The sequence below is a fragment of the Pelodiscus sinensis genome, chromosome 26 (genome assembly GCF_052426305.1).
Source record: "Pelodiscus sinensis isolate ZL-2025 chromosome 26, ASM5242630v1, whole genome shotgun sequence".
Lineage (NCBI taxonomy): Eukaryota > Metazoa > Chordata > Testudines > Trionychidae > Pelodiscus > Pelodiscus sinensis.
In genome coordinates, this window is record NC_143077.1 from 11,668,980 (window position 1) to 11,810,108 (window position 141,129).

The 141,129-nt window shown below is 51.4% G+C and overlaps 4 protein-coding genes across 5 annotated transcripts in view; 2 read left to right on the forward strand and 2 right to left on the reverse strand.

Annotated features, from left to right (window-relative positions):
* SF3A3 (splicing factor 3a subunit 3) overlaps positions 1-7,164 on the reverse strand; it is a 22,292-nt gene extending 15,128 nt beyond the window's left edge. Inside the window, exons 1-7 of the mRNA XM_089773436.1 lie at positions 7,157-7,164; positions 6,997-7,116; positions 6,513-6,560; positions 5,277-5,329; positions 3,328-3,433; positions 1,886-1,958; positions 863-954 (exon numbers count right to left, since the gene is read on the reverse strand). Coding sequence (XP_089629562.1) covers positions 863-954; positions 1,886-1,958; positions 3,328-3,433; positions 5,277-5,329; positions 6,513-6,560; positions 6,997-7,092 — 468 coding nt within the window. The 5' untranslated portion in view covers positions 7,093-7,116; positions 7,157-7,164. The remainder of the gene's footprint in view (positions 1-862; positions 955-1,885; positions 1,959-3,327; positions 3,434-5,276; positions 5,330-6,512; positions 6,561-6,996; positions 7,117-7,156) is intronic.
* Positions 7,165-23,726: 16,562 nt separating this feature from the next.
* Positions 23,727-81,089, reverse strand: FHL3 (four and a half LIM domains 3). 2 transcript variants are annotated; one of them, XM_075908883.2, is made up of 6 exons: positions 80,953-81,089; positions 30,903-31,084; positions 29,593-29,767; positions 28,356-28,525; positions 27,608-27,794; positions 23,727-26,355 (listed from the first exon to the last, which is right to left on the reverse strand). In XM_075908883.2, exons 2-6 carry the CDS (start codon positions 31,056-31,058, stop codon positions 26,204-26,206), a joined length of 840 nt encoding a protein of 279 aa, XP_075764998.1. In that variant the 5' UTR covers positions 31,059-31,084; positions 80,953-81,089; the 3' UTR covers positions 23,727-26,203. The 2 variants fall into 2 exon arrangements, with proteins under 2 accessions (XP_075764998.1, XP_006134302.2); XM_006134240.4 differs by lacking the exon at positions 80,953-81,089 and adding an exon at positions 61,941-61,993.
* Positions 70,059-71,841, forward strand: LOC149521420 (uncharacterized). The gene is made up of 2 exons (XM_089773491.1): positions 70,059-70,934; positions 71,130-71,841. The coding sequence occupies exons 1-2, from the start codon at positions 70,385-70,387 to the stop codon at positions 71,705-71,707; spliced, it is 1,128 nt and encodes a 375-aa protein (XP_089629617.1). The 5' UTR covers positions 70,059-70,384; the 3' UTR covers positions 71,708-71,841.
* Positions 81,090-91,427: 10,338 nt separating the features above from the next.
* UTP11 (UTP11 small subunit processome component) lies at positions 91,428-101,657 on the forward strand. Its single transcript, XM_075908618.2, has 8 exons — positions 91,428-91,590; positions 92,390-92,451; positions 94,621-94,723; positions 95,029-95,142; positions 95,947-96,040; positions 96,397-96,527; positions 100,740-100,850; positions 101,377-101,657. Exons 1-8 carry the CDS (start codon positions 91,528-91,530, stop codon positions 101,458-101,460), a joined length of 762 nt encoding a protein of 253 aa, XP_075764733.1. The 5' UTR covers positions 91,428-91,527; the 3' UTR covers positions 101,461-101,657.
* The last annotated feature ends 39,472 nt before the right edge of the window (positions 101,658-141,129 follow it).

Genomic DNA, 141,129 nt, shown 5'->3' on the forward strand with positions numbered 1-141,129 from the left:
GGTCTACACTAGGGGGGTAGTCAAACTAAGGTCTGCAACTCCAGCGATGTGAATAGCATAGCTGGATTTGATGTACCTTAGTTCAAATTTCTGTAGTGTACCACTGTGTGTGTGTGGGTGGTGGGGGAGGGGGGGTCACGGGGAGAAACTCTCTCATCGACTTCCCTTACTCCTAAGGATGGAGTACCGGAATCCACAGCAGTGAAATCAGCAGTCAATTTAAAGCAGGGTCGGGGAGCCAGTGACCCACATAAAAATAATTTGAGGGGCACACACAAGTGAAAAGCAAAAAAAGCCCCCTCACTGTGGTCTCCAACTGAGAAGGAGAAAGACACTCCCCACATTTCCTTCACATAACAGAGCCTACAAGGGCCCAAACCTAGGAGATATTGTGTGCCAGTGGGGCAGTGTGTGGGGAGGGAAAAGGGGGAGACACTGAAGTGCCAGCATGGACTCCTCAATGCTGGGGAGTGGAAGCACTGAGCCTTGGGGGCCAGATCCAGGCAAGCAGCCTAAGGTTCCCCACCCCTGATTTAGAGGATCCTTACTAAATCCACTAACTCAAGGCCTTAGAGACCATGGACTATTTAGTAACACGGGGGAAAAGGACACCGCATCTTTCAAGACCACATTAAGGGGAGAGGACTGAGAGAGCAGCTGTAACTATAACTGCAGAAATAAGAGAGCACAGGAAAGGGTCATTTAGAATTTAAAAATCCTTAACTCATAGCCTCCCAAAAATAGGCACCCGCGTAACACATCAATGGAAACAAACTATTTAAAATGACATCAGAAATGCTCAGCTCTGAACAGTCAAGAACAGATATGTGAGGAGGTCTCCTAAGCAATTATAGCCTCTTACCTCTGTTGATTTTAAGTTAATGTACTTGAGGTAACAATCGTGAAGATCCAAGTACCGGCCATACCCTTCTTCATCGGTGAACTCCACTAGATCTACGGAAGATACGTCATGCAAAGAGCTTCATCAGAAACCAAAAATCAGAATGACAGCAGAGTGCTCTCACTGTATGTATTCCTGTGTTAGAGCCCTCTCATAGCTTGTAGATGCAGCTGAATACTTTCATGCTATACTTCGCATAGCTGTGCTTTCATGCGAGGTTTCTTCATGTTTTGGCAGGTTCTAAAAATAAGGCTTCTATGGCAGAGCCTGAAGCACAGCCAGTTCCCTGGGAGCGGGCCTGGTAGCATAGCGGGCATATAAGCCTTATTTTTACACCAGGGAGCTGGCACACACCTGCAGGGCAGAAGAGTTTAACCAGCAACAGAAACAGATACACTGACGCTTATCAGTTAACTCTGGAGTGTCCAACACACTAACCACTTTTCACTATTTGGCTGGTTGAGTGTGGCTAGTTGGCTCACAAAATCATTTACATTTTCAGAATAACGTGGCTAGTTTGCTATAGCAGTAGCCACTATAGTGGCTATTGCTTCAGAACTGATTGGACACTGTTTACTGGTTACATTTTTACATCCCCACCTTATGTGAGCCCCACTTCCAGGGCAAAAACCCTCAGTCTTACACTTCAACCACAGGTGGGGGAGTGGGCCTTCAACCTGGGGCCCTAAGAAGTCTAAGCCAGCCCTGGCAAACTCATTCAAATGGGGTTGCAACCCACTTTGGAGTCCAAACCCACAGTTTGGGAACTACTCTACTAGATCCACCCTCAAGTGAGAGACACTTTTACTGCAGAACATTCCAGACTGTATAGAATAAACACATACGTGCCAGAATCTGAGCATAACTTCCAGAGGATTAAGGGGAGAGGTTCAGAGACACAACACCAGCCAGACAACTCAATGATAACAAACAAGCCGGGCATTTTTGTTAAATCTAAGTTTAAATATGAAACCACTGACTTACTTTGTGCCTCCTCACTGGGGTTCTCTCTGGCTTTCAACAGTTCCTCAAATTCCACTGACATTGGCACGCAGATCTTGAGGAAAGATCAGAAGTTATAACAAAAACAGAGAGACAGACACACACACACTCACTACTATGATAACGTCCAGACCTATTAAGGTGACGTCCCATTGACAGCGCTGCACTGTCCGTAATGAACTTCTTGCAGAAGTATTCCCACTACCAAATCAAAGATCATTGTGTTCCAAACTAAGTCCTGTTTTTTTTGCTTCTGCCATTACACATGATAATTAAACTGTACTGAGATATTATTGTGTTCCTCTTCAACTGCATTTAATCGGTACATGTGCAAAGTACACTAGATGGAGAAGAGTATATTCCCTGGCTACAAAGTGTGAAAAAAATAAGATATTGGGATCTTTGTGGGTCAGTGCAGAAGATGGAGGGACAGATATGCAGCCAGCTCCATAAAGCAACTGCCTTGGAATTCCCCTGCATCAGCTGACACTCTGCTGTCTCTAAATTCCAAGGATTCTCTCTCCCATAACTATCCTCTTATTGATGCAGGAACAAATTATGCAGACAACTCCTAAAAATGACTGTTCCCATAGAGAACATAAGAACGGCCAGTTTGGGTCAGACAAAAGGTCCATCTAGCCCAGTGTCCTGTCCCCCGAAAGTGACCAATGCCAGGTGCCCCAGAGGAAATGAACAGAATAGAGAATCATCATGTGATCCCTCTCTTGTCACCCATTCCCAGTTTCGGACAAACAGAGGCCAGGGATAATAGCCATTGATGGACCTAACCTCCATGAATTTATCTAGCTCTTTTTTGAACCCTGTTAAAATCCTGGTCTTCACAACATCCTCTGGCGAGGAGTTCCACAGGGTGACTGTGTGTTGCATGAAGGAACAGTTCTTTTTGTTTGTTTTAAACCTGCTATCTATTAATTTCATTTGGTGACCTGTAGTTCTTGTGTTATGGGAACAAATAAATAACTTATCCTTATTCACTTTTGCCACACCAATCATGATTTTATAGATTTTTTTTTTTTTTTTTTTTTTTAAGGAGAGGAGGCTACCACACACTCCTAAAAACCATCCTGGCTAGCACATGGAAGGCAATGCTCCTAAACTGAAGACACAACAATCATAGGATAAGATTTTAGCATTTTGAATATTACCTCATTCTTGAACTGCTTTCTCTCTTGCATAGAATGCCTCTTCTATCACAGGAATATGAACATGGCCCCTACTTTAAAAACATCGCTTTCCACTGGCCACATTTTTAGTCTCAAATTTGTTGTAAATGAAATAGGTTGAGAAGAGCTGAACTGACAATGCAAAACAGCCCAGAGCCCTGAGTGCTGTATGGATACACTGCTTGCCACTGTCCTGTAGCTCCACATACCATCTCTCATATGGCATCCTGGGGTTCTTACCTCATTTGGGTGCTTCCGGTGAAACTCCTTGATCTGTTTCAGTCGATTATAGAATTCTGCAAACTCATTTGGCCCAGAAATGGCACTGAGCTCCTCCTTCCGTAATCTGTGGGTCCATGAGAGACAGTTCAAGTCAGATTTTGAGGGTAAGAGAGGGCAAGTTTAGGACTGTTTATGGAAAACAGATATATTGAAGTTGATGTAATCTGAGAGTTTCATTAATTGATTCTAATCACTCTAGTCCTGGATTTCTGATAACACAAGGGTTCCCTAAACGATCTCCCATCCTGCAATACCATAGTCTCCATCAAAATTACATAGATATCTCAAACTCAGCTAGATTTAAGATTTGGAGGCTCTGCTCTCCTTCCTCCATTCAAGTGCAGAGTCTCCAATTACTGCCCTTTAAGAGAATCACCCACTCAAGTGACGGACTCAAGCCAAATGAGACAATAACCCCACCTCCCTCCCACTACAATCTACACAGGATCAAATTCAACAGCAAATCTGGAAAGTTGCTTTGATGGTATCAAGCACTGAAATAGGATTCCGCTGGTGTATTTTCTATTGCCTCACATGCACATTTTCAACTGTTACATGGGCTATGTTTACACTACAGATCTTACAGCAGGGTAGCCGCAAGGTCTCCTATGCCAACAGAGAGAACGCTCCCATCAGCATAACGAACCAACGAGCGGTGGTGCTGTCCACATTAGCATTTCTATCCGTGAATATTATTTTGGTTTTTTCCCTCACCTCTGACCCACAAAAGTGCTAGTGTATATACAGCAATGGAGGAATTTACTGCTGAAGTGTGCAGAATCAGCAACACCCCTTCTTGTCCCTTATTCTACTGAAGAAGCAACACACAGCAAGTTAAATGGGATTTGCAGGAATCTTTAACCGTGTATAGGTCTTAGTATGAACCAGAAGGGAAACACTGCAATTGGCACATTCAGTTGTTTTTGTTGGTTCCCCCCTCTTAAAGGTCATTACACCTACAAATGGGAGTGCAGATAACTCAGCCCTAACTGCATCTTATTTGATGGACCATTTCAGTCATGATTTTTTCTCCAACATGATATTTTAGAAGGGCTAGATTTATGGCAGATTTATTCTTTCCCTCCCCTTCCTACTCCCACACACTTTGGATCAAACAGTACTTTGCTGGCAAATCTTATGTCAGTGACAGCTTTGCAACGACATGTTGCTCTATGGCACTGATGAAGTTATGTCAAGATGCCTACTAAAAATGTCTGGTCAGGGATTTGTTTCCAGCATTCAACTTTTACTCTCATGTTAAAATCTGGCAAGTGCAATAAAACTCCTGCAAGAAAACTTAAATTTGCTTTGGAGAAAGGTGGGGGGGGGGGGGATTTTTTTTTTTTTTTTTTTTTTTACAAGTGCCATAGCTCTAAATTAAACAAAAAACAGGACTATGTAGCACTTTAAAGACTAACAAGATGGTTTATTAGGTGATGAGCTTTCGTGGGCCAGACCCACTTCCTCAGATCAAACAGTGGAAGAAAATTTTCCTAAATTTTCTTCCACTATTTGATTTGAGGAAGTGGGTCTGGCCCACAAAAGCTGCTCACCTAATAAACCATCTTGCTAGTCTTTAAAGTGCTACATAATCCTGTTTTTTGTTTCAGCTAGACCAGACTAACAGGGCTACATTTCTATCATCATAGCTCTAAATGCATCGCTCTCTTTATATGTGACCTAAAGAAGTGCCAGTAAGACTCTCCTGTAGCTCTGAAAGCACTAAGGGGACATCTACACTGAAATTAAAAACCAGCAATTGGCCTGTGTCAACTGACTTGGGTATGCAGGGCTTGGGCTAAGGGGCTGTTAAAGTGCTTGCAGACATACTCTGTGTGAAGGTGTTTAGCTAGCAGATCTTTCAGCTTTTAAAAAAGCCCGTTCACATCTTTTTTGCAGACACTTACCCATCCTTATCATCATACAGGTCTCTCAGATTGCCACTCACTTCCATATATCTCTAAAAAACAAAAAAACATGTTACAGTTATGCATATACTTTTGCTGCACTTCAGCACAACATGCAGAGTTAGGAAAAATAAGCTGCTTTCTTGGAAGCTTGCGAAAGCTTGCTTACATTTGAAATAACAATCCCACAAACTTGAGCTAAACAGACAAAGAAATGAAAGGCTGCTCAGTGAAAGGTAATGAAACATTATAGGGAAATTTAGCAGCTGAAAGTATTTTCAGGGAAATACAATATCTCGCTACCCAAGTCATTTCATGATCTTCTGTGGAGTTTTGCTGTTTAATAAATTAGCTGCAATGAAAATAATACAGCTGATTTAAAATATAGCTAAATGTTTTTAATGCTAAAACTGATGAGTTAGGGTGCAGGATGGAATTACTTATGTTCCATGTGCCCAGGTTCTGGTAAAAGGTAATGCAGATGCATCAAGCATTGTGCAAAATAAATCCTATAACTTCAGTATCAAGTATCTCTGCAGAATAAATATTGGTATAAATATGAAAACACTTTAAAAATTTGCAGATAGAACCAAATCTAGGCAAACTCAGCTCATGAACTTTATGGTAAGCAAAACTCCAGTAAATACTGTTATCAGCTTGCATATGTCTATCAGTTACTATGCCGCACACAAAACCATTTTTTTTTAACCTTGCACCCTGCAATCTTAATGTGTTATACCAGCAATTCTCAAACTGTGGGCCAGGACCCCAAAGTGGGTTCCAACCCTATTTTAATGGGATTGCAAGGACTCGCTTAGACTCACTGGGGCCCAGGGCCAAAGCTCAAACCCCACTGCCCGAAGCTAAAGCCAAAGACCAAGAATTTCAGCTCAGGTGGCAGGGCTCAAGTTACAGGCCCCATGCCTGGGACAAAAGCTCTTGGCTTCGGGCTTTGCCTCAACATCATGGCGGTGGGGTTTTGGCCCCACTCCCACCTGGGATGGTGCGGCTTGGACAGGCTCAGGTTTTGGTCTCTCTCCTAGGGTGGTATAGTATCTTCTGCTGTCAGAAAGAGGTTGCAGAGCAATGAAGTTTGAGAACCCCTGTGCTACACACATCCAGAAATACAGTTTGCGATGTATCGCTTAAGTAACGCACTACACCGAAACAGCCTGTGCTCCAGCCCATAATCTTTAGGGAACAAGGCGCGAGGGAAAGAGAAGAGGCGATACTCACGTCCTGCATCGCTCGGGTGCGATGATCAGAGTTAATCTGGTCCCGTAACTATAAGACAGATCAGAAAAAAAGATTAGCCATGCTTTCCCCAACTCCAAATCTGGGAAAGTTCAGCAAAGAACAGTCTTCATCTGCCCCAGTCAGCTAGGGGTATGCGAGGAGTCGCTCACTGGGACAAAGGCTGCTGGTGGGTCACTGGCATCGCACTGCACTTGCACCGCGCTCTGAGGGGAGGCGGCTTCACTGAGGTGGGGGAATTATGGGGGGGGCCACCCCTGGGACAGAGACGGGTGAACGGGGGCCCACGTCAGGGAGCCAGGGGCCCATGGGCCAGGAAGCTGCGCTGTGGGGGGCTGTCTGGTGCCCGGCTCGCCCCAGGGCAGTCACTGCCCCGCACCCAGCCCTGCTGGGGGCCCCTCCGGGAGGGGAGGGCTGAGGCCGGCCCGACACGCGGGCGGAAGAGCAGGGCCCCTCCCCCCCGCACCGTGGATTTCTTAATCAGCATCTCCTTGGCCATCACGTCCATGAGCCGCTCCCGCTCCTCATGGTAGCGCCGCTGCTGCTCCAGGATCGTCTCCATCTTCCCCGCGCGCCAGCCGGAACCCTCCCTGCGGTGCGCCTCTGTCCCCGGCCCGACCGGAAACCCTCCCTCCGGTGCTCCCCTGTCACCAACCCGACCGGAAACCCTCCCTCCGGTGCGCTCCCCTGTCACCAACCCGACCGGAAACCCTCCCTCCGGTGCGCTTCTGTCCCCCGCCCGACCGGAAACCCTCCCTGCGGTGCGCCTCTGTCCCCGGCCCGACCGGAAACCCTCCCTCCGGTGCTCCCCTGTCACCAACCCGACCGGAAACCCTCCCTCCGGTGCGCCTCTGTCCCCGGCCCGACCGGAAACCCTCCCTCCGGTGCTCCCCTGTCACCAACCCGACCGGAAACCCTCCCTCCAGTGCGCTCCCCTGTCACCAACCCGACCGGAAACCCTCCCTCCGGTGCGCCTCTGTCCCCGGCCCGACCGGAAACCCTCCCTCCGGTGCGCCTCTGTTCCCGGCCTGACCGGAAACCCTCCCTCGGGATGCGCCCCCCGTTGGACACTGACAGCAGAGTTCCGTGTGCGTGTGTCCCTGCAGTGTGTGTGTGCATGTGCCCCCCGTGGGTGTGCATCCTTTGCATGTAGACACGTGTCCTATATGTCCTGTGTGTGTGCGCGCGCACATGCACGTGTAACGCCAAGAGGCAGAACCGAACCGGGGTCCTCTCTGCAGCTTAGTGCAAGAGCCTCTGTCCACAGCTTGAGCTAAAACCCAGTTGGCCTCAGATTCGGCTGTAGAACACGATCTCATAATTCTCTCTGTAAGCGGTCTCAGTGCCTTGTCGGACAGCGAACCCCCCCCCCCCAGTAGGTGTGGGGGCTACATGTGCATATGCCTCTGTGTGTGTCCTTTGCATGGGTTGAATACCAGCTGTGTGTGCAAGTATGTAAGTGCCACCGAGCAGATTTAAATCTGGGGCCTCTGGAGGTTACTATAAGAGTCTCTCACAGCTTGAGCTACGAAGCCAGCTGCCACTCAGCTTAGGCTGTAGAGCTCCCTTGTTCTTATCTCTGGCTGTAAGTGGTCTAAGTGCCACTGCATAAGACAGTGAACCACATGAGATGGGTGGGTTACATACTTCCCCCCTAGCTGAGGAAGTGCATTCTGAGCTTGAGACCCAGTTGAAATTGCTGACAAGTGCCCACTGATAACCACCACGGGCCAGATTTGAACCTGAGCTCTTTGGAGTTTAGTATAGACCCTCTACAGCTTGAGCTATAAAGCCATCTACCACTTAGCTGTGGCTGTAGAGCTCCCTTGTTCTTATATCTAGCTGTAAGTGGTCTAAATGCCACTACATGGGACAGTGAACTTCACGAGGTGTGTGGGTTACGTTCAGTCTATGTGAGTGCCCTGTGCACCCTATGCGTGGGTGCACATATGCCTGTGATCATTGTGCACTGTGTGTGTGTGTGAGACAGCTGCCATTGTCACCACTGTTGACAGCACAGGCCTAGCCCAGCCCCTTACTCCAAGCTGGAACCCCCTACCTACAAGTAGCATTGCCTGCTCTTCTAATTTCTTTGTGCATGTGCTGATAGTTGCAGGGTCAGTAAAACATTGTGTACATAGCCATCTCTGTCCTTGAAAATAAAGACGCTTCTAGCCCTCACCACTTCGCAGACAACATAACCTGAGCCTGGCCTGCAGGCTTAGAAATCAGAAAATAAATAAATATGTCCGCCCTTCACACACACCGAGTGTTTGCTTTAAATCTCATGATGTTTCAGCCAATCTCATGATTATTTGGCTCTGGCCCTTGACTCATGACTTTTGAGCACTTGGAGTTCACGGTGCAGTAAAAGGGAGGGGCTGTGGGCACAGCATTTGGGGTGCTCTGGCCTTCTTCCTCTCCTCTCTAGATCTGACCTGTGAAGAACAGCACAAAGAAAGCCTTTGAGTGCACTGCAAAGCCCGCTGCCTGATCAACAAGCATTGATGGAAAGCCCAAAGTGCCATTTTCATGGGTCGATAGTGCACATGAGGCGAGGGGGTATTAATTACATGACTGTTCTATGGATGACAATTCAGGCATGGGATAGGTCAGATAGGGCCTTGAAAGTAAAGACAGGTAGTTTGCACTTAATGCAGTGAAAGAAAGGTAAATGAGGGGAGGCTGAACAGAGGTACAAGACAGCACAGCGAGCCAGGAAAATGATCTATGCCAGAGGTAGCACATTGTAGGTGCACTGCCCGCTATGCCCCCACCAACATTTTAATTGCTAAATGGGGTGCCCCCATATGCCTCCTACCCATCAGAGTGGCCCTCATACCCCCTTCCCCCACAGGCACTAATTGCCCCTGATCTTTGCAGCAGCATTGAATGAAAACTTGACTAATGTCACCGAAAACCCTTCCGGTTCTACTCCTCAATACTAAGCACTGCTTTCCTGGCTGCAGAAGCAGGAAGTTGCCTGTTTGCCATGGAGACATAACTAGTAGGGCAGACCCACGCTCTGGTCTCTCCCAGCCCATTCACGGGAAGGTGAGCGTTGTAAGCTCTTGAGCTGTGGGAGCCCCGGGACAAAACAAGGGCTGGCTTGTGGCTTGTGTCCAGCAGATGGCAGGCTTTAGCTTTTCTGGAGAGCAGCTTGTGCACTCTCTCTCCCCTGAAGGTGGAACTAGCTGCTGCTCTCATCAGATGCGGTTTGGTTCTCTTGGCGTGATGGCAGAATTGGCCCCCTGTATCTGATTTAGAGCTGGTGCCTGCACAGCTCAGACCCGTGAACGGCTTTACATTCCCCCCTCTCCCGTGAGGAAGCGTGGGATCATTAGCCACCTCACACAGCTGGGGAGGTGAAGGCAGGGCAGTGACTTTGCCAAGGGCCACACGAGAAGTCTGTGGCGGAGCTGGGAGGTCAGGACTGTGCCTTATTTGCAGCATTAGGCTCTGCCTCCCAGAAGTCACCGGTCTGATTCTTTTCCATAGCAGTGACCACTTGGTAGGTGCTGCTGTGGGGCTATCGGGCCCTGGAACTGGAGAATCTCTCACAGGAATCCTCTTCTGCATGGTGAGACCCGAGATGGAGGCTTTTGCTCCCAGAAACTGCATTGTCAGTGCCCTAGCAAGACATCAATCCCATCTGGTCATTGCCCTGGGGCACCCAGACTCTACCCACCTCCTAGCCAGCTTAGTGGGATGAGCTCATCCTACTGCATGGGTAGAGGCCCGGTAGCAAGGGGGGGTGAGAAGGGGGGTTGACCTGCCAAGTGTCCCATTGGCGAGAAAACTGTGAATTTCTGCCAGGAAAAGCCCTGAATTCCAAAGAAAACGTCTTTTGTTTTGGCTGCTCAGAGCTGCTGCCCTCAAATCTTTAATTTGTTGTTCCCCTTCATTTATGGCCAGGCTTTCCCCTTCAACCATTCCCGTGGTGCAGCTGGGAGCTAACCACCATGGCGTAGTGACTCATCTGAGGCCCTCGGTGTTACAGAGCGCCAAAGGTGCTGCATCGCTGGGAGGCCCTGGCCTGGTGACCGAGCAGGCGGGTACCAGTCAGAGCCGACCTATAACGAAGTGTGTGGCCCTCTGCTGCTGTCTCAGACATGGAAAAGCGTTACCTTGTGACAGACACATGTCAGATTCTCCTGACGTGCAGCGGGGTGGGGGGGAGTGGAGCCCCTGAATCATTTTATGGGGCCACTTGGCACCTTACCTTAAATTTTGCTCAACTCTTTGCAGTCACTTGGAAACCTCTATGTAAGGAGAACTAGCCAGGCTCAGTTTGAAACATGCCCTGGGGTGGGGGAGGGAGAAGAGGTGGGAACAGCTCTGCCTGCATGGGTTTGCCAGGGACTCTCTGCAGGAGGAGGAGGAGGGGTGTTGAAGGACATGGAGGTTTGAGGTTTTTCCGAGTTATATTTGTCTGGGGCTCTGGTATCTCTTGGGCTCTTTGGCCCCATCCTTCTCCACAGGGAGAGGGGTGCTTGCTTCCCCTGTTGCACTTCGTACCGTTCCATACCAAAGTTGCTGAGCTCCAAAGAGCAGCTCCGGCTGGCCACAGCACAGAGGGGTTTCAGCATGCAGCTGAGTCCAAGCCCTCCTGATGGCTGCCGTCCAAGCCACCTCCAGCCCTGTTCTACTGGTTCTCTCCCCAGTACTGACCATATATGGTGGCACAGGCTGCAGTGAGATGCTGCCAGCTGGATTTAGGATCAGGGCTGACCCCAGCGTCGGAGGCACAATGACCTTTCTCAAGAAACAAAGGCGGAGAGGAAAAGGGCAAAGTTAAAGGGAAGAGAGACTCATAAAATCCAGCACGTGTCTGAGTGGGAGGGCGGCCTCAGAAGGGTTCAGCGAGTTGGGCGGGGGGTGTTTGGGTGTTGGGGAGGAAGGAGAGGGGAGGAGAGATGGAAGAGGGGAAAACAGTAGTCAAGACCCTCCCCCCAAAAATCCTATTCCTAACCCAGACAAACCAGCTCAGCAGCTGCTTCTGTGCGTCAGTTGTGGATGACTACAAGCGACGTGCGGTCTGAAATAATCCTGGAATCTCTCTTAGGCACAGTTCCCCCTGCGCTCTGCTCGACACACGTACCCCAGTCCTCCTCTCACAGGCACAGTTCTCAGCCCTCCGCCCTCCAACTCAGCCCAGCTACGGGGCTGCCAACACTGGGGCATTGCACTGTGCTAGCAGCAAGGAGAGGGAACACATGGAGAAGTAATTAATTAGCGTAATTAAACCCCACCGTGTATTTCCTAACCGATTTTACCCTAATTGGAAGTAAGTTAATGGTCCCACGGGCATCAGGACTGAAAGCCGGCACTGTGCCCCCAGCATCAGTGCCACGGGCGGCACAGTTTTACCTCCTGGTGCTGTGCAGCATTCCTCGAGGCTTTCCCTGCGGCTGGGTTGGCCCTGTGAGCCCCAGGCTCATGGATCAGTGGCCGCGGATGCAGGCAGCCAGGGCAGGCTCATGTAGCAGTTAGGGATTAGCAGTAACTGGCTGCTCTTCTCGGATGTTGCTTGTCAGAATTCTGAGCACTAGAGAGCAGAGCTCACGGACGTGCCCCAGGCCAAGGGTATCTGTGACAGTCCGGGATGCAATCCAGAGCCGTGAAGAGCTGTGTCATCACCTGCTCTGCACCCTGGGGTGCCTCACCGTGGTTTGCTGCTGTGCTCCCCTCCTGGGCTCCTCTCCAACAGCAGGCAGGGCCCACCCTGAGTGTCTGTGGAGAGCCACAGCCCTGGTCTAGCCCTTCTGACCCCAGCAGCCTGTCAGCAGCCAGCCAGTTTGGTTCCCAGCAGCCTTGGTTACCATGTGCAGGGTGACATCCCACACCCCTCCACACACACAAACACACGCACTCACACATTCACTCTCTCTGTCCCAGATTTTGCTCTCAAAGCAGCAGCCTTTACAGACAGTCCGGATATATTAGGTGGGTTGACTCGCTAAGAGGATCCCTTAGAAACAACAACTGGCCACATTAATCAGAGTTTTCCCCCGCAGCTCGCAACACGGTATTAGCTTTGAATAAAGACTAAACCAAGGTTTATTTCACTTCAAGGGGAGGTTTTCAGTGAGCACAAGTTGGAAGGAATCACTGTGGCTACAAGAAAAACATCACTACGAGGTTTCCTAGTCCTGCACTTCACTTTGGGTCTGGTTTCCAGACGCATTGGTGACCAAGTTTCAGGCCAGCATCTGCTCCCAAGGTTCAGCGACTGTTCTCGTTTGTCCTCTCTTGGGTAAGAGACAGAGATAAATCGGGAGAGAGACCTGGGGGTGATTTTGCCCCTCACTTTCGTAGTTCAGTCACCTTTTGACAAGCATTTTCCTCTGTGTGGCCCCCTACTTACAGTTCAGGGGAAGGTAAGGGGACGTGGAGCGTGGCAAAGAAAGGGGTTTCATATTTCATTTCATCTGTGTATGCAGAAATGCAGATTTTTTTGCTGTTGTCTTTCTTCCCCCTTTTGCGGTCTGAGGACTCTGTATACAGCTTATATGCAAATGGAGGTAAACACATCCCATTGCTTGACAGGCCTGCTTGACCGGTTCTACCTAACCGGGGCTGCGGTGAGTTTGAACACATGCCTTTAGCATCATACTGGGACGGATTTAATCAGTTTACACCTAATGTTGCTACCTACATGTCACCATATTAGTGACCAGTGAGTTGCTGTTTTCCCAATGAGATTGCACAAGGCCGTTTTGTACACAGAGTATTCCAAGAACGTGTAGGCTGTGAATAGAGGGCTGCATTTGGTCATCGGCTCAGTGCGGTGGAGCTTGACTCCTGCTCTTGGATGTACATGAAAGGCAAATGCTGGGGCCAGAGAGGGGATGAAATAGCCAGGCCTTGCACTTCGGGTTGTCATTTACAGCTGTGTCGAGAGATTACAATGCAGGGTCAGGTATGTCCCTGCCAGGGCAAATCTACAAATCCATGGGCTGTGCATCGCCCAGGCTCTGTTACAGGTATTTATATAAATGTATTGTATGACATTGTAACCATCCTGTTCTTTTAAAGTCAAGCACTCGCACTTTCAGAAATGCTGGCGTTCAGACTGGCTGTGTGCTTCAGTTGGCCGCCTTCTCCATATTAGGGATGGAATAGTGTAGTCGATTAACCAATTATCCGATAAGCAAAAGCTTATAGGTTAATGCTATAGACTACACGCCTTTCCCTACCCCGCCCCTCCGGACAGGGGCTGCTGCCACCTGGCGCTGCTGCCTCTGATACAGAGGCAGCAGCACAGGGCGATAGGTCTTTGAGGGGAGTTTTTAAACTTGCTCTCCTCGCAGACCAGCGGCCGCCGGGCACCTCGTGTGGAGTGGCAAGGACTCCTTGAGAGTGAGGCCGGAGTGCACTGGCTGCCAGCCCCTCCCCCGGGGACTATAGAATAGTCGAGTAACCGATAAGAATTCATGAATTCAGTTAAAAGATATTTAACATCCCTAGTCCGTATGCCCCATGATACACATTTTTAACTATGGAGTCATGCACTACTTCTTCCACAGGACCCAAGTTTCATTCTGAGAATGGGGGGTTAGTCAATATTTCTTTCCTCATTTAGGTTTTGCTCCCCCAGGGTATTTAATGCCTGCCACCCAAACACTGTGCCAAATGATTTATTGCTTTCTGGCCATTGCTGACTGCCTCATAAACTTGAATTTATTTTTACCTCCCCCACATGAGACGAGGGCAGGCTAATATTGCCTTTATACAGCTCGGGAGCTAAGACAAAGACAGATTTGGAGCCAAGCTGTAAGAAGCAGTCACTATTTTTGGTTGCCTAACTTGACACCACTAGGGCCTTGCGTTTCAGAGCACCAAGCATTATCTAGAACAGGGGTCTCAAACTCCCGGCCTGAGAACCAGCCCTGGCCAGAGCAGTTGCGCAATCCAGCCTGGGAGTCCTGGCAGTTGGGAAGGGAGGACTGGGAGGGGGAGGGGCGCTGGCATGGGGCAGCTGGATCGGTCGGGTCCCACCGCATTTCCCACAGTGGCAGGAGCCATGGAGAAACAGACAGTGGCAGAGGTCCCTTAGATCAGGGCTATTCAACATGTGTCCCGTGGGCTGCGTCCTGTTTGTTTGCAGCCCGCAGTGTGCTTTGGATTTACACGGGGCTCAACACGTGGCCCACAGGTGGGAGCTAAACAAAAAAGTAGTCAGTATAATCAGGGGCAGCCCGTCAATATAGGCGAACTAGGTGGTCACCTAGGGCGCCAAGTTAAATGGGGCTCCAAATGGTGGTGCAGTATCATTGAGGGGTTTGGAGGTGTGGGTGCCGATTGCATGGTTTGCCCAGGGCACCAGTTGCTGGCAGCTAGTCTAGGGCCACCCCTGAGTATAATGGTCTTCTGCTGCTATGTGTGTTAGTAGTTAAATTCCTGGACTGTCATTGCTCATTAAAAGTGCTGTCAGATGGGTAGAAATCGGGTCAATGTTGCATTTTATTAATATCAGCAGAACTGACTTACATGGGGCCAGCGTGTTGGGTAATCTTGCCTCAATCTTTGTATTCATGCCCGTCATGAATGTGTGAAAGAAGCTATTTGCATATATATTTGCATGTACATGCAACCACACTTAAGTTGCGGCCCTCGGCATGTGCTGTGAGTATCATTGTGGCCCCCAGGGCTTCCAAAGTTGAGTAGCCCAGCCTTAGATCCTCTTCCAGCTCATTGGCCTGGCCATCAGCAGGCAGGCAGTAGGCCCAGGAGTAGGGCAGAGTTGTTGACTCGAGTCCCATGACTTGAACTCGAGTCCAACTTAAGTCACTAGGTGACTCAACTTGCGACTTGACTCAGGTTCATTGTTTGTGACTTGAGACTTGCTAATTCTGTTAAATCAACTTGGGGAAAAATTGTCCGAAAATGCCGATATTGAGGGCTTGGACAAAAGTGACTTGACATTTTTAAAATTAAGACTTGACTCAAACTGTAGTCCCTTGAGACTCGACAACAATGACTTGAAGACAACACTGGAGTAGGGTGCAGAGAGACAACTGCCTGCAGGACTGTTCAGAAGTCCCTGTGCTGCCCTGGCCCCAGGGAGGAGTGTGCCCTGCTATGCAATAAGGCACAGGAGCAGTTGGCAGGTGCATCTTCAGCCCAGGGACCATTGGAAATGCAGCTGAGTTCAAACACCTTGGCGCTCAGGGTCTTGGCACCCCAGGTGCATGACACTGAGCACACATGGCTGCTGCACTCCCTGAGCACGCAACAGGTACATCCACACCGGGATTAGAACCTGTGGGCTCAGGAGCAGGGGCTGGTTCAGTGCTGTGTAGACATTCCAGCTCAGGCTGGCACCCACAGTCAAAGACGCTGCAAGGTAGCCTGGTCCCAGAGCTTGGGCTACACATTCAGCTTCAACATCTACAGAGCAGGGAAAGCGCCCCTGCTCTGGAGCCCAAGTCAGCTGGTGCAGGCCCGTCATGGGGTATTAATTACAGCGTATACACACTTGGAGCAAATGGGGTGACAGCTCTAGGCCTCTGGTCTGAGCTGTAGCTTTTGACCTCTGGGAAAGGGCAGTGCTTTGATTAGCTAATGAGCAGTAAAATACAAAAATATGGAAAACCAACCCAGCAACCTCCCCCCAACACCGTCCCGCTGACTGTGCTTTGGCACCGCAATCTCTTCGCAGGTCCTTTCCTGAGATGCTGCAGCTGGCAGCTGGCATGTCCCACTTTTCAGTTAGATTTTAATTAGCTTCCTCCAACCCAGCACGGCTGCTTTGCCCAAAAGCCGAGCAGGGAGCCGGCCAGGGTGGCCCTCGGAGAAAGCAAAGCCATAATTAAATGTCAGCCTGCGAATGAATGACTCATTTGTGCTACCGTGGCCATGGTGTGACACCAAGCAAAAGGCACCTTTAGAAAAGCAACCGCCACCGAAAATCAAGCAGAATTACAGCGATCAGAGTGGGCTCCTGCCTTGAGATGAACCAATCCAGCTGGGAGGGAATGATGCCCTCCTGGCATGCTTGTGTGCCCTCTGAGCACCGCAGGCCTTCTGCGTAAGCGCCTGCCTAAAAATAAACCCCGAGATAAGATCCGGCTCTTACTGTTTCTCCATTTCCCTGCAGCGTGCACCCGGGAAGAGCTGGAACGTCCCACCCACCTGTTGCCCTTTTTATCCAGGCTTTCAGCATTAGAGGGGGCTCGGTTTCAGCACTGAACATGATGGAGCGTGTCAACGGACCAGGACCAAGTCCCTGCGCATTACCCTGACCCATAAGGTGGGAGTGAGTCTCCCTCGTTGGCAGGAACATGGAAACGGGCTTGGGGCCAGCACACAAACAGCTTGTGGAATTCCCTGCACGCAGCTCGCTCCCAGCCTGCCGCTGACTTTTATGGCCAGTAACATTTGTGGTTCTGTGTCACAGGAAGGGCACCCTGGTCTCAGGTGTCAGGGCCGTGCTCCCTGTAAGCTGGGCGCTTGTGAGGCTGCTCAGGAGAGATTCCAGTGCCGGCCAGTTTATTAGCAGAGGGGCCACTGCTAGGTTTTGTTTCTACTGGTGGTGCGCATTGGCGCATACTTGGGTGCACATACAATTTATTCCGCACAAGGAGGGAAAAGACTAGAGGGAAGGTTGCGCCAGGGCCCAGGTCTGTATGCCTGTTCAAGGGATTAAGCGGGTGCTTCTTGCCCGCCAAAACTCTGCAGCACTTTCCAGCCTCCCCCCTCCAAAACCCCTGCCGGAAACACCTTGCACGTTCCCGAGAGCCCGTCTGTACGGACAGTTGGTGCCCAGCCAGCTGGGGCGTACATCTAGGTGCACTAGCTGGCCTCGTGGCCCTTGCTGCTGTGCTGTGAGGGCCGCTGCTCGGTTCCTTCCTGACACAGCCACCAAGGCAGCTGCAAGTTGGGGTGACCATTGCTTATCAGTGGAGCCCTTGAGGCTGGTACATGATGCTATGGCCTAACATCCCCCTCCCAAGTGCCCACGGATGCCTCAGACCCTCAGCTTCTGAGAGAACCTGAGCCAAGGGTGCACAATGCCTGCCTGTGTGTGCCCAGAGTCTGAACCAAGTGCTCTGGGTTGGGGGTGGGGGGAGGGGGAAGGGGGTGAACTGCTCCATTCTGCTCAGGCAGAAGTTCACCGGGATGCCTGCTTGTGTAAGACGGCACCAGCGGTTCCAGTGCTGCCCGGGTCACCGAGTGGCATGGCCACAAGTCACTGACATGAGGCAGCTTCAAGCCAACGCGAAAGCATCGACTCCTCCCAGCACGAGGTCCCTGGTGCTGCACAGGGCCGGCTGTGGCCCACAGGCCTGGCAGCGGAGGGGCCTTTGAGGGCACGTACCCGGCTGCAGAGAGTCAGCCCCAGGAGGGAGGGGGCGCTTTGACTGGCTCTGGTGCTGAAGGCCTTGTCTGCTCACATCTAGTTTGGCAGGGGAGTGCACACATCTACCCATGAATCCTTGGGGACGCTGCTCTCCCCTTTCGCCGTGGGGACGTGGAGGAAGTAACGCTGGGATCCAGGCAGCAGGATCCAGGCAGCTGTCTTTGGACACTGTGCAGCGTGTGGGCTGTGCTCTCTGGGGACCTGAATTCATCACCGTCTCAGGCTGCTGTGCCACGGGGTCCTGCTCCTCCGGGGGTGGAGGCCATGGCTTTCCCCCTTCTCTCTCCTACAAACATTTCCACAGTCGGCGCCAGGCCCCGAACCAGAGCAACCGCTGGCAATTTTCCATGTGTTAAACACCACGACTACGTCTAGACTGGCATGATTTTCCGGAAATGCTTTTAACGGAAAAGTTTTCCATTAAAAGCATTTGCGGAAAAGCGCGTCTAGATTGGCACAGACACTTTTCTGCAAAAGCACTTTTGTGGAAAAGCATCCGTGGCCAATCTAGACGCGCTTTTCCGCAAAACAGCCCTGATGGCCATTTTTGCAATCGGGGCTTTTTGCGTAAAACAAATCTCAGCTGTCTGCACTGGCCCTTTGGCACAAAAGTTTTGCGCAAAAGGGACTTTTGCCCGAACGGGAGCAGCATAGTATTTCCGCAAGAAGCCCTGATTTCTTACAGTAGGAAGTCAGTGCTTTTGCAGAAATTCAAGCGGCCAGTGTAGACAGCTGGCAAGTTTTTCCGGAAAAGTGGCTGATTTTCTGGAAAAACTGGCCAGTCTAGGCACAGCCTATGGTGCCTACAATCAAGGAGAGGTAACCCGCCCCCCCAAGCCACCTACCCAGGCCGGGCATCGCCAAAGTGACCCGCCAGAGACCCCCCTCTTAGCCACAGCCCAGTCCGGAGACTATAGCGGGATAATGTGGCTCAGCAGGGCCCCCACACAGGGAAGGGCTGCACGACAGAGCAGCACAGGGGGCAGCACGACCCACTGGTCATTTGGGTCCCTGGCCTAAAAGACGGACCCAGATCCTGGCCATGCCTTGCCCGGACTGGCGCTGACCCGGCCAATTCACCGGGAACCCAGCGGTTTTGCCAGCAGAGGAAGCCAGGTCTGGCGTGTGGCCCCGTTGCCTTTATTTTATCCCCAGGGAGCAGCGTTAGGGTTGCCAGGTGTATGGTTTTGAACCGGACAGTCTGGTATTTGAGGGTTCTGTCTGGGAAAAAAATTAAGAAAATACCAGACATATAAAATGTCCAGTGTTTTCTAATTAGGTGAGTTTTATTATTATTAGACGTCTCAGTACCTAGTTGCGAACTGCCTGGCTGGTAGATACGCACAGGCTGCGTGAGTGTGTCTACCAGCCAGGCAGCAAGCAACTACGCAAGGGGGGGAGGGGCCGGACGGAATCCCTGGGTCCGGACTCGCTTGTGCTTCACCGGGACCATATGCGGGACGGGCAGCGCCCCGGGATCTGCGTGCGCCCGGGTGAATCCTGTTCCCCGCCGACCGATTCTCTTCCCCCACCCCTCCGCTAGCCCTGCCCCCCCCAACTCCCTCCCAGTCACCCTGCTTCCTGTCGGCCGGTCCCCCCCACCCGATCTCCCCCAGCCAGCCCCGCTCCCCCCGGCCGGTTCTCTCCCCCTCCTCCTCCTCCCGATCTCCCCCGGCCAGCTCCGCTCCCCCCAACCCTCTCCCAGCCAGACCTGCTTCCCACCGGCTGGTCCCCCCGCCGATCTCCCCCGGCCAGCCCTGCTGCCCCCGACTCCCCTGATCGCCCTCTGCCAGCTCCGCTGCCCCCGTCCCTGCCAGCCCCACACACACACACACATCCTCCTGGCCAGCCCCACATCCCTCCCGGCCAATGTCCCCCCCCACATCTGAGATCAAGTATGTCCAGTATTTTTTTTTTTTAAGCCATCTGGTAACCGTCAGCATCGTACCCTCGCTGTCCAGATCTCTCAGCCCGGCTGGGCGCTGAGCTCCCGCAGCATCGGCCTCAGAGGTCGGCCGGAGCTCATGCAGCACCCGCTGGCCGTGGGACACCAACACTTCAGGGCATGACAGCAGCCCAAGCAAATCCATGGGGCAGGGGAGGCGTGAGCAATGTTTGGCCAGTGCTGAGCAGCGTCCACGGAGTAACCAGCTGCAAATGGAGCAGTCCCTCTGGCTGGGCTAACAATCAGGGGTTGAGGCCAGGTTGCCCACTCTGGCCCCTGGTTTCTGCAGGCCCCCCCCCCCCCCCCATTGAACCAATAACTGAAATTAGGAGACTGGACAGCAGTGCCACAGGCAAGGGGGAGGCGGACCAAGGGGCTTGACTAAGTGAGCTATGCCCAGCTGCTTGGTAAAGACCTCACAGCATATGCTCTGCGGGCCTCTCGCAGGACATACCCCGCGCACAGTAGTTACCCAGCAGCTGCCAGGCCCCGGGGCAGAGGTAGCAAGATTTCTGCAGGCCGCACCTCGAAACTTCCTGCCCCACCCCTCCAGCCCTGTGGGTGCTGCTTGTGCGGCAGCAGGGAGCGGCTGCTCCGTCTGCAGCTGTTCTCACTGCCTGCCCCTCACCTCTGCGCTGTGCGTGGGGGTGGCCCCTCAGGCCAGGGGCCGGGGGCCTTGATAACTTGCTCCCCTGGCTCAGTGCTTCACAGGTCCCGGCCTGCTTGCCCCGGCAGAGAATTTGGCTCTCCATGGCGGCTGGCTGTCTCTAGCCCTGCCCTGGAGCCGTTCCGAGGGCTGGACGCTGCAGCAGCACCGCACGGAGGTCTCGGCTTCACACTGGCAGGGCTCCCTGCCTGCCAGCCCCGGCGCTGGGGCTGCTCCGGCTCCTCTGTTGCTCCCGCATAGCAGAGGCGCTTGTCAGGCTGAACTTGAAGCAGGCCCCAGGCCAGTGCCCCTCCACTGACCTGTCAGGGCGGGGGCCTGCATTTCCTGTAAGCTGAGCGCCTGGGCAGCCCCCCTGCAGGAGAGATTGAAATGCAGCCCAGCTGATTAGCAGAGCACCCGCAGTCAGCAGGTGGGGGGGTGCACAACCGCACAGGTGTTGACATACATAAAATGTATTCCGCACACCGATGGGACTATTGGGCGGGGGGGGGGGGGGGAGTTTTCCCCAGAGGGTGGCTGCCAAACGAAGCACGTGATGTGCTGGAGCGTTCCTGGGTCACTTTTTCACCCCAGACAGAGAGACTCCTTCAGGCTCTTGCGGGATCGAGGTTAGCGGGCCTGTTCTCGAGGGTCTTGCTGCTTGATTTTGCCCCCAGCTCCGGGGCCTCAGAGCCCAGCCTGGCCTCCACCCCGCTGCCCCGCCGGACTATGCAGCCAGCCAATTTCATCTCCACCCCCACTGCCTCGCACACTAGGGAGCTCAAGGCCCTGCCCCCTCAGCAGCTCTCCCCCCCACACACACATTGTTAGCCTGCGGTTTAGTGATATTTAATGACTGTTTTAGACCCTCTTTGGGAGCCCGGGGGGTGGGGGTGGGGATTGTGCATTACATCACCCCCCTTCCCTCCCCGTAAATCAGGCACAGGGGCTGTGCGGATCCATGACCCATTCATGACAGGGATAAAATCCAGATGTTCCAGCCCTACGTGCAGCTGGGTCATTTCCTTTTTTGGCTAAGAACGGGCGGCTCAGAAACCCGACTGAAAGAGGAGCTGGGGGGGGAGGGGGAGGGGAAAAGGGGGGGGGGGCGCGTTTGTACAGAAATCTTTTGCGGTGAATCTCTGGAAACGGCTCTTCAGGAAACATGGGCTTGCACAGCCCCTGCAGGGGACCGGCTCCCTCCGCAAGCCTCTCCGGCCAGACGGGCCTGCTCCTTGCACGAGGCCTAGCAATGGCAGCCCTAGAATGAGGTGGGGAGGGAAGGGCTTTGCGGCCGGCCAGAGCCCATGGGCGTAGGAGCCTCCGAGCGAGAGGCCTGCGAGTGCGGAGAGACTTGGAGGCCGCCTCTTTCATCCCTGGCTTCCCCTCACGGGGGAGATCTGGTAGCGCGGCACGGGGGGGGGAAGTGGAGAGGCCAGGGGCCAGCCCGAGGCCCAGAGGAAGTCCCGATGGCTGTTACTACATGTCAAGGAATCTGTGGCAAAGCGTTTCAGGTGTTAGGGGAATGCACGATTCCGCGGCAGATAAAAATGAGTAATGAGCCTACAAGGCGGACGGGAAGGCTGCCAGGCAGGAGACCAACGTTACCCCAGCTGGGGACTGCAGCCACGTCCCCTCCCCAGAGGCCCTTTCCAACAAGAGCGGGAGCTGAGGTCAAACGGAGCGAATGCAGGGAAGCACAAGGGGGTTTCCGTAATGTGGAGACGCTTCGTTCAATGGTAGGAGCCACATGCCAGAGGCTCTACCTACGCCAATTCCTGCCAGCCCAGGATCTGCTGCACTGGTGGCTCCAGGGGAGCTGACCCAGTCCGGGACCCACAGAGAGAGATAACCAGCCCATACTGGCCTTCTCTGCAGTAAAGGGGTGACCATTTAACTCGTGTCCCCCTGGGCTTGAAGCCTGAATTCTGCCCCATGCACCGGGGAGCCCTGGAAGGGCCTAAGCACCATCTGGGTAGCTGAACAACATCAGCGCCCGACTAGGGACCGACTGGCTAAGCAGCAGTTGTGCAGAAAAGGACCTGGGGATGACAGTGGATGAGAAACGAGATATAAGTCAACAGAGAGCTCTTGTAGCCAAGAAGGCTAACAGCATATTGGGATGCATTTATAAGAGCATTGCCAGCAGATCTAGAGAAGTGATTATTCCCCTTTATTTGGCACTGGTGAGGCCACATCTGGAGTTTTGCGTCTAGTTCTGGGGGCCCCGTTACAGAAAGGATTGGAAAGCGTCCCAGTGGAGGGCAACAAAAATGATTAGGGGGCTGGAGCATGTGATTTATGAGACGAGGCTGAGGGATTTGGGCTTATTTAGTCTGCAGAAGAGAAGAGGGAGGGGGGATTTGATAGCAGTCTTTACCTGAAGGGAGGTTCCAAAGAGGCTGGAGAGAGGCTGTTCTCAGTAGTGACCGATGGCAGAACGAGGAGCCATGGGCTCAAGTTGCAGTGGGGGAGGTCTAGGTTGGATATTAGGAAAAACTATTTCCCTAGGAGGGGGTCGAAGCACTGGGATGGGTTCCCTAGAGAGAGGGTGGAATCTCCATCCCTAGAGGTTTTTAAATCCCGGCTTGACAAAGCCCTGGCTGGGATGTTTAGTTGGGGTTGGTCCTGCTTTTAGCAGGGGGTTGAACTCAATGACCTCCCGACGTCTCTTCCATTCCTAGGATTCTTTGATCAATGGGCAACGACGGACGTCGCAGGTGCTGAATCTAGAGAGACCGTCTCTCCTGCATCCCCAAAAATCTGGGAATGGGGGAACGTGAACTGGTCTAAGAGGGCCCTGTGCAGGGCTGGATTACCCAATAGGCAGACTAAGCACGTGCTTTGGGCAGCAGCAAAGCAGGCGCACCAAAAAAAAAAAAAAAAAAAAAAAGAGATTTTACAGTTTAGTATTGTTTTTATTTTGAATTACATATGGGGGGCGCCATAATCTTTTCAGTGCTTAGGGCCTCTAAAGGTCTTAATCTGGCCCTGGCCCGTGGCATCATCCTAGCTAGAGTTAAAGGCTGGGCAGGTCGCTGTGGCAGTGGGAACCATAGGGAATACACCAGGGCTGGCCCTGGTTCAGGGCTGGCCCTGGTTCAGGGCTTTGGAAGCAACCCCAGGGAGAGCAAAGAGCTATTTTACCTTTTGAAGACAAGCCTGGCGCCAGAGCAATGACATGAATTCAACCCCACCCTTCTCCCAGCCCTGCCTGGAGAAAATACAGCCGGAGAGAGGTGTCCTTACAATGTTTATTATATAATGCCTTACAGAACCATACGAGAGACCAAAGGGTTGGACGCTTACATAGGAAACTTCCTTTCCAAAGATCAGTCCAAAGCTCTTCCGAATAGCGCACACACCCAAACTCTGACTTACCTGCATCAAAGCTTTCAAACAAGGGTTTCAGTAAGGGTTCAAATACACAGCTAATAACAATGCAACATGCATAACAAGAAACCCAGCGTGGGGCCGGGGCTAGCCGTTCCTCCCGCGGGCTTGGTTACTGGCTGACAGATAAGGTACAAAAAGGAAAACACAAGGAAGTCATATGCAGAAGAACATCCTGTCGCCGGAGAGGTGGGGGAGGGGGAAGGGTGCAGGGCTGGCGTGAGCACCCCAAGAGAGACGGGGCTGTAGGAGAACTGGGGCAGCTCGGCAGTTTCATAGCAGGGCTTTCAGGGAAACAAAGCTCCATCAGCTGGGACAGCAGCCTCCCTCGGCCATCACATTCATTTTCAGTTCCTATCTTACCAAATTTATGGCCATGAAAAATGCCACGCAGGCCATGAAATCTGGTCTTCTGTATTCTTTTACCCTATACTATAGACATTTCTCAGGGAGACCAGTGTGTCTCAAATTGGGGGTCCTGACCCACAAGATAATTTCAAGGTTATTTTAGGGGGGGGGGGGGTCATGGTATTGCCGCCCTTATTCATGTGCTGTCTTTAGAGCTGGGCAACCAGAAAGCAGCGGCCGTTGGCCAGGCGCCCAGCTCGGAAGGCAGTAGCCCAGAAGTAAAGGTGTGGCAATACCGTATCGTGCCATCCCTACTTCTGTGCCACGGCTGGCGGCTGTGCTGCCTTCCGAGCTGGGCTCCCAGCCAGCAGGCACCACTCTCCAACAGCCCCGCTCAGAAGGCAGCGCCGCCACCAGCAGCAACACAGGCGGAAGGGTAGCAAAACCGCAACCCCCTCCATGATACCCTTGCGACCTCCCATGGTTCCTTTTCGTGTCAGGACCCCTACAATGACGACACTGAAATTTCAGATTGAAATAGCTGAAATCGTGACATTTACAATTTTTTGAAAACTGTGAAATTGACCAAAACGGGCCAAGAATTTGGTAGGGTCCTTCCTATCCTGGGAATGAGAAATCCAGAGCCGGGGGAGGTTGAGCCAGGGCCCCATCCACACCAGACTAACAAGGATCCCTCTGCAGCCAATGAGCATGCATAGAACTCAGCACCTGGTGGCAGGTGGGGAACTCAGCTGCTGTCCTGGGGGCTGGTTCAATATACTTGCAGCCTGGCCAGTTGTTGTTACAAACACAGAGAGCCCCCATGTGTTCTCCACTCCAATCTATTCCACCTGCAGCCCCCGGGGCTGAATTCTGAGCACAGCCTGCAGCCAAGACACTACGGAGCACAAGCCTCCCAAACATACGTGGGTGAAAAGATATGTGAGTGGGCCAGCTTAGTAAGTGACAACAAGCGGTTCCCTGTGCAGCCCCCAGGAAGGGGGCCGGGCAGACAACTCAGCTGGCTCCAATAGCTCTGGCTGCCTCTGAAATGCCCTTTTCTGCTCTGCTAAGTGGCTCCCAGGCAGAAGCAAAAGCTTTCGGCTCCCCGCGCTGGCACCCAGAGCACTACTCTGAATGCACCGCCAGAGCCGCTTCGCCGGGCTTGTGGAGCTGGGGTTCAATGGGCGCATTCGTGCAGCTCTCGGAACCTGATGGGGACCCGTCGGCTGAGGGGCAGAGCGGGCCAGGAGGGAGGGTTACGCTGCAGGGAAGCCAGGGCGCCGGAGCCCTCAGCACCCGCTGGCCATTCAGGGTTCCTTGCCTCAGGAACGACACCGGCTCCTGAAGCCGTGAGGACCGAGGGGAGAGACACCAGAAAACCAGAATGTTCTGCTCCGAGCCAGGGCCCAGACACACCCTGCCACGAGCGGCACAGAGAGCGCCGCAGCCTCGCTCCATGAGACGCCACGTGCTCTTCGCATTAAGGGACCAGGCTGTGCTGCAAACTCCGGTGGGGCAGGCAGGAGCTTCAGGAAAGCCCGCCGCACCCACCGGCGCTGCAGCCCCTGGCTCGGAGCACAGGGAGCAGCCGGGGCAGGGGAAGAAAAGCAGGAAGAAGCAAGAGGGACAAAGCTGTGCGGTCGGCACACGGAGCCGAAGGCCCGCGGCCCGGCCCCTTTGCTCAGACAGGAGCTCCCGGCTCAGCCAGCGCCCAAGCGCATAGGAAGCAAAAGGAAAAAAGCAAATAATGAGGGACTTGGAAGCGCCTTTTGTTTGGCTTTTATTTAGCTTCACTCTGCAGAAAGCCGAGGGCGGCTTATCCCGGCCTTAGGGGCAGGGCACAGGCACTTGAACCTCACTGTGGTGAGGGCGTCCGCCCTCTCCAAGGCCACAAAAGGCGCAGCTCCCACTCTGCCCAGCACCCACAGCCGCTAGGGTGCCTGGCACGAAGCCCCCGAGCCACGTCCTCAGGCTCATGGGTGGCTGCTGCAGTCCCGGCACAGGATCTCATCCTGGCGGGGGATGAAGCCTTTCCCCACCAGCGAGCTGGCGCAGCGGGCACAGTTGAAACAGTTGTGGTGCCAGTGACGATCCTCAAAGGAGACGTATTTCCCCCCTCCGAAGCCTAGAGAAGGGGGACAGAGCACAGGGTAATCCGGAGCACGCAGGGCGGAGGCTCAGGGCACGGATGAGCCAGGGGCTATTCCGGTTTAGCTAAGGTGCGTCTGTGTTCCCCTTCCACTCCCACCACCACCTCACAATCGCAGGCAGGGCCCGCCCCGGTGTACAGCTGGGGAGCTGAGGCCCAGGGACTTGCTCCAGGTCACGCAGGGAGCCACAGCAGAAACCAAAGGCAGGTCTCCAAAGCCCTAGACCAGAGCTGCCTCACCAGCCAGCCTGTGCAGCAGGCAGCCCTGGCCGTGGGCAGCCAGTTAGGGGTCTGGGCATCACCCTGAGGAACGAAACCTCACGTCCTCCTTGGGAAGGACCCGACCGGAGCCAGCCGGCTGAGGGAAGCTGTGTTGGCCCCTTGTCCAGAAGGCAGGAGGATGTGCAGGTTTCCTAGGCGCTACTGCGGAGAGCCACGGAGATAAACACTGGGGACGGGGCGGGGCAGCTGGCAATCACCGACTGAGTGACTGAGTAGGGGCGTTGGCCTCCTCAGGAGCAAGGAACCACGCTATGGAGGGAGGCTCAGCGAGGGAGACCGGCCATCTCCTATTGCAGACCACTGGCAAAGTGCAAAGGGTCCAGTTTCTGGGGCCTCCCACCCCAGCCCCGGGCTGCAAAACTATCCCATTGTCCTCTGGGTGGAGAGCACTTCCAGGACCCCCACTGAGGAGTCCACACAGAGAGGCCTGTCAGAGCCAGCAGACCACCCCCCACGGGGCGTGTCTTGGGGCCCTGGTGAGTTCTGCCGGAAGGCAGCTGGGTACCACACCAGCCAGTCCTCCCGGGGGGTGCACTGTACAGTCACTGCTCGGACAGGGCAGGACGCACCCAACCCCGGAGCGTTGCAAGAACACGAGCAGCACAGGCACCGCGCTGCCATTTAACCCCCCTGCCACTCCTCCGTGTGGCCTCTCTGCGAGCTGCTGGGGAAGGCAGCCCCACGGGCCTCACAGCTTTCTTGGCAGCGATATTCTCCCACCTCAGGAGGCCTGAACAGCCCACCAAGGAGCCTTGGAGGGACTGCAGGGGGAGGCAAGAGCTGCCCAGGCCTTCCGCTGGCCGGCTGAAGAGGGGACGTCCCCATGACGACAGCACAGGGGAGTAAGACGCCAGCACGGGGGCTGCATGCTGCTCGCAGGCAGAGACCCCGTGCCCTGGCGTCGCTCGCTAGGGACCGCGTGCTGTGCGCCGGCCTCCAGGCTTACCTGTGATGGGCTTTGCGCAGCCGCTGCACTTCTTGGCATAGAGGTTCCCAAAGCACTTGACGCAGTAGGGGTTGTCCTCCTGGGAGGTGAACTGCTGGCCTGCCAAGGGGACCTTGCAGCCGGTGCAGACAAAACACTCCTTGTGCCAGGGCTCGTCGCGGTAAGTCACACCCCCCTTGGTCAGCGACTGCGGGAGGGAGAGCACAGTGACACGCCGTGCCTAGCGGTTCCAGACCTCAGCCTCGAGCCTTTCCCCCAGGGAGACTGGAGGCAAGGCTGGCCCACATTCCACGAGCGCACGGCGCTTATGACACGAGCGCCCCGCCCAGGCCGGCCAAGGCAACTCAACCGGTCCCTCAGGAAGCACTGAGCCGCACAGAGCTGTGGCCAGCTCTCCAGAGCAGGGCGTGAGGCCGACACATCAGGGCTCAGGCTCGGAGATCCTGACCGTGAGCCTTCTGGAGAGGCCTGGAGAGCAGCACCCCCCGGGGGAAGGACCAGGGAAGGGAGCCCGGCCATGCCAACCCCACTGGCAGCATGCTGGGTGCAGTCCTGCTGGCCTGGATCCAGGGGAACACGGACATGCATCAAGCTGGGTTTCACCCGGGTCCCAACTCAGGGGGATCCTGCAACAGCACCCCAGCTCCTATGCTGGGGGGCCGCTTTCTGTGGTGGGCACAGGCTGCCCCTCACGGAAGCAGCGCCCCGGTGGGGTGGCCAAAAGAAGCGCCGGCTGGGCCGGCCGTACCTTTTTGCAGCGAGTGCAGCGAGGGGCAAACTTGCTCTCGTAACAGGGGACGCAGTAATAATCCTTCTTGTCCGGGATAAAGGAGCGCGACCCGATGGGCTGCTGACAGCTGCTGCAGATGAAGCAATGCTCGTGCCAGGTTTGTCCATTGTATTCCAGTTTCCGGGACCCTGGAAGGGAAACAGGTCTGGGCTCAGGGCACCACGGGGAGACAGCAGCTGCTCCCTCCGACAAGCTCAGGAAGTGACACGTCCGCAAAGCAACAATGGTCGACAGGGACGGAGCCTTGGGTTGGAACTCGGCTCCAGGCTGGGGGAGGGAGCCTGGTGTGAGCGCTTCATACCCCCGAGACAGACCTAGCACCCCGGCATGCCCCTTTCTGCCCCACGGCCCGGTACCGTCCCTCCACATGGGGCAGGTCTCCCTGCACACGGAGCATCACCAGGGCAGCCTCTCAGCGCCAGATGGCCTGGGGGGTAACACAGGCAGGCAATGCCCGAGGGGCCTGGCACGGCCCCAGCCCCCCCAAGGCTAGGTCTCCATCAGGCTTTAGCCCGGGGTGGGGAACCTTTTTTGGGTCGGGGGTGGCTGCCCCACAGAAAAATTAGTCGGAGGCCACACAAAAGTGAAAAGGCCCCTCCCCCCAAAGTACCTCATTGAGGTGGCCCCCGACTGAGAAACAGAAAGACACTCCCCACATTCCCCTCACACCACAGCTAGGGGAGCCCGGGCGAGGAGATTTTGTGAGCTCCCCTGGGCTCTGGGGCGCAGACAAAAATGAGGCGCTCAGGGTGGGGGAGGGAGGGGGCTGGCACACCAGCCCCAGGGGGAGACCACAGGGCTGGAGCACTAGCTCCCCTTTGCTGAGGGGGGAGGGCAAGCCTCAGGGGCTGGATCCAGCCCATCCCTGCTTTAGCCAGTCACTTGCTGTCTGAGGCATCAAAGGCCCCCGGAGACAGGGCAGGATGCTCCGGAGACCCTGTAGCTGCCTCTCACATTCTCCTCCTCCATGGCCTCCCCCAACACGGCGCCAACAGACATGGGCTACTGGGCTCTGGGCTCCTCATAAGGGCCACTCAGCAGCGGGAACCGGCATGTCTCTGGCCCTTACCCGGCACACGCAGGGCACGGCTCCTGGCTGGGATGACAGAAGGGACAGCTGCTGGCCCGGCAGAGCCTGCCATGGTCCAGCGGAGGCTCCGTCTCCGGCCAACCAGCCCTGCCCTGGCGCCCGTACCTGGCATGACGGTCTTCTCACAGGCAACGCACTTGGAGGAGAACTCGCTGCAGTAGCAGTCGTTGCACAGCAGCTCCTCGTCCTGGCAGGTGAAGGGCTCGTCGGCCAGGGAGCGGTCGCAGCGGAAGCAGCGGAAGCAGTGTTCATGGTAATGGCGATCCTCGTAGTACAGCTCCTGGGGGAGAGCGTGAGGGTGTCACCCACTGGCCCCATGTGAGTGGAGCCCCCCACCCCTCACTCATCCGAGAGCCAGGTCTCACTTGGGCACAGCCCTGCACCCCTCACTTGCCCCCTCCGGGCATAACCCCCTCCCCGCCCTTCCCTTGCCCACTAGGGTTGGGGTCCAGGCCCCATGTGAGCACATCCCCCTCCCCCCGCCCCTCACTCACCCAGTAGGGGTAGGAGCGAGGCCTCATGTGAGCACATCCCCCTCCCCCCGCCCCTCACTCACCCAGTAGGGGTAGGAGCTAGGCCCCATGTGAGCACATCCCCCTCGCCCCGCCCCTCACTCACCCAGTAGGGGTAGGAGCGAGGCCCCATGTGAGCACATCCCCCTCCCCCCGTCCCTCACTCACCCAGTAGGGGTAGGAGCGAGGCCTCATGTGAGCACATCCCCCTCCCCCCGTCCCTCACTCACCCAGTAGGGGTAGGAGCGAGGCCTCATGTGAGCACATCCCCCTCCCCCCGTCCCTCACTCACCCAGTAGGGGTAGGAGCGAGGCCTCATGTGAGCACATCCCCCTCGCCCCGTCCCTCACTCACCCAGTAGGGGTAGGAGCGAGGCCTCATGTGAGCACATCCCCCTCCCCCCGTCCCTCACTCACCCAGTAGGGGTAGGAGCGAGGCCCCATGTGAGCACATCCCCCTCCCCCCGTCCCTCACTCACCCAGTAGGGGTAGGAGCTAGGCCCCATGTGAGCACATCCCCCTCCCCCCGTCCCTCACTCACCCAGTAGGGGTAGGAGCGAGGCCCCATGTGAGCACATCCCCCTCCCCCCGTCCCTCACTCACCCAGTAGGGGTAGGAGCGAGGCCCCATGTGAGCACATCCCCCTCCCCCCGTCCCTCACTCACCCAGTAGGGGTAGGAGCTAGGCCCCATGTGAGCACATCCCCCTCGCCCCGCCCCTCACTCACCCAGTAGGGGTAGGAGCTAGGCCTCATGTGAGCACAATCCCCCTGCCCCTCACTCACCCAGTAGGGGTAGGAGCGAGGCCTCATGTGAGCACAATCCCCCTGCCCCTCACTTGCCCACTAGGGGTGGGGGCCAGGCCCCATGTAATCACAGCCCCTCGCACCCAGGCTCTCCCTCACCCTGCTGTCATGGCCGATCAGCTCCTTGCACTCCTCGCACGTGTTAGCGAAGTGGGCGTCGTAGCAGGGGATGCAGTAGGGGCCCACGTCCATCTGGATGTACTTCCGCCCGTACAGGGACTCCTTGCAGTTGTCGCAGTCGAAGCATTCCGTCATGGTGCCGACCCGGGAGCCTCCCGCACCTGTTGGGGGGAACCACGGGTCAGTCGCTGCTCAGAGCTTGGGCACTGAGCATCACCCTCACCCCTCCGTGCACAGACACCGGACACGTGCCCAGCCGGCTCCTCCTGAACTGAGCCAGGCCACACACAGCCAGCATGGGGACAGGAGATGCTGCTCCTGCTCAAGGACCACATGATCTGTGTTTCCAGGAACGGGCAGGTGTGGCACCTTCCGCATGCCCGTAAGGCAGAGAGACGCCTCTCATTGGTGCTTGGGGCTCCCTGCTGCATCCGCAGGCCAGAGCTGGTGGCTGGGTGGGCTGGATTTGGCCCATGGGCCGGATTTTGCCCAGCCCTGACCGTGACAAACAAAACTGCTGTTCCTCAGAGCTGCCACTGCTTCCTGATCTCAATCGCACTCCTCCCCGTGACCCAACAGCAGCCAGAGACGGAAGGAGAAAACCAGGCTGGTGCGACCTCAGCTCTCGGATAACGTGCGTCTGGGTGGGAGAGCGATTTTCCAACTCCAATGCAGCGGCTGAGCCAACATCGAGCAAAACCAAGAACAGGCCTTTTAAAAAAAGGAGTTCCAGGACAGCGACATCTCCGTCTGGAACAGCATCTCGCAGTTGGTCGACACAGACTGTTCCCTGCCCGTTCCCCTTTCTCCCTGACTCACACGGAGATGACTGCCCACAGAGCATGCCAGGAAGGGCCTGCCAGTCTTTTGAACACGTCCACTATTGCGAAATAGAGTGGGTGCATTATTTTGGCATCCCTGTAAACCTTGTTCCACAAGGGTTAAGGGATGTCTCACAATAGTGTGTTAGTTCACAATTTGGCACTGTGTAGACGTGCCAAATTTCGAAATAGAATCGAAATAAGATACGCAATTTGCATCGTGCAAATTGCGTATCTTATTTCAAACTGAGGGCACAGTGTAGACACACCCCAAGACCACTTACATAGGGTAGGTCTAGACTGCATCCCTCTGTCGGCAGAGGGATGCAGATCAGGCAGGTCGACATTGCAAATGAGGCAGGGATTTAAATATCCCGTGCCTAATTTGCATAAAAATGGCCGCTGCGTTTTGCTGGCTCAGCACGTTGTCGGCAAAAAGCAGCAGTCTAGAGGGGGATCTGTTGAGAAAGAAAGCCTTTTTCGACAGCTCCCTTATGCCTCCTGCAAGGAGGTTAACAGGATCTGTCAAAAAAGCCTTTTTTTCTTGACAGATCCCCCTCTAGACTGCCGCTACTGACTTTACACAGATACACCAGAGCGAACTTGGGTGTAAATGCACCGCACTGGTGTAAGGGAGAGCCCAGGCAGTGCCCACTTGACTCAGTTCAGACCAGCTGTGTCTCCACGGGAGGCTGGCATGCACCAGCAAAGCTACATCAGTGCAAAAATCCCCCAGGGGGGACCCATGGCTCATTCCTTTGCAGGCTACTGGCACTGCGCATGGGGGGCCTGGGAAGAGGGGGAGATGGGAAGGGCACAAGCCCTTTGAACATGGTACTTGGACAACTCACTCAAAATACTGTCTCCGTTTGTGAGACAAATGTGATCCCCCAGCAGCGGCTGTACTAAGAACAACGTGCAGAAGGCCCTTGCTGATTCCCTGGGAGGGGGGTGACCCTAGGCATCCTTCTGAAACTGCACCAAGCAGCAAGACCCGAGTCCCCACCCAGTGCTGGCCGGCCACTTGTTTGCATTTCCTACGCCACTTCCCCCCCTTCCTCCCCGCCCTGGCAGCTACTGAATTCACCCATCTTTCTAGGCCTGCCGCATGGCGGAGGCTTGCAAGGTAGAGTGTGCTGCAGCAAGGGGCCAGCCTTGTACTGTTGGAGCTAAACTCGCTTATTCACCAGGCCCAACAGACCACAGAGTGCATGAGGGCAGGGCAAGCCCAGGGGCTGTCTACAGGCCCACACGCGCTGCCCCTTCCAGGGAGGGGAGAGCAGCAGAGAATGAACCTGGGCAGTTTGCTCAGGGGGGTGTGTGTGTGTTAGATAAGCTGCAGGGAAGGTGGCTGTTTGCTCCCTTTGTTCGGAGTCTCATGGCAGAGTAAGTCAGAGGTGCTAATCACACCGCCATGCCAAAGCAAACACGAGGGTTCCAATGCCGGGGAAGCCACGGCCCATGATGGAGAGCAGAAGGAGGAAGATCTGGGCGTTTATTTAGCTTAACAAACATTAAATCGTCCCTGATTAAGTTTGCAGATGGCAAAAAAAATTGGGGGAATGGTAAATGATGAAGAGGGCGAGTCACTGATTAGGGATGTTAAATATCGGTTAATTGACTAGTTGATTAACCTCATGAATTCTTATTGGTTACTCGACTATTCTATAGTCTCCGGGGGTGGGGCTGGCAGGCAATGCACTCCAGCCCCACTCCCGAGGAGCCCCCTGCCACTGTGCGCTACTGCCTCTGTATGTGCCCAGTGCCAGCCAGGGAAACATTGCTACTGCCTCCGCCTGTCAGGAACCCCTGGCACAGCTGATTGAACTGAAGGCGCATTGAGTCTTTTATGGCATTAAGAGTAAACAAAAAAAAAGGAGCCTGCAGGCTGGTGGCTGCTCCCAGCAGCAGCACGCAACGCTCCAGGACTAGCGGAGTCTGCAAACACCGTGGCCCGGAGCGAGACACATGCAAGACACCTGCTACTGCACTAGGAGAACCCGGTTCTCGGCAGGTCCCACGTGAAATGCAAGAGACAAACCCTCATCACTCAGCACACAGAGATGGCAAAATCCCACAGGGTTTTACTTTCAGTCCTGGGTGACAATAAAGGTTTATTGTTATCTGGAGCGGTGCCTTTCCACCGGGCATACGCTGCCCTCTCCTTTCCTCCTCCCCTTGCACACCAGGACCACGCAATGCCAGGCCAAAAACACCTCTGGGAACTCAAAACTCCCGAATGGCCCCCAGCCTTACCTTGCAAATACCCTTCTGAAAAACACGGGCCGCATGCCAGGCCAGCTTGGAACAGAGCTTGGAACCGGACACTGTACCAGAAAGGTCAGCGAGCCAGAGATGAGGCACAGCAGCGACCCCTTTCTAATTAGAGTAACACTCAGGTAACACCGCCCCCGTCTCCCGGCAGGTGGCCTAGCAACAGTCCCAGAAAATTGTTAAACTCATGCCAAGGTCCCTTCGGGGGCGGCTGGGTGAGCTCAGAGGAGAATGCGCACCCAGGGTTTGGCTTTCTGCCACGTGTAACCAGCCAGGAGTTTAATCAAACTGTTCAGAAAACAACCAACTCCTCCAGCTAGCGATTCCACTTACACCCGAAAGCCGGTAACCCTGTGTAACTCCACACCATCGTCTGTTATCAGGTCACCCAACCAGCTGCCACGTGGAAGCCATACTGTAGCAGCCTCTTCAGCTATTCCTAGGAACATGTTCATCTTTCCAGGATACAGGAATAAACCTGCCTTTGCTCAGGTTTCAGGTTCCAGCTATTCTAATCTGCCCAGAGCTGCCTGAACGGGGTTTGCGTAATTTACCTCAAAACAAATGAGCAGGAGAGGAAACGCAGCCAGGCAGGGAGGGCGAGAAGTTTGCCAAATAAGGCTGAGTCTAGGTAGGTGAGACAGGGCCCAGGCAAAGGTCTCGGGGATGCCAGACCAGCATGGGGAAGAGAATAATAGTTTCCCCTTGCTAGCTTTGCGGAAGCACTGTAGCAGCTGCTGGGGTCTGTGAGCAACTGACCCTGCCAGCAGATTTCTGCCTCCTGGGCAGAGAGCAGCTGCTGCTAGGTGTAAGAGCGACTCTGACCCCTGGCAGTGGGGCTGGGAAGATTGTCAAGCAATATCATCTGTTGCTGCAGCTCCCTTGTGCCATTGCTGCATCCCAGGAGAGTCCTGACAGAGGCCAGGCAGGCTCTCAGGCCAAGGAGGCTGTGTGAGGTTGCAGTTCCCAAGTATGCTGTGTTAGGTTCCCTACAGGGCCTCTATCTTCACAACCTTCGAACTTCACCAGCTAGGGTTGCCAGGTACCTTCACAAAAAATTCCGGAACAAAATTGGTTGAGCAAAACAAAAAAAAAAAACAACAAAAAATGGAGACCAAACTTGTCGCGCCTTTAAATTCCCATGCTCCCGCTTCCCCCGCCAGACGCAGCAGGGGAAAAATGTTCCTACTAGCCTTCCGTACGAGGAAAACAGAAAATACCAGACATTTTACGGGCCTGGAGCAGTGTGAATGGGCAAGGCTGGGAAATAAGCAGGGTTCCTGCCCCACTCCTGCCCCCACAGGAACAGCGGTGGGCTTGGTGCTGGTGCTGGGGTGGGAACACGCCCCGCAACCTGGGCTGGCCAAGCCCTGCTTGGGGAAGGGCTGAGGGGCCGTTTGGCAGAATGGCCCAGCTAAGGGAGTTTCATCAGGATGACTAAACCTCACCAGCAGCGCTGTCGGGGAGCTGCTGTGTCACATCAAGACTTTGCTCTCCTGCTCCCGGCAGGGCCGACTTTTCCATTAGGCACAGTAGGCCCAGTGCCTAGGGCCCACGATACTTTTAGGGGCCCACGAAAATGTTTTAATTTCTTTTAAAATCAGAAGGAAAAAAATGAACATTTAGGGTCGAAGAAAACGTTTTAGTTTTTTTCCTCACGTCAGAAAAAAACGAAACTTTTAGGGCTCATGAAAATCTATTACATGTTGCCTAAACCAGAAAAAAAATAAAATGTTGAAGTATTTAAAGTGATCTCCAAAATAAGTTTTAATATGGATATTATGGTGGGAGGGGCCCACAAAGACAAAAGTGCCTAGGGTCCATGAAAGTCATAATGCGGCCCTGGCTCCCGGAGCTGCTGAGTCACTTCCTGCCTTTAGCTCTCACCTTCAAACCTCTCCACAGCCTGCGCCTGACTCTCTGAAGAGCACTTTGCAATTCAGAGCACAAAGGGCACATAGGGAGGCAGGGAAGAAACCTCAGTTCTTCATTGCCCAGGGCTACTTCAGCTTCACAGGCCCTGGGACTTGCTCTCCTAGCCACACCAGTGCAAACAGCTGCAGTTAGTTCCTAGATACACGGGGAGGGCCTGGGTATTTATCACGTGGCTTTTGCTCCCTCAAGGCATATGGCTGTGCCCAGACAGGACAGTCCAGAAGGAGCAGAGTCAGGATGCTGCTGTGCCCCTTTTTTCTCCCCACAATGCTACAGCAGAGGGAAACTGCCAGAAAACATCCCCTTAGACAAATGCCTGGTGGGCCAGAGGCTTATGGACCACAGCGGTTCCTGTGAGTAGCCCTGGCAACACAGTGCATTTTGAGAACGCTCTGCCGAAAGAGCAGCTCGTTCGCAGCCCTGGACTCGCTCCGCCGGGCAGGCACGGAAACGCCCACGGCCGCGAGCAAAGGAAATAGCAGAGACGGTCGGAATTGTTCACCGAGTCACAGGGCAGCACCTGATTGTCGCCAGGCCCGTGCAGCCAGTGAATTGAAGATTTCCACACATTTGGCAGGTGTAAGATGAACCCAGCTACACTAAGAGATCATGGAAGAGCCAGTGATTTCTGACTCTATAGCCCTTATGCTCCCATTTCCTGTGTAACCTCCACTAGGTGGATTCAAACCTGGGTCTTCTGAAGCTTAGCGGAGGAGCTGCTACAGCTTGAGCTATAAAGCCAGCTGCCACTCAGCTTAGGCTGTAGAGCTCCCTTGTTCTTATCTCTCTCTATACGTAGTCTAAGTGCCACTAGATGGGACAGTACCACACCCAGACGGTGCATAGGTAAGGCCGGCCAGCCTGCCTCTCTTTCGAGTCATGCCCCTCACTGCAGGCGGAGGTTTTGCTTCCTTTTCACATGCCAGATACAAAAGTGTTTCCCAGAAAACAGGTCCCATTTTCCAAGTCCGGTCCAGAGGCTCACTGCCATTCGCTAATCTCCTGGTGGCCTCCACCCCTATTTACTCATGTGCCTGGTTTTGCTTATTGGTTGTTTTCCTTGAAGCCCCTCTAAGTCGACAGTTGACTTCTTAGTGTGGCTGCAGGAAAGGGACCTGGGAAATGATGCCTGGCCAGGGATAAAACCATTTCAGCAGCCAAACCTGCATGGCCACTGAATACCACTGCAGCAGGGCAAACAGCACCGTAGCTGGCAGGGCTGGATTAAGGGGGGGCTGGGCTAGCCGGGCAGCTGCCCGGGGCGCCAACCTATGGGGGGCACCTGAAGGCAGCTGTAAGGTGTGCAGCGCGCCGCAGAGCCGCGCATGCGTCGCGCGCCCGCTGCCCAGGGCGCAGGAATGGCTCGAGCCAGCCCTGGTAGCTGGCATGCATGGGTGACTGATTCATGTTTCCAACACATAGCACAGACCGATCTCTGGAAAACGCCAATAGATATACAGGCAGCAGACATCACGCTGCAAACGGGAGGGATCAGCTTAGTCCTGGTGCGCTGATTGTATTTCCCCAGAGAGGAGAATGAGCCTGGGAGGTTCGCAAAGGCCTCCCAAGAAGGGAGATGTTCAGGGTGAGGATGAAGGATGTGTGAACATAGTGGAGTTCAGAGTTTTGCAAAGCTCCCACGCTCAGTCTGGGGGTGAAAAGCCCGTGCTAGTTCATGGACCTTCTCCTGCTAGTTTTAAATTCCACGCTTCCTTTCCAGGGATTAGAAAATGTGCAAAGAAAGCCTCTTGTCCAAAGGGTGGCTGACAAGGCATGGCCCTGTCCATGGCTCCAGAGAGAGGCAGGTGCAGATGCTGTCGCCTTAATTTTCTCTATTTGGAATAACTCGTCTCCTCTTTGCACTAGGGATGTAATAGAGTAGTTGATTAACCGATAAGCCAAAGCTTGGCTAATGCTATAGACTACATGCATTTCCCCGCCCCCTCCCCCATACATTTTTTAGCAGGCTGGCCAGCAGCCCGGATCACTTCCAGCTCGCAACGGGTCCAGGATCTACCCCTGCTGCGGCTCTGCATTTAAAGTGTATTAGGAGCCAGGCAGGTAGGCAGCCTGGCTCAGTCCTGGCTTGAGCCAGGACAGGGAACTCAGATACCCTCCACCCCTCCCAACAGGGGCTGCCGCCACCCCATGCTGCTGCCTCTGTATATGAGGCAGCAACGCAGGGCGACAGGCAGCTGGTCCGCAAGGAGAGCTGTTTTTTAAACTGGCTCCCTTCGTGGACCAGCTCCCGCCTGGCACCTTGCGGTGTGGCAGGGGGCTCCTTGGGAGAGGGGCCAGAACGCATTGACTGCCAGAGCCACCCCAGGAGACTATAGAATAGTTGAGTAACGAATAAGAATCCATGAGGTTACTTGACTATTCAATTAACCAATATTTAACATCTCTACTCTGCACTCAGCACGTTCAAGGGGGACTGAAAGGTGTAGATGCCTGACTGTGCCCCAGGCAAAACTAGCTCAGGAAAGAGAAGAACAGAGTAGAGGGATTAAGAAATCCACATGGATGTTCACACTACTTGCAAGCACCATCAGAATCTGGACAAAGCCACCCCTTCCTGAGGACTCAGGGTGTAGCTAAGTGCCCAGTTATTAACATACATCCAGAACTACAAACTACGGGGCACTGACATGAAAACTACTCCCAGCTGGAGCTCTGTGCTCAAGAGACCGGCGACTGGTCTGGTTTAAAAACAGATACAAAGTTGTTTGAGTCCATGGGGTAATAAGCCCATTTTGTGCATTCAGCAGGAAGTTGAAGACTGGAAGCGTTTGAGCTGCTTGGATGGGTCACAAGTCAGAAGGCCCAATAAGACCACACGAGTGAGGCAGGCATGTCGGAACTCTCCCAAGAAAACGGCACTCACCCCAGCAGACCGTTAAGAACTCCACGGCCACAGACGTCACCAGAGGAGATTCTGACTCAAACTCCTCCTGAGATTGTTATCTAGGGCAAAGAAGGGTCCGGAGGAGATTGGAGAACCAGAGGCAAACTATTGTATGAGCAAAACTGATCCGCAAGAGCGGCTTCTCAGCCAATGGCAGGCTGCACCAAAGAAATTTACGACCAGGGAAGTTGTTGGTAACTGAAGACGCAGCATCTCTAAACGTAACTGGAGGGGGCCACAGTGCAGACCATGAAAGAAAGGGGCTACAGCCAAGTTTTAGGGATCCTGACTCAGCACTCGGGACTCTGAATTGATTGTTTTGTGAGATAAAGGGATTGGGGTCACAGTTCAGGGAGAATCCTGTTTGTATCCATGATTTAAAGTAGGAAAGCAAGTGCCCAAGCATACCATTGCGCTCTGAGCTCCTGCTCCTTTTCCCATGTACATTAGTCACCCCTCTAACAGAGGGCATTGAGCTTTGGTTTAATTATGGCGATGACGTCAAACAATTCTAGTCTCCAGGGTACTTACCCACTGGCTAGAGGGTTGCACATGCTTATAGAAAAGGTGACCCTGCCTGGCTTTCTGGTCAAAGAAAACCTCCGTGAAACTTCGCCTCCCTGCCTGAAGCACCTAAATAGTGGAATAAACTTCAAAGACCTACCCAGGCCAATTCAGACAAGTATAGGTTCTCTTCCAGAACAGCTGCCTCCACCCGCAGCCAACTGGCTCCATCACAGATACTGCACAGACCCCTGCCTGAACGACTTTTTCCCCCCGAGATAAATGCTATTGCCATTCAAGAAGCCGATCAGGAGAGAAGTTTTTTTTCATTTCAGACCCAGATTGCAAGAAAATGGAAGAGAACCAACACAGTACAAGAAAGGAACAGAGGAGCCTAAAACTACTAGTTAAATGCCTGCTGCAAGGAGCAGTCAAAATGCGACCCGCTTTCCTACAGCTCTTCTGTCAGCTGATTCTAAACAGTCTCTCTTCCTTACAAATCCTCCCCACTCCAGCTCTGGCTCTTAAAGCATCTCTGCTGCAGAGGCAATTGTGCTACCAATGCCAGGAGCAAAATTAAATCACCACCTGTCAGCATTCCAGATAAGCTGTGCACTTGTGCGGCCGCTCAGGAGAAATTCCAGTGCCGCCCAGCTGATTAGCAGAGCGCCCACGGTTGAGCTTTGTGTTTCTGTTGCTGGTGGTGCACATTCGCACATGCCTTGGGGCACATAAAAATTATTCTGCATGTGGGTGGGAAAAATCTGCACATGGATGGGAAAGATTAGAAGGAACATCACTACCGGTATGCGCCAGGAGGACACAAACACTGCTGAAGACACAGCCCAGGTGGCTTTGGTAACTAAGAAAGTAACTCACTGCAGGACAAATTTGGAAGCTATTAAGAACTGACAGGCCAGACACAAAAAGGAATATTACTAAATCTCAGCAAAGACCTAAAGATGCCACCCACCTGAGACTCCTTAAAGGGATCTTTCAAACAACTCCCACCCCATCCTTCACCCACAAGATCACATACATAACAGGGTGACTCTGAATGGTCAGTCACACACACACAGACTGTGTCTACACTACAAGTTTTCTAGGCAAAAATATGCTAATGAGGGACTCATTTGCATGAGTCGCGATCTCATTTCCATATTTTCCGCCGATCAGTTTTTGCGCTAGGGGTGTTTGCGCAAAAACAAGCAGCGTGGATGTTTTCTTTTTGCACAAACCCCCCTTTTCCTACAAGATTGGTATACCTCCTTTTTTGGGACATAAGGATCTTGTGGAAAAAGGGGTTTTTGCGCAAAAAGGAAATGTCCACATTGCTTGGTTTTGCTCAAAAACCCCTAGTGCAAAAATGGATTGGCAGGAAATATGCAAATGAGATCACAACTCATGAAAATGAGTCATTCGTTAGCATATTTTTTGCCGAGAAAACTTGTAGTGTAGATGTAGCCACAACTTCCAAGTTGCAAGAAGCAGCTGATTTGCACCATGACTTTCAAATCATCGCATTTCCTAGGTCTGCAAGAAGATTCCAGAGACACCAAGGCCTCTTCTGTTGTGAGAGCTTGGGCGGTCTTCACATAGTTGGTTCCTGGGAGGTGATGTGCTCTAATGTTATGTAATATGCACCTGGCTGCATTGGATTGCTTTTTAAAATGGGAAGCACGCAGCCTCGGGGCTTCCCTTAGCTGGAGAACACAAATGTTCCAGATGTTCATTTTCACTATAACCCCCCCCTTACAGAGTGAACAGAACATTCTTCATTGTTTCATGGCACTTGCCCCCATCCCAGGACCCCCTGGGGCTGTCCTCTGCCCATTAATGGATATAGCACAATATCTGCAGTGTTCTCCACAATACAGTCTCTTAAGGAGAGGATCCAGGTGTTAAAGGTCACTGATGCTACACTGTAACTACAATCCACTGACGCTACACTGTAACTACAATCACAATGGAGGAACATATTAAAGTCTTCATTTGGCATTGCTGCTGGTGTCTCATGGGGGGGGGAGAGGAAGAAAGGGGAAGCAGGAGAGAAAATGATATTGCACAAAGAATTGCCTTCCTGGGGCTTGGAGTCGGGAATCACTGTCAAATCACAATTTAGCGTTGGCAAACACAAGCCATTTCCTAGGCATTTAATCTATAAAACCATGACAGTTATGGAGAAAGCAAATAAGGAAGTTATTTACTTGTTCCCATAACATAAGAACTAGGGGTTGCCAAATGAATTGAATAGGTAGTAGGTTTAAAACAAACCAAAGGAAGTATTTCTTCATGCTATGCACTGTCAACCTGTGGAACTCCTTGCCAGAGGATGTTTTGAAGGTCAGAACTTTAACAGGGTTAATAAAAAAAAAGGCTAGACACATTTCAGAGAGGTTAGGTCCGTCAATGGCTATTAGCCTGGGCAGGAATGGTGTCCCTAGCCTCTGTTTGTCAGAGATTAGGAATGGGTGACAGGGGTAGGATTACTTGATAATTCCCCATTCTGTTCATTCCCTCTGGGACACTTAGCATTGGCCACTTTTGGAAGACAGGATACTGGGCTAGATGGACCTTTGTTCTGATGGCCATTCTTATGTCCTCCCCTGGCAGCTTAGTTCCATGACATTTTATGGCCACGATAGGAGTCCCGCAGGAAAATGAACATTTGGACATTTCTTTGGACATTTGTAGACATGAACTTTCACTTCCCCTGTCAATTTGGAGGGACATGCACATGGGTGTTGGCACGAATGGGGTGCATGCACTGAAGGAGGTCCCAGTGAGAGTCTCCAGGAAAGGGCATGCACACATGTAGGGGAAACTGCAGCTGGCAGGCCTGCTTGGTACCAGCCTGTGAAACTGCCAGTCTGGGACTCTCTCCCCCTTGCACTGGAGTTTCACAGATCCCTGCCACATACGATTTGCTGAGGAATCACAGCCTCGCACAGGAAAGAGGGTCTGTTTCATGCAGGTGACCCACCTCACCATACAAATCACACCCAACTTTCACATGGAAGGAAACACACCACGGACACGGTGCACACTCCCAGCTCACGTTGCTTCTATAAACCTTCTAGACTTTCCTCCCAAATGCCGAGTTGAACCAGCCACCGCCACGGAGGAAACATTCCAGCCTCTCTCTTGGTTCTGAATGCACCAGCCGACAGCTAGCCAGGAGTGACCCCAAGGGTTCTTCCTACGGGCTGCATTCGACAATGTCCCGAAGACGCAGCCCCAGCCAACCCCAGCTCTCTCCAGACGATTTTATTAAAGCCACTTAAGAGTGGAAAAGGCAGAGCCCTGGTTCCACGTGGTACTCTACATACAATGAGTAAATCCTGTACCCGTGTCAACTGATTTGTAAACGGTTCGGCAGGGCCACCACAGCGTTGTTCAAACATAGAAGAAAGCACAGCTTCCACGCCCAAGGATGTGCATATTGCACAGATTTCATAATCCAGGCAAATGAAGCTTTCATTTACACCTGTATAAATCCAGATTGACGCTAGATTTACACCTTGGTAACCAAGCAAAACATGGCCCACAAAGCATGTAAAAGCTTCGTACCTGAATGCAGAAAGGCAGGGTTCAGATACCCATATCTGGAAATCTGTTCCTCAGAACATCAGCACTGGAGCGACAGAAAGTGACTTAATGCACACCAATAGGTCACCCTCACCTGTCAGCTTCCTGAAACGCATTCGGACCCCAGGCCATCCAAGCATCAGTCTCTGCTCCCCTTGGGTATGTCTACACATGCACCCTCTTTTGAGAGAGGAATGCAAACGCAGCTGAGCAAAATTGCAAATGAAGAGCGGTTTTGAATTTCCTATGCTTCATTTGCATAATTGCGGACCGCTGCTATTTCGAAATACTCTATTTCAAAATAACCCTATTACAATGAGGTTTACCGGTTATTTCAGAAGAAGGGTTTTCTCCCAAAATAGCTGCATCTACACAGCGTTTGTTATTCCGAAATAGGGAATTCTGAAATAGTGGCAATCGGCAATTATGCAAATGAAGCACAGGAAATTCAAATCCTTGCTTTATTTGCAATTTCGCTCAGCTGCATTTGCATCCCTCTCTCGAAAGAGGGTGCAAGTGTAGACATACCTCTTGATTTGCTTTCCCAACTGCTCAGGTCTTTCTCTTGAGACAGAAAACAGTGCAAAAGCAAAGACTCCCTGTGTAACTGTTCTCCCCATCCCCACGCTTCATGAAATTGTCCTATGGATACAAATATTCACAACTCGAAGATGCTTTGAACAAAATACCTCTTGTAATCAATTTTAATGTCACAGTCTGCTGGAGCTGTGTATCTTGTTTTGGTGTATGCATCATTCTTGTGTGTAAAATGAGGAATATGGCGTCCGGGATGGTTTATGGTTTTACACGTGCAAATGGAAGCCATCAAGGGTGTTTCCCTCAATGTCTGGGTGATCACCTCTAGATGATTTCTCTGAGCAGGATCCTGGGTGATCACCTTTAAGTCTTAGCAGTGGTTGGTCTTAGGAAGACATGTGACCCCCCCTCTCTAGTAGAGTCTTACCAGGTAATTTTCCATGGAGGGGAGGAATGTAGGGACGATGAATTCCCGACTAAAGAGAAGGCTATTTAAGATGCAAAGTTTTCAGGCTCTTGGTCTTTGACTCCCAAGAGAATGAACCAGAGACCTCAGGGAAAAAATGCTCTTCTCTGGCTTGAAGTTTTGGCTGAAATAAGAACAGTTTTAGGGTAAGTCTATCAACCTGCCCTTGGCGTTGTGTAGCTTAGCTTTTGTAAAGCCTTCTTGGACCTGTGGATGGCAGAGATTATGGAATTATTAGAGAATCACAGAACAGGAAGGAACCTTGAGAGGTTATCATGTCCAGAGTCCCCTGCACTCACAGCAGGACCAAGCACCATCTAGACCATCCCTGACAGGTGTTTGTTTTAAAATCCGCCAATGATGGCGATTCCACAGCTTCCTAGGCCATTTATTCCAGTGCTTAACCACCCAGAGAGGTAGGAAGTTTTTCCTAATATCCACCCTAAACCATTATGTTTGCATGTCACACATTTGTTGCTGTGACTGCATTGCATGCATCGCACCAAAGAGCAATTCCATTTCCGCATCGCTGCAAACCTGTGGCATCTGAACCCAAACCTTTTTTTTTTAAGTCTTCTCCAGAGGGGCTGGGAACTCCTTTGTTAATTAAGGGCCTGGTCAGCTTCAGTTTTATAAACAAAACAAGGTTTGAGTGACAGGAGCATACCAAGGCATCTGAATCAGCTGCATTCTATTTTTTAAGCATAATTATTAAAGGCCAAAGGGGAATTTTCATCCCCAATTTGGTCAAAATATTCACCCCTGATCTGACTTTTTATTTTCAGAGGAGACACAGTGAGTGCAGGTGTGGCACAATTGGGTATTTAAGCCAACAGTGTGTACTGCTCTTTGTCAGTGGCAGAGCTGTATTTCCTGGGGCTGGAAGAGTGCAGGGCACAATGTGGCTGGTGAAAGGCGCGTACCAGGGGTGGACAATAACATGGCGGTGGTTCACCAAGGTTAGTTCCTGGCGGGCTGCCATTGCTGTATTTACCTGCATGGCCGCAAGTACCAGTGATCGCAGCTCCCATTGGTTGTAGGTGGCCTTTCCCAGCCAATGGGAGCAGCGGGAAGCGGTGCAGACCAGGACACCACTTTCCGCAGCTCCCATTGGCCAAGAGTCGCAATCCAGGGCCAATGGGAGCTGCGATAGCTGGCACTTGCAGTCATACAGGTAAATATAGTGGCGGGAGCTCACCAGAAGCTAACCCTGTCAGACTGGATCCGGCCTGCGGGCAGCTATTTGCCCACCTCCATGTACACGGGGGGCGGTCTGGTATACAAGCAGACCAGCTTTCCACCCAAAGGTTTACTCAATAGCAAGTCTCTGCTACCATTTGGCTGGTAATTGCAGGTCTCTGGATTTGTACTGGCTCTTTCTATTGAGGCCCCTTTAAAGAGTAAAGGAGGTCTCTAACGCATGCATTACAGCTGCTAGTGTCCCTCACAGGCAAAGGAAATTACAGCTCTGTAACCCCAGTAAGCCTGCAGCTTCTAATTCTGGAGAAGTATCAAGTCCCAGGAAGGGATGTAGGCTCAGGTTACCATCCCAATAACTGGCTTCTTGTGGTCTCGACCAAAATTTACACCATGTGTTGCCTGGGAGTCACTGCACGTGCCAGCTACAGAGTTCCTGGCGGCTGCCCTCCCCCTCCGAGGGCAGGATTGCTCAGCTTTGGAGCAGGTCAGGAAACAACAGTGTGGAGACAGACAGGGGAGCCCGGGGAAGCAGGGAGATCATTTCTTTACTTCCCCATCACAGAGCCAAAGCAGAACAAAGCATCTGCAAGGCTGACACTATCCAGACATGGAGAACTGGATACACAGAGCCATCTGGCAGCCATTACTCTTACAGTACAGACCTGGGCGGCTTGAAAATCCATCGCCTTGGTTGCAACACTTCTCCTTTGCACAGCTTTTAATTTTTTTTTTTAATCTCAAATACTGAGCATTTTAAGTGCGAAACCATCCATTACGCAAAGCAGAAGGGCTTTCTGCCATCAGGATTTATTTCGGATCAACGCTGCTCAGAGCGAGTCATTTCTGGGAAAGGGACCGGGGGGGGGGGGCAGCGCGTCACTTCTTGCACAACGGCTTTGATGCTGTGGCAGCACCTCGTGAGACAGAGACTTTGGCATCTGTCGGCGGGGGATGGGGGAGGAGCCACAAAAAGCTTTTGGCCAACTCCAGAGGCAAAGCAACACAAATATCCACAGACAGCCTGCGTCACGGCGACAGGCAGAACCGAACCTGGGACCTCGTGAGTTTAGTGCACGAGTCTCTACCGCTGGAGCTAAAAGCCAGAAGCATCTCAGCAAAAGCTACAGAGTAAAGCTACTCAACACGCGGCCTGCAGGTGGGAGCTAAAACAAAAAAGTAGCCAATATAATGGTCTTCTGTTGAGATGTGTTTTTGGAAGTTAAATTCCAGGACTATCATTGCTCATTAAAAGCACTGTCAGATGGGTGGAAAGCGGGTAACTATTGCATTTTATTAATATCAGCAGAACTGACTTAAATGAGGCCTGTGTGTTGTGTAGTCTTGCCTTACTCTTTGTATTCATGCCTGTCAGTGTGAAAGAAGCTGTTTGCATATATATTTGCAAGTGTATGCAACCACACTTAAGTTGCGACCCTCGACATGTGCTGTATCATAGTGGCCCCCGGGGCTTCCAAAGCTGAGTAGCGCTGCTATAGAGGAAATTCATTCTCTTGCTCTGTAAGTGGTCAAAGCGCCATTACATGGGACAGAGAACCACACCCAGCAGGCATGTGGGTTACACCTGTACTTAACGTTAAACTGCTGGACTTCTTTAAACCTCTGGTATCTGTTCCCCTACTATCCGAATGCTATGTGACCTCACACAACTAGAGCTACCTGCCACCACATCCAGGGAAAACATATGTGTTGGGTGAAACAGGCAGCTGTGAGCACTGACTCTTCCTCTCTCTTTCCCAGCTCTTTGGTGCAGGGGCCAAGTTCTCATCTCTCCTCAAGGAGCCCCGCAGGGCCAGGCCAGTAGAGAAGCAGCACCAGATGTGCACCGCAGTCTCACAGAGTGGTAACCACAATGGTACAGACCTGGCGTCGAAGGAGATATAAAGGGGCAGTCATAAAAAGCAGCAAGGGAAATCTGTACAAAACACATTTACTTCTCAGGACAATGGGATAGACAGATTGAACCTCTCTACTCCAGCACTTTCTGGTCTGGCAACATCCGTGGTCCGGCAGGATTTTAGTTAGCCGGATGGTCACATCCATGATAAGTGGATAAGTCTCCCATGGTCCCATGAAGTTTGTTTACAGCCACCAGTCCTGGCTCAGTGTTCCGTGCTGTGATTTCACTCTAATTTACCCCTCAATGTCTTCTCAGACCCCAGCAAGCCATGCAAGTATTGGTGATGCTTCTAGACAGTATTGTCCTCCCATGAGTTGGCAAATTCTCTGGTTCGGCACCGGTTAGCTCCCAAGGATACTGGACTAGAGAGATTCAGCCTGTATACAATGCAGCACTTTAACTAGGAGAGATCCTATGTCCTCAAGGTAAAGGCCAGGAAGGATTCACACCCTCCAAGGTGAAGAAACGATCCTTTTCTTAATTGCAGAGAAGATGCGCTGTGCTCACTCACTGAAAACAACAAGCACCTCACAGCAAGGCACTTGGTGCCACAGCCAGTGGAGAAAGGCCACACAGCAAGGCTGTTTGGTTGCAGTTTAAAAGTTTCCATGTTTATTTGCTTGCTCGTGTGTTTGTAGGATCAGGGCCTCCAGTCCAACAAGGGGGTAATAACCAGCCCTCGGTTCTCCCCACCAAACAGAGAACTCGCTATCTGAACTAGGGATGTTAAATTGCGTTTAATCAGCTAATCGAGTAGTCGATGGAAATTCCATCAATTACTCGATTAGTCGATAAGGGGGGAAACTGCAAAGCCACAGCAGAGTTCCCCACTGCGGATCTGTCTTTTAAATGGAGTAAGAGCCACCCAGCCCTTACTCCATATAAAAGGCAAAGCCGCAGCACGGGACTGGGCACAAGCTGGGAATCAGCCGTCCCGACTCACGCCCAGTCCCAGATGGCTCTTACTTCTGGTAGCTCTAACTCCATTTAAAAAGCAGAGGCGCAGCGTCTGGGACCAGGTGCGAGCCAGAACAGTTGATTCCCAGCTTACATCCTGTCCCCTGCTGCACCTCTGCCTCCCCCCCCCCCCCGTGGAGACCGTGTGGGGGAACCGGCTTTTAAGCCATCTCCCCCCCCAGTACCAACTCCTGCTCCCTCCTTGCTGCCTCTGATAGAGGCAGCAAGGCGGGGGCAGGGGCAGTGACTAGTCGAGTAGTGTCTTGCCTACCCGATAAGCATATGCTTATTGGGGAGTCGACTACTTGACTAGTCGCTTACATCCCTAATCTGAACAGAGCATTTGTGACACGCCATCAGCCGAACAATAACTCAGCCCGGCCGAGACGCTAACTGCAGCAGAACGTTACGTCGGCTTGTTGAAGGGAATGAATCAGATTAAAACGCAATGTGATCCCAGCAACCACAATGACCTAAGGAGCAAGGGAAAGACGGACTCGCCCAGCGACTGGAATCTGTTGCAGCAGGTGTTGGGAGCGCAAACGCTCACCGATAAATCACCGTTCTCCTAGCAAAACATTTAAGTTCTTGCCTAGAAACAAAAACAGGCACCTCACCAACCAGAGTGTGGCACCAGCACAGGAACAGCATCTCCTACCCAAGTTCAGGCTTCACTCCATGGGGCTGGAGACTGGACTCTTCTTAAAAGTTCCTCTAAAAGATTCCACATTAGACAAAGTCCCTGGCTCTGGTTGCGCTGGCGATACTGGTTTTTTTCTGAGCCCCTTTCATCTCTCATGAACACACCGAGACAAGGGAGAGAGACAACAGGAAAGGTTCTTGGATCCAAAGCGAATGGCTCACAAGAATCATATTCACCGAATGACTCTCATCCTACTGACGCGAAGGGCAAAACTCCCACTAGCGTCCGTGGGGCTGGCCGAAGCTCTATATTACTTACACAGAAGGGCTTGGCTTTTCAGAGGGGTGGGCAGAGCCAGACGCTCTCGTCCAGAACCGGGGCTCTGCAGCCATTCCAAAATTAAGACTTTCCCTCGTTGAAGCGCTGAAACCACGCTGGGCCCGTGGCAGCATGCTGAAGTCTGTATACCTGAAGTCTAATCTCTTCAATAGACCGAATCACACTTGGGGTTTCCCACACGTGGCCCTTCAGTGTGTGATGAACAACCTGTCCATCCAAGTTTAGGGCTCAGCTCCCACTGGCTGACCTGGGGGTTTGGTTTGAAAATGGACATGCCATGCAGCTCCTCTTGGCCAGTGCTCCATGCAATCTGTTGTGCCCTCAGGACTCTAACTACGCCTCTTGAGTAAGGGCACAGTTATTCTGCATGCTCCAAAACTCTCTCTGGATTGGGTATCAAAGCCTACACTGAGTCAATGGCAGCCACTTGGCTACTGTTCTCTCTAATTCTTCCCATCCCTGAGTGGAATGAATTTTCTTACGTGCACCACGGTGGAGGGGATGTGCGACCCGGAGAAGACACGGGACACTTCACCTTCCTATTGGTGTGCATAACAAAATTAATGTGTTGGCAGTGAGTCCAAGGGGTTCTGAGTGTGGGAGTGAGCTCGAGGCTGGGGTAGAGGGTTGGGGTGCAGGTATGGGAGGGCTCTGGCTGGGACTGGGGGGTTTGGGCGCAGGAGGGGGCATGAGATTCAGGGCTGGGTATTGAGTTGCAGGAGGGGAGACAGGCTATGACCTGGGGGTGTGAGCTTTAGGGTGGGGCCAAGGATGAGGGCTTTAGCAGGGCCAGTTCTAACCAACTGGTGGGCCCAGCTTGCCTGTAGGGTTCCCAGATGGTTTACAAAAAAAATACCAGACAAAAATTTGTCCAGTAAACAAAACAAAACAAAAAAAAGAGTCAGGGGTTAACCAGGGAAACCTGGGGGGAGAATTCAGGAGGTCGAGCTGAAATGCAGTCGTGTCTCCCCCCCAAAATCGGCTCTATTGGTGGCCCCTTGAAAATGGCGACCCCGGACAACCGCCCGGCTCGCCCACCCTTAAGACGGACTCTGGGCTTTAGGATGCAGGAGGGTGCTCAGGGCTGGGGGCGTCTCAAGGTGGAGCAGAGGATTGGGACTCAGGCTTACTTGGGTGGCTCCCTGCTGACTCCGGTGGTGAAGGGAGGCTCCCCTCCTGCAGCCACATCAGCTCCGTGATGGGGCTGGCAGGGAGGGGCCGCAGCAGCTTCAGGATTTGGGGAGAGAGATCAGCCCCTGAATCCCTGCGCCAGGCTGACTGGGAAACTGTGTGGCTGCTTCTCTCTGCTCCGCCTGGACCAAGCATCGGGGCCTGGGTGAGAGGCCAGAGCCTGTCGCACACCGCAGCGAAGGCAGCATTGAGGAACGTTTCCTCTGCTAACAACGTACTCACCTCCCGGCCAACGCAGACGTACTCACCTCCCTTCCCACAGCTTCAAGAACTTAAGTGCCCACGGCCTCAGCTCCCACACTGAACCAGCTCTTAAATCTCTCCACCCCATTAACACCGCTGCTTCCGCCACTGTGCTAGCTGAGTGTTTCACCAACACGGATGCACTTCTCCTCACTGCACACCTGGGAGGTTAAGGAGCATTTTGCCTCCATTTCGGACTTTGGAAGCACAGAGAGAGATTCAGTAACATAGTGAGTCAGTGGCAAAGCCAGGACTTTCCCCCCTCATTAGAGTCTCCGTCCAATACTGTAACCACAAGGCCTTCCTCCTTCCTGCTCCGGAAATACACTACACAGCCTGGCCTGCTGGAATTATTTAAACATGGATCACAAGGGCTTGTAGGCTATCTTCTCCTGTGCTAAAGCCCCCTCTGTACATAGGCTACAGATCTGAACCCAGAACGTTTCTACAGGCAACCCTCATCACAAAGAGAAATGAAATAGAAGAGAGAGGACTGTATGAGGACAGAATTAAATTACCATGGGCCACAGGCCTTTCATATGTGAGCACATATGACTGGATCTTCTCCAGTGGCTCCTATTTGAAAGCAGGCTAAGCCAAACCAAAACGAGTTCTTTTCTTCCTGAAGAATATGCAGGTATTTCTTCTTGAAGTGTACAGCTATTCAGGAACAGTTACTATGTAACCCTCACACCTAGGGAACATCTAAACTTGTTTTCACTTTCAAAAGAAGATATGCAAATTCAGTACGAATTTGCATATCTTTTTCCAATCGCTTTTTTGAAAGAGGTTTTTTCGAAAAAGAAAGTAGTCTAGATGTGGTTCTTTTGAGAAAAAAAGCCTTTTTCGAAAGAACCGGGTAAACCTCATTTTTTTAGGAAGAACAGTACTTTCAAAAAAGGGTGGGTTGTTTTCAAAAGAACTGCATCTAGACTACTTTCTTTATTGAAATAATCTCTTTTGAAAAAGCGATCAAAAGAAAATATGCAAATTCGTGCCAAATTTGCATATCTTCTTTCGAAAGTGAAAGCAAGTCTAGACGTGCCGCTAGTGTGGTTCACTGTCCCATGCAGTGGCACTTAGACCACAGCAATAGATGAAGAGCAAGAGACAAGATGGGCTGACAGCCAACCAGCTTTTAGCTCAGAGAGTAGAGGCTCCTATACTAAGCTCCAGAGATTGCAGGTTCAAATTGACCTGGTGGCAGTTTACAACTGCACTACAAATCCACACCCACCCTGACTTCATCACAATTAACTTCCAAGTGTAGACAAGCTTTCAGTTTGCAGCACCAGCCTCACCAAGGATTGTAGAACACCTGAGAAGTTACCTAGGCATGGTGCAACAGGTTAGAGGAGAACTGCAAATCTTTAGAGAGGAATTTCTTATCTTCCGTGAGCTGAAGTTTGCCTAACTCGGAAAGCTTTCTGCACAGCAATGCAATTTGTGTCATTAGAACAGCTTGAAAATCTCACTAACTCTTCCATGTCCAAACAGAAGGCTTGTGGGTGACGCTAATGCTCCTTTCTGTTTGCTGCTGGTGCAGAACACACGTAAAAGGACAGTCTACTGCACAGGTGGTTAGCCTGTGGCAGGCTGCCGCCACTATATTTTCCTGTGCCTCCGCAGGTACAGGCGATTGCAGCTCCCATTGGCCGTGGATGGCTGTTTCCGGCCAATGGGAGCTGTGGGAAGCAGCGCGGATCAGGACGCCACTTCCCACAGCTCCCATTGGCTGGAAACGGCGATCTGCAGCCAACAGGAGCTGCAATCGCCTATACCTGCGGTGGCTCAGGTAAATATAGTGGCAGCGACCTGCAGGGCTAACCCTGGTGAACCGGATTTGGCTCATGGGCCGGTATTTGCCCACCCCTGGTATACTGCCATTGGCTGCCTCACTGCAGAAACAACTTTACTTACAATATACCCAGCAGAGGAAAGTCCACGTTACGAGCTCGGATCCTGCAGAACTGGAGCTGCTTTGTAGTTATCAGAATCTCACCCACCCACTCGGGTAAAATACTTTTATGCAGATAAATGGCCAATTGTTTTTACCATTTGCATTTTGTTTTTGTTTTAATCTCCCAGAGACCTCAGGAGCCAGTGCTGAGCCTGGAAGAGATTTTTATGGCCACATTTTAAACCCACAGAAAGTAGGGGTCTAGAATGGAAACACTTCATTACAGTTCAAGCACGAATCCTAGGCTCTGCCATGAACAGCCGGCTCTAGTTCACTAGTTAAGTAAATTACTATTCCTAAAACCCACCCTGATTGTGAAAGCGGCTGAGCAGAGATGCTGACTAGTCACTGTTCTCCCCAGATGACAAGCTCTGAGCTGTTTTAGTTATGGGATTTCCTAGGGAACACAAGAAGCTTGGGTAAACAAACGCTCAAAACACCAAAAGCCATATTTACATTTCACTGTCAAATGCTGAAATATCTATTCACGGTGGCAATATTTTAGGGCTCGTATTTATTTTCCTATCTACTTAAATATTTGGTCACTTTAAACATCTGTAGCAGCTGGAAGGAATTCGTTGGGGGCCTGCTAGCATCCACTAGGCAGGAAAGGGAGGGTGATGATGTGCATGAATCATATCCAAAGAACTAACACAGCTTCGTGCAGTCTCTAGTGGATGACGCGAATGCGATTTTCTCAACAGGAGCTATAAGATATCTCTAACTGTATGTAAACAGAACTATGACCAGTTAGCAAGGAGCGTTCTGTATTGAGAGTAATGCTGCTTCTGCAAACCACAAGTGACCAAAACGTCGTCCTTTACAGCAACATGGGGGAAATCGGCTTGCAGATCAGGAAAACAATTCAGACTCTAATGTTTCTTCTCCCTCTTTCCCGCTCAGAACTCCCTGTCCAGAGAAAGCTCCTGAGACCTGCTTTAAATGGCTACTAAACCAGCAAAGCTTCTCCTTCAGAACTGGGCGTTTGATCAGCATGCTAGAGGATTACAACGGGGTGGGAAATCTCCAGCCCGAGGGCCAGATCCGGCCTCTGGCTTGCCTGGATCTAGCTCCTGAGGTTCAGGGCTCCTCCGCCAGCACTGGGGAACTGGTGCCTCAGCTCTGCAGTTCCCCCTCCTGACCAGACCCTGCACCCTAACTCCACTTCTTCACCTTCCCACCTTCCCAAGACCCACCTACCCCCAAACCCACTCCTGCACCCTCCCTCCTGCCCAGACCCCATACCCCAAGCCTTCTTCCTTGTGCACTCCCCCCCCCCACACACACACACTAAACTCCTCATTTTTGGCCTTTCCCAAGAGCATCGTGGGGCCCACAAAATCTACTAGTCTGGGCCCCCCAGGCTCTGGTGTGTGAAAGGAATGTGGGTTTGGGGTTTTTTTTATTCTCACTTTTGTGCAGCCCGCGACTGATTTTTCTGTGGATCAGTGGCCCCTGACTCAAAAAAGGTTCCCCACCGCTGGATTACAACGTGGAAGGCTACACATCAGTGGTGGGCAACCTGTGGTCCATGTACCGCATGCAGCCCGTCGGGGTTCTAGTGTAGCCTACAAGACTTTTTGTTTCCCATTGCCTGGTGACAGGGATCCCGATTCCACTGATTTCTGTCCATGTAGCATGTTTTCCCTACCAGTATTACTGAAGTGACCCGCACATAGAGCCAGGGCACGGGAAGGGAAGTGGGTGCTGATTGCACACAACACTGCGAGAGCCATGAATGCTCTCTGTATCCAGTCAAAGCGGTTCAATTGGCACACGCTGCAAATTCTGACTGGACGCGTGCAACGTCGTCAGACCCTGGTTGTCTGTGGGTGGAACTAAACATGGAGCTTAGTGCATGAGGCTCCACTGCAGGGCTATTCAACACGCGGCCCGTGGCTCATTTGTTTCCAGTCCACGGTTCAGTTTGGGTTTGCGCAGGGCTCAACACACAGCCCACGGGTGGGAGCCAAAACAAAAAAGGAGTCAATATAATGGTCTTCTGCAGATAGGTGTTTAGTAGTTAAATTCCAGGACTGTCATTGCTCATTAAAAGTGCTGTCATGTAGGTGGAAATTGGATAAATATTGCATTTTATTAATATCAGCAGAACTGACTTAAATGGGGCCTGTATGTTGTATAGTCTTGCCTTGCTTTTTGTATTCATGCCCGTCAGTGTGAAAGAAGCTATTTGCATATATTTGCATATTTATTTGCATGTCTATGAAACCACACTTAAGTTGCGGCCCTCAGCATGTGTTGTGAGTATCATTGTGGCTCCCAAAGTTGAGTAGCCCTGATCTATTGCATGAGCTACACGCCAGCTGGCTATTAGCTAAGGCTGTAGAGCTGACTCATTATTCTCTCTGTAAGCGGGCTCAGTGCCACTAGACAGGACCGGGTCCCACACCCCGGTTAAGTGGTTAACCAGTTAAACGCCCTGCAGGCAGGAGCATCTGGGTCACTGCGGACAAAGGCTGCTCCAGCCAGAACAGCCCGTCCACAGTGGGCCCCCTGCACGGCTGGAGCCGCCCCCTGCCAGGAGCAGTCAGTAAACCAGTAAGTCAGTTAAACATTCACGCCCCTACCCCGGAGGTGTGTGGGTTACAGGCCGGTGAGCAAAACGACCCTGTCCGGGAAGACTGTCTTGATTACCACAATCTTGTGGCCCACTGAGATGAAGGAGGCCACCCATGGGGCTCTACATACTTCCACAGCTCCTTGCCCGGAGGCTTAAAGGCTGCTACATCTCCTTTGCCCACCTTTTTAAACAAAGGCGATCAGCTTTCCAGGACGCAAATGCCAGCAAGTAAGGCAGTCTGGGTTAGCGTCAAGAGATGAACCTTGTTTCCTCGGCTTCAGAGGGATAGCCGAGTTAGTCTGTAACAGGAAAAACTTAAAAAACGACAAATAGTCTAGGAGCAGCTTAAAGACTAACAAAACGTGTTAGGACATCCTTGCTCTGGACAACTGATAACACAGGATTACAAAGGGGCATGGCTCCTCCTTTCTCAAGTCTGCAATTTCAGGGAAGTTTCAGCAGAGATAACAGTCTCCACGGTTTGCTCAGATAACCCTGCAGCTCTCCACTGGCTTGATGATTATGGTTTAGACAGAGACTGCTCAGCTAGGGGAATGTTCTGTAGCCATGACCGAGCTGTGGTTAAAACTGATCCCAGTGATTCTATTCAACCCAGAAACCTCAGACAGTTTCCATTTTCTCAATAACAAAGCATTTTTGTGGGGTGAGGTAACAGGCCTGCAGCTGCCAGGTCTAATTCTCCATGAGGATTTCTTAAGAGTGCGGCCGAATGAGCAGTGGCTGGCTAAGCCAGAGACGGTACAAAAAGCAGCCGGTCTTTACGGCTGAGAAATGAAGGGACAAAGCTGTTGCAGGAGAGATTTGGAGAGAAGCCTTTTCGGAGGGCCACGTAGGGTACGTCTACACTAGCCCCCTAGTTCGAACTAGGGAGGCTAATGTAGGCATTCGAAGTTGCAAATCAAGCCCGGGATTTAAATATCCCGAGCTTTATTTGCATCTTCCCGTCCGGTCGCCATTTTGAAATTTCACTAGTCCGGACTAACTGCCCGTGGCTACACGCAGCAGGGAGCCGGTAGTTCGAATTAAAGCCCCTAATTCGAACTACCGTTAAACCTCCTTGCAGGAGGAATACCAGGTAGTTCAAATTAGGGCTTTTTTTCTAACTACTGGCTCCCTGCCGCGTGTAGTCTGGACTAGTGAAATTTCAAAATGGAGACTGGACGGGAAGATGCAAATAAAGCCCAGGATATTTAAATCCCGGGCTTCGTTTGCAACTTCGAATGCCTACATTAGCCTCCCTAGTTCGAACTAGGGGGCTAGTGTAGACATACCCGTAAATTCTCGGTGGAGCTTGTTTTAAGCCATTTTGCAAAGGGCTCCTAGCCGTGTGCAAGAGGCGAGTTCTCCAGCTGAGGAAAGGCTGGGACTCCGGGATACAAAGGGATCGAACACGCGAGACAGAGTGGGAGAGAGAGAAATACACCCGTGAACTTTGTACATTCTGTAACTCAGAGTCCCGCGTAAGAGAGGCAGATACAGAACCATAGAGCTTAAAACACAAATGCATCTCTCAAAGTGGCAGAGATTAAAAGGCCCGGAGAGGGGGGCTGGAACAGAGCCATGCCGCTTCCCGAAAGCATGGCACAGTTGATGGTACTCGCCACTCAAGCTAAGACATGTTCCTTGTAACACGGCATGTCTGGAACATCTCTGTGAGCCCAGGGAAGGCTACAGACCCAGGCTTTCAAACGTGGAGCTCTTACATTAGGCCCAACAATATCAGGTGCAGAGAACCCACAGTTCCCACTGATTTCAAGGGGGGATCCATGCTCAGCTCCTGAAGATCAAAACTCTCAGGTAGGTGCCAAAGATTTTGGTGCCTAAGTCAAGCCCCCGCTGCGGACAATTCCGGCTCGCTGCTTAAGTTACTGACGGTTGATCAGCTCCCTGCATGTCCCTGATTAGTTACTATGCTGCTAAGCCTACACCACCGAAAGGCTGCAGCACAGATCTGCATCCCCAGATAAAGTTTTGTGCAGGCCAGATAATTCCCTCTTTGCTGCACTACAAGCTATTGAATCAAAACTTTGCTGTCCAGGCCTGTGCAGGCTTACAGGAGTTCAGACACAGCATTCCACTCACTAGTGGCTGGGGCAACTTTCCACAGCTTCACCAGTAGCACCATCGATAGCAAACTTTACCCAACACTCTCCAATGTAAGACCCAGTTCTCAGTGCTTATAACTTTGCCAAACTTTGGCCTCATCTGTACTTATACGCTAGCGATAGATCTTCTGGCGTTCGATTTAGCGGGTCTAGTGAAGACCCGCTAAATCGAATGCTGAGAGAGCTCTGGTCAGTGCGGTGCTCCTCGCAGTCGCAGAGTAAGGGAAGCTGACGGGAGTGTTCGCTCCCATCAACCTCCCACTGTGAAAACGGTGCCAAGCTCAGCTTAAGGTATGTCCACTCAGTTGTGTTCAGTTGTGTTCCTTAAGCCAACCACCTGGGCCTAGTATAGACCTGGCGTTAAACAGTCTGGGCTGAAATTTTCTATGCCATGTGTCTCTCTCGTGTTGAATTTTGCTGAGGTGAGCAAGACTTTCTCTGCAGTTGCTGCTCCCAGCACCTAGAGACCCATGAGTACCCACCACGCGTATACAGGCAGCATGGAGATACAGGAAGCTCCCCATCTGAAATGCAGAGGGGTGGGTGAGGACCAGGCCAAGTGAGAGATGCAGGGAAAGGGGAACAGAGGCAGGAGCTGGAGGGAGAAACGTTCCTGGGGCGGTAGAGAAGTTCGGAGAGTCGGTAATCCCTAGAGAATGCTATCATGCAGCACCTGAAATTGATACTATTATTCCTCCTGAAAGACGACCAGGGTCAATGACTTTGCTCCTCTGGCACAATGGAATTTTCCGCAAGGGGAAAGCCTGTCTCTGCAGGAGATGAATCTTTCTTGGGGGCCAGTCTGAGATTGTAGTATGAACTCCCCTAGGGACTAAGGACGATCACAAACCTCACCCACCCCCTTCCCTTCTAAGTGCAGGGTGAAATTCTTTGTCCTTGACTTCTCTTACAAGCAGAGAACTGTGCTATGACTCACGGGGGCAAAAGGAAGAAGTGTCAATAAGGTTCTACGTGATGGAATTTGTTGGTTTTTTCAACTTCTACTTTTTTAAAAAGCTTGGTTTTATTGGATGTAATTTCCCACATTAAAGGAGCTTTAAAGTTGCAAAGTCAAGCACTTAAAAGTGCAGAAATGCCTTTATTTGGCCCTCTTGTGCATTTACACGATGAGGAGATCTTTAATTACATGTTCACAGGCAACTGCTAACATGGGTCCGTACCTCATTCAAAACAGTCTGGAAGACTGGAACACTCAGGGAACAACTTAGGGCTGTGTAGTGCATTAAAGGCTGGGGTCATACAGACAGCAGCTTGTTTGTTGCAGAAGTTAGATGAGGTGTACAAATGAGACCGCAATTGTGGATTTGGAGGCTGTATCTTACTACATGCATACAAGGCGGGCAAATTCAGATTGCATAAGCAACATTCATTGAGGCATTTCCTAACTTTGGAGTGCTTGACTTTGCAATCTTAACATGCTTCTAGCATGGTTTTATTTAATCTAGTCGGGGCGGTCCATGGCTATAGGCGGACTCAGCCGCCTAGGGCGCCGCCGCCTGGGGCGCCCGATAATGACATCACGGGGGCTCCCGCCAATGACGTCAATTCATTGACGGGCCCTGCAGACGGGGGCGCCGATCATGCATTCCGTCTGGGGCGCCAGCTGCCGCAGCCGGCCTCAAGCCACTCCTAAATCTACCATATATACTCAAATATAAGCCCGTTTGTTTATGACCCCCCCCAAACTTACAGGCTACGTCTAGACTGGCATGATTTTCCGCAAATGCTTTTAACTGAAAAGTTTTCCATTAAAAGCATTTGTGGAAAAGAGCATCTAGATTGGCACAGACGCTTTTCCGCAAAAGCACTTTTTGCGGAAAAAAGGCCGTGCCAATCTGACGCGCTTTTCCACAAAATAGCCCCGATCGCCATTTTCGCAATTGGGGCTTTTTTGCGCAAAACAAATCTGAGCTGTCTACACTGGCCCACTAGCGCAAAAGCATTTGCGCAAAAGGACTTTTGCCCGAACGGGAGCAGCATAGTATTTCCGCAAGAAGCACTGATTTCGGACAGTAGGAAGTCAGTGTTCTTGTGGAAATTTAAGCAGCCAGTGTAGACAGCTGGCAAGTCTACAGTGTAGACAGCTGCCAATCTAGACACAGCCACAGAGAAAAAATGGTAAAAAGTCACCGACCTGTTTATAAGTCGACTCCAGAGTACAGCAATCTGGGATCTTATAAACAGGCAAGTGACTTTTTACCATTTTTTCTCTGTAAGTTTGGGGCAGTTGTGCTGGGTTCCAGATGCTACAGTTCTGCTACATTTAAAAGGCAGTGTGGCAGCGGCGATCCCAGCTCGTGCCGGGTCCCCTGCTGCTGCTCTATCTTTTAGAACCGGTTCATAAGCCAACCCCCATTCTTCAGAGTGGGATTTTTTCCCCAAAAAAGTCGGCTTATGAACGAGTCTACACAGTAATTATTTACAGTCTGGCAGCACCAATGTGTCCCCAACCAAGATCAGGGCCCCAGTGAACTGGTCAGTGCCCAGAGACAGTCCACACCTCACAGAGCAGCACTGAGAGGGGACGCCACACAGCTGGGCCGCAGCAGAGCAGGGGACAGACTCCTGACCCCCAGCTCAGCGCCCTAGTGGCTGGAGCTTCCCATACAACAGGGTGAACGGAAGAGAACGTTGCTGCTCGGGATGAAGAGGGTCGTCGCTCTGGCATGGTGAACCCTCAAAACAGCATTCATATTGCAGAGACAATCCATCCACCTAAAAGCTTTGCCTTAATGCACCCACTGGAGCCTTGCCCATGAGGTCTGCTGGGCCCTCACTGGGTAAATACCTCAGGGACTGGCATCTCTAGCTAGATTTTCTCCGGCTCCCAGGCAGCCTTCTTTGCTGACCTTCCAGGTAAACTAACAGGAGAGCTTAGATCAGGGGTGGACAATAATGTTTGATGGGGGGGGGGGGGGGGCATTCCAAGATTTTGGAAAGTGGTGGAGGGCTGCAGTCTTCCAAGATATTAATGGAGGAAGTGCAGGGTCTGGGATGGAGGTTGGGTGCAGAAGGGAGCATGGGTAAGGGATTGGGGTGCAGGAGGGAGAGTGGGGCTTGGGTGAAGGAGGCAGATGTGACCTGGGGCACTGGACTGGGGTGCAGGGGGTTGGGTTGTGACCTAGGGCAGGAAGGGGGTTGTGATCTTGGGCAGGGAATTGGGGTGCCGGATCTGGGAGGAGATATGGGTGCAGGAGGGGGGCAGAGGGTTTGGGTATGTGAAGTAGGGGGGCCAGAGTGGGGGGCAGAGCATTGGGGAAGGGAGGGGCTGGGGTGCCAGAGGCAGGCTCTGGCCAGGAGACTTACCTGGTGACTCCCAGCCAGCAGCCCAGCAGTTTCTCAGGCAGGCAGCCTGCCCCACTGTCCCCACACCGCACACATTGCAGGGCCATGTGCGTGTGTGAATAATTAGGACGGGAGGGGGCGTGGTGCTTCATGTGCTGCCTGTTATTCAAACAGGCAGCTTCCATTGGACAGTTCTGGCCAGAAACCGGCCAATGGGATTGTACTGGCAGCGGGGGAAGCACCTGAAGCCTTTTCCACTCCCTCCCGGGCTCACAGTTTCGAAAGAGAAACGAGACCCGGCAGCTGCTTTTCTGAGCGGCGTGCAGGTGGGGCAAGACAAGCAGGTAGCCTGCCTCGGGCTCCCCGCAGCATTCATGGGCTGGATCCAGTGGCCTGGCAGGCCATATGTTGCCCCAGCCTGGTTTAGATAAACAAGCTGAGGCCTAGTCCCCAGTCCAGGCCTTTGTGGAAGTGAAGGAAGTTCCACAGAGCCAGAAGCCAGGAGACTATCTATCTATCTGTCTCTAGATTCCAAATCTCATTCCTTAGGGCTGTACTGCGGAACACACCCAGCTGGGGAGGGAAAGCAACAAGGAGGAGCCAGGGAGCAATCCATGAAGCTCTCCGCTCTTTGGAGACACCCTTTATCCTAAAGGCAGCGAAACTCAGAGTGTTCTTTGGTGCTCTCCAGAGGTTCAACAGTAGGGAACTTGGAGGGAACTGCAGATCAAGGGATCTGCACCCGCTCAGCCTGCAGTGCCCCAGGCCACGTGCTAACCAACAGACTTCCAAAGAGCTAGACTAGAGCTAGAGTTTTGGTTCCCATTTTCCTGGGGATTGTCTCATGCAGACTACGCCACCCTTGCTCTTCCTCAGCAGCAACCGTTCAGATGATCACATGGAGTCCCCGGGCCCAAACACACCAAACAACTACTCATTCCAAACCTATTACTGCACGTTTTGCCTAATCGAGACTCAGATGCCAAGAGGGTCTCAGGAGTTTTAGCAAGGGGAAAGCAGTCACTGTCAATGTTCCCTGTAAGCTGAGTGCTTAGGCAGCCACCCAGGAGAGATTCAGATGTGGCCCAACTGATTAGCAGAGCACCCATAGCAGGCAGCATATGTTTCTGTGGGTGGTGCACATCTGTGTGTGCCTTGGTGCACATAACAATTTATTCCACACACGGATGGAAAAAATTAGAGGGAACATTGGTCACTGCTCATTTCTCAAGCATAGTGAAGCGGGCTCTCCATGTCTGAGGCTGTAGGGCACAGGCAGAGAAATTCTCCGGCCTGAGTCATTATAGTCAAAGCTCATTTAATCATGTGCCTGGGTGAGTTCACATCTCCTCTTAGCATGAGGTCAGAGACTTTACCTGCCAAGCCACAAGCTACATTAGCTTGCATGACTTAAGAGGTAATATTTTTGCAACATAAACACAAGCAAGCAAACCAGCTGGGTGGTCTTTAGTTAGTGACACCAGAGATTGGGGATTTCTCCTCTGGCTGCTCAGAGTACTGACCTGAGCCAGGCAAAGGAAAGGTGGCGTGCCCACGCTTTGCTCTAAGGCAGTGACTGGCCCTGAAAGAAGAGGCAGGTTGGTAAAACCTGACCCCTGCATCCCACTCCCACCCACGTCTCCATCTATAGCAACTGTTTTACAAAGTGCCTTTCTGAAAAGCAGTTTTCCCATTGCTGTGTGGGACTTATTGGAGTAATTCAATTCCTGACACATGGCCTGGAAAATAAAGGACTGATGGGAAGAGGCACCCGTTCATTCCTGTCCTGAGAAAGAGGTACAGATACAATGGGGTCAAGATGGTGCCAGCTTGCAGCGGGTGTGAGAGATGCAGCAGGGGCGGGTTAGGACACAGAGGTGGCATGCAAGGTGGCCACATGCCCACCAGGATCTTTAAATCGTGCCCCTGTGCTATTGAGAGTTACATGTCGCCTTTGATTTTGGTGGCAATACTTTCAGTTTAGTATATGGCTTTGTCATCACTATGAGTTCTTCCAGCAGAAAATATGCTAATGAGGGACTCGTTAGCATAAGTTGCAATCTCATTTGCATATTTTCTGCCATTTCTTTTTGCGTAAGGGGTTTTTGCACAAAAAGAAGCAGTGTGGACTATTTTTTTTGCGCAAAAAACCCACAAATGTGCGCACTGCTTCTTTTTGCGCAAAAAGAAATGGCAGACAATATGCTAATGAGCCCCTCATTAGCATATTTATGCTAATGAGATCACAACGTATGCTAATGAGTCCCTCATTAGCATATTTTCTGCCAGAAGAACTGGCAGTGAAGACGTAGCCTATGAGATTTGCTGTTGTCCCCTTGGAGGCAGAAAGATTTCTGACCAAAAATGGTACCAGAGCCATTCAGCATGACATTAAGTGCAACTGCTACCCCCAAATCAAGAGGTCACCACAACACCCCACACTCTCACATAGGCTATGTCTACAGAGGTATCCCGAAATAGCTATCCCATGTCTTAACTGCAAGCCTGTTATTTCAAAATATAACGGGCTCGCTATTCTGACAGCCCTGTAAACCACATTCCACGAGGAGTAAGGGATGTTTCGGAATGGCGGGTTACTTCAAAATTTGGCGCTGTGTAGACAGCGCCAAATTACAAAACAAGCTACTGCTTCAGAACTGGTTGGACACCTCGGACCCACGCAACTACGGCCAGCTACCCCAGACAGAAGGGCAGAGGAGGGAGATTTCCGGGGGGCTGCTGCAGACCAGGAGATGCACCCAGCAGCAGTGATGAAACATATTCACAACAAGCCCAGTCACTGGACAGGGGATTTCACAAGCTGGCTGAAGTCCACAAAAACATCTCCCATTTGCCAAGCAGACACCACTGTCTGAACGGAGGCCTTTGGGACAGGTCAGGACAGTCCCCCAGGCTCCATGATGCTGCCTTTGCTTTTAATATCTTACTTCCTTTGATAAAAAACACTCATCTTGCCATAAGGCCGCTCTTGGGAGTTTGTGTAGGACTGCAAAACATGCTCGGCAGAGACTGGAAAAGCTGCTGGCAGCGGTACAGAGGGGAACAGGGTGAAACTTTGGGCCAAAAAAACAAAACGAAAAATCTCCACTCGTAAGCGAGTCTCATGTGACCGTCCGGCAGAGGCAGCGAAAGCATCGTCGAGAAACTAAACAATGGTGTGAGAACGACGCGAACGAGGACAGGCCCCAGGGAAAAGGAAAAGGCCAGCGATAGGCTCCAACTTCCCCAGCAGCTCAGAGCCAAGAGGAGACTTTCTGGGAAGCCAGATCAAGCCCTTATGCTGGGAAACCTTCTGGGGACTGGGGAGCTCGAGGCTAAATGCTGGCAAACTATTAAAGCCAGCCCCAGGGTCTTCTATTGCAGCGGAAAGGTTTGTCTGAGGCCTACAACTCTCCAGAGCGTAAGCACAGGCTGCGTCCTCTGGGAAGGGGAATTCAGCACACGAGGGCCCTTTTAGAACATTTCCCACCATGGCTGGCACCCATGTGGCCCTACCAGGCTGCTGCTGCTTTGACCGCCCTGCGGATTCACTCTGCAACGCTGGGCCCGGTCACATCCTCACAGTGCTGCAGCAGCCCTCTGCTCAGAGCATCACGCCGGAGCCCGCGTGTGCCGCTGACACTTGCGCCCGCACCGGTGGGCGAGCTCCGCCAAGGCTGGAGGAGACTAGGCTCTTGGGGACCGGTCTCAGCCCAAATGGAAGCTGCCAGGGCCACGGCTTTGATGAGCATTTGTCCAGGGCACAGATATGAAAGGAACGTCTCCCGGCCTCCCCATTTCAGAGAGATGTCAGGGCGCATGCGGAAAGAGGGAAGCGGTGGTGCGCTGCTGGGAGCTTTCCTTTGGAGGCCTTGTCCATGGCCAGCCCTAATGGCCTTATATGCAGGGGGCCCTGAAACACGGGAGAGCTAGCACATGGCAGGGGCGGGTGTATGTGTCTTGGCTTGTACTCAAGGGACTCCCCAGCTAGGGTTACCAGGTAGTTTCAGAAAAAATACCAGACACACTTGATCGGGGGGGGGGGGGGGTGGAATGGGGATTGGCTGGGAGGGGAGCGGGGCTGGCCAGGGGAGATTGGGGGGGGGCTGGCAGGAAGCAGGGCTGGTCGGGGAGGGGGGCGTCAGAGGCAGCGGGGCTGGCTTGGCCGGGAGAGATCGGGGGGGCGGGGCTGGCTGGGGGAGATCTGGAGGAGGAGAACCAGCCAGCAGGAAGCAGGGCTGGTTGGGGGAGGGGGTCGGGGCAGCAGAGATGGCCGGGAGAGATCAGGGGGGCGGGGGGACCAGGTCTGGCTGGTGGAGTTCATGAGGAGGAGAACCAGCTGGTAAGAAGCCGGGCTAGCTGGGAAGGGGTCGGAGGAGCGGGGCTGATCGGAAGGGGTCGGGGGGAGCAGGGCTTGTCGGCAGGGTGGAAGCAGTGGGGGAGAGAATCAGCAGGCAGGAAGCGGGACTGACCCAGGCACATGCAGATCCCAGGTCACTGCCTGTCCCTTGCATGGTCCCAGCAAAGTACGAGCGAGTCCGGCTACGGCTCCACAACACGCTTGACCAGCGCTCAGGGCAAAGACAGGGCTTCTCCTCCTCCCCAAGGCATCACTCCTATGTCAGACGTAACCAGAGGCTCCCAGCGCCGATCACGCTCTGCCTCCCAAGCACTCCGCCCGCCCCCTCCAGGCTTCCGTCAGGCGCCCAGCCGGAAAACCAGAAGGACATTGCACATGTCCGATATTTTCTGAATTTTTTTACCGGAGAGAGGGCCCAAAAACCGGACTGTCCAATTGAATACTGGACATCGGGCAAGCGAACATCCAGAGTCCTGCCCTGGATCAAACAGTCTTCACCATTCACCATGTGATCCCAACGGCTGTGCTGTACCACGCTCTCCGCACACTTCTCGTTAGCTTACGCACAACGGAAATCACTTCGAAACAGCCCTAGTTCAAGAGCCGCCCAGCGCAAAGCGCTACAGTAAATGGCAGGGCTGGGCTGGATGTTACCTCCAGAGCCTTTTCCAGCGCTCACTGCCACAATCCCACACCTTCCCCTCCAATCCCCGTTCCCCTCCTCCCTAGCAACCCAAACAAACAGCCAGATTTGAGCAGCCCTGGAAACCTCTCCCAGCAGCAAAACCTGCCCCCCCCCCCGCCCCGCGAAGGACATGTCTGAGGAAAGCCACAGTGCAGCAGCTCCCGAACCTCTGCCTTGAGACGGGACGAGAAGCGTCTTGTCTCGTGTCGGCGGTAAGACTTTCTGGCTGCAGAAGAACACGCATCACCCAGGGAACATGAGGCGCCTGTTACGTCTGTGCCCAAGCCCAGCACGATCTGAGCAGAGCTGGCAGGGTAGTCGATGACCTCATTTCCAGGTGTGCCGGCAGTGTGAGCTCTGGCTGGCTTGAGATAAAAGGGGGAGCTGTGTTCCCAGTCCTGAAGGTATCTGCATAGCGAACAGTAATTACCACCCAGAGCCTTTGAATCATCTCCCGATACGTCGCTTTTCTCAGCTGCATTTCATCGGCTGCTCATCCTACGCTCTCATCTGTGGGAGACTAGCAAGATCGGTATCACAAGGGGGGGTCTGAAACCCCTCAGGGGCAGGAATGCAGAAGAGTCCGATGTACATGGGTCTGTACCGTTCAGCTGTCTTCAGGGGTGTACAGGGCAGGGGGTTTCAAACTTTTTTTCTCATGACCCAGTTGAAGAAAATTGTTGATGCCACGGCCCAAAATAATTAGACTGGAGTGTGGGCTCCGGGGGTGGGGCTGAGGAGGAGAGTTTTGGGGTGAAGGAGGGGGCTCCAGCTTTGGGGGAGTCAGGGCTGGAGCGGGAGGGGCTTACCTTGAGTAGCTCCCAGTCAGCGGTGGGGCTAAGGCAGCTTCCTGCCTCTTCTGGCACCACAGACCATACTGCGCCCCAGAAGCAGCCGGCAGCAGGTTCCCAGCCAATGGGAGTGCGGAGCTAGTGCTTGAGGCGGGGCAGTGCACGGAGCCCTGTATGCTCCCTCCACCTAGGAGCCGGGCCTATTGCCAGCTGCTTCTGGGGCACAGCGCAGTCTGTGGTGCCAGGACAGGCACGTAGCTGCCTCAACACCCCCACCGGTCAGCTGATCTCCCTGCAGCAACAAGACCCAGTACTGGGTTGTGACCAGTAGCTTGAAAACCACTGGTATAGCGCACCAAAGAGACAGACAGCCTGGTACTTGTGCAGTTTACCTAGATACTCACTTCATTACCTCCAAGACCTTAGAGTAGAGTTCTTTTAAACTGGCTGCAACTACCACAGGAAACCCCAGTACGTCCACACAGGATCCCACCAGTGGTTCGGCTAGTCCAGTACCCCATCGCTGAGAATAGCCACTGCTAACAGCTTCCGAGCAAGGTGCAAGAAACCCTAGAGCAGGGCGACATGGAATAACCTATCCCCAGGGAACTACTCCCCAATAGTTAGGAGTTGGCTCATGCCCTGAAGCAGAAGAGTTTAATATCCCTCCCAAAATGCTGCATCTGTTTTCTGACATTTATGCTAATTTATGCATGTGTTTTCTGACATTTATGCTAATCCTAGGTATTGATGTTACCCATCTAAATGCCTCATTTCCTTCCGAATCCGGCTAAAGTCTTCGTTTCAAGGCTCTCTCATGTCAATGAACTCTGTGGGCAAACTGTGCCTTGTGTGACGATGCATTTCCTCTCAGTGAGCAAAAGCCCCACCCGAGAGGGACTGGGACACAGCTCTCAGCGGGACGTCATGCAATGAAAGCAACTGACTCTGAGCTTACCTGAGAGGTCACACCTCCCTTGAATGCACCCCTACGGCTCCCATAAATAGCACCAGAGGGAAGGCTACCCCCACCCTGCCCTCCTTTATTCTACTTATCTCCTATCCGCAAAAATCCCACATCTCTACTTTGTAATAGGAGTGCTTAGGAGCGGTTTATCATGGGCTACCTCCCCCTCGTGATGAGCTCATGTTTGATTTGGCTGCACCTCCAAGCGGTTGTTCGACCTGAGCAAAGACGGGAAATCTTGGCCCCTTAACAATGGCAATGAAGTGTAATCAGTCACTGGAGACAGTGACTCGAGTCCTGCTGGTGGCTGGTACCGGGAGGGTCAAGTGTAACGTGGCAAAGGAAGCACTACAAAGGCAGGCTGCAGCAGCTACAACACTAGGCATTTCCTTGCGTTACTCAGAGCTCCCCTCCCCCTACACATGTGGCGAGTAGTACAGCTGTCCAGTGACCTGCACGCGTGTCTCTGCTGGCTGGATTTATGAGGTCCAGCTCCGGGTCGGCCCTGGCTGGCTGCTTAGATGGTCAAAGCTATGCTGGGAAGTTCGAAACCGTTAAGGTTTTGCTCTTGGCTTTGGTCCCCAGCTTTGGGCATGGAAGTTGATCTGGATTCCTGGACAGACCTGGCCTGGAGCCGCGTGGGTATGAACACGCCCATGAAGTTTCTCCAGCCATGACTCAAGTCAGCCTTCTGGTGAAAACAAAAGGGCGTAGGGAAGAAGAACTCTGGTTGTATTCCCGAGACACTCAGCACACTGTATCAGATGGAGATGCAGCCATGTCCCCAGGGCTAGCTTAGAACACAATGGTCACCTGAGCGCAGGAGGAGGCTACAAGTGAGACTGCCCCAAAAGCCAGATCAGGGACTCCAGCTGCTGTTTCACTGCTATTTGAATTCTATCCCTATGACACTAGATTAGTGCATTTACACGAATGCAATTTAGATCCCGCTTTCACCTGTCATTTTAACTCAGGAACTGCTAACAGTTGCCCTTTGCCATCTCAGTGGGCTTCGACCTGATTAAAGGAAACAATAATCAATGAATCAGATCAGCTGCTAGAAGTGGGCCTCATCCTCCTGGATTGGATCCACCTCGTCATCTCCAGCCTGATCCTGGCCCGCATATTTATACCTGCCTCTGGAAATTTCCACTACATGCATCTGATGAAGTGGGTCTTTGCCCACGAAAGCTTATGCTCCAACACTTCAGTTAGTCTATAAGGTGCCACAGGACTCCTCGTCGCTTTTGCAGATTCAGACTAACACGGCTACCCCTCTGATACTTAATAATCAATGAACTGGCCTTCCAGATTAGCAAACACCAGCAACACATGACACTGGCAATTCCTTTGGGAGGAGACACAGGAAGGTGGCAGACATGCCATTCTTCAGTTCCCCTTTTCCTTTCACAACTGACCTCTGACATTTTCTTCAACAGGAAACCTCCTTCTCCTCCTCCTGATAAACTGCTGGCGACTGGATTTTACACCTTACAAAGTCAACAGAAGGGGGAAAAGGAACAAAGCACCAGGGTCCGCTCACAGCAAGTACCTCTTCCCCGTGGAGCAGAGCTTGCTTGGGATGGCAAACACTCACGGCTACGTATCAAGGAGGCAAAGGACCTTTGGGGACTACTTAGGGGTCCTGCCACTGCAGCATCTAAGTCAGGGCAGGGCAACCTAGGCCAGTGAATGGGCTCTCCATCTTAGCGATTGTGGTCACTAAGACAGTCTCTTGGGATAGGGTCATTTTGCTAATTGTGCTGGCATGCCTAGAATTTGCGGGGTGGGCAGCGCTTTGATTGGATGCAGAGGGAGTGCACGGCTCTCACAGTCAATGTCTGTGCAATCTGCAATCATAAGAACGGCCATATTGGGTCAGACCAATGGTCCATCTAGCCCAGTATCCTGACAGAGGCCAATGCCAGATGCCCCAGAGGAAGGAAATACAACAAGTAATCCTCACGTGATCCCTCTCCTGTCACCCATTTGCAGACAACCAGAGGGCTAGGGACACCATTCCTACTCATCCTGGCTAATAGCCACTAATGGACCTAACCTCCATGAATCTATCTAGCTCTTTTTTGAACCCTGTTAAAAGTCCTAGCCTTCACTATATCCTCTGGCAAGGAGTTCCACAGGTTGACTGTGCGCTGAGTGAAGAAAAACTTCCTTGGGTTTGTTTTAAAGCTGCTGCCTATTAATTTCATTTGGTGACCTCTAGTTTTTATATTGTGGGAATAAGTAAATAACATTTTCTTATTCACTTTTTCCACACCAGTCATGATTTTATAGACCTCCATCATATCCCATCTTAGTCTCCTATTTTCTAAGTTGAAAAGTCCAAGTCTTTTTAATCTCTCTTCATATGGAACCCGTTCCAAACCCCTCATCATTTTTGTTGCCCTTTTCTGAACCTTTTCCAATGCCACTACAGGCAGTCCCCGGGTTACATGGATCTGACTTACATTGGACCCCTACTTACAAACGGGGTGAGGCAACCCCGCACTAGCTGCTTCCCCCCAGCAGACCAGGGAGACGCGAAGCTAGCACCCCTCCCCCAGCAGACCAGGGGGACGCGGAGCAGAGCGGCTTTTCTCAGCAGGCACCTCAGCTTGAGAATAAAGGACTGAGGGAAGTGAGGTGTGGGAGAATAAAACTGAGCTCTGGAGAAATGTTTGGCAAGAGTTTCCCCTACAATATGTACCAGTTCCGACTTACATACAAATTCAACTTAAGAACAAACCTACAGTCCCTATCTTGTACGTAACCCAGGGTATGTCTACACTAGAAAGTTAGTTCGAACTAACGGACGTTAGTTCGAACTAACTTTCCTATGCGCTACACTAGCGCTCCGTTAGTTCGAACTTAATTCGAACTAACGGAGCGCTTAGTTCGAACTAGGTAAACCTCATTTTACGAGGACTAACGCCTAGTTCGAACTAGCTAGTTCGAACTAAGGGCTGTGTAGCCCTTTAGTTCGAACTAGTGGGAGGCTAAGGCTTCCCAGGTTTCCCTGGTGGCCACTCTGGCCAACACCAGGGAAACTCTATTGCCCCCCTCCCGGCCCCGGAGCCCTTAAAGGGCCACGGGCTGGCTACTCACTTTGTGCCAGTTGCAAGGCTGCCAGCACCCGTGCCTGCACAGCCTGCACCTGCCACACCATGAGCCAGCCATCCGAGGGCTCCCAGCCCTCCACTGCTCCCCACGACCAGCCTGGCGGCTCCCGGGAGCCTGCCCGGGGGCGCACAAGGCGGGCGCCCGCCTGGTCAAGTGCGGAGATCGTGGACCTCATCGAGGTTTGGGGGGAAGCCTCAAATGTCCACGATCTCCGCACTAGCCACCGGAACGCGGCCGTCTATGGACGCATGGCTGCCAGCCTGGCCGCCAGGGGCCACCAGCGCAGCCGGGAGCAGGTGCGCTGCAAGATTAAAGACTTGCGGCAGTCCTACTCCCGGGCCTGCCTGCCAGGGGCTGACCCGGAGGCCTGCCCCCACTTCCATGCCCTGGACCGCCTCCTGGGGGCTCATGCCGTCCCTGCCCCCCGGGACGTGATTGACCCCGGGGCAGAGGGACCGCTCCTGGACACCGAGGAGGAGCAAGAGGGCTCTGAGAGCCAGGAGCCTGCTGCCAGCCTTCCCAGGACCCGGGACCCCCGAGGCACCCCACAGAGCCGCTCGCCTGCATCATCAGAGGCCGGGGAGGCGTCCACCTGTGAGTACCCTCGTGTTCCCCTTATGTGTACGGGGGGCTGGGGCGAGAGGGAGCCCCGGGACCGTGCGCCTGGGCCTTGCCCACCACGGAGCAGCAGCTGGGGATCCTGCAGGGGCCCTGGCCTTGCAGAGGGGAGCTGGGTTTCACACACCTGGGCCCCTGGGGTAATTGACCGCTGGTCTTCTTGCACCACAGCTGCAGCACCAGGGACTGCAGGGCGCACCACACCGCCTGCAGCAGCCGCCCGCGCCCGGGCAAGCAGGACAGCCAGGAACCAGGAGGACTACCAGAGGCGGCATCTCCGGTTCCTGGACCGACAGCTCCGTCTCCAGGACCACTGGGTCCAGGAGGACCTCAGGCTGCGCCAGAGGAGTCTGGAGGCCCTGGAGGAGCAGGGCCGTGCCCTGCGAGGCCACCTCCAGAGCCTGCTAGACCGCTTTCCATTTCCTCCTCCCCCTGCTCCCCCTCTTGCTCCCCCTCTTGCTCCTCCTGCTCCCCCTCTTGCTCCTCCTGCTCCCCCTCTTGCTCCTCTTGCTCCCCCTCTTGCTCCTCCTGCTCCCCCTCTTGCTCCTCTTGCTCCCCCTCTTGCTCCCCCTCTTGCTCCTCCTGCTCCCCCTCTTGCTCCTCCTGCTCCTCCTGCTCCTCCTGCTTCCGCTCCTGCTTCCTCCACACCCCCTGTCCTCTCTGCCCCCCCCTCCACAACCATTCCCCACCGACGCCCCCGGACCCGCAGTGTGGCGAGACGGGAGAGGCACCCAGACTCCCACCCCTGAGCTTTCCTTTCCCTTCCTCCCTTCCCTCCCCTCCCCTCCCAGCTCCCTCGTCCCAGGTTTCCCCCTCCCTTCTCCCACCTTCATTCCTCCCTCCCCCACCCCAGTTCTCTGAAATAAACAGACGTTTTTGTTTGAAAAACAGGTGTCTTTATTGTACAGTAGCTAGGGAGGGGAAAGGGGAAGGGGGGGGGTAGGGTGGAAGAAGGCCCCGGTGGGGCATGCAGGGAGAGGTCAGTCCTCCTCCTCCTCCACCTGGAAGCTCTCCCGCAGGGCTTCCCGGATCCGGATGGCCCCCCGCTGGGCTTCCCGGACGGCGGCGGTGCGGGGCTGACCGTAGTGTCCAGCCATGCGGTCAGCCTCAGCCATCCAGGCTGGCAAGAAAGCCTCCCCCTTCCGCTCACACAAATTGTGGAGCACACAACATGCCGCCACCACGGGAGGGATGTTGTGCTCGGCCAGGTCCAGACGGGTGAGGAGGCATCGAAAGCGGGCTTTCAGTCGCCCGAAGGCCCCCTCCACCACGATGCGGGCCCTGCTCAGCCTGTTATTGAAGGCCTGGCGGGAGGGATTGAGGTGTCCCGTGTAGGGCTTCATGAGCCAGGGCTGCAGTGGGTAGGCGGCATCCCCCACCAGGCAGACGGGCATGTCCACGTCCCCGACCCTGATGTGGCGGTCGGGGAAGAAGGTCCCGTCCTGCAGCCGCTGGCACACGGAGGAGTTCCGGTACACCCGGGCGTCGTGTGCTTTGCCGGACCAGCCCACATTTATGTCCGTCAACTGTCCCCGGTGGTCACATACGGCCTGCAGGATGACGGAGAAGTACCCCTTGCGGTTCACGTACCGGGACGCCTGGTGTTCCGGGGCACGGATGGGGATGTGCGTCCCGTCGATGGCCCCCCCGCAGTTGGGGAAGCCGAGGGCGCCGAATCCCCGGATGACGGCATCCGGGTCGGCGAGGCGGACCACCCTGCGGAGCAGCACCCGGTTGATGGCCTTGACCACCTGCGGAGAGAGACACAGCAAAGCGTCAATCAGTGGGGCGCACGGGTGGCTGGGAGCGTGCGTGCCCTGGCAGTGCCCCGCGCCCCACTCCCGGAAGCAACCCCCCTGGCGGCGTGTAGTACGGCCGGGACAGCCCGACCCCTCCGGTGCGGGGCGCTTTCGCCTCCTCCCGCCCCCCCCTTTGTCCCTGGGGCGGCCCATCCCCTCCTCGCAGCCCCCCTGCCCCCCGGCTCGGTGGCCGACGAGCGCCGTACCTGCATGAGCACTGCTCCGACAGTGGATCTCCCCACGCCGAACTGGTTCCCGACGGATCGGTAGCTGTCCGGCGTGGAGAGCTTCCAGAGGGCGATGGCCACCCGCTTCTGGAGGGGGATGGCGGGCCTCATGCGAGTGTCCCTTCTTTGCAGGGCAGGGGCGAGCCACTCGCAGAGCTCCAGGAAGGTGTCCCTCCTCATCCTAAAGTTCTGGGTCCACTGTCGGTCGTCCCAGCGCTCCAGGACGATGCGGTCCCACCAGTCGCTGCTGGTGTCCAGACGCCAGATGCGGCGGGGCACGCCGGTGCCGGGGCGCCGCCGCGGCTCCTCCACGGCCCCCAGGGCGGCCAGGCGGAGAGGCAGGGGGCTGACGTTCCCCAGGTGGTGCCAGGCAGCCTCGAGCCATTGCTGGCAGGCTTGCAGCAGCAAGTCCAGAACGTGCACCAGAAGGTGCAGGGCGAGCCGTGGCTCCATGTTGCCACCTGCGGCGGCCCCCCCGAAGGGAAGCACCGACACAGACGGGCACAGAGACCGACGCTTTGCTGTCCCTCGGCGAGGTTGGCAAGCAAGCAGGAAAAGCTGAGAACCGGCTGTCCAGGGGGGGTCCCTTTAAGCACGAGCCTCAGATAGCCTCAGACAGCAGCCACACAAAGCAACTGCTGACCTGATGCCCTGCCAGAACCGGTTTCAGCTGCCCTTAAATGCCCCCCTGCGTCCAATCAGTGTGGACGCGCTAGTTCGAACTAGCAAAACGCTAGTTCGAACTAGTTTTTAGTTCTAGATGCGCTAGTTCGAACTAGCTTAGTTCGAATTAACTAATTCGAACTAAGTTAGTTCGAACTAGCGCTGTAGTGTAGACGTACCCCCAGGGACTGCCTGTATATCTTTTTTTGAGATGAGGGGACCACATCTGTATGCAGTATTAAGACGTGGGCATACCATGGTTTTATAGAGAGGCAATAAGCTACTCTCTGTCTTATTCTCTATCCCTCATTTCACATGCCCTTGCTTTGCATGAGTGTCACTTTAGTAATACCAAATAATAATCCAGGAATCCAGCCCTTCAATCAGCCCCGATCCCAACTCTGCCCACATATCTATACAAGTGAATTTATACCCACTGCCTCTTCTTGTCCCCTCCCCCGATTTTTTTCTTCTTCCCACCCTCCTGCCACTCCCTTCTCCCCTATTTATTTTAGTTCTGGACATCCAACACTCTGGTCATCTGAAGAAATGGGCTGTATCCATGAAAACTCATGATACCAGCTACATGTTTTGTTAGTCTTTAAAGTGCTGCCAGACAATTAATTGTTTTTAAAGTTTATCCTGTACAACTAGCTCGGCTACCCCCTGAAGCTTTAGTAATACCCACAGGGGGGGAAAAATACAGGGACGGAAACCAGTGGCATCTGGCAACCCCACAAATGAGCAACGGTAAACAAAATTTTTGCAGCCCACATATAGAACCGAGGGCCGCAGGTTCTATCTGCAGCCCTATCCATCACTGATCTAAGGTTTCCCATCACTGATCCAAGCCCTGACATTGTGGTAGCAGCTCCAAGGTAGCATTATGGCTACTTCCTTAAGAACATTCAGTAGGGAAAGATTTTCAACACCAGCTAAGGGATTTAGCCATGCAACTCCGACTAAAATTAACAGGATACAGCTATGTCTACACTCGCGGCTTCTTGCGCAAGTAATATGCAAATGAGGCTAAGCGTGGAATATTGCCAAGCCTCATTTGCATACCTAATGAGCCACCATTTTTTTCAGAAGAGGCTCTTGCACAAGAAGGAGTGTCTACACTGCCCCTTCTTGCGCAAGAAAAACCCTCTTGTGCAATGCCGTTCTTCCTGAAAAGTAATAGGTGTAACGGCGTTGCGCAAGAGGGTTTTTCTTATGCAAGGAGGGGCAGTGTAGACGCTCTTTCTTGTGCAAGAGCCTCTTTTGAAAAAAATGGTGGCTCATTAGGTATGCAAATGAGGTTCAGCGATATTCCACGCTTAGCCTCATTTGCATATTACTCGAGCAAGAAGCCGTGAGTGTAGACATAGCCTACATATGGCCAAACTTCCTACTCAGCTTTACGTGTCTCAACACTCATATTGAAACGATTCTGGCTTTTTAAGGAGGGGATTCCACTGTTGAATAAATGAGCTTTAAAAGTAAATTCCAGGTTGCCACAGATTCACTGCAGCAACTGGCATTTCTCGTTCCCAAGGCTCTGCCCCTTTCCCCAGCTGCGGTTTGGGATTGCTGCCGTAGATTTCTCTGTTCCTTTCGCCCCAGTTAGACTCTAGACTCAGCCACCCTCTCTTTTTTTGCTGCACAACCCTGGATGCCCCCGTTAGATGCTTTTCCGAATTTAAGAAAACCGAGCGGAAGTTTCCAGCGTAAAGGCTTTTTTGATGAACGTGCTGGGATGAAACATTTTCCCACTTCATTTCAGCAGCTCACATGCAGAATCAGCTAAGCACAAGATCTGGGGGGAGACATTCCAGTCAGTGAAAAACTAGTGACTATCACCAGCAGCTCTCTCTTTGCAACCCAAGCCGGCACTCGACGGGGGACTCTGGAAAGTTCAGAATAGCAGACGTGCCGAAGTAGTCCATTCTCAGTGCAGGATTAATGGCTTCCTTACTGGAGCAATCAGCAGGAGTCAGTAGGACAGCTGCCAAATCAGGCATCCCTCCAGCAGAAGGCTGGCATCTATTCAAAGCTATCTGTCAGTCCCAAGTTGTCTGTAAATAACCCCTTTGTCTGTGGAATCCCTCTTGACATAGAAGGCCACAGGGAGGCCAAACAACTCACAGGTTTGCAGTCCTCCTGCCCTGAGATGCTGGGGTGACAAGGCCTTGCAAGCATGCCCTCATGCAAGCAAGTACAACAGCAATCCCATGAGCCTGAATACTAACAACTCGGCTGGCCCCATAAACGTTTTCCATGCCATTGCTAGGGCTGCCATAAACGCATCTTCCCTATGAGAGGAAGAGTTAGTTTGAGCCCTGTGGGGAATCACTTAATTCTTTCCCCCTTGGGCACGCAGGTGGTGGAAGGCCTCACAAGGGAGTGGAACATGCTGTAGGACGTGCGAGACAGGTGGGCAGGGAAACAGCTCTTATACTGACCAGTATTAAAATGCTTCTGAGGAAGGGGCAAGGAACCCTGCAGTGGTCACTTCAGCAGTAACATCTCTGTAGGGAAGTTGCTTCCCCTCCTCAGGAATTTGGACTTGGGGCTTGTGCATTGAAGCTGGCAGGTTTATGGACTGAGTAACTGTGGATGTTTTTCTTATTGACCTTGTAAATGTCAAAACCCCTGCTGAAGTGAAATCTATCAACTGTGACCACCGCTAGAGCTGCACAAGGCTAAGGTTCTGGGTCAATACAGGAGAGAAACAAGAGGAGAGAAATGACAACAGTGTGGGCTAGGAAGAAGAAAAAGGAGGCTGCCTGTGATGCCCCCGGAAAGCTGAGCCAACCCGGTGGGGCTACCCCATTGTCTCTTCTGAAATGGGCTGCAGTGTAAACAGGAAGCAGAGCTCTGACAGCTGGAATCCCTGCTGGGGGCCAGCCACCAGCCAGGTGGCGGGAAGGCTAGTGACCTAGCATCCTGCCACGAGCCAGGGAACTGGCCTGGACGATAGCCTACCAGTCCACACTCCACTCTGGGGGTGTCATTCTGAAGGACAGGGAGATACCACATGCAGCGTCACCAACAAGATACATTGCCTTAAACATTCAAGCTGGAGAGAACGTGATGGTCCAGTGACCGAGAGCAGGAGGTTCACTGCAAGGCGCTCAAAGCCCACACCAGGTCCCAGCATTACCCACCCCGGGGGAGCAGAGGCTAACCCATCCCTGTTCAGGCTTTCCCCCCGTGTGCTCCCAAAGTTCCAGCATCCACTTCTGCACCCAGAAGACCTATTAGCTGAATTCTCCGCAGTCCTACCCTCTGGGCGGACCAAAACCCAAATCCCACCAGTGTCCTCAGGTGGTGCAAGTTTCAAAGAGTCGCTAATGCTCAGAGCTCACAAAAGCCTCCTTCCACCACACCTGCAATTCTAGGTGACTTTTTGGGGGGCTGCATGATTCCTAAATAAAACCAATACTAGCAGTTAGCACGCTCAGGAGCTCTGTGGCACCAAACACCCAGGGCGAGCAAGCAGCTGGCAACCACGTGATCCCCATCCCAAAGTGAAGGCAATTGCACAGAGGAAGAACAAGATGGCAGACATAGCAAACTCCCTCTTTTCCTGCCCTGTGCCTGCTGGACTGGTCCACCAAGTAGCTTAATAAAGGAAGTCATGGAAGGGCTGTGAATTCAACACATCACTAAACCTTGGAAAGATAAGTAGTTTTTCATGTAGCAGGCAGGTTTGTAATGGTTCATATTCCTCCTGCAAGAGTCAATAAATGCTTTACCAAAAATGAACAGTTGGGGTATCCGAATTTTCGTTTATTTGATGAGCATTTGCTTACAAGTTTTAACAGCATTCAAATGATAAACAGAGTAATAAACACGTAAACAGACCTCAGTCTAGAACAGGGGTGAGCAATAACACAGCAGCAGTTCGCCAGTGTTAGCCCCTGGTGGGCTGCTGCCGCTATATTTAGCTGCACGGCCGCAGGTACCAGCGGGTGCAGCTCACATTGACTGCAGAGCGACATTCCCAGCCAATGGGAGCGGCACAGACCAGGACACCACTTCCTGCAGCTCCCACTGTCCGGGAACGGCAATCTGCAGCCAACCTGCTGGTACCATACTGGTGGGGACCCACGAGGAGCTAACCCTGGTGGACCAGATCTGGCCCACAGGCTGGTATTTGCCCACCCTAGTCTAGAAGCCTATAATTCAGAAATAGGAAAGCATCATACGTCCCAGCTGGTCCATGCTGTCTCCTGTGCTGTCCAGACTGGTGTTAAAATTTGGTAATGGGATTTCTGACACTCCCCTTGAAAGAGGGATAGTAAGATGTGTAACCTCAAAACCAGCACGAAGGACTTCCAGTTGAAAAAATGGGTGTCAACCAAAGTCAAAAGTATTCCCTGAAGAACTGAGAATACAGCACTAGGGGTCATTAAATGTTTTTTATTAAAACAATGTTTTGAATAGATACTGATCTGTTGCTTAAAGCGGCAAACTCTCTGTTGTCTTTGTTTAAAAGAAACGGCCAGGTGAATTTTAGAAAGCCAAATAACTGAGGCCTCAAAATAACCAGTCTTAGGCAAGCCAAAGCGTCTTGATTTCACTGAGCCATCTGGATGCATGCAAAATACCACCCCCTCCTCTCCTACAAACACTTTCTCAAAGTAACTCAGTTTAAGCATTTGGTTTACGTTTAGCTTTTGAGTCTGTTGTCTTGTTTCAGGACTGTTTCCATTAAAGATGAAGTTTAAGGCTCAGGACTTTAACCAGCACAATTCCACTAGAGCAGGCACAATACTCCCCTTTCTCATATTTCTTTCAGAAAATGCCACAAAGCTTCTTGGACATTTCAAAAAACAAATCCAGATGTCCACACTGTAGTCATCTTCCTTTTATTGCAAAATGAAAGCATTGTGACCCCGCTGGCCCTTAATTTCCACTTTCTCTTTAAGAAAATTACACTGGGAACTCACCTTAAAAGGATTTTCCTTTCCAATCTTTTTCTGCTAGGGCTGGGCAGTGCCACGATTACAATTCATAAAAAGTGAATAATTAACTGAGAACTTACCCTTGGATAGAAACACAGATTATAATTAACGGATTAGACATTTGGGGCCAAATTCATCCCTGGTTACATTTCCCTGAAGTCATTCAAACTCCAAGAAGAAAAGTGTCACAGGTAATCATCCGTTTTGCAAAAATGTGAAAGAATAAAAATAAAAAAAACTTTAAAATCACGTGAAAACACTTTGAAAGAGCAAAACCAGAGTCAGTAGCATTAAACATGTGGGTAACAGGAAATAAACCAACACTCACTGCTCTGGAATGGATGTGAGTGAAATTCTGCAACAGTTAAAATTACCCTCAGAGCCCTCTTGTGAAATATGCTCCAAACACAGAGCTTGAAGTTGTTAAGTAGACATGTACTAACCAGAAGCTAGTATGGAAACAGAGGGGCTATATCTACACTACAAGGTTTTGGCGCAAAACTGGCCATTTTTGTGCAAAAAATGGTGGAGTGTCCACACCTCAAGCACATTTTTGCGCCAAAAAAACCCACAGTAAATCGACAGGACAGAGGACTTTTTCTGGTAGAGTTATTCCTCTCCCCTCAAGGCAGAACTCCTTTTTGCACTACAGCTCTTGCACAAAAAGGCACATGTGTATGCTCTCCAGGGGTTTCTTGCACCAAAAGAGCCTATCAGAAAAAGCACGGGCACTCTGATGGCCATTCTGTGACTCGCCATCGGAGCTTTATTGCACAAGAGCATCCATGCAGTGTGGATGCTCTCTTGTGCAAAACCACATCGCTTTTGCGATGTGCTTTTGAGGTGTGGACACGCTTTTGCGCAAGAAGTTTTGGCAGAAGATCTCTTCCGCGAAAAGCTTCTTGCACAAAAACCCTGCAGTGCAAAAAAAGCCTGGGAAGAGATGAAACAAAACACAGGACTATGTAGCACTTTAAAGACTAACAAGATGGTTTATCAGGTGATGAGCTTTAAGTTCCCTTTACCAACTGCTAGGAAAGAAAAGAGTGCAGAGATTCTTACCAAGGTGCTTTGTATCAGCATTTGGCTATTATGGATTTGATACATTTGAAACCAACTCCCCATCTTTCCCTGCTCACCTCTGGCAGCTGAGTAATAGAAGAGAGGCCCTCTGATATTCTACCCCTCCCTCAGCGCCTGGTTTTTGTGATCCTTCTCCCCTGCTGCTTCCCCAATTTAAACTGCCAACTGGAGTTCACCCTTGATCACAGTTCTGAAAAACTGTCTCGAGTCTTGTTAATTGCTCTAAAAGCTTAGTCCAAGATAAAGCAGCAGCTATGGAACACTGTAGCTGTCTGACACAAGACTCACATTTACAGAGTTTTCTTCACTGCTAAAAGGAGGAGGAACTTTTTAACACAATGACAATTTAGATTCTGCAGAAGCTGATGAGTTAGCCCCCTCCAACACCTCCTCCCCCCCCCCCACATATACGGGGAAGGGAAAGTTTCCTACTTTCAACTGGTGAATATTCTTTTGCAAGTCCTACCACCTTCTACATGCGATTTGAACTCCACTAGGCAGAGTAAAGGATGAACAAAGAAAAAATGCCTCTTCCTAGCATCCCAAAACAAAGAGGAAGCATTTCTGTAAGTCAGAAAGACTGCCTACTCCCCCACCCCCCGCACTGTGAAGACACACATACCGAGATAGGAGTTCCCCTTTTTTTGTTGCGGGTGCCCAATTTACAGAGCTGGAAGAAGGGCACTAGCACACCAATGTCCTGCTCCTGGCCCAAATATTTTGCAAGGAAGGGGACTGTCTCTATCTTCAGTGAGCGCCCCTAGTTCTATACAATTCATCAGGAGGCACGGACCCTTTCCTGAGGTGTTTACAAGGCAGCAAAAGCATCACTGGGTGATGAGGAATATTCCAGGGAGATACAGAAGCGTGAGTGGACTTTTCCAGACCTTGCCCATGCTCCCAAAACCCTCGCCCCCAGGACCCTGCCGCTCGCTGCCTCTGCTGCCCATGGCCCCAGACAGCACATCAGGGCACAGATCTGCACAAGGCAGCGGTACCCCCGGTGCCCTGCACCTTCCCAGGAGAGCGCAGAGGGCTCAGCTCCAGCAAGGGGGCAGCAGCCCCTTGTGGATAGCGCGTGGGGTGGCACCAGGACCGTCCTGCCCCGGACAGCTGGCGGCTGGGCACGGGAGCTGGAAGGAGCCTGCCCATCGGGGAGGCGACACCCCGACTTCCAGCCCGGGCCGGGCTCCGCAGCTGGGGGGGGGCCGTCTCCCCAAAGACCCCTCCCCACCCCCAGGTGAACCCCTTTCCCCAGGGGCGCCCCCACCTGCTCCGCACGCTCCGGGCCGAGTCGAGCCGGGCTCGCTGGCTGCTCCTCACCCGCCGCGCGGCTGGACAGGCGCTGGCAGCGGAAGGGGCCAGCCCAGCCCCGCCGGGGGAAACTGAGCCCGGCCCCTGCCTCCGCCCTGCCCCGCCCGCGGGGCGGAGCTGCTGTGGCTGGGAGGGGGGTGCAGGGCCCGGAGGGGGCGAGGCCGGCGCTGGGGGAAGGCACTAGGCAGGGTGCTGGGGGGGGAGCGAGGCAGGGAACGGGCTGGGGGGGAGGTACTGGGCATGCAAAGTCCCGGGGGTATTCACTGGCACAAGAGCGTGCCTAACCCTGGAGACCCTCTCCCCCAGCAGCTTAAGGACTGGCAGACTAAGGCTATGTCTAGACTGCAGGCTTCTTTCGAAAGAGGCTCTTTCGAAAGCATCTTTCGAAAGAGCCTCTTTCGAAAGATCGTGTCTAGACTGCAGGCGGATCTTTCGAAAGAGAAATCCGCTTTTTCGAAAGAGAGCACCCAGCGAGTCTGGATGCTCTCTTTCGAAGACGGCCTCTTTACATTGAAGAACGCCTTCTTTCGAAAGAGGAACTTTCGAAAGAAGGCGTTCTTCCTCGTGAAATGAGGTTTACCGCCATCGAAAGAAAAGCCGCGTTCTTTCGAAATAATTTCGAAAGAACGCGGCTTGAGTCTGGACGCAGGGGAAGTTTTTTCGGGAAAAGGCTACTTTTCCCGAAAAAACCCCTGAGTCTGGACACGGCTTTAGGGACAGACTAAATAACGCCCACAAGGCGCTGATGCGCAGATACCTCTGGCCCTGGATCATTCCAGACCTGGATCAAACCCACGGCTTTCCTCCCCGATTCCTGAACTCCTCTAAGGCCCGGTCTACACTGCAGCGCAATTTTTCGGGCATCCCGAAATAGCTTATCCCGCGTCTTTTGAGCGCGCCCGTTATTTCGAAATATAACGGGTTCGCTCTACTGCCGTCCCTGTAAATCTCATTCCACGAGGCATAAGGGACGTTTCGGAAGAGCCGTTTATTTCAAAATAAGTGCGGTGCAGGCAGCGCCAAATTTCGGCGAGAAAAAAAGCGCGAAGTCAACATTGACTCGAAATAAGCGGTGCAATTTGCGTAGCTCAAATGACATAGCTTACTTCAAGCTCTGGGCGCAGTGTAAATACACCCTAAGCAGCCTCCGTAAACTAGGGCCTGCAGGGATTAGGGCTGAGCCCATGTCACCTGTAGGCCAAGGTTTGAATCTGCCCACAGCTCAGGAGTGAGTGAATCTCTGGATTTAGGGGGCAGCCACATAGTGGACCACAAGCTAAATATGAGTCAACAGTGTGATGCTGCTGCAAAAAACAAAACATGATTCTGGGCTGCAGTAACAGGAGTGCTGTGAGCAAAATATGAGATGCTATTCTTCTGCTCTACTTTGTGCTAATTAAGTCTCAAGTGGAGTATTGTGTCCAGTTCTGGGCACCACATTTCAACAAAGATGTGGAGACATTGGAGAGGTCCAGAGAAAAGCAACAAAAATGATTAAAGGTCTGTCTAGAAAACATGAGTTATGAAGCAAACCTGAAGGATTGGGAGAGGACTGAGAGAGGACATGATAGTAGTTTTCAGGTAACTAAAGGGTGTCACAGGGAGGAGGGGGAGGAGGAATTGTTCTCCTGGGCCTCTGTCGATAGGACAAGAAGCAATAGGCTTAAACTGCAGCAGGGGAGGTTTAGGTTGGACATTAGGAAAAACTTCCTAACTGTGAGGGTGGTTTAATACTGGAATAAATTGCCTAAGCAGGTTGTGGAATCTTCATCACTGGAGATATTTTAGAGCAGGTTGGATAAATATCTGTCAGGGATGATCTAGATGGTGCTTGGTCCTGCTATGAAGGCAGGGGACTGGACTTGATGACCTCTCAAAGACCCTTCTAGTTCTAGTATTCTATGAAAGTTGTTACCATCTCATTGTGCTCAATTTTCTCCCCCCCCCCAACCCTCCAGTTCACATCTTTGTCTCAGTTCCCAGTGTGTACTGGCCATGTTTTGGGAAGTCATCCTAGTGATATGGAATGGGCTAGGTAGCCTCTGCCCTTTTTGATTTTTTGAGGGGGACCCACTGAGCAGAGCTTAGATGAAACCCTGCAGATACCATTGCAAAAGGTGAGCATGTAAAAGTGTAGAAATGGACAGGCAGAGAGTAATGTGTGTGGGAAGATTACCCTGCCATTCCTTGTGAGATACTCAAAACAGCTACATTTGGATTTCATAGTGTTCCCTGTGGCTATGGTTTGTGTGTGAAGTTGGTAATATTGTGTTCTTTCACAGCCTTTGATAATATTTCCCTAAAGTAGTCTCTGCTCCAAGCCAAGTAGATAGGCTTACCACACTGCATAAATAGCCCTGGGTGAGTAATAGCTGAGGCTTAGCTGGAATTATTTGCAAAGCATGGACAAAAACAGTTATGAAAATATTCCAATTTATCTTCCAGAGAAATTCAGTTCTGCAATAGGCCAGAAAACCACCTCTCTCTCTAAGACCACAGGAGGAATTTACATTAGGATCCTTCAATGTACCCCTTATTCATGAGTTCATTCACTCTTAATTTTTGTAATCAATTTTTACCATACTTGTTTTCCAATATGCCTTACAAAACATGTCCATTTAATTTACAGCTCTGGAGAAAGTGGACATGTACATAGTGTACCTGCTGTACAGTAGCACTCTCTCCTTAAGAGACAAGGAATGGATAAGGTCTCTTTTTATTCTTTAAGTTTTGTTTTTACATACAGACAGTGATTAAAGAACCAAACTCTCAGCTTGTTTTGGAATCAGTTCAGTTTAATACCCAATGGTTTTGCTGAAAATAGGAAGAAAATTCAACCCAGAGTTGTGTAAGGGAGGAAGGCAGATATAAAAATGGTAGATGAACCAGGGAATTAATTTAAGTTCAGTTTAAACTTTATATGCAAAGAAAATATGAAGAGCTCTGTGTCACTTGAAAGCTTGTCTTTTTTCACCAGCAGAAGTTGGCCCAATAAGAGATATTGCATCCCCAACTTTGTTTTTCTAATTTCCAGGGACCAATATGGCTAGAAACAAACCTGCAAACAACATATAATAAAATGTCACAGTAGCAGTAGTTTTCAGTTGGAGCTGCTCTGCTCAGTGTTCTCTTTCTGAGGGTCATCAGAGAGATATACTAGCTGCTGTACTTTGGGGAAATCTTGGCAGCAGCTAGTGGCTTCTGGAAAGGGAATGAGCCTTGTGAAACTTTTCCCGCACCAAATCCTTTCCCTTAAAGGGAATTTGAAAACTTCTCAATCCATCGCCTCTATCGCTTGCCCTGCGGCACCACCTGCTGGGAGCTGCTTGTGCTCATCAAGCCAGGAATCACGGAGTGCCACAGTTGAAAAATGGGAATTTTTGTAAATCTTTTTAACAATGTAAATACAAGAAGCATCTAGCCACTTCCTCCTTGGTTACAGTTCCTCAGTTATCTTTCAAGTATCAGAGGGGTAGCGGTGTTAGTCTGGATCTGCAAAAGCGACAAGGAGTCCTGTGGCACCTTATAGACTAACAGATGTATTGGAGCATAAGCTTTCGTGGGCAAAGACCCACTTTGTCAGATGCATCAGTTATCTTTGTGTTTCTCTTTGATTTGCTGAATTGCTGTGGGTCTTGAGTGCTTTGTGGCCAGACCTGTTTCTTCAGCTCCTTTACAGTGAACAGGAGCATCTAAGAACAAATGGGTCTCTTGTAAAAGCTTTGCTGGTTATCTAATAGATCTGGATAGACTGTGGGATTTTGCTTCAGAAGGGTCATTCCTCTGCCTATTATTTCTAGCCCTTAGCACACCAGTCAGTTCACAAAGACCTACAACAGGAGGACTGCCAACTTAGGTGGACCGGACAGCATTGCTGCAAATGGTATCTTGTCCGTCCTTTCTAGGAGACTTGGCAACCATATGCAGCAGTTTTCTTTTGCTGCTAGCTGCCCTGTAAAAATCTAATTAAATTAGATTTTTCTACAAAATCTTAGTTTTCTACCTTTTTCTAAATTAATTAGGTCAATCACGTATTAATTTATGTTCCAAAGGTTTTTGTCTATCACTCATTTCTGACATGTAAACGCAGACAAAAGAATGAATTAGTGCATTTTGTTCATCTTGTGCATGACATAAAGGCCAGGCGGCCGTTGCACAATGTGAATTTTACTTGAATATGGGATTTTTCTTTTTTAACATGCAATGGGCAGATCCTCGGAGGCTCTGAACTGATATACCTCCATTGACTTAAAATAGAGCTATTGTGATTTACATCCTCTGAGGATGTGTCACAAAAGCATTTTAATATTAGGGGCTTACCAGCCACTTTTGCCCACTCATCTTGTGTTCTTTGGGGCCTATCCTAACTAGCTCATAGAACTGGGATCCTTGCTTAAAATCCAGACCAGAATGACGAAGATTCCTGCCGGCAGGATATCTTGCACTTAACATCAAAAGAACAAAATGTACCATACAATTTGTAAGATCCAACGGTCTTATAAGATAAAAGCAAAGTCTTTCAATGGACTTAAGTTCTCAGTAAGTTAGAAACAACGAATAGTCCAGTGGCACCTTAGGGCACGTCTACACAGTAGGGCTGTGTCTACACTAGCATAAATTTCCGGAAATGCTTAAAACGGAATACTATTCCATTTTCAGTTTTTCCGGAACAGGAGCGTCTACATTGGCAGGCTGCTTTTCTGGAAAAGCCCTTTTTCCGGAAAAGCGTCTGTGGCCAATGTAGACTACTGGGCTGTCTACACTGGCCCTTTTCCGGAACAGTGTTCCGGAATAAGGACTTATGCCCGAGCGGGAGCAGAATAGTTTTTCCGGAATAGCGGCTGATTTTGTACAGTAGAGCATCGTTGCTTTTCCGGAAATTCAAGGGCCAGTGTAGACAGCTCGCAGCTTATTCCGGAAAAGTGGCTGATTTTCCGGAATAAGTGGCCCAGTGTAGACACAGCCTAGCAGTGTTTTGGAATAACGCCCATTATTCTGAAATAACTTTTCAAGCGTTCAGCTAATTTTGATATGTTAGATACACTGAAACATGACATACAATAGAACTAGGATAATGGAGGCAAATGTATCTTATTTCAGCATTTGTAAACCTCATTCCATGAGGAATTATGCCTCTTCCCAAATAGCTATTTTGGAATAGGTGTGGATTTTCCACTGCTGCTATTTTGAAATAGCTCCTCCTCCAGGCCATTCAAAGTAATTACTTCCCAATGCTTCCTGGGGCTCTAAATTGAGGTGGCACGTCCACATGGGGGGAGCCTGCCTCAGACCAATTTCCAGGTTTCCCTATGGTGTAGACGTACTATTTCGAAATAAACTATTTCTTCCAGACTAGCTTATTCCAAAATAAGTGTGCAGTGTAGACATAGCCTTAGAGACTAACAAAAATATATATAGTATCATGAACTTTCATGGGCAAAACCCACATCAGTAGTTAGAGGTGAAGATACCTGTTAAATCCTTACGTCTGTCTTCTGCAAAGCCATGTTGGAATCCGCAGGGTGAGGACATATCAGACATTAAGATAATTAAGGGAGGTGCTTAGGAATTGTAGAAACCTTCAAATGTGAATAGTGGTGTTTAGTAAATGCAACAAGGAATCTGCTTAGCAATGCCATTTCATGCTACATGAAGATCTAGACACAAAGAATAGAAAACAATGGACTGTACTGTAGTTCCATGAAGAGAAGAGGGAATTTCAACACCACAAAGAGGCATACATTCCAAGGAAGGAGAGTCAGCACTCAGTTTAGAATTTACAGAGGATTAACAGGTTCACACAATTCTAGCTGATGCTTTCTACAAAATTAAGATATCTTTTTGTCTCTGTGAAACAAACCTCCAATTTTTGTGTGGTTTACGTGTTGCCAGTTTTCAGTTTTTCCTCATAGCATGAGAGAAGGTAATATTGTGAAAGTGGATGGGTTGTCACATGGAAGCAAAATCTTCACATTTGTCTTTTTTCTAACACTTTTCTAGTACATGTGTAATTTTGGTATGTTAGATATGCCGGAACATGACATACAATAGAACTAGGATATGGGAGGCAAATAACCATTGCAATAGTGGTATCCATTGCCCAGTTCAAAGTTTATGGTTTAGTTCACTTTGGCTTGCAACCTTCTGTTTTCTCTTTTGTCAAGAGTCTTCTGTCTTCTCTGCCAGTTGAGTCACTAGGAGCTGTACTGAGTAGGTCTCTCAACAAACCTTATAACCAGGGTCACTTCTACCATGGTTTCTGTACTGACTCAATCTTTGTTTAGATTAGTGAGGTCATTTGGATCTTAGTAAAGATTTGTTTTTCTGTCATTAAGCCGTTGAATATATCCCTCTTCAGTGTGCTAAAAGTAATTTGTAAGGGAGCTACATCTCAACTCAAGGATAAGTGGTAATTTAGGGGTTCTAACTCCAGTACTTATCCAGCGCTCATCACCTGAAGTATCTGAGAATCTCACTGTCATTAATGGGTTTTATTGTCACAATGGCCTTGTGACGTATGGAGTACTATCTACATTTCAGGGGATGCAGCAAGAGCGTCATATGGCTCCCAACTGCACAGATGTCTCACGTTTCATAATACACTGTCTTTGTTAAATGCTGATTATGTTCACCCTGTTCAAGACAGAAAAATAGACACAACCTAAAAAGTCCAATCTAAATAAACCTATTTGGCGCCCAATCTAGGGACTGTACTTCTGTCTGAGCTCAGACTGCCAACCAAAGGGTCAATTAGTGCCAGTTGTGATGATGGATTTTAAGACCAGCAGTTGGGTTAAAACGCGGGTGAGTCAACTTTCTCATACGTCACTGAACAGCTATATAATTTTAACAGTATTCACTCACCTCTGACCTAGACCAGAACCAAGCTTAAAACCTGAAGATTAAAGTCTCCATAACACATTTCTTTGAGCCATCCAGTCCCCATACTATCCATCAGGTTTTTTTGTGTTTTTTAAACAGAGGCATGTCTTTTAATTTCATAAAGAGACTAGAAGATTTACTCAGCGTTGCTTGGGTCCTTAACTCAATTAATTTTTTTCTTCAATTAAATCATTCCTCTGTGGTGGGGCTGAGCTTGAGGGACTCAGTATGCAGGCTGCCCCAGGGAAAGACCCCTCTCCGCAGCAGCTTGAGGCCGGGTGGGAAGTGCCTGTCCATGGCCTCTGCAGCTGCAGTGGGCAGAGCTGGGGAAGGGGTGCATGGCCCCTGGTTGGGAGACAGACAGACACACAACTCTCTCAAATATAGATAGTGGCCCCTTTCTCCACCCCTGCCCCCTGCTGTCCCAATAGGGTTATAGCTGTCCAGGTCCCCATATATGGCTCTTTGCTTGCCCCCCTGTGGTCATTATACAGTATAACTGTTCCTGCTTTCCATCCCATATCCCCTTCCGCCCCCATGTGGTCATTCTATATCAGAGACACCGACACCACCACTCCAACACTCCATTTTATAAGAAACAATCCCAGTCCAGGCACATCCCATTTTCTTGGCACAACGAAACCCTCACCTTGTTTTAAGTTAAAATAAGAAGAAGCTGCATACCAGATTTGGTGGTCCTAGCTCTTATAGTTTAGGAGGAGCTCTTGAACAGACAGGCAGACACACAGACAAACTCAAAAATACAGTAGATTGTGCTAACAGCATGAAAAAAACCCTCTATCTTTTCATCAGCAAGAGAGCTCAACAATCTTAATAGGAAAGAGACAGAATTCCTTACAAGAAAACAGGACTATTGTTGCATCAATCCTGGAATTCACCAACTTGCATGACATCAAGAGAACAGAAGGAACAGAGAAAAGGAAGGAGAGAGCAAAGATCTGAACCACATAAGCCATGGCACAAATTAAAGATATGTATATTAGGGTCCTGAATCTACACATACTGAACTCAAGGAGAGTTTTATAATTGACCTCAACAGAAGCAGGATTAAGCCCATGGCTATGAGCAACACTTTTATTATTTATAGAGAAGCAGAAATTCAAGGGTCTGTCCTTGGCTTTCCAGTTGCTTTGCCAGCTCCCAGGCTACGTCTACACTACAAGTTTTTTCGCAAAATATATGCTAATGAGGGACTCATTTGCATGAATCATGATCTCATTTGCATATTTTCTGCCGATCCATTTTTGAGCAAAAATAAGCAGTGTGTTTTCTTTTTGCGCAAAAACCCCTTTTCCTGCAAGATCCTTATGCCCCAAAAAAGGAGGTTTACCAGTCTTGCGGGAAAAAGGCTTTTTGCACAAAAAGAAAACATCCACACTGCTTGTTTTTGTGCAAAAACCCCAGCGCAAAAATGGATCGGCACAAAATATGCAAATGAAATCACAACTCATGCAAATGAGTCCATCATTAGCATATTTTCTGCTGAGAAAACTGGTAGTGTAGACATATCCCTATTGGTCATTTATGAGACAGGAACCTGCAGAGATGAGACAAATCTGTTACCAGTCAAAATGCAGCCTTTCAGTAACCTGCAATTATGTTGAGAGCCAGTATCAGTAACACTGCAAAAATTTATTCCTTGTATTTGTGACTTTGCCATATATTGACAAATATCTGCAGAGACTTTAGTTCAAGTGTTATAGATTTTATTTGCATAAACAATTCTTAGCTGTTCAGCCAAACAAAGGTTTCTGGTAAAATTTCCCTGAGGTCCCAGGATGCTGTAATTGGATCAAGACACAAGGTTGTTTGTAAATGTGGCAATACCAGCCAAAGAAGTTGCAATGGGGAAATACAAATACTTTCCACATTACAGAGAGCTGCGGGGAGAGAGTGTTTGGTATGAAGTACAAAGTTATGATGAATCTCAAACCCTTTCAAGAGGACAGGCTGCTGCCCCCATGAACAAGAAAGGCCCTTCCACGGTGTCTGAAGACAGAGGCAAATGTGAAGATCTCAGCTGTGATCCCTTCTTCTCAATCTCTTGCTATGTCATGGGGTTAGGCAACCTCATTACCTATGTGCCCTGCATTCAGCCCTTCATATTAACGGCAAATTCTTGCTTACATCCTTTGCATATGTGAGGACTGATTGGTAAGGCTTGTGTTCACAATTCCTTTGTTAATTCTGAAGAGGTGGCCTGTGCATGTTTCCCAGACAGGCAACATCTTTCAGTTACAAATATATAGTACAATCTCGTACTTTCATCAAATGATCATCAACAACAGTAATGCACAACAAATTACTTATCCAAAGGTACCTCACACAAGGCATGCTTTTTTCAAGTTTCATTATAACTATGTCTGTCCCGGGGGAGGGGGAGAGAGGCAGAGCCTAGAGCAAATGCTTGCCTTTTCCCTCTGCTACTCTGCTCCTGCCCCCACTTCCCCCAAGCCCTACCACTGCTCAGCCCCTATTGCTCCCCTCCCCCAAAGCACTCTCTCCTAAGCAACCTGACCTGATTTTCAGGGAGTCTGGTACATTTTCAGTAGGGGCAGCTCCCTTACCCCCCCCCCCCAACACACTCACTACCGCAGCAGAGAAAACTTTTCAATTAAAAGTATTTGCACAAAATCATGCCAGTGTAGACGCAGCCAGGGGCTTCTTGTGCAAGAAATTCATATTGCCTGTCTACACTGCCCTCTTCTGGAAGAGCTCTTGTACAAGAGGGCTTATTCCTCATGGGGAGAGGAATAACTCTTCCAGAAGAAGCCCTGTTTTACAACACTATACTTTTAAAAGTTTTCCGTTAACAGCATTTTCGGAACAGAGCGTCTAGATTGGCACGGACACTTTTCCGCAAGAGCACTTTTTGCAGAAAAGCGCCCGTGCCAATCTAGACACACTTTTCCCCCCAAAAGCCCCGATCGCCATTTTCGCCATCGGGGCTTTTTTACAGAAAACAAATCTGAGCTGTCTACACTGGCCCTTTTGCACAAAAGTCTTGCGCAAAAGGACTTTTGCCCAAATGGGAGCAGCATCGTATTTCCGCAAAAACACTGACAATCTGACACGAGCTCATCAGTGCTTTTGTGTAAATTCAAGCGGCCAGTGTAGACAGCTGGCAAGTTTTTCCCAGAAAAGCGGCTGATTGTCTGGAAAACCTGGCCAGTCTAGACACAGCCCAGATGTTTTGAACAGCTGGAGGTTCCCTCTAGCTGCCTGTACCCCTGGCACTGTGAGGAGACTTCCTGCACCCCCAGGCCAATTGGGGATCAACCCCCCCCCCAGGTGGATTTGAACCTGGGACCTCTAGGAGCTCAGTGCAGGAGCCTCTGGGGGGCTGAGGTGCAGCGCGCCCGAGGGGGGGGGCGCCTCTGGCAGAGAACTGGGAGGCAACCGACATTTAGGCCCCGCCCACTTGAGCCTCGGTCCCCAGCAACCCCCCAACCGCCAACACACACGCCGTGACCCCTGACCCCCACGCCTCCGTTGGCGGTTTTTGTCGGAGCTTGGAGGGCGGGGTCGCTGCGGCGCCGGCTTTCGCCGGAAGTCGCAGCTGCTTCCGGGAGGGGGGAGGGGACCGCGCGCGAGCCCGACCCGGCCCATTCCCCTTCCGGCCTGCGCCATGGCGGCCGCCTTCCGGAAAGCGGCCAAGGCCGGGCAGCGGGAGCACCGCGAGCGGGGACAGGTGAGGCCGCGAGACGCGCGCGAGGAAATGCCCCCCCCCCCCCCCCGCATCCCGCCAGTTGCCCCATCCCTGAGGAGGGGTCTCGTGCGCAGGAACCAGGAGCCTCCCCGGGGGCCGAGCCCGGGACACCTCCCCGAGCCCGCCGCGCGCCAGGAAATGCCCCTCCCCCATTCCCTTCCCCCAGCTCGAGACCCTCCACCTCCAGCTCGCCACACGTGAGGAAATGCCCCTCCCCCATTCCCTTCCCGTGGCCCAGCTCGAGACCCCCCCAGCTCGCCACACGTGAGGAAATGCCCCTCCCCCATTCCCTTCCCGTGGCCCAGCTCGCGACCCCCCCCCAGCTCGCCACACGTGAGGAAATGCCCCTCCCCCATTCCCTTCCCGTGGCCCAGCTCGAGACCCCCCCCAGCTCGCCACACGTGAGGAAATGCCCCTCCCCCATTCCCTTCCCGTGGCCCAGCTCGAGACCCCCCCCAGCTCGCCACACGTGAGGAAATGCCCCTCCCCCATTCCCTTCCCGTGGCCCAGCTCGAGACCCCCCCCAGCTCGCCACACGTGAGGAAATGCCCCTCCCCCATTCCCTTCCCGTGGCCCAGCTCGAGACCCCCCCCCAGCTCGCCACACGTGAGGAAATTACCCCTTCCTCCGTCACCTTCTGAGGCCCCGCTACAAGACCCCGTGTCCGTCCGTCCTGCTCCCCTGTGGCCTAGCTGCTTGACTCCCCCCAGGCAAGCCCAGCCTCCGGGCTATGCATCTGCTCCCACCTCGCTCAGCCCCATTTCTTGTTTGGGTTTTGCAGCCCCGGTTCCGCAAGCACCTGGGTTTTCTGGAGAAGAAGAAGGATTACAAGCGCCGAGCCGAGTGAGTCCCACGCCGCCTGAACTGAGGGCCTGAATGCTTTGGGGTTGGCAGCCAAGGCTGTGCTCAGCCAGGTCACATCTGCACTCACCAGCATACACAGTGTCTGCTCCCTTGTGGAGCCATATTATACCCACGTGGGCAGAAGAGCATTTACCACTGACATAGTCCAGTGCACAGAAGCACTTATACCAGCAAAACTTATGTTGCTTGGGGTGTGTTTTTCTCACACACCTGAGTGACAAATTTAGTTGATGTAAGAATATAAGAACGGCCGTACTGGGTCAGATCAAAGGTCCTTCTAGCCCAGTATCCTGTCTGCCGACAGTGGCCAGCACCAGGTGCCCCAGAGAGGGTGGACCGAAGACAATGATCAAGCGATTTGTCTCCTGCCATCTCTCTCCAGCCTCTGACAAACAGAGGCCAAGGACACCATTTTATCCCCTGGCTAATAGCCTTTTATGGACCTAACCTCCATGAAATTATCTAGCTTCTCTTTAAACTCTATTATAGTCCTAGCCTTCACAGCCTCCTCTGGCAAGGAGTTTCACAGGTTGACTACACGCTGTGTGAAGAAGAACGTTCTTTTATTAGTTTTAAACCTGCTACCCATTAATTTCATTTGGTGTCCTCTAGTTCTTCTATTTAGGGAACTAATAAATAACTTTTCTTTATCAGCCCTCTCCACACCACTCATGATTTTATAGACCTCTATCATATCCCCCCTCAGTCTCCTGTTTTCTAAACTGAAAAGTCCCAGTTGCTTTAACCTCTCCTAACATGGGACCCGTTCCAAACCCCTAATCATTTTAGTTGCCCTTTTCTGAACCCTTTCCAAGGCCAAAATATCTTTTTTGAGGTGAGGAGACCACATCTGTACACCGTATTCAAGATGTGGGCGTACCATAGTTTTATACAGGGGCAGTAAAATATTCTGGGTCTTATTTTCTATCCCTTTCCTAATAAATCCTAGCATCCTATTTGCCTTTTTGACCGCCGCTGTACACTGTGTGGAAGTTTTCAGAGAACTGTCCACGATAACTCGAAGATCTCTTTCCTGATTTGTCGTAGCCAAATTAGCCCCCATCATACTGTACATATAGTTGGCGTTATTTTTCCCGATGTGCATTACTTTACATTTATCCACATTAAATTTCATTTGCCATTTTGTTGCCCAATCACTCAGTTTGGTGAGATCTTCTTGGAGTCCCTCACAGTCTAAGAGGGTAGAGATAGTCATAGACACTTGGGGGGAGGTGGTGGAATAGTGCTTCTTAAAGGCATGTCTGCTTTACCAGATTTTGTTGCCAAAAACTGCCTTACACAGCATACACACTGCAATATGACTTTTGTCAGGAAAAATGCCCAGTTTCAGTGACAAAAAACAATTATGTGTTGAGTTCTAAGACAACACAGATAGGGAGGGAGAAGACACTACAATTACAGTTATTGTGACTACCACCAAACTTCAAAACCAAAAAAACCCCTTTCTTTGGTGAAGTTAGTGGTGGAATTTCTTGCAGGTCTGCGGGTTCCGACTTTGTGAGCAGAGTGAGTGTGCCTCTGTTAGCTCTTTAGCACACACATCGAGATGATCTTTTTGGCAGCTTGGTGAAAGGAATAAGTCCAGTGGATAAGCGTTTTCTGGTACTATTTGTAATGCCTTTTGTGCTGTTGCAAAGCTGCAACTCTTTTGAGGATTTAGCATCATTATTAGGGCTGTCAAGTGATTAAAAATTTAATCACGATTAATTGTGCATACCTCCCCTTTGAAATGCTGCGGCAGTGTTTCAATGGAGCAGTGCTGCATGGAGCCCGGAGTCAGGTGGAGTCCCACCTGACCCCAGGCTCCATGCAGTACTGCCCCTGGGAAATGCCATGGCAGCATTTCCAAGGGGCAGTGCATTAGGAGCCTGGGATAAGCTGGGGACTCCAGCTGATCCCCAGCTCTGCTTATGCTGCCCCTGTGAAGTGCTGGAGCCCCACTTCAAAGGGGCAGGGCAGCATTAATACCTGCGATTAACGTGTTAAAAAAATTGATGCATTGATCCTGTCCTGTGTTAATCGCAGGCATTAATTCAGGACAATTGACATCTCTAATCATTATTAAGGATCTAGTGTCTCATTTGATGTGAATGCAGATGGTGTTGAATACTTTGTCTTGTTTTTCAGTGACTATCACAAGAAACAGAATGTGCTCAAAGCACTTCGCAAGAAAGCCCTGGAGAAAAATCCTGATGAGTTTTATTTTAAAATGACCCGTGTGCAGCTCCAGGTGAGAATCTGGTTTGTTGTATCCAGGCAATGTAGCTTTATTCTGTATTGGGTAATGGGTACGTTGGTTTGTTCTGCCTTTTCCTCCTTCCTTTTTTTTAAAAAAAATTATGAAGGACTAAATAGCCTGGTATCCACAGTGGCTGGCTGTAGAGTGGCCTGCTCTGGATATCAGCAGAGATGCTAATTTTATTGTCTGGAATCTTTATTAGAGGAGCAGAGCATAAGAGGCTCTTCCTCTGTCCTAGTAGCTTACTTTTAGGAGTGTGTTCATCTCTGTAGTTCATGTACTTCGTTTGCTTTTAGGATGGAGTTCATGTAATTAAGCAGCCAAAGGAAGAGGTGACTCCGGAACAACTGAAGTTGATGAGGACGCAGGACCTCAAATATGTGGAAATGAAAAGAGTGGCAGAGGCCAAGGTAATAGTCTTTACTGACATTCATTATCATTGTGCTTGTTCATAATGACTATGTTTTCACTTGCTTTTTCCCACTGGCTGGTAGTTGTTTTTGTCAAATTTCAGCCATACAAGAGATGACAGATGGAAATGTCGATATAACTCACTTGCATATGGGGGGGGTCTTTGAAACTGAATCCTAAATTCCTCTGTCACTTAGATGAAATGGTATATTGGATAAACTATGGCAAAACGTATTGATTTCAGGTATTAAATGCTCGCCCACATTTCAGATGTTTAGCATAAATTGAAGATTATTGATACGGGAAAAGCTGTTTAGTTTTAAAGGGATGCCATCAAATTAGATCAAGTTCTTTCTGAAAATGTATCTGCTTTGGTTACAGTACACCTAAAATTGTTGTAATGAGAGACTAGAGAAATAAAAGTATTGTTGCTTTTAGTTTTTCCTTCATGTCTTTGTTTGTATTTTGAGAATAGTCATTCCTGTTCTTTTTCTCTGTATGGTTGGTTAGTTTCCTCTTGTTTGTGTGGCTTTCTCATGGCAAATGGAAGAGAAAAATAGGAAAATATCACATTTGAGAAGGGTTAGTACTTGGAATTACTTTAAAAACTTGTCAATTCAAGGAGAATTTAAAGAGACAAATGTAAACAATAGACTAGTCTAATTGTTACCTGTTTACAAAAGAATTAAAAGGAATGAAGAGTTTAGATACTAAAAGAATATCTATTGCTGAGACACAAACAGGAATTCAATAAAGCATTTCCCACTTCTGAAGGCTAACTTTTCTCCCCCACCTCCCCACAGAAAATTGAGCAGATGAAATCAGAGCTCCACCTGCTGGACGCTCAGGAAAAGCAACCTAACAAACACGTATTCTTTTTTGATACCAAAAAAGAAGGTAAGACTAGGGCTTTATTTAGTGGGAAAAAAATTTCCCTTCAGTTCTTTTTGGGCTTTGCTCAAATCTTTAAAATTGTGTGGTTGTTCCTCCAAAACTTCCTTGGGGGAGGAAGGTCCTTTTTCAGAAATGGTAACTTATCTGAGACTCTTGAGCTCATTATTGAATAGTAAAGGAAATGGATTGTTCCACTTCCTCAAGCAAGTTAGTCTGGACCTCACACCTGCAGAGGGCAAAAGGTGCTTTCCATCTTCTAACCAGTATAAGCCCCTATTTGGATGAAATGCTGAATCTAATGCAATAAATTTTGCTGAACTCTTGTTACTAATCTTAAACTCTTTTAAAATATTTTTTAGTTCAAGAATTTGATGTTGCAACTCACCTGAATACTTACCCAGAGCTAGTCAACAGAGTGTATAACCGACCTACCGTTGAAACCCTCCAGAAGGAAACAGTAAAAGGAGCCACTCATCCTGCCCATTTAAAGGTAGACTGTGTAGCCACCCGTCGTGATGTAGCATTCAGTAGCAAATGGGGTCCTTACGCTTCACTTTTTGAAATGTAATGGGCACTAGGAAGAGTCCATTGGAACGTTCTCTGGGTGAACAAGTTTGCTTTTATAAGGAGGTGCTTTGGTGGTAGTGCCGGTGTTAGGAGGCACAGTGACTAAGAATCCGTGATTGATTGGTATCCCTACTCATGGTGCCACCCTTTCACAGCTAGTATACTGTGAATAAATCTTCCCTAAGACCAGAAGTGGAAAAGTGATTGTTACATCCTGATCAATTAGGGAAATTTGTCTGCACTGCAAAAACTGGACAAAATAGTCCTTTCTTTCCAGAACAGGAGAAAGATGTTGCTGGATATCAGGCTTGAGCTGTATTGGCAGAGTATATGCCTGAAGGAGGCATAGAATGGGTGCATGTTATGCTGCTGAATGTGTGTCTTGCCTATAAACTTTATCTTTTGGTGGTTTGCTCCCTGAAGAAGGCAGTTTCAATTGATGTTAAGGCAGGGGTGGGCAATAATTTCTGATGGGGGGGCCATTCCAAGATTTTGGGAAGTGGTCGAGGGCCGCACAGTTTCGTTACATTAATGGAGATATGGGGTCTGGAATGGAGGTTGGGTGCAGAAGGGAGCGGAGTCTGGGAGGGATTTGGGATGAAGCAGTTGGTTGTGACCTAGGGCATGAGCCTGGAGTACAGGGGTTTGGGATGTCACCTAGGGTAGGAGGGGATTGTGATCTGGGGCAGGAAATTGGGGTGCTAGATGTGGGAGGGGATATGGGTGTAAGATGGGGACAGAGGGTTTGGGTATGTTGAGTGTGGGGGCAGAGAGTTGGGGCAGGAAAGGGTTGGGGTGCCAGAAGTGGGCTGTGGCCAAGAGACTTACTTGTCAGCTGCCAAACTAGCCTGTCTGCATGCAAAGCTTAAAATGTTTCCCAGCCAGCCAGCCTGCTTACCTGACCATGTGCTTCATGAATATCTGAGCCCAGGAGAGGGGATATGATTCTTCTTAGCTGCCTGTTAGTCTAACAAGAAGCTCGCATTGGCTGGTTTCTGCCTGAAACAGGCCAATCGGAATGTGCTGGGGGCAAGGCGGCTCCTAAAATTTCCCCCCTCCCCTCCAGTTTCAAAACAGAAACTGAGCCCTGCAGCCACTTTTCTGCAGGGCGCGGGGCTGTGGGGCAAGCAGGGGAGCCTGTCTTGGGGCTCCCCTCTGCCTCCAGTGGCCAGATCTGGTGGCTTGGCGGGCTGGATTCGACCCGGGGGCTGTATCTTGCTCAGGGCAGTGTAAAGGGCACTTGTGCTACATCTTACAAGACTTGCATGGATGATGGACTTGTTTTTTCTTGGTCTCTCTTACAGCCCTGTTAGTTCTCTTCATCTGATGTTATTGTTAGTATCAACTCCAAAAGTGCTAACTGGAAATATAGATTGAAGTACAGATAGAGGCATTGGTGACTCCATATTCAGAATAGCGATGTTAAATTTAGATTAATTGGCTAATCAATTGGCTAATAGTCGATACAATTTGCATTGACTATTCGATTAGTTGATAAGGGCGCCCTTGGGCTGTTGCTACACTTTCAAGGGGAAAGCACTGCGGGGAGCATGGGCCCAGTGGGGGACTCAAGCAGTCCCCCATTGGCCCCGTGCTTCTCTTGGCGTTTCAAAGCGGCAGCGCTGCATGGAGCCCAGGGTCTGGCTCCGGGCTCCTCGCCGTACCGATACGTTGAACCACTCCCTCTTCTCCCCTGCTTTCTGATAGAGGCAGCAGGGGGCGGGGGGAGTGACTAGTTGACTAGTGTGTTGATTATCTGATAAGCATTTGCTAGTCGTTCACATCCTTAATGTAGAGTTGATATTTTACTGCTGTCTGTATTCCCTATAGAAACGTCATTTAATTGGGTGTCCAGGATTTCAAGAACCCTTGGGATGGGGAGATGTTTGTTTGTATGTTTGTTTGAGATATAAGAGATGCTGTTGCATCTGAGCACTTCAAAAATAACCTTGTAGCTCTCAGTGGGACAGCTTCCTGTGGAATGGGCAGTTCTAGTATAAAGACTCTCCCTCTTTTTTTTTTTTTTTTTTTTTTTTTTCTTCCTTTGCACCTGGCAATCATGATACCCTGGACATTTGCAGAGGTTTCTCTCTGTTTATTTCTATGCCTTTTGGTTAATAATTTTATACTTGGATTCTCTTTCCTTTGAACACAATGGGATTTGTGATCCAGTACTCTGCCTTTCCCTCTTTTCCTTGAAGCTATTTAATCTGAAGTCTCATTTCCTAGCTGTTCTTTAATTTAAAGTGTTTCACGTGGGCCTCTGTTCTCCAGCTTGAATTGCTTACACAGCGTCAGCTTTGCTCCTGATGTTTTAATTTCATAGCACTTTCTCTCTCTCAGAAGCCCCCAAGCAAGGGTTTAGCAGTATAAATGCCTCCTAATTAGTTTGGCTATATTGGGCAGTCCTGTAAGCTTGAGTCAGTATGTGCAATAAGGTAAAAATAAAAGTGTCTAAAATTGCTGATAAGACTGCAGCATATTCTTCTTAAGTCAGGTGTCAGATAACATTCCCCTCCTACCAACCCTCCTACCAACCCTTTTACTCTGGTTTGGCAGGAAAGTGGTTGGATTACTTTCAGCTGGTGGATTTTCTCCTCTTCCAAAGATTGTGTCACACTGTAAACATGTTGGGATCTGTCCTATACAATTATATTAACAAGATCACACCTGCAGCCATACCACCCTGTGCTTAGAGCCCATCAGTGCTCACAAGTTAAGCCAAATAAGGTGTGCCACTGTTTGCCTGGAGAATCTTGGCTTCAGGAACTGGTCTTGGTGGCCCTTTTCCCTCTGAATGGCTATGTCTACGCTGCAGGCTTCTTGCACAAGAAGCTTTTTGCTTGTGCAAGAGCGCATCCACACTGCAAAAGTGCAGCAGAAAAGCGATGTGCTTTTGCGCCAGAGAGCGTCCAGACTGCATGGATGCGCTCTCTCAGGAAAGTTCTGATTGCCATTAAGGCTATGTCTAGACTACATTCCTTTTTCGAAAAAGGGATGTAAATTAGACATATCGAAATTGTTAATGAAGCCGGGATTTAAATCTCCCGCGCTTCATTAACATAAAAATGGCTGCTGCTTTTTTCGGCATGGAGCTTTGCCGAAGAAAAGTGGCAGTCTAGACGCGGATCTTTCGAAAAATAAAGCCTTTTTCAAAAGATCCTGTAACCCTCATTTTACGAGGGATAAAGGATCTTTTGAAAAAGGCTTTATTTTTCGAAAGATCCGCGTCTAGACTGCCGCTTTTCTTCGGCAAAGCTCCATACCGAAAAAAAGCGGCAGCCATTTTTATGTTAATGAAGCGCGGGAGATTTAAATCCCGGCTTCATTAACAATTTCGATATGTCTAATTTACATTCCTTTTTCGAAAAAGGGATGTAGTCTAGACATAGCCTAATAGAATAGCCACCAGGGCACCTGTGCTTTTGATAGTTTTTTTGGTGCAAAAAAACTGTTGCCTATCCATGCACACCTTTTTGCGCAAGAGCTTTTGCATAAAGGAGTTATTCCTCCTGGGCCAACTCAAATATGTGGTCTTAGAAGACCTAGAGCAAGGGTGGGTGGGGAACCTCAGGCCTGGGGGCTGAATGTGGCCCCCAGCTTGGCTGGTACTGGCTCCAGAGGCTCAGGATTCCCTCTTCCAGCATTGGGAAGCCCACACTGGTGTGCCAGCCCCCCTGATGCCCACTGTACAGCTGTAGTACACAACATGTACTAGGTTGGGACCCCTTAGGCTCAGATGTGGGAGGGAAACGTGAGGTCACTGAAAGTTTTGGGCTTCTTGCTTGTGTGCAGCCCCCAACCCAAAAAAGGTTTCCCACACTTGACCTAGAGATCCGTTGTCCTAATGATCTTGCAGGTGTTAACTTCTTATGTTCTTGCTAGGAATGTGCAAAGAAATCTCATCTGAGAGTCAAGGAGTCAAACAATGAGCCTTTTGGAAGCAACCAAAAAGTTGGTCTTGGCTATTTATAATGGAACTCCTTATTTGTGGAACTTGTGTTTTTTTGTTTAATCAAAAACTTAAATAATCACCCTAAGTGTGATCTGTGGCAACCTGGGATGAGTAGAGCACGAGAAACTATTTTTCTTGTTCTTTTTTGCTCAACTAAGAAATGCTCTTTTCCTCCATCAGAAATTAGCACAGCAAAGAAAGCAGCAGTACAGTCTTCTGAAACAGCGGATTGAGCGTGAAAAGGAGATGTTTATTATTGCTCAGAAGATCCAGACACGCAAAGATCTCTTGGTAAGGGAGCAAAGACTTAACTCTTGTTCTTTGGATTCTGCTTGTTCAAGGTTTTAGAGCTGAGAACAGGTTGTATATGTAGGCATTTTCGTGTTGTAGAGCGTTTCTAGTAGCTTATAAAAGAAGCATTCCTATGAGGTGATAGCACAGAACTTGTTTATGTGGTATTGTTCTCATTTGGGTTTTTGGTCCTTAAATTTAGGGCAGAGAATCAGTTCCCTTTGGAGCTTATTCAGTGTATTGTAAAGTACTGTGTCAATACCTCAAAATTCCAGTTACTGAAAGAGATTTCCAGTGTCAGTGGGCACTTGTCAGTCACAGAACAGGTTCTGTGGCTAACACCACAATTAGAGATGAAAGAGCAGATGAAAATATCTTCTGCCCACTAAAGATTAGGAATTGTCCAGTTTTCGCTGAACCTAATCTGCAGCTTCAGTTCCATCTGTACTTTCATTTTCTCCCCTTACGGTATGTTTCTCTCATCATTTGATAGTAAAGAAAATAATTGTTTTGTTTTTGTTTCCAGGATAAAACTTACAAAGTGAAGGTGAAGAAAGAAACTGTAAATAGCCCAGCTGTTTACAAATTCAAATTCCAACGGAAACGATAATTTTGTGTGTGAAATAGTTTTGATATCCTAGTGTAGATCTAGTTGGCATCATGAATATGTTGCTCCTCATGGAGAAGTGCTGGTATTTTGTCAGTATCATGCTTATTTTCATTGCAGTTTAATGTTTTGTCAAAGTAAGCCCTGTTGATATTTGTAACTACAGTACATGCTATTTAATAAATCCAAGGAGACCTCTGCTTCAGTTTTGGTATTTACACATTGGAAACACCAGAAGAGGTGTCCAGATGCCATGTTGAAACCCTAAGAGAAATATTGAACTTGTAGCTACATTTTGATAGGCATATTGTGTGCACAATACACAAAGGGAAGACTGGGTCCTGGCCAGCGAGAGGGACAAAGTTTGCAGCTAAAGCAAGACCTGTGATCTTGTACTGTTCTAGAATCTAGATAGTAAAAGTCTAGGATCAGTCTCTCTCTAAGTATCTACTTTCTCTTCTCCATTGCATCTCTCTCCTTCCATTTTTCCTCTCTTGTTTGACTTCTGTGTTCTGTCTATTCGTATTTATTTTACTATAATACTTTTGAGGGACATTGCTAAATCAATATTCTTCTCTGGTCCCAGGCTGACACAGTGGAGTTAAACGGAGCAATTGGGACTTGCAGTGTGAAGGCAGAAATAGGTAGGCTTAGCTCTGTGTCTCTATATCCCCTATAAATAACTGTATAGTTCCCAAGGAAGCCGTAGGTGCAACACAACTGCAGATGGCTTACATGAATTTGCTAGCTTGTGTTTTTGTTTCTTGTATCTTATAGCTTTCTAAAAGGCCACTGTTTGCTCTGGGGGAAATTCCCAAACTGAGCCTGAGCATAGGCATTCCTTAGATTGATACATAGAAGGGGAACTTGAGAGGCAGGGCAGGGGGACATCCTGTTCTGTGTATACTTGGCTCATTGCGGTGGTGTCTGAGTGCTTGGAGAGTGAATTCACATGGGGACAGTTAGTTGATGTCTTTGGGAGCTGTACTTGTTTGAGTACATTCACTGTCTCTTGTCCCTTTAACCTGACTCACAACTACTGAGTGCACATGAGAGGAACCCTGTGGCTGCTCTTAGCGCTGACTTTTTGTTTCTTAGACTTTAGTGTAGATGTGACAAATTTTGCAAGCATAGGTTACAACAGTTGTACTGATATAACTGAGGTGCTGCAACATAAATGCTGGAGTAAAAAACTTTGGTGTAGGAGCAAGTGATGAACATAAGAACAGCCATGCTGAGTTAGCCCATACATCCATCTAGCTCAGTCCTGTCTTCTCACAGTGAGCAATGCCAGGTGCCTCTCAGGAAATTAACAGAACAGGTAATTAAGCAGTCCATCTCCTGTTCCCCATTTTGAGCTTCTGGCAAACAGAGGCTAGGGAAACCATCTTTGCCTATCGTAGTTAATAGCCATTGATGGACCTATCCTCCATGAATGTATCTAGTTCTTTTTGAACCCTGTTATAGTCTTGGCCTTTACAACATCCTCTGGCAAAGACTTACATAATGAACAGTCAGCCTATGACTGCTTCCTTTTGTTTTATACCTGCTGCCTACTAATTTCATGTGGTGATCCTTAGCTCTTGTATCATGAGGAGTAGTAAATAACACTTCCTTATTTACTTTCTCTACTGCTGTCATGATTTTATAGGCATCAATCATATTCTCCTTAATCATCTCTTTTCCAGCTGAAAAGTCCCAAATTTATTAATCTCACCTCATATGGAAGCTGTTCCAAACCCCTAATCATGTTTGTTGCTCTTTTCTGAATCTTTTCCCGTTCCAGTGTATCTCTTTTGAGATGGAGTGACCACATTTGCATATAGTATTCAAGGTGTGGAAGTATTCATGAATTTATATGGCGGCAATATGATATTTTCCCATCTTTTCTATCCCTTTCTTAATGAGTTCCAACATTCTTAGCTTTTTTGACTGCCTTCCAAGAACTGTCTGCATTGACTCCCAAGCTTTTTCTTGAGTGGCAACAGCTGACTTAGACTCCATCAATTCATATGTATAATTGGTATCATGTTTCCCTGTGTGCATTGCTTTGCATTTATCAACATTGATTTTCAGCTGTCACTTTGTTGCCCAGTCACCCAGTTTTGTAGAAGAAAAACACCCAGAATGGACTGACATGAAGTCCTTGCTATAAAAATGTCCTGGAAGGTTGGCAGGCTTGTTTTATCCACCACTAATGGGGGAGAGAACTCAGCAACAGTTGTCAGTCTAAATGTGTGGTGGAGATAATACTGCCCTCAGATTTTCTACTTAGTGATGCTTTTGTGTGCAGAATCTAGGGCAGAAATGCCGATATGAATTTTGCATATTGTGCTGACTGCAAAATACCTCCTCCTACTAGTCCTGAACATCATGAAAGCGTGGTACAGGTAAATGAATCTTCTCAACGCCCTTGGGATGTGTAAACCACTCTCATCGCTCTTCTGTGGAGAGCGAAATGGAGATGGGCCAGTATTTGCAGAAGTGGGGTGCCTGAAGTTAGGCATCTGCATTTAGGCACCACAGTGAAAAGCAGGCCATTTCTGCAGCTGCCCCTGAAATCGGAGCTCGAAGTACTCAGCATCTTTGAGAACCAGACTGCTTTGAAAATACCTACTTAAGGATTTAGAGCTGGACTTTTGAAGACTCCTAGGTGTCATGGGACTTGGGCACCCCACTCCTTAGGCTTCTTTGACAACCCCAGCCAAAGTGCCTCACTTTGGCAACACGTGCAGTTGCCTAATGTGCTATGCTCGAGCAGAGTCAGCTTGGGAACCTGACTTTTCCTGCTTTAGTCCTGCATTACAGTCTCAATTAGAGCAAACTGCCCCCCTCTAATACCAGGGCATGTTCTAAAGCATACTGATTTCATCAGTTTGTGATCCTCTTGCCATCCCTCCAAACCTTTGGCCTGGCTCCTGTAGTGACAGAATAGGATTAAACTATGGATATTAAACTCTGCAGATGAAAGTCCTTCCTAAATGGATACCTTTTTTGATCACCTACTATTCTGGCATTTAGCGGAAATGTTTGTCCACAGAAGATTCCTTACTAAATATGAATAAAACAATATTTTTTGTGCTGCTGGCACATTCATCATTTAATTCCCTCTACAAATGAGGTTACGGTAAGGGGCCCAGCAGGTGGCAGTAGCGTTCCACACAGTCGAACTATTCGGCAGAATACTAAGAGATGGGGTACCAACTGTTATCCAGAACTCAGCCCTGACCATGATGTGCATTGCTGTGTGATGTGATGTTCAGGATATGATTGAGAAATAAAATCTGCTTGGTAAATAGACCCATCGCTTTAAACTCTGCCCAGTCACCAGAATCTACTATATATTTTAGAGGGTGAGATTGTGTGTTTTTGTTCAAGAACTCTTCCTAACCCAAACAGTAAGAGCTAGGACCACCACATTTTGTATACAACTTCCTCTTCTCATAACTGAAAGAAATGTAAGCATTTGATTGGGCCAGGAAAATGGGATGTGCCTGTTCTCTCAAAAGCAAACTGAAGAGAAACAATCACCAGGCAGATGAAAGGGATTGTCAGGGGTTGTGGCCCCACCTTCCCCATCTGTGACTGCCCCATCCCCAAGCCTCCCATCCCCCAAGCACCCTTTGGGGAGGGCAGCTTGGGTTAAGCTCTTCCCTCCCCACAGATTTGTATGGGATGTTGCTGTTCCCCTTCATCACTGTCAGGGAGTGAGGGGGAAGTGCACAGCTTGCTGCATTGCTCACTCTGGCTGGGGAGCACAGGGGTGTGATGAGGTGTGTACTTTGCTCTTGTTCCCTGACGGACATGGCAGGGTAAAGCAAGCAGTCCTGGGATGTATCTGGGTGCAAAGGTCTTTGGCCTTCCTTCTGCCCTGAACCCCTCTTGACTCCTCTATGTGCCCCCTGCCCCTCACCCCCCACACCTCCAGCTTTCTGACTCCTGCCCCACCTCTGAATCTGAACATCTTCTCATGCCCTCAAGCCTGACTCCTGCACCTCCCCAGTCCCATGTCCTGACCTGCTCATCATCCCGCCTAACCTCTAGATCCTCCACCCCTTATGCCCCAGCATTCTGCCCTGACCCCCCCCATATCCCATAGTTCCTGCCCTGACTCCTGCACCCCCACATCTCCACCCCATGCCTTGAGCTCCCCGCACTCCACCCCACACTTAAATTTCGTAACCTCCCCCACTAGCATCCTGCCCTGAGGGCCCATGCTGGGTGGGGGTATTTAATACAACAGTACTTATGAGAAATTTAAGTTACCTTCATCTCTGGACTTAACCAAGATGAGTCAGAAAATAGGATAAACCTGCAATAGGATTTCTTCTCAATAAATCTTACAGAAAAGAGCTAAAACAGAGAAATGGGGATTAGTGCTCTGTTCTGGCACAGCAAAATCAATGTTTAAGGTTTGAAAACTAGAAATTATTATTACAAACCGCATTAACTATAGCCCTTTTTTGTTAAAACGTAGCAAATTATAAGAAGATTATAGGGATGAAGAAAAAATACTTGATGGAATTACCATTTAAAAAAACTGGAAACAAATAGAAAAATTTTAGCAATCCCTTTTTTAAAGAAATCCAAAATAAATATGAACTTCATCAAAATAATACTGTTGGAAAAATACAATCATTTAAATAAATCATGTACATTTTCCTTTTCCAAAAAAACAAAAGTTAAGGATGTGAGCAATGCAAAATAAATGTGCTAGTACTTTATAAAGTTCTTCAGATTACTTTTTTAAAAACTTGCGTAGGATTGGAACTCAGGAATTCCATCTCTCTCTCTACGTATTTCTAAAAGGTGGTAACTTTTTCAGAATGTACCACATGTAGTTCAAATAAAATTAAATGATCTTGTGAAAACATCTGCCAGTTTCCAAAGTGGTGTGAATAATTTATTAAAAGTTTCAGAATGTAGTCACCCACTTATATTTTTTGGAATAAAATATTTGGCAGATAATTTTTTGCCTTTTATCCGGGTGTAGTCACTAATATGGTCACAGTTGAATTCATTTTTTAATTTGAAAACATATTGATGACTGATTTTTCTGGGTTTTGTTTTTTGCATTCTTTGGATTGTTATTTAAAGCTGTGGGAGGCAGGGAAAAATCCTGCTGTTTGGTTCTCTAGCACTTCCTGCCATTTTGTCTCTATAAATGGCATAATTAATGCTTCCCACCCTTCTCTACACTATGCATTGTGTAATCCCAGCTATAGGTATATATTTGAATCCTAGCTACAGTGATACATGTGCATAGTTGGCCTGTGAACACAGATGAGCACAGTGCCAGGACATGCCGGAACATGAAGCAATAAAGCAAGTTGTCTTCTCCAACAGAGATTTCAGCCCCCAGCTGGCATGAAGGACATTCTGCAGGTGACATGCTCAGTCCACAATCACTGCTGAGCCTCTCACCCCGTTTGCCTCAGCGTTTTGCACTTGGCCGCAGCCTTCTGTATGGCACTTTGCACACACAGTTCTCCAGCCTGCATAGTGGGGGAAGTTACTGGAACCCAAATCAGCTTCTTTTATATTTGCAAAAGCAAGAAAATGTGGCTCTTGCCTGTCTCTAATTGAATCGGGAGGTGCTATGTTCTTGTGCCATTGGCTGAGAGAACAGCTTAGTTAGCAGGTCCTCTAGGAGCCAGGTGCCTCCAGCATGAATCCCTTTAGTATTCAATTCCAAGAACCTCAGGGGCCTGGCCATTCTGTCGAGGGCAAGTTTCTGGGGCTGTCATCAATGTAGCTCTGATCTGGCTGTTCTAACATTTCTTCCCAACAGGAACATTTCCAGTGTTCAAAATTCCAGGGGAAACTGCTCTTTGTTATTTTTGTTAATGTTTTCTGGGGGTGTTTGCAACTGAAGCAATGTAGTGGCAGAGGTGGGCTGGCGTATGTGAATGGAGCAGATCAGTCACTTTCACTTACAAAAGAGAAACTATTTTCCCATGTTGCTAACTCAAATTTATCACAAGTCTTGTGATAATTGGTGTTTTGCTTAAAACTCCAGCTCCTGGAGTCAGGCGGTTACAAGAGAGACAGGTTTATTTTTTTTAAGCAAGTTTCTTCCTGGCAATGGAGAAAAGCCAAAATGTAACCTGTAGTGGTCCAGTAACTAGAATGCAAAGTGCACTTATTTTAAGCATCTCCTTATTGTTTAGGTAATCTGCTTGAATATTGAATGCTTGGGGTTGGCAGTATTCAGAAAAATGCAAAAAGCATAAGGCATGAAAAGTCAGTTTTAAAAAAAATTAAATTTCTAATGAATTCTGGCATAATGTATAATAGTAGAGTGTGGGGCTAAATTGTAAGATGTATTATCCTTCAATATGGATATCAAGGGAGCCCAGTATATTGCAGTTGGTTACTTTTCAGGTGAAGTTTCTTTTGCCTGAAATCCAAATAAGTACCCAAAATAAGTACATCCTCATGTAGATTAGAGAGGATGGAAAAGAAAACCAGACATTCAGCCTCAAGGGAAGAAATGAAGGCAATTAAGCATCGACACACACAAGAAGCAAAAGCCTGAGCTACAGTGGTTTGTGAGTGTAGGGTTTAGAATATCGTTTTGGGGGTGGGAGTGGGAGGCACACATCTCACCATTGGCAAGGCAAGGTTGGTGATGAACTAGTGATCTAACCCCTAGAAGTGATCCAGCTGTTTCTAGTACAGGTTGAACCTCTCTAGACCAGCACCCCTAGGACCTGATCGGTGCCAAACCAAAAAATGTGCCAGATCACGGGAGGTCAATATTGTGTAGCAGCATCACCAACACCTCTCTTGCTTGGGCTCTTAGAAAACACTGAAGGGTAAATTAGAACTAAATTACAGCACAGAACACTGAAAGCCAGGAGTGGTGACTGTAAACAAACTTTATGGGACTGTGGGAAACTTGGCCACATATGTGATAAGTGGACATCTTCCTAACTCAAATGGTGTCGGATCACGGATGTTGCTGGACCAGTGAGTGCCGGACTAGAGAGGCGCAGCCTGTGTCTTATAAAAGGCAGGTTAGTAATGGATGGAAGAGATGATTGCACTCAGCTGCAGGTCTGTGGTATTCCAAGCAGACATTGCTCTTTATAGAAAGTGTATTTGAGCTCTGGCAGCTGTACAGACTGTAGGGAGAATGCAGCGCCTCTTGCTCCCTGTGCGAGCACAGTTACTTCTCCCTCCTTCAGCTTGCTCGCCAGCAGCCTGGTGACTCTTGCCTGCAGTTAGGACTTAAGCACCCATCTCCCCTGCAAACTAAAGCAGATGCACAGGAGAGCAGGCTCTTGGTCCCTTTTCCAAGGGAATTCTTGGGAGTCCCTGCACGATGCTCACTGCCCTGCCATTGCTGTGCTCAGCAGAGAACTTCTAGGTCACCAGCGCAGCATCTTTCACCAGCACAAAATTTCACTCGCACCACTTGAGACAGCTAAAGAAAGCGATGTTCCTGTTATCTCACTGACACCTCCCTCCTTGAGTCTGTACATTTCCCAGCACTGCCACTCCTCAGCTTAGAGAGAGAGATACAGGCAATTAAATACTGGAAAGACTGTCTCAGGTTCAACATGGCCTCTTAGGGCCAGTTCCCGGTGCAGCTGTGTAGGCCCTGCAGGAGAATTAAGAGCTGGCTGCCTGTTGAAAAGGGGAAGGAGTTTTGTTTTTTCTTTTGTAGCCTAGTCAGTGCAGTTTCTGGTGCATTTGGAGCAGTGACATCCAGGGGCTGCTTGGCTTAATCAAAGGGGTGTGTTCCCTGGGGAAGGTCTTGGGCTCCATTGTATGTGTGGATTCACATTGGATGTAAGCAGCCTGCTGCCATGTATGACACATGTCCCTTTAGGAGTCACCGAAGCCAGCTTCTTCCTCCCTGCCTTTCCTGCCTCTGCATACAGATACAATTACAGATAGATATAGGGCAATAAACAGAGAAAAGAAGGTATTTTAGCATGACCCTTTGCATATCATTGTCTTTATATTATCCCTTTGCTGATTGTGTGCATGTGCCATATGTGTCTGTGTGTCTGTCTAAGGGCAGCAAGCTCTCTGCTTTGTGCTCTGCAAGTCCTTGTGCAAGATCTTGTGAATGCAACACTTAAGCCAGCGTGTCCCAGTGGGATCAGTCCAGTGTTCTGCATTTAAAACAGGAGTCAGGAATTCTGAGCCTCACACGCCCTCTCTGCAATTTGGGTAAGTTACAAAGAACCAAATCACCTAGTATGATTTGCATGGTACAAGTCGAACCTCTAATCCGGCATTTGCTGGTCTGGTAACATCTGTGGTCCAGCAGGATTTTAGTTAGCCTGATGTCCACTTATCATGGGTGTGGCCAAGTTTCCCATGGTCCCATAAAGTTTGTTTACAGCCACCAGTCCTGGCTCTCAGTGTTCTGTGCTGTTATTTAGCTCTAATTTACCTCTAAATGTCTTCTAAGAGCCCAGTAAGCAGTGGAAGTGTTGGTGATGCTGCTACACAATATTGACTTCCCGTGATCTGGCACATTTTCTGGTTCGGCACCGGTCAGATCCAAAGGGTGCTGGACTGGAGAGGTTCAACCTGTATTGCGGAAGGCAAAAATCGGGGCAGGGTCTTGCCCAAATTCCCTGCCTATTTCTTCCTCTGTGGGGGAACAGTGGCTGCTAGGGCTGCACGGTGAGGAGTCAGTGCTCAGCTATTGTCTAGAACAGTGTTTCCCAATTTTATTTGGCCACGGAACCCTTTTCAGCTTAAAAGAATTTCAAGGAACCCATAAGGTTACTAGGGTAAAATTTGTCAAACAAAAGAAAAAAGACAAGACCCAAAATCCCAAAATAGACTCTGTCACTTTAAGAGCGGGTGGGGGAGTGCTGCGTTCTCGCAGAACCCTTACTTTCGCTTCACGTAACCCCGGGGTTCCATAGAGCACCAATAGAGAAACACTGGTTTAGAACATTTTGAAGATGGACAGACTATAGGAGCAGGAGTAGCAGTATGTGTGGTCTTGGCCACATGTCAAGGGCTGCTTCATTTTGTGGGTGATGTTGACCTAGCAGCCAGGAGCTGGGGTATGTAGGCTGCAGAGAGAGGGAAATTGGTGAGTTTTTACATCCCCTGGCTGGTGCTCACATGGCCCGTGTATAGGGCTCTCTAAATATAACAGTAGTGGGCAGAAGAGGAGGGTGTTTGCTTGCTGCTCCGCTACCAAAATCATCAGAACAATGACTGAACCAACTAGTTCCTTGGTGAGGAAATTCCCCGAAGCTTGCCAAATGCAAGTATCAAAATACCCCACAGGTTACGACTTAAGTTGCAGGCGATGCTGAATAATATTCTGCCATATAACAATCTCGTGTAATTCCTTGTTGAAGCTCAAGAACTCAATGGATAATGACTGCCTATAAAAGTTAATAGCAGGGTACATTAAAATGTTTGCAGGATTATCTCCAGGCAACCGCAGCGATATATTACTAGCAGGAGAAGAGTCACACGTCCGTAAGCATATCTGATGGGTTTCCCGGAGGCATCGTTTCCAGAGGGAGCTTGATGCAGATGGCAGGTCAGTGCAACAGGCCTGGATTTCACAGTCACTGCACAGAAATCGCCCTGATACCTGATATTCAGCAGCAGCACTGCAGCCTCTTCCCCGGGACATAGCCACCAGCCCAGCCTCAGTCAGGATCAGGGCCTAGCTGTTGCCCTGTTGCCCAAAAGCCAGGGGCCTGCCCTGCAGTAAAGGCACAAGTGGGGCTCAGGAGATGTGGGTTTCAATCCTGGCTCTGCCACAGACTCCTGGAGCGACCTTGGTCAGGTCACTGAATTCCTCCATGCTTCAGTTCCGCCTCTGTGGAAACAGGGCAGTAAGCACACGCATTAATGTGTACAAGGTGCTCAGATAAGAGTGGGGGTGGGAGCCATAGCAGCAGAGACTGCCAACCCCCCCGAAGAGCATCTGGCTGTCCACATAGTTTTGCTCCTCTCCCGAGATTGCTGCTGTGCTGCCAGCTCCTGCCCCCCCAGCCTAAGAAAAGGGGAAGGATGGTACAGTTGCACCTCCTGCTCCCTGCACTGGCCTGATTGATTAATTCAGTCAACCCGGCACATTATTCAACTCTCAGCCACAGGCCATACAGGCCTGTGCCCAGGTAGCGCCTGCACGACTTGTTCTGAAACTCCCCATTGGGGCTGGGCTGTTGGTAGCTGTTCAAAGGCTGCGGCCATTGAACTCGCAGGCAGGAACTACGTCTGCCTGGTGAGGTGCTGAGTGCCTTTCGGGGGCTCTGAGGGCAGCGCACGGACACTCGTGATAGGACACACTGCTTCAAAACCAGCTGCAAAAACACCTGTGGCAGCTTCCTAGCCCTTTCTTCTATACTGAGGTGAGGTGAGGGGCCCAGGGTTGCAGAGCAGAACAGTGGCAGGGCTCTTAGTTTCTCACCCTGGTAATTCATGTTTGCAGCAACAGCATAACAAGCCAGTGATTCATTGTTATTAAATGCAGCAGGATAAAACCTTAACTTTTATTTGCCTTTTGGATTCGCCCAGCTCCTCACACAGGCCCACAGGCAGGGTATATTGGGAGCCAGCTGTGAGCTGGATCTCTGACATCTGGCCATTCACAGGACAACACAGTCAGACTCTCAGGAAATCCCAGACTAGAAGCTTTCTTATCACACTTGGGTGCAAAGTTCCGTTCCTCCTCTCAGCCAAAAGCTTCTGCTCAAATGAACTCGAGGACACCAGAGTTTCTGATACATAAACAGACGATGCAGCTCCTGTCAGGAGAAGCCACCCATCCCGGCACAGCAAGCTCCGCCACAATGTGCAAAGTACGGAAATATTTATTCTGCTAGCCGGGTAATGCTATGCACTAAATTTTGTTATCATATGTAGAGCTCTGAGGTGAACGGTGGGCTCTGAGCAAGTCAGAATCCATTATTTAGTAAGAACGTGGTCCCAGGGTGTTCATGGCTTGGCAGACCTGCAGCCAGAAATAGTAAGTTGGTGAATATAGATCATCATTTACTTAAGCCCTCGCCCTGATGCACCTTTCTAGGGAAGCTCTAATTTATTATGCATTGTCATTAGCTGCAGCAGGCAGCAGGGCTTTCATTAGAGCTGGAGTTAAGGTCTGTTTTGGCTGCCTCATCAGCATCAGTGAACTGCGTTCCTGTGAGGTTTGATACAATTTAATTAACCTAATTAAAAGCTCTGATTGCAGAGATGATTGGGGTAGAGCCAGCAGCAACTGCATATTTATAACGAGCTGGAAGGTGTGGGACTGGAGCCAAATGATATGCATCTCTAATGAGCGGGTGCTATTGAAGTGTGGATTTGGAACACTAACATTTATTTTTGGCAACAATGGCCAGTTTATCTTTACACAGAAGCCATCGTGGCTTGATCAGATGGAGCAGGCAGCACGGGGCAGCATGCCCTTCCTCGGTTTCCCCGGCCCAGGTGAAAGCCTCTGTCCAAGCAGACACATAGCAACCCTCATGTACAGACCCCCATGCAGGTACCTACCCCCAGAGCCATGTCCACAAGCACCAACAGCCTATGGTCACTCAGCGGGAGCAGGCCAGGGTGATGCAACTCCTGGCCATCACTGCGATATAAATAAAGGCCCTCTGACGTAAGCTGCTCCTTCCCTGCCCCATGCTAAGCCCTAGATGAGATGCTGGGTTCTAATGCATCCTTTGTTCATTCACACGGGTCCTTCTGGAGGGAGGAAATGAGCTTTAGCCCCTCGGGAAATGGGACATCACCCCTTGGTCACATGCTCTCTGCATCCTTCCAGCACAAGACTGCTCCAGCCTCACATTCTCATGGCCAGAGATGGAAGGAGCGGCACTCAGCTCCAGGGGGGCAAGCAATAGCTCAGTGGTTTGAGCATTGCCATGCTCAACCTAGGGTTATGAGTTCAATCCATTTAGGGATCTGGGGCAAATCCATCAGGGATGGTACTTAGTCCTGCAGTGTAGGCAGGGGACTGGACTTGACCTCCAGCTCTATGAGATAGGTATATCTCCATATATTTAACCCTGGGCTGGCTCCCGAGAGCCAAGGTGGGGGGCAGCCATGTCTCTGCCCGACTCCAGGCAGCTGGAGGCCACCACATGAGAGAAACAAGCAGGGGTCCCTCCCATCCTTCTGCAAGCTGCCCCTCCTCATAAACATCTGCATCTGCAGAGACCCACCATGAGGGGCACAGCTGGGAGCCCCTCCACCCTTTGCTATCTACTCTCTTCCCTTAGCCAGATCCATTCTACCAGGGAATTGGCAGCATGCCTCCACTGGGACCATCCAGGGCCCGGCGTTCCAGGCTCAGCCGTGGGAAAAGGAGATCTAGAGCCAGCTGCCTGGTGGGACCCCCAGGGACAGGGGTGCAGTGAGCCAAGCTGACTGAGAGCCAGCGAGAGCGCTCTCCGAGTGGGGGTTGGAACGAGGAGCTGGCCAGACCAGTTCTTGTGTTGCAAAAAGAAACTCTCACAAGGGCAGCTCCTCTTCCAATTTCCCCTCCAGCTCCAGAAGATTCTCCAGCGCCTGTCCCAGCCCATCTGTGCTCCCGCTCGCCACCCCAGCCCTGCATGGTGCAAACGCCGCTTTCCTCGCAAGGACGGGTGGAGCCAGGGCTGAGGTGCCAGGCCCAAAGCTTTGGGTAAATACGCCTGAATGCTTCCTCCACAGACAGCAATGCCTCCGTCTCGTCCAGCAGCCTGCTGACAGCTTGTCCCAGCCACGGCAGGGATGGGCTCTCTCCTTATGGGGGATGGGATTGCTGACTTCCCCCTCGCAGTTCCTGACCCAGGGCAACCTGAGCCCCTGGTGGAACAGATGGGAAGGGGCAGCAGCCGCTGGAGCCAGGGAGTGACCCCCCCCCATGTGTAGAGACTCCTTTGGGTGCTGGGAGTCCCGTCACCCAGTGAATTATGGGGTCTGCCTGTGCCCCTGTGACTCCCAAGAAAGGCTCCAGGGAGGAGACGGTCTGTTCTCCGGGATTTCAGGAGGCCTTGGTTTTAATCTGAAATCATCCGGTTTACTCCTTCAGCAGATGGCGGTGAAGGCACAGAGGTGTCAGCGGGGCTGGGGCCTCAGTGATGGGTGGGGGAAGGGAAGGTTTGGGGCCCCGCTCCTCCCCCATGGCAGCATCCGCACAGGGCATCAGGGGTAACTGACCAAGCCTGGTACGGGCTCTGCTCCAAGGAGTGTGCAGTGACCACCAGACACAGGGCACACTGCAGGGTCAGTACACGTTTCGGGATCAGGCAAGGGTTGCCAGGTGTCCAGTATTGAACTGGACAGTCTGGTATTTTCGTCTCCTGTCCAGTAAAAAAAATTCAGAAAATACCGGACACCTACAATGTCCGCTATTTTCTGATTCTTTCCTGGCCAGGAGGCGAAAATCCCGGGTGCTTACCTGGTTCCGCAGGGGAGCTGTCTGGCCCGGAGCAGGAAGACAAGAGGGCAGATGGCTGCCGGCGGACTGTTGGGGCCAAAAAGCCCCAAAGACATTTCTTAAAGGGGCCATGCTGGGTTTTTTTTCTTAATAACTCTCAGGGTCTTTTTTTTTCTCAACAGAATTTTTTCCCCAGTGTTTGTTTGGTTTTTTGGGGGGGGAGGGGGGTGGTATTTGGTATTTTTGGTTAAACCATCTGGTAACCCTAGGATCAGCATGGACAGGCCCCAGAGCTCTAGGAATGGGGATGGGAGTGGGGGGGGAGGGTTTCCGCTCCGAACGCCTTCGCAGTGTTTACTCCCACCCCCGGCCTTTTGGAGTGCTGCTCCCAGCAGGCTGGTTCCCCGAGGCTGGGAGAGGAGCCTCAGGGATCCGAGAGGAGCCTGAATCGGAGAGTCTGGTCAAATATCCCGCAGGGACAGAAGAGCCTCGCTGCAATGCCCAGCCCGAGCTGGCAGGGCCTTTCCTTAGTGGAACAGCTGCGAGCAGGTGCCAGCCCTGCCCGGCACGGTTTGGGGCAAGGGAGCAGAGGAGGAGCAAAGCGGTGGAGGGCTCTGTTTGCAGCGCGGGTGCCCAGGTTGGGCCTTTTGGCCCCCACCAGTTTCCCCATGAAGTCATCGTTTAGTCTGGGGCACAGGGCCCTTCCCACAGCTGGCTTGTTAGCCTCCGCCACCGCGCACTGGGTGGGGCATGGCCGCCTGCTGCTCACTCGGCAGCCGCTGCCGTGCCCTTCGCCGCTGTAGCCCCGGAGTGGCCAAAGAGCCGCTCCCCCTGCGTTGGCCGCCGGCCGCCCTGCTGTGCTGCTCCGGGGGCTGCGAGGTGGTGGAGCAGACGGGCAAGCCACTTGGAGCAAGCTGCCAGCCACTCTCGCCTGCTCCCTGCCATGGGGTGGAGGCGTGGCAGCTCTCCAGGCTGCCTTGGGAGGCTGTTCCTAGTGCCTGCCTCCCCCCCCCCCCCCAGGCCATGCACTGGGGCAGTGGCTGAGAGGTGTCACCTCAGCGCCCTACTGGGAGAGGGGACGATTCTTTGGTACCTTAACAACCCCCCTTGTGTTTCCTCTGCCAGTGCGGAGGGGCCTGGAAGGGGGCTTACCCTTCGCAGTCTGCCCCCCCAGTTGCTGGGGAAGGAGAGCCTCCTGCCGCCCTACAGAACCATCCGTCGCAGGCGCAATCAGCTGATTGCTGATTAGTCACAAGCCCCTCTGACGGGGATAATCAGCGCCTGGCGAGGCTGCTCCTGCCAGGGTCTCTGTTCCCTGAGGCCTGGGGGGTGCTTTGTGCTTTTTCCGCCTGTGGCAGGGCTGTCCCGCCCTCAGCACAGCCCCACCGAGCGGGATGGAGCCGGAGCCACTGGGGCTCAGTTCTCCCAGACTTGGGACCGTCTGCAAATAGCCAGGGTACCTCGCCCTGAGCCACTCAGAGTCTCCTCAGCAACACCCCCAGCTCTGTGCGATAGTGAGGCCTTTCCCGCCCTGTTTAGCCTGCCAAAACCCTGCCTCCCATGGGCCAGGCTGGTCAGGGTGTTTCTCTCCCCCCGCTTTTCCTGAGCTGTCGGCACTGAAGTTTGGGACCTTGTCAGTCCCCGTCTGGCTCTTAGCAGAGAGGGGGAAGTGGGAAGTGCCAGGCAGAGAGGAGGCAGCAGCAGACCATCTACCCTGGCCCAAGTGGCCGTGGCAGCATGAAGGGCCACAGCTGGGAGGCTGAGTCTGCCTGGGAGACTCAAGCCGCAACAATGAGGCTCAGAAAAGCCCTTCTGCTAATGCAGTTGAAAGGAAAGCGAAGATGATCTACCTCTGCGAGCGCCATTAATCTTTAAAACTGGAGGGCTGCACGAAAGCGCCGCAGGGCGTATGAAGTAAGGCGTGATTCACGTCTGCGCCTTCCCAGGGCAGCCTCCTGCGCAGCTGATTGATGGGGACAGGGCAACTTTCCCGCACTGTTTCAACAGAGCCGCGTTATGTAACAAGGCCCAAGTGTTTGGCTTTCTGTGTCAGTCCGAGCCTCTCCTTCGCGGTTTGAACCATCTCGCTGCTGCTGTCTACCCGCAGGACTCGGGGAGCATCAGAAGAGAGCTCCTTAGGCCCCGGGGCCTGTGCTCAGCTGACATGCTGCAGGCAAGCGTGGTGTTCTGCTCCCACTGTGTCTCCAGAGATGCCTGGGTCCTGCACAAATGAACCAAACTGGGCCCACGGACAGCCCGGGTCAGGTCTCAATTGCACAGGAGGGGCAACCCAGTGGGTACGGAATGATTGGTCCTGAACAGGAAATGAGCATCTGTGTGAGACCAGGGGCGATGAGTCTGGAGCCTCACACAAGCATGCGGGGAGCATGCTGCGAATCCCTCATTCGGGCTCAGCCTTGGGGTGCTGATCCAGGAAAGGGCCTTGATCTCAGTTGCCTGGGAGGGACGGGAAGGGATAGGTGGTTTACAAGAGTATGACTGGAACACTCCTTGCCAACTGCAGCTAGTCACGGGAGCCATGTCGGTGCCCCGTGGCTGACAACCCCTTAGGGGTGGTCTGTGCTGACAATGTCCATCCTGCAAAGCTAGGTCTTGCTGGCAGGGACAACGGGAGGGGGGGGGGGGGGGGCGCGGGAGAGGAGGCAGGGAGGGCCACCCAGAGGGGCAGGTGGCCATGTGGAACCCTCCCCCCTTTAGCAATTAAAATGTGGGTGGGGCATAGCAGGGCGGTGCACCTCCCCAGGGCTATCACGAGTCATGTGTGCTCACTGGGGTGCGAAAAGCACGCTGCCCACCTAACCACGAGGCTGGCGGGTTGTCAAACTTTTCTTCTCCTGACCCAGTTGAAGGAAATTGTTGCTGCCTGCCATTCAACATACTGGAGGGTGGGCTCCGGGGTGGGGCTGAGGGTGTAGGAGAAGGCTCTGGCTTGGGGGGACTGTCAGTAGGGTTGCCAGATGGTTGAAACAAAAATACCGAACCCCCCCCCCCCCACAAAAAATGGGAAAAAGTTCTTTTGAAGGGGAAAAAAAGGGGGGGGAGCGGTTGAGCACTAAGACCCAAAGGAAGCATTGCTTCCCCTAGGTCTTTTGGCAGGCAGCCATTTTGTGCTGGCAGCCTTGGGGAACCAGGTAAGCATGGGGGCTGGAGTTGGGGGGCTGCGGGTGTTGGGGGCCAGTGAGGAGCTTGGGGAGGCTGGGTGCTAAGTGTTTGTAGGGTTGCCAGGTGCCCGGCATTTTCGCCTCCTGGCCCAGAAAAAATTCAGAGAACACTGGATAGCCCAGGTGTCCGGTATTTTCTGAATTTTTTTTACTGGACAGGAGGCGAAAATACCGGACTGTCCGGGTGAATACCGGACACCTGGCAACCCTAAGTCAGGGCTGGGGCAGAAGGGGCTTCCCTTGAGCGGCTCCCAGTCAGCGGTGCAGCAGGGGGGCTAAGGCAGCTTCCTGCCTCTCCTGGCACCGCAGACCAGGATGCACCCCAGAAGCAGCTGGCAGCAGGTTCCCAGCCAATAGGAGTGTGGAGCTAGTGCTCAGGTAGGGGCAGTGCACGGAGCCCTGTGCGCTCCCCCGCACCTAGGAGCCAGGCCTGCTGCTGGCCGCTTGTAGGGCACAGTGCAGTCTGCGGTGCCAGGACAGGCAGAACCCCCATTAATCACCTGCAGCAAGAGACCCAGCGCCCGACATTCCACTGCCCAGTCCTTTGAAAGCCCCTGCACTGGCGCAGACAGTACTAGGCCATTAGAAACGTTTCTCCATCGCCCTAGCTACCGCTGCTCGGGAAGGCAAATTGACTCTTCCTCCCGGAGAGCCCCTCCCTGCGCTGTGGCGAGTGGCTTACACGGATGCTGCAGCTGGACTGGTTGAAGTGGAGACCATAGTTGCCTCTTACCTATGAGCATCTCCATCCTCTCCGAGCAAGAGGGACACAGTGTGCCTAGCAGCAATGGTGACACCTCGGCCACTGGCCCTGGAGCTAGAGTGCGGGACATTCGTTCCCCTAGGGTGGCCAGCACCCACCCCTCCTTGCTGTGCGCTGGCACCTTTGTCTAGGGCTCTGTGGCATGTGAGGCCATTGCTGGTCAAGAACAGCAGAGTGGTAGGGCCGAATATCTGGGCTTTATCTGCTGCACGCTTCCCTGGTCACTGCAGAGGTTAACGCGTAATCAAGGCCTGGGCTGCTGAGAGCTCCTTCTCTGAGGGTGGCAGACCACACAGACGTGAGTCCACGTTGGCCAAACGGTTTTATCCATGTGCCTGTTGTCATGCAGGTGTATCCACCCCATCCCTGTGCGGCCTCTATCCGTTGGGCCACACGCCGGCCCAGTCCAGCTCTGCTTTGGCTGCCTTTCATGTTTAAAGCACTCTCTCGGGAAAGCCCTGGCTCTGATTGTACCTGTGGCTTGCTTTGCTCAGGCGACCTTTTAACTGAATCCGGAGAGAGGTGGGCAGCTGCTTTCCCTCCCAGCCCTGGAAACGCTCCTGACCTGGGACTCTGAACCAGTTCAAGGCTGCTGTGGGCTCTGACTTGGGCCGTACCTCTCAGCAGCTCCTGACGGATGGAATTTTCTCCCGCACCCCGAAGGACCTCAGAAAGGCATTTTCCTTTGCAGTTTCCTTACCCACCTGCACTGGCTTATGGCTTGATAATATAGTCCACGTGTTTGTTAGTTTTGTTTTAAGTCCTTTCCAAGCACATGCTTCCTCCTTCCGATCATTTGCTGGTAGCGGCGGCTGCTGGAGACAGGCTGCCTTAGTGGAACTAGCCAGGCACAGAGCTCAGAATCGCAGAATGCTGGATCTGTCACTCAAGTTTTCTTTTGAACTGTGCTTCACCCTGTGAAAGAGTTTTCTGTGCTACCTCCGCACTGGGTCCTGACTGCTTACTACAGTAACCTCATTATAACAGGCAGCCTCGCTCACAACTCAGATGCGGCCACACAGGCTAATGGCTCCAGCTGCATTCTGACCAACACAGCAATGGTTCCTGGGGCGCTTTAAAGAATAATTCCTCTGGGATGCTCATTCAGAGGCACCTAAATCCTTCAGTTATCAGTCCATTAGCTGCTCCCTGCTAGCTGGGGAGGTGGCTTGGTCACAGTGTGCCTTTTAAGCCAGTGTGAGCCCAGCGCATCCCTCTGGGACTCTGACTGTGATTGCTGGGAAAATGCCCTTTGCTGAGTTGCCAGTTCTCATGATTTTGTCATGAATGCCATGGCCATTATTGCTTCCGTTAAAGCAGTGGTCACCAACCAGTAGATCAGGATCTACCAGTAGATCTTGGAGCCTCTGACTCGTTTGGATTTTGACTGGTGTGGCTGGGAGGCTATCAAGTGCCAGCACTTCAACTGCCCCGCCCCCCACTGCTCTGCTGCCCCTGCCCAGAGCCTCAAAGCTGCCCCCCGGGAGCCTCCTGCTTGTGCAGGGTGGGGGAGACAGAGGCAGGGGCTGCTGATGTCACTCTGCCCCCTGCCCTGTACCCCATCTTCACAGAGCAAGGAGGGTGGGGCCTCAGTAAAGACGGGGGTCGGGATGTTTGGGTTTGAGGTAGATCCTGAGGTAAATTCAGAAAGTGATTTTGTACTTTAAAAGGTTGGAGACCCCTGCCTTAAAGCCCCCCCCCCCCCCCCCCCCCGGAGCCCTTGTCGCTATGGAGAAAGCATCCAGGGTGGTCTGAAGGCTCATGAGGCAGAAGGCAAATAAAAAGGAGCCCGCATCGAATCTGGCTGCTCAATGTGAAGCCAGTCCGGTGATTCTGGGCCAGCCTGATTCAAGCTTTTTGGCCACGTGGGTTTGACAGTACAGAGGGATCCGTGGGGACTTACCCCAGGGTTAGCTGGCATGCTGCCCCCAGCGCCAGGGTGGTTATGCTGCAGCCGGCGGGGCTAGTTGATTCCGATCGCAGCACCACGCTGGGACAAGCCCAAGCTGAGTCACCCCCAGCAGGTGCTGCAAGACGGTTGCTTGGAAGTTCCCCCCTCCAGATCCTGAGCCAACCCAGCAGGTGGAGCTTGTGACTTGAGAGAGGATCCCAGTGCAAGGCAGCATGCTTGCTAAATACCGGGCCGTACACTTTACCGGCGCGGCTTATAGGTCAGCATGCAGGCCAGGCATTATATAATGACGCTGCGAACATTTTTAATCCAAACCCACCCGAGACAAGGAGGGCCGCGAGCATCGGGGACTAGTGTTGAATGTGTACACTTATTTGCATATGTAAATCCAGCCATGCATAGACATTCAACTGTCATAACAAACCTCTCCCTGCCCAAGGGATTCCCAGGGATTAACATCCCAGAGAGTGAGGAAGAGACGTATAAGACGAAAACCACATTTATCAGCAACTCTTCCCACATGTAGGATTCATCACCTCTAGCAATGAGCAGGCCATTCACCACCATCATCAGGTGAGCAGCTGGGGTGAAGTTAAAAGGGTGCTTGGCAATGTTCCCTCTACGATTTCCCATTGACGTGTGGAATAAATATTGGTATGTGAACCATGGCACATGCAGATGTGCACCACCAATAGAAACACATGCTGCTGGCTGTGGTCAGCTGTGGGCACTCTGCCAATCAGCTGGGCACCTGACTCTCTCCTGGGCAGCCGCCCACCTGCTCAGCTTACAGGGAACACTGGTTCTTGGCCTGGGATAGCCCCATCTAAGATGGCCAGCTCGTGACCACAGGGGTGAAGCCTACAGCTGCCGGGAGGGTCACATTTTTCAGCGCCGTGTTGCCCTAGCGAACAAATGTCCCGGGATAGACAATAATGTTTTTATGAGACTCTAAATTTTAGGCTCAAGTGCTCTTTGTAGTGGACTAATAGCCAACACGTGCCTTTTCGTCTCATGCTGAACTTTCATAGTCCTGCAGGGAAAGAAAAGGCCCTGGTGAGCTTTTACACTGAGCACTTTGTTCTCCCGGATTTACAGAGCAAAGAGAATAATGTATGGAGACTCTCAGCCCGTGCCCGTTTGGCTTCACTTGCCCTTCTGAACTTGCCCTGAGAGATAATGTTTCCTTCTAATCTGCTGCCGTCCACCTACAGAAGGGATCCCATGAATAATTCTTCCAAACAAGCCTTTATTCTTAAGGCTGTAGCTGGCCCTAACCCTTTCTCCCTCTTACAGAGTAATTGTTGTGTTCATTACATGATAATAGCCCGAGCTGTATTCCAACCCACACTTGCCATGGCCACACAAACAAGGTTCAGGCTGCATTACTCTGGGGAGAATGCTGCTCATTTGGCATTACGGCAAAGAATGTGCCACGGAGCAAGGATCAGCAGAGGCTCTGCTTTCCCTTCCCTGCAGCAAACAAGAGCAGCGACCGAAGGGTGAAGGCTTGTAGCATCACGGGTACGTTTTTAAAGGAAGCGTTTCCCCCACGTACGGTATAAGCCGTCGTCAAGAGTTTCTCATTCAAGTCTTCTCTTCTTTTCGGGTTCTTAGGCCACCCCCTCGCTGTGGAATCTAAATGTGCCCCTGGTGGCTTCAGCAATCACCCTTGTTATATTTCTAGCAGGCAGGAAGCTCCTAGGGAGGAGAGATCTCTTCCTGCTTCTCTTGTACACAGACATCACAGCTTAACCTCTGGGTTCCAAAGCTCAAGGGCAACCTCTGTCTCCAGAGAGGCCGAGCAGTGGAAATCACCCCAAGCGGTGAGCTGAGAACTCTTCTGGCCGCTAGGAATGTGAACAGGTAACTGATTAACCAGTATCTGGGAGAAGCCTCCTGCCTGTGGCCTACCATAGGCAGAGGGCTGCTCCAGCCCTGCAGAGATTAGGAACTGCCCCCTCCCCCCATTTGGGACTGCCAGCTCTTGCTGCTACCCTCCCAGCCCTACGCTCAGAGCTGCTGGCAGGGGCAGCTGACTGCCCCAAGTGCAGGGGAGGAGGGGCACCGAGCGTGGCAGAGGGGCAGGAGCGGGATCCTGTTTAATCGGTTAAACCTATGGTTTAACCGGTTAACTGATTAACCAGGACTTTACATCCCTACTGGCCTCCATACGAGTTATATTCTGGAGTGCATGGGGGGGAGAGGGAACAGGCCAAGCTGGTGCAGGGCTCTGATAGCAGGCGCGGGACCTGCTGAGACCGGTCCAGGATCTGCGAGCAAGTGGCCCAGGGTGCAGGTGCAGCGATGAGCCCATGAATTTACTTGGTGTGTGGACTCACTTTCCCACTTGGAGCATGGAATTTTCAGCTGGGAGCCCCGATTGGCTGGACAGGAAAAAGGGGCGGGCCCGTCCTGGTCCAAGTGGAGAGGTCGGCTGTGGTACCGCAGGGCGGGTATTCCACCCCTGAATATGGGCTACACCCTGGGGCTGCCTGAGAGTCAGTCAGGCAGAGCTGCCCTAGGTTGGTGTCCGCTGTCCCAGCTTCTCAGGCACACCGAAGAGCAATGGCAGCTTCCTAAGGCCCGATGGAGCTGTGTTTGCATGAGCACGTACAGCCCGGAGGCTGCGGGATCATCAAATTGAGCTCTGTGTCCACCCACGCAGCGTGCAGCTGAGCCTGGTCCCCAGAGCAGTAACCGGCTGGAGCACACATCAGGCCGTCCAGACCTAGGAAGGAGCAGAAGCTCTGGGAGTCTTTTGTACCAAGATAGGATGGACTTAGGGAACAAGTCTTCTGCCTTCGCATGCAGCATCCTCCCTCAGCACCGAGAAGTGACCGTAAACAGAGGAGATGCAGAATCAGAGCTCGAGTTCTTGTTGTAAAAGGTGAAAGACAAAGGCAGCTGGAAGGGGTTATCCAGTGTGGTCCCTTTTAGGGCCATCAGCACATCCCCTGATGATGGGTCAGCTCTGCACCTCCACAGCCAGGCGCTGCACCTCCACAGCCAGGCGCTGCACCTCCACAGCCAGGGAATCTCAGTGGCCAAGGAGGGTACCTGGCTAGAGAACACAAAGTACATGGCGTCCAGCCTCAGGAAGGGTGTGTTGCTCCTGACACTCGACTAGCAGGTGCTCAGTTTGCTGTTATGTTTAAGGCAGGGGTGGGGAACTTTTTTTGGGTCTGGGGCCGCTCATGCACAGTATTATCTGTCGGGGGCCGCACACAAGTGAGAAGCAAAAAATCCCCAAACAAAGTCTCACTGATGTGGCCCCTCACTGAGAAGCAGACAGACATTCCCCACATTCCCTTTGCACACCAGAGCCTAGGGGGGCCTAGGCTAGTAGATTTTGTGTGCTCCAGCCCCACGGTAGGGTAGCAGGGGGGCTGGAGTGCCAGTGCAGGCCCCCAATGCCAGAGGAGACCTGAGCTTCAGAGGCTGGATCCAGAAAAGCTGAGGGCTGCAGCCGGCCCTTGAGCCTTAAGTTTCCCATCCCTGGTTTAAAGGGATGGGAGAGGTACACAATGCACACCCTGCACACTCACCGGCTACTCTAGAAACTGTCCAAAGATGACTTCTCCAAAAATACCCAGGGCAGTGACATCGGCAGGAGAGAGAGCTCAGTAATTATCAGCACAGAGGTTATGGGGACTTGTAATAGAATAAAGTTCAGCTGACATGGCTCCCAACTGAGAAGGAGAAAGACACTTTCCCCGCGTTCCTCCCCAATGCTGGGGGAGGGGGAACCCTGAGCCTGGGGGACCGGATCCAGGCAAGCCGGAGGCCACATCTGGCCACTGGGCCTGAGGTTCCCCACCCCTGCTGTAGCTCCTGTCAGCTAACGGCCTTGGTAGGCTGAATAAGCCCTTACAGCAGGGCTACTCAACAGGCAGCCCGTGGGCTACATACAGCCCGCAGCCTGTTTGTTTGGAGTCCATGGTGCAGTTTGGGTTTATGCGGGGCTCAACACGCGGCCCACAAATGGGAGCCAAAACAAAAAAGCCATCAATAGAATGGACTTCTGTTGAGATGCGTGTTAGTAGTTAAATTCCTGGACTGTCATTGCTCATTAAAAGTGCTGTCAGACGGGTGGAAATCGGGTAACTATTGCGTTTTATTAATATCAGCAGAACTGACTTAAATGGGGCCTGTGTGTTGTGTAGACTTGCCTTAATGTTTGTATTCATGCCCAGCAGTGTGAAATAAGCTATTTGCATATATAGTTGCATGTACATGCAACCACACTTAAGTTGCGGCCCTCGACATGTGCTGTGAATATGATTGTGGCCCCCAGAGCTTCTAAAGTTGAGTGGCCCTGCCCGACACCACAGTTCTCACTGCTCTCTGCAATGACATTGGCTAAAAAAGTGTCTCTTTACCAAAGGGACGTGCCCAGGGCTGATTGGTCGCATCGCTCACCTAATTATTGTTTACTGCTAAGTGATGAAACCTCTTCAGGGGCTGGGGTTTGCAGTGTTTGTGTATTTTTGCATGTGCCAGGAGCTGTGTGTGTGGGGAGGTGGTTGTATGTGTGAGCAAGGTGTGGGCTGAGTGGGGTTACCTCCGGTTCTTTACTTCAATCCAGTCTGTGCTTGGAAAGGGTTTTTTTTTTCCTCCAGGGAATGGAAGAAAAAGGAAAGTATCTACATAAGCATACATGTATGAACATGTGAGCACACACATGAACACCCACCGAAGTGCCTCATATCCCCCCAGAGCCAGGTGAATGCCTATTTCTTATGGGTACCAGGTTCCCTAAACTCTTCATGAAGTGGTATCCAGAAGACAAAGATTGCTGATGGCCGCTTGGTTTCTTCGGCCTGTTCAACCCAGCTTGGGAACCGTTCCATGGAACATGGTGCCCTCCCCCTGCAAATATTAAACTTCTCCCCTTTTCCAGAGGCCCCCGAGAAAGCCCGGAAATATTGTGACACCGGACAACTCATTCAGAGCCATCAGGAGCGCTGAAAACCTGAGCAGGGCTCGCAGTGTCCTTTGTGTATCACAAGGCTGGAAGCCTGCCAAATTCCTCTGCGCCCACAGCTTCTGTTAAGTGCGTCAGTCATTTCTTGGCAAGCCTGGCCCCAGAAGAGAGTTGAGAAGCAACTTGGGACATTTCAGGAGCTTCAGGGGGTAGCCGAGTTAGTCTGTTATAGAAAAAACAGCAAATGGTCTGGTAGCACTTTCATAGAATCATAGAATACTAGGACTGGAAGGGACCTTGAGAGGTCATCGAGTCCAGTCCCCTGCCCTCATGGCAGGACCCAGTACTGTCTAGACCATCTCTGATAGACATTTATCTAACCCACTCTTAAATATCTCCACAGATGGAGATTCCACAACCTCTCTGGGCAATTTATTCTAGTGTTTGACTACCCTGACAGTTAGGAACTTTTCCCTAATGTCCAACCTAAACCTCCCTTGTTGCAGTTTAAGCCCATTGCTTCTTGTTCTATCCTCAGAGGCTAAAATGAACAAGTTTTCTCCTTCCTCCTCATGACACCCTTTTAGATACCTGAAAACTGCTTTCATGTCCCCCCTCAATCTTCTCTTTTCTAAACTAAACAAACCCAATTCTTTCAGTCTTCCCTCATAGGTCCTGTTCTCTAGACCTTTAATCATTCTTGTTGCTCTTCTCTGGACCCTCTCCAATTTCTCCACATCTTTCTTCAAATGCGGTGCCCAGAACTGGACACAATACTCCAACTGAGGCCTAACCAGCGCAGAGTGGAGCGGAAGAATGACTTCTCGTGTCTTGCTCACAACACGCCTGTTAATGCCGCCCAGAATCATGTTTGCTTTTTTTGCAACAGCATCACACTGTTGACTCATATTCAGCTTGTGGTCCACTATAACCCCTAGATCCCTTTCTGCCGTACTCCTTCCTAGACAGTCGCTTCCCATTCTGTATGTGTGAAACTGATTGTTCCTTCCTAAGTGGAGCACTTTGCATTTGTCTTTATTAAACTTCATCCTGTTTACCTCAGACCATTTCTCTAATTTGTTCAGATCATTTTGAATTATGACCCTATCCTCCAAAGCAGTTGCAACCCCTCTCAGCTTGGTATCATCTGCAAACTTAATAAGCGTACTTTCTATGCCAATATCTAAATCGTTGATGAAGATATTGAACAGAGCCGGTCCCAAAACAGACCCCTGCAGAACCCCACTTGTTATACCTTTCCAGCAGGATTGAGAACCATTAATAACTACTCTCTGAGTATGGTTATCCAGCCAGTTATGCACTCACCTTATAGTAGCCCCATCTAAGTTGTATTTGCCTAGTTTATTTATAAGAATATCATGCGAGACCGTATCAAATGCCTTACTAAAGTCTAGGTATACCACATCCACTGCTTCTCCCTTAAAGTATCTAACTTTATAGACTAACAAAACATGTAGATGATATCATGAACTTTCGTGGGCACAGCCCACTTCTTCAGATGACTGGAGTGATGAGTTTGGGATATGAAAACTCAAAATAAATAGGAGAGGGGAAGGGGAGGGGGGAGAGAAAGAAAAAGGGAAGGGGGTGGGATACAGAGCATCATTTTTTTCATATCCCAAACACATAACTCTGGTCATCTGAAGAAGTGTTTTGTTAGTCTACATGTTTTGTTAGTCTATAAAGTGCTAGCAGACCATTTGTTGTTTTTTCCTGGGACATTTCAGCTGTGTTCACTAGAAGGTGAAAAATGCAGGCAGAGTGGGAGCTGGCTCCACACCGGAGCAGCTCTGAGGGCGGGGAGCAGAGGAGTAGAGTGATGAGAAAGTGTGGCAAAGGCCCCAAGCCCGAGAGAATCACCCACGTCTGCAAACTGGCTCCCTCGGGCTCCTCTGTTGCAGTAGAATGCTGGCATGTCCCTGTGCCGGGCATAGGTTCTTGCTGTGCCGGTGGTAAAGTTAAGGGGATGGTCCAGAGGGGCAGCTGCAGAGCACTTTGCTCTTCCTTGCACTGATGCCGCTACGTTTGTGGGGTGGCTGGACGTGTGTTTTAGAAATGGATCTTCTGGGCATTTTGCCTGCAGAAGATTCCTAACAACCCCGCCCCTCCTTCTAAGAGCGATTGGAGCTCTACACAGGTAGTGGGGAATGAGCTGCAAGGACAGGGGCAGCTACTGCAGTTAACAGCCATTCTGCTTTCAGGAGTTGGTGCAAATTCCCCTGCAAAGATTTTTACCAGCAACATACCCCCTTTGGAGCAGAGAAGGAGGGAAAAACTGACACTTGCCCCCTCGCTCTCAAGTTCTGAGGGCAGCTGCAAAAGTCACCATCAGGGCTTGAACCTGTGGCCCCTGGACAAACTAGAGGGGGGAGGAGGCAATAATTTTTGAAGGGGGACATGTCATGAATTTTGGAAGTAGTGGCGGGCCTCAGGCAGAAGGGGCGGGGCCTCAGGCAGAAGGGGTGGGGCCTCGCGTGGAAGGGGATGAGCCCAGGGGACTTGGAGTGCTCCCCCGCCCACAGACCCTGATTGGCTTGGGGGTGGGGGAGTGCGTGAAGTCTTTGCCCCCCACTCCTGCCCTGCCAGCTGGCGATTCCCTCTGGGCATTGCGCACCCCTGGCAGTGTGAGCAGACTTCCTGCGCTCCCTCCGGCCCCAGGCCCATCAGCTCATCCCCCCCCCCCCAGGAAGGAAGGAAGAGAGTAGCAGCATCAGGAGGGGGGCCAAAGGGAGGCTTTCCCCTTAGTTCGGGAGGCACCTTGCCTCCCCTCCGAGCACCACGCCTCCCAGCCACTGGGAAGGTCCTGGGGCGGGGCGCTTCCCCACCTCACCCTGCCAGGGGTGCGTGGTTCCCTTTGGTGCCACACACCCCTGGTGGGGGAAAGAGACTTCACATGCTTCCCAGTCCCCAAGTCTAAATTGGCCTCAAGATGGGGAAGTGGCGGAGTGGCCACGGGTTGGATCAACTCACTTGGTGGGCCAGATCCAGCCTGCAGAGGTCCCTTTGCCCACCCCCAGACCAGGGTAATCCCTGGGCCATTCTGGCTTGCTAAGGAGAATGTCTTGCTGCCCTGCATTGGAGGCAGGAAAAAGGCGTTAACAGAGAAGGACAATGGGACAGGAAAAGCAAATTCCGAGGGATGCGGATTCCCAAGATTCCTGACCTGGGGAACAAAGGTCAGTGGAAGGAGTCAGAGCAGAGCTAGGGACAAGGGACATAAAGGGCCAGGAGCAAAGTCCTGCTGGGGGAAATGGCAGAAATAGTGCGGTTCAGCGGCAAGGGAGGAAGATGAGAAGGTGACAATCCCCATAATAAGCCGAGTTAGTGATGGCTAACGCAGAAAGGAGGGGAATGACAAAAGGCTATGAAATCCAGCCTGGCTAGAGATGCTGCATGTCCCATCCTATTAGCCTTAAAGGGCAGAGAAAGGTGTCAAATTCAGAACAGAAGAGCAATCCCGTAGGTAATTGGACCCCAGATCTGACTAGCCCAGCATGTCACTGAGCCCGAGCACAGAGCAAAATCCAAAGTGAGACGGGACGTTTTGAGAGGCAACAGGACTATCCCCAGTGTTAACAGAACGGGGAAGGGGCTCTCAGCCCTCATGCCTCGGAGAGGAACCCATATTATATGACTGGCCCTGGGGCTCGGTGCCTCCCAGCCAACCTGCCTCCCCTCTAGGCTGGGATGTTGATCCTGGGGAAGGAGTCCTGCAAATGAAGCACCAGCTGATACTAAAGATGGTCCCATTTCCTTCCACTCTGCTTGCTGGCCAGGTGGCCTCAGGTGCATCCCTGCCTCAGAAATCCATGGGGGGGGGGGGGGGGGGATTAAACAAGTGAAAAGGGAACAAAAAAAGATGCAAGATTTTGCTCCCAACTGGAATAGGCTTTGACACAGTAGGAACGTGTGGGGCAGGGGCAGGGTGCGAACATGGCTGCTGTAAAGGTGGCCGGGTAGCACGGAACAGAATGAGGCAGGGCCCACGGCCAGCAGATAAAACTTGCTTCCAGAAAAGAGAGGGCTAGACACTGATCACACTGGGGCCACCTCCTACAGGTCTGGCATGGCCATGGGGACTTGTTTGCTACCGGCTCCTCCAGGAGGTGCCCCGTGCTTGCCAAGCGTCCTGGCTCAGTCGTGTTTCCTCTGAGCAGAGCAGAACCTTTGGTACCGATTCGGGCTGTGGGCCCTTGGCTCCGGTGGGAGCTGTGGACCTCTAGCGCCTGCCAGGATCAGGCCTGAAGGATCCTTTCTCCTTCGCTGGCTGTGGGAAGGGGACGGGCAGGAGATATTGGCTCGGGCGATAATTAGGGAGAGAAACGAGTTTGGGAGTCAAAGCAGTTTCACCCACTCGGCTCGTATCAACCAGGATGTTCCCACGGGCTGGAACAGCTTCTAGCCCATGCAAACCAGGCCTGGTTTGAAAGCAGTTCATTTCCCCTCAGGCTTTCTGGCAGCCATCTTGCGGCGCTGTGGTGTGATCGGCGTGGCGGGGTCCTGCGGCAGAGACAAGAACATAAAGACTGTACGTCAGACTGGCCAGCCCAAAGGTCATTCTAGCCCAGGATCCTGTCTGCTGACAGTGACTAATGCCAGGTGCCTCGTGCCCCAGAGGGAATGAAATGATCCCTCCCTTGTTGCCCATTCCCAGCTACTGGCAAACAGAGGCTGGAGACCCCATCCTGGTTAGTAGCTGTTGATGGACCTCTCCTCCTGGAACTTATCTAGTTCTTTTTTAAAATGCTGTTGCAGTCTTGGCCTTCACGATATCCCCTGGCAAAAAGTTCCACAGGTTGGCTGTGCGCTGCATGAAGAAAAACGTCCTTTTGTTTGTTTTAAACCTGCTACCTATTCATTTCATGTCATGACCCCTCGCCCATGTGTCATGTGAAGGAAGTAAATAACACTTCCTTACTTTCTCCAGACCAGTCATGATTTTATTGACCTCAATCATATCCCGCCCCTTAGACCTCTCGTTTCCAGGCTGAAAATCCCAATCTTATTAATCTCCCCGCCATGGAAGCCATTTCATACCCCTAATCATTTTTTAAACCCTTTTCTGAACCTTTTCCAGTTGCACTAGATCTTTCTGACCTCATGCAGAATTCAAGATGTGAGTATCCCAAGGATTTATATAAAGGCAAGCTGATATTTTCTGTCTTAATATCTGCCCCTTTCCTAATGATTCTCAACATTCTGCTTGCGTTTTTGACTCCTGCTGCACGTGGAGGGGGTGTTTTCAGAGAACAATGATGCCAAGATCTCTCTCTCTCGAGTGCTAACAGCTAAGTGAGTCCCCATCATTTTCTCTGTCTAGTTGGGATTCTGTTTTCCAATGTGCATGGCTTTGTGTTTATCAACACTCAGTTTCATCTGCCATTGTGTAGTCTAGTCACCCAGTTTTGCGAGATCCCTTTTTAGATCTTTACAGGCAGCTTTGGAGTTAACTCTCTGGAGCTGGGTTTACTCAGACATCGAGTGCCTAAGGCAAAGCCCACATGAGCCAATGTGGGTCTTTCACTGAGTCCCACGGGAGCTGATCCAAGCCATATGTCATCTTGCTGCCTTCCCAAGGGTGTTGTGGTCCAAGCTGAAGTGGAACTAGCCCACCATTCCTGAATATCAGCCCGTTCTGCCCCTGCTCCCATTGCTCCCCCACCCCCAGCCCTTGATTCTCGGGCTACTGCTCTGTGCACCCTGGTTTGGACAGTTGTGTTGCCCCAGTTGTGCGCCTGGCCAGCTGGAGGCACACGCAGCTACCGGGGTACCGCATGAGAGGGCGAGAGACACTTGGGGTGCTGTCTGGGAGCTATGTGGCACCTCTCAGCTCTGCTCCAGTCCAGTTATTCCTGGTTCCACACCAGCAAGTCCCCCAAACCAGCAATTTCTCTGTGTGTGTGTGAATTGTGGGACTCCACTGAATGGAATACAAATGGCTCCAGGGGTTGCGGCTGCTGGCAGGAGATGAGGCTGTTCCTCCCAGACTCAGCTAGCTGTGGGGTGAGGAAACAGCCGCGAGGGCTGGGCAGCCTGACAGGAGAAAGCAGGAACTCAAGCCCCATCCCCACCCTGCCCCTGCCTGTCGCTGGCTTCCAGGAGCCTCCTCCGAGTAAGAGGGAAGGTGATGGGGCAAGCAGCCCGGCCCTGCCCCTCCTGCCTCCAGCTCTTGTGCTGAGTGGCTGCTGCATGCCCGCTGCCTGAGGCACTCGCAGGCCGGGGCTGCCATTGGAGCTGGCCATTCTGGTCCCAAGGCGTGGGGGTGCTTCCTAGTCCATACCCAGCCGGGAGCTCCCCCCTCTCCTGGTAGCACTCACGGTGCAAATCTGCTCTGGGGGTTTTCTTCTGAGCCTGGGTGTAACACGCCTCAGGCCATGGGAGCAGGATCATCAGCTTCCCTGGCCCAGCCGGGCACTGACTGGGCGCGATGTGAGACCTGAGCCATGCCCCGGGGGAAGAGGGGGATGCCTATGCATGCAGAAGCCAAGTCTCAAGGGGAATACAGGTGACTGCGGGTGTGGTGAAGAACCCAGGGCCCCGGCTGCCACCTCTCAGACAGGCCTAGGCTGGAGCCTTCTTTAGGTGCCAAGTCTCCAGCAGCATCCTCATCCTCCCTGTCACACCAGTGCCTAATTCCTCCCCTGCCTTCTCCCACACATCCTGGCTCTGTCCAAACCCAGCCTGGCCTGATCTCCATGACGCGTCTTCCTTTCTGCCCAGGCAGATGAACACAGGGCCTCATCCTCTGTGACTCTCTGCTCCCATAGGCTGCCCCCCCCGCCCATTTAGCACCTCATTGCTCTGACCATGTCGTCCCCATCTCTGCTGCACCAGGCTGCTGAGCCACCCCTGCCCCCATCGCTCATTGCGTCACCCCCTCACTGCCTGCTCAGCCAGCCTCGAACACCCGGCCGGCCACGTGCACATCACATTGGTTCACCCTCTAAGGGCCACTGTCTGCTCTGCCCGAGCCAGACCCGGCTCTGCCCACAGACCAGCTGTCACCCCTCAGTGGGCCTCACTGTCCCCACCTGTAAAATGGGCACAGTGCCGCTAACCTTATCTAGAGTGTGATTGGGCTGTGCATGGCGAGGGCCAGAGCAAAGCTGGGTGTTGTTACTTTGCCACGAGGCATTATTCTGCCACCCGGGGCTGGCGAGGCTTGGCGGGATGGAGGGGCCAGGCCTGGCGCATGGCTCTGTAGCGCAGCGACCGCTGCCCTGCATTCGAACCGCGCTGGCACGTTGTGGGGGCAGTCTCTGGGGGGGCTGGCATGATTGACAGCAGGGCCTCGCACGCACATGCATGCTGGGGCAGGACTGCCTGCCTGGCTGAGCATGTCACGGCCTGCCCGCTGTGAGCCAGAGGCACTGCGCTGGAATCCCAGCGCCGGGGCCTTCTTGGGTTGCTGCAGGTCTTGTCCTGTCTGGCCTCATGGCCTGGTGCAGCCCTTCACCTCCCACTACCTTGGCGGCTTTCTTATACCCAGTCTTTCGGATGGCCCTTCTGATGCTGATGTGTATTGATATCTGAGGCCCTCACAGCCTGAGCCGGCTTCAGGCCACCATCTCCCTGGGGAGCAGTGCCCTGCCAGCTGGGGATGGCCCTGCAAGTTGTTTTAGGGTAGGTGCCGCAGTGGAGGGAGGGGCGGGATGAAGACAGAGAAAGCCCCCCCCCTCTGTTTTTACCCTCCTACCTCTATCAACACCCAGAAACCTCCTGTGCAGCACTTGTTCCTTCTGCTGAGGCAGGGGCTGTTACCTGAGGCAATATTAATGGGTCAGGAGCTAGAGAGGTGTCAGGGAGTTAGAGTTGCATCTGCTCCCTGCATGGCTTGTGTCCAAGTCCCCTGCAACTTCCAAAAGACAAAGGCACAGGGGTTTACAAGCAATGTTCCTTCTAATCTTTTCCACCCATAAGTGGATTTTTTACATGCATGTGTGGAATAATTTTTTTCTATATGCACCAGGAACGTGAAAATGTGCACCACCCATATAAACTCTAAATCAAGCTGTGGGTGCTCGGCAAATCCGCTGGGTGGCCCTGGAGTCCAGCTCACAGGGATCACTGGTTTCCAGGCAGGCTGAGTGTCTGGGAAGGACACAGCCACACTGACCCGCGCTCACGCCTCCGTTGGAGGGCACGGGCAAGGCTCACTCTCACGCAGGTTTCGGCAGCAGCCCCACTGGCTGCCACTCACTGCAGAGTTCGCTGTCTGTTTCCTGGTAGCTCTGGAAGCAGGTGAGATGCACGTCCAGGGGTGGGGCAGTTGGGGAAGCACCATTGGGGTACTGGCAGGAATCTGCCATGCTGAGGACTCCACAGTAGGAAGAATCAGTCCCCGTCCCTGGGGGTGGGGTGCGCACAAGACGGGGAGCACTGTGCCCAGGCAGACCCAGTAACCTTGCACCCATGGTGCACAGCAGAGGTGCTCCTGCTGGGAGAAGACCCGACACCTCCCCTTCCCCACAGCCAGAACACCCCCCCCCCCGCCGCCGCCCCAAGCTTGTGCACCACGCATAGGAGAGAGAGCTCCATGGGCAGGAGTCGGTGGGTCAGCGGGGAGAGAGAAAGGCCGTGCTCTTGCAGCCCCTCGAGAAGCAGCTTTTCCCCTGTCCTCCACCGTGAAGCACCCTGTGCTACCCATCAGAGCGAATGTCTGGGGCTGGCCCCCAAAATCAGGGCACCCCGGTGAGTCCTGAGCCCCAGACCAGCAGGTCTCATGGCGCGTCTATGACATTCATCAGCCCAGGCCCTCGGCATGGGAACGAGGCCCAGGTCCCATAACACCAGAGCAGAGGGGAGCTCACAGCGCTGGGCTGGGTGGGGCTGGGCCCCCCAGGAGAGCTGTGCTCTCTAGACCCCCATGGGAGCGAAGCATTTGACATATGCCATCTTTAAGGGGAAGCCGGCTAAGGCGCGAGAGGGCTTTCAGGGGCGGGGGACCTTTTGTGGGTCGGGGGCCGCTGACCCACAGAAAAATCAGTCGGGGGCTACACACAAGTGAGCCCCTGACTGAGAAGCAGAAAGACCCTCCCCACACTTCCTTGGCACATCAGAGCTTGGGGGGGGGGGGGAGAGGGAAGGGCTGGGCTAGTAGATTTTTGTGGCTCTGAGGTGGGGCCAAAAATGAGGGGTTCAATGTGTGGGAGGGGTGGCTGCCGGGAAGCAAACTTGGGGTGTGGGGTCTGGGCAGCAGGGAAGGTGCAGGAGCGGGCTGGGGGTGGGAGGGCGGCAGGGCACAGGAGTGAAGTGGGGGTGGGACAAGACGGGGGGCACAGGAGCTGCTTCCTCCCCCCACCTGTGGGTCGCTCCTTTGCCTGACTCTGGCCTGCGAGGCTTAGGGCTCCCCCAGCATCAGGGAGCCGATGCTGACACTCCAGCCCTGTGGGAGGAACTGTGGGGGGAGGGAGCCCTACGCCTCAAGGACCAGGTCTAGGCACCCTAGGGGCTGGTTCTGGTCCCCAGGCCTTAGGTTCCCCACCCTGATTTAAATGCAAGAGCCGCTGCTGCTCCACAAACTCTCTGGCTCCTTCTGTGAGCTAGATCTCAGCCAGACAGAGCCCAGCTCTGGGGGTGCCCAGAAAGCAAAGAACAGAACCCACGGCCCCTCGAGATGTTACCTCGTCAGCAGCCTCCCTGGCCAGGAGTTGTGTGCTGAGAAAAAAGGGGGAGAGGGAAGCTGAGCTCAGCACCTCGGAGTCCAAACACACCCTGCGTTCTCCGTGCTCACACAGGGAGCCAAGAGTCCAGGCCAGAGACGCCTGGCAGGTGCCGGGAGCTGTTTGGGCTCCCAGCTGGGCGGATCTCTGCTCTCAGTCAGGCGGCCTGGGATGGGATGGGCATGAGCTGGAAACTTCTCCGTGTTGCTGAAGGGTGTGTTGCTGGTTACAGTGTCCCCTCATGGAATGCAGTTGATTGGGAAGCCTGAAGCAGCCTTGACTGGGAGCAGCCAGGTTTCTTCCCCAGCCCAGGAAAGGGGAGAAGCAGTTAGCAAGGGGAGCAGGGAGAGGAACATGTGTCCGTGGAAATTCCTAGCACCAGCCTTCATGTCACATCTGGGCCGGAAATGGACACACGCGTGCAGAAAAATCAGCCTTTGTCCGCACTGGCTCCAGGATAGGCCTGGTGAAAAGCCACCACGACAGAGCAGGTGCCAGACAACCTCCGAGGCCAGCTCTGGTGACAAACTTCCTGGCATTTCCCCGCTAAGTGACAAACTGGGATTTGCCAGCTATGGCTTTGTCTATGTGATAGTGCATGTATGTAAGAGAGCATGCATGCGCTTGTCCATGCGAGTGCATGTGTGAGAGAGCGAACGAGTGCTTGTGCATGTGAGTGCGTGTGTGAGAGCGAGGGCTTGTGCATATGAGTGCGTGTGAGAGTGAGTGCTTGTGCATGTGAGTGCGTGTGAGAGTGAGTGCTTGAGCATGTGAGTGCGTGTGAGAGTGAGTGCTTGTGCATGTGAGTGCGTGAGAGCAAGTGCTTGTGCATGTGAGTGAGCGCTTGTGCATGAGTGTGTATGAGAGAGCAAGTGCCTGTGCATGTGAGTGCATGTGTGAGAGAGCGAGCACTTGTGCATGTGAGTGCGTGTGTGAGAGCGAGCGCTTGTGCATATGAGTGTGTGTGAGAGTGAGGGCTTGTGCATGTGAGTGCGTGAGAGCAAGTGCTTGTGCATGTGAGTGAGCGCTTGTGCATGAGTGCGTATGACAGAGCGAGTGCTTGTGCATGTGAGTGCATGTGTGAGAGAGCGAGCAAGTGCTTGTGCACGTGAGTGCGTGTGAGAGCGATCGCTTGTGCATGTGAGTGCGTGAGAACAAGTGCTTGTGCATGTGAGTGAGCGCTTGTGCATGAGTGCGTATGAGAGAGCGAGTGCCTGTGCATGTGAGTGCATGTGTGAGAGAGCGAGCACTTGTGCATGTGAGTGGGTGTGTGTGTGTCATGCTTGTGAAAGGCAAGGACACAGCTGCAGATCCTCAGAGCCCGGGACTCCCTCATGGTGACAGTTTGCTGTCACAGGGCCCGTGCAAGGCCAGGCTTGGTTCACCAGGTGCTTGTTTTCCTAACTTGGGTGCATCGGGGAGGAGCTCAGCAGCGCTAGCTCTGCACACGGAGACGTATACTTCAATAATGCCGCTACTTTTTTCTTCACTAATTAATATCAAATTACATCTGATACATGATGCACATGCTGCAGCTTAAGCAATCTGCCTTCCCACGCAGCTCTCTGCAGCCCTCTCTGCAGGTTGCTCGGGGCTGGGAACGCTACTGGTCACAAGACCCCCGGACATGAGCTCTGGAGAGCCTGAGGGTTAGGCACTGGGCTTGGGCCAGGCTCTCTGGTCAGGGGCGTCTGTCCATCATGCCCCTTGTGAATCCTTGGTCCCTCAGAAAGGGGCAGGACGGGCCCAGCAGGCAGACCACGGTGGCACCAGGCACCCTCTGACTACAGGCATTTCCTGCCTATTCACTGCGCCCTCCGTCTATGGGGGAGCCGAGCACCACCCCCTTTGTACCCTGCTGACCATGAATGGCACGTAGGACCAGCAGCTGCTTCCTCTCAGGCTCCAACTGACACCTGCTCATACTGGGTTTCATGGAGCATTGGCTCAAACATGCCCTGGAAGAGTCAGTACAGAGCTGGGGACGGGGGGGCGGAGGGGAAGGCAAAGTTTCTGTGTGACCCAGAGCAAATCATTTCCCCTCTCCAATCCTCAGCCTCTCCCTCTACACAGCAGGAAGGATGGAGCTTCCATCCACAGCACCTGTGCGCCGGGAGTGTGCATCCATTCCTTGTGTTGGGTGTTGGAAGGGCTGCATCACGGAAAAGGGGTGCTGCCGTGGATCGACCACTTTGTGTTGTGCCCCACGTCCACGGCCGGAGGAACGTGGCTCATGGGTCATAGAATCCCCAGGCTGGAAGAGACCTCAGGAGGTAACCGAGTCCAACCTCCTGCCCAAAGCAGGACCAACCCCAATTCAATCATCCCAGCCAGGGCTTTGTCAAGCTGGGACTTAAAAGCTTCAAGGGATGGGGATTCCACCCCCTCCCTAGGGAACCCGTCCCAGTGCTTCCCCACCCTCCTAGGGAAATAGTTTTTCCTAGCATCCAATCTAGACCTCCCCCACTGCGATTGGAAGTCAGTTTGTTCAGTGATCTGCCACCCTGTGGCTGCGTAGCTGGGGTTTCAGGAACGTGACGGAGGTTGTTAAGAAGGATTTTCAATTTCCCACTGCAGAGCTCCCTCATCCCCGTCTTCCATCTCACCACAGATCAGCTGCTCGGGCAGCCTCCCATCCATCGGTGCATGAACCAGCCGGTATCACTGGGCAAATGAGGTAGAAAATGAGGTTAACATCTGTCAATGCCCCGGAGCCAGGGAGAACTCACCAGCACAGTTAAGTTTAGTTTACAGAACGGTGGCATGGACGAGAAAAATGAGAGGGGGTTTGGCTCCAAACGCAGGCTGGACAGAGAACAAGCCGGCCCCTGGTGGCGTCGCTGTTGTGGGGAAAACGGGCCAGGGGGCTGACCCTCAGAGAAAGAGGCTCGAGTAGCTTGTTTCCTGCTGAACTGGGGCTAATTAGTGGAAAGTCACTTGGGGTGTGTCTAGACTACAGGGTTTTGTCGACAAAAGTGGACTTTTGTCGACAAAACTATACCTTTGTCTACACCGCTGCTGAGTTCTGTCGACATAACATCGACAGAACTTGGCAGTTTTGTCGATGGCTGTAAACCTCATTCTATGAGGAATCACGCCTTTTGTCAGCAGAGTTCTTGTCGACAGAAGGAATTATTGCATCTACACTGCCCTTCATGTCTACACTGTCATGTCAACAAAGCGGCTTGCTTTGTCGACAGAACTGGCTGTAGTCTAGACGCTCTTTGTCGACAGAAGCTTTGTCGACAGTATCTGTCGACAAAAGCCTGTAGTCTAGACGTATCCTTGGGCAGCAGTACATGCAAAAAAAAGGACTCAGGATGGGGCTTGCCCTCCTCCCAACCATGCCAACATCACCCCCTATCCGTGCCCATACATGGGCCCACACAGCTCGTGTGGGGCTCAGGCAGCAAGGACGGGACAAGAGCTAACCCCCACTTGTGACAAAGCCGTTCCAGGTCCCTGACTCTCTGAACGCAGCGGAGCCTGCCTGGAGTGACCTGGGTGACTCAAAGCCCTGCCCCAGACAGCTGGCCAGATTCACCGACTGGCATCACGGTGACCTGGATGGGAGAAAGGCCCACACAGCTGCCTCAGGGAAACCGGCTACGGCAGGGTAGCGTCTCCAGGAACCAAGCCGAGATGCCAGCGAGCTGGCAGATGACCAGCTTCCTCCAGAAAGTGGCAACGACTCGACTGCCCCAGAGCACCCAGCCTCTGCCAGCCCTTGCTCCACTTGGCAGTTGGCATGCAGGCGGGGCCAGGACGTAGAGATGGTGCCACTCGCTCCTTGAGGCTGTGCTCGGAGCCGCGTTGCTTGTGTGCTCCTGCTTCTGCCTGTGGTTTCTCTGTTGCGCATACCACTATCCACAGCCATCCCTGGCACCCTTCTGCCTTCGCCTGGCCTTGGCTTCAGAAGGGAAGCTCGCTGGGGCTCTGTGCGCTCTGCTCGCCTTCCCCTCCCCCCCCATTCACTTCTGGGACCAGTTCACGATCCTGGTCTTAAATGGCAAAGCCCCACATGGGGCAGGACATGAGAGAGGGCCTCCCCCTCCATGACAGCGGGACCACAGAACCTGTGAGTGGAAAAGGAGTAGCTGCTGGCAGTCAGTTCTGGGCCCTACATGGGGGCATTTGTGGGAGCCCAGTGCAGAACCCATATCTCACAGAGCCCTGCCCCCAGTTACAGGGAGTGTCAATGGCTAACACTTGGCCTGGCAGGAGTGGTGCCTACCTCACCTGTGGGTTGGATGCATTTGCTGCCAACGTGCTGCAGCCAAAGTCAAGCTGTAAACACCCTTGTGGCTTGGCAGGTCTGAAGACCATGCACATCACTGGGTTTGGTGCAAGGGCCTGTCCTTGTAATGCTTTGTCTCTGTGTCCACTCGCTGGACAATCAGGGAAAAGTTCCCACACAGGGCTCCAGGCCTTCTGCTAATCCACTTGACAATCAAGTGTCCCATCCTGATCTTAAAGGGACACCTCCCGCTAGCCAAAATACAAACACTACAGCAGTGCTACAAGCAACCCCAAATTTCCTTCAGAAGATAATGCTTCTGCAATAAAAAATAGTTTCAACCATCATTTCAGAATCCTGGCACTAACGTAAGAGTGTGCTCCATATTACAGAGATTATCCAGAAAAACTGAACCACCACCGCCCCCCAAACCCCCCTCTACATTCAAAGTTAAAGTTGCAAAGTCAAATCATCCAAATGTTGGAAAGGCCATAATTAGGGTTGCCAGATGGCTTAACCAGAAATACCGAACACCCCTCCCTCCCCCCCAAAAAAACCACTGGGGAAAAAATTCTGTTGAGAAAAAAAAGGGGGAGACCAAAGTTGTTGAGCAAAAAAAAATATATTTTTTTTAAAAAAGTGTGGCCCCTTTAAGAAACACTTTTGAGGCTTTTGAGGATGCTAGCGGCCATCTGCCATCTTGTCTCCCTGCTCCAGGCCGGATAAGCTCCCCTGTAAAACCAGGTAAGCGCCCAGTGTTTTCGCCTGACATTTTCACCAGACATTTTAGGTGTCCGGTATTTTTCTGAATGTTTTTACCGGGCAGGAGGTGAAAATACCGGACACCTGGCAACCCCAGCCATAATTAAAAGTCCCCAGGCAACATTGGTTCCACCCCCTTGTGCATAGGCATCATAATAAGGTCTTTAATTACATCATCCTATATTACTCCTTTCCCACATGGAGGGGTCAGTCGGCTCTGACTCGGGCTTTTAGCCCAGCCTCTTCCACTTGAGCTAAATGCATGACTGGTGAGAGCAGAAAGCAGCTACCCTCTGTGTGCATCAGTCCACAGCGCAGGACCCGACCCACTTGGCCCAGGGCCCCCACACCCGCAGCCCCCCAACCCCAACCCCCATGCTTACCTGGTTCCCCAAGGCTGCTGGCACAAAATGACCACCAGCCAAAGACCTAGGGGAAGCAATGCCCCTGTTCCTATCCCAGCACTCACCCTTAAAGGGGACATGCTGTTTTAATGCTGCTTTATTTTAATTTTTTTTTGGCTTAATAAGTCCTTGGAGTCCTTTTTTTTTTCTGCTCAACAACTTTGGTCGCCCCCTTTTTTTCCCTCTTTCAACAGAATTTTTTCCCAGTGCTTTTTTTTTTGGGGGGGGGGTGTTCGGTATTTTTGTTTCAACCATCTGGCAACCCTAGTGGGCAGGGCCCTGCGTTTGGGGGCAGACTGTGGCCTAGTGAGTACAGCTAGCTCAGCGAAGCCCAGGGCTGTGGCACATTTCAGTCAGGGAAGCAGCATGGCTGCAGGTTGGCTCTGTGGTGACAGAAGCGTCCGTGAGCCTAGTCATAGGCCCACGTGAGGTG

Excerpts from the sequence above, each read along its gene's own strand:
- FHL3 (XM_075908883.2), bottom strand. The coding sequence starts at position 31,058 with ATGACGGAATGCTTCGACTGCGACAACTGCAAGGAGTCCCTGTACGGG. Across the intron at positions 29,768-30,902 it reads TGATCGGCCATGACAGCAGG|GAGCTGTACTACGAGGATCG; the intron begins GTGAGGGAGAGC and ends GCTCTCCCCCAG. Across the intron at positions 27,795-28,355 it reads GCTGCACTCGCTGCAAAAAG|TCGCTGACCAAGGGGGGTGT; the intron begins GTACGGCCGGCC and ends TCCCTCCCGCAG.
- UTP11 (XM_075908618.2), top strand. The coding sequence starts at position 91,528 with ATGGCGGCCGCCTTCCGGAAAGCGGCCAAGGCCGGGCAGCGGGAGCAC. Across the intron at positions 94,724-95,028 it reads TGACCCGTGTGCAGCTCCAG|GATGGAGTTCATGTAATTAA; the intron begins GTGAGAATCTGG and ends GTTTGCTTTTAG. Across the intron at positions 95,143-95,946 it reads AAAGAGTGGCAGAGGCCAAG|AAAATTGAGCAGATGAAATC; the intron begins GTAATAGTCTTT and ends ACCTCCCCACAG.
- LOC149521420 (XM_089773491.1), top strand. The coding sequence starts at position 70,385 with ATGAGCCAGCCATCCGAGGGCTCCCAGCCCTCCACTGCTCCCCACGAC. Across the intron at positions 70,935-71,129 it reads GGCCGGGGAGGCGTCCACCT|CTGCAGCACCAGGGACTGCA; the intron begins GTGAGTACCCTC and ends CTTGCACCACAG.